The 144,179-nt window shown below is 45.2% G+C and overlaps 1 protein-coding gene and 1 pseudogene across 4 annotated transcripts; one reads left to right on the forward strand and one right to left on the reverse strand.

The window, feature by feature from the left end:
* The first annotated feature begins 11,467 nt into the window (after positions 1-11,467).
* Positions 11,468-16,879, forward strand: LOC133345151 (insulin-like growth factor-binding protein 3; annotated as a pseudogene).
* Positions 16,880-36,186: 19,307 nt separating this feature from the next.
* On the reverse strand, positions 36,187-91,160 carry LOC133345152 (adenylate cyclase type 1-like). 4 transcript variants are annotated; one of them, XM_061555665.1, is made up of 21 exons: positions 89,508-91,160; positions 81,761-81,910; positions 80,161-80,217; positions 60,478-60,596; positions 58,412-58,523; positions 57,576-57,703; positions 56,190-56,348; positions 53,697-53,838; positions 52,965-53,120; positions 52,257-52,451; positions 49,896-49,993; positions 49,372-49,456; positions 44,541-44,630; positions 43,784-44,157; positions 41,534-41,660; positions 41,312-41,428; positions 41,063-41,209; positions 40,846-40,944; positions 40,553-40,667; positions 39,266-39,390; positions 36,187-38,396 (listed from the first exon to the last, which is right to left on the reverse strand). In XM_061555665.1, exons 1-21 carry the CDS (start codon positions 90,108-90,110, stop codon positions 38,055-38,057), a joined length of 3,540 nt encoding a protein of 1,179 aa, XP_061411649.1. In that variant the 5' UTR covers positions 90,111-91,160; the 3' UTR covers positions 36,187-38,054. The 4 variants fall into 4 exon arrangements, with proteins under 4 accessions (XP_061411649.1, XP_061411650.1, XP_061411652.1 ...); XM_061555666.1 differs by lacking the exon at positions 80,161-80,217 and having other exon boundaries at positions 89,508-91,159; XM_061555668.1 differs by lacking the exon at positions 80,161-80,217 and having other exon boundaries at positions 89,778-91,158.
* Between the last annotated feature and the right edge of the window lie 53,019 nt (positions 91,161-144,179).

The following is a 144,179-nucleotide window of genomic DNA, read 5'->3' on the forward strand; positions in this document are numbered from 1 at the left end:
ATTAATTGGGGGGGGGGGGTATCAGCGGGGACGACGGACGTGGCGCGAGGCGCCAAGAAGCCCTCCGTAGGAGCAAACCTCTTGTAAATCACATGACTTGTGTTTGGCCACCTGCACTCTAAAACACTCCCCCCTCCCCGCCCCTCGTGAAAACAGACTCTGCTCTGTGCAGCTCACTCTGCTTGGTCCCTTCTCTTTCCCGATCTTCCCTCTCCTCTCTTCACCCTCTCATCCCTGACATCTTGACCCAGTCATTCCTTCTCCTCGTCTTCCCCTTCCTGCCCTGTGCTCCGTCTTTATTCCTGATGTTCAGATTGAGCGGTGCCCTATTTGTCTGTTTTGGGGACTTACATCCAAGCATCCCTTCCCTATCCCAGTCATCTTGCTGTCTGCCCTTTACTCTGCTTCCAGCAGTGTACCACAAGTAAAACGTTTTACACTACACTAATGTGCACCAATTTATCATAAACTGTTTCTGGAAACGTCTTCATCCCAAGAATTACATTTGTTTTCAGTGCTTGACTGCTTGTGCAGTGGCCTTTACATTATATTGTTGTGGTGCCACAGGCTTTTTTCTACATTAGGTTTATACCTCATAGATGACCTTTCTTAACCTACAGTTGCAACACACCGCCATTTGTTATAACTCCACCTTCTCATACATTCCGAGCACTTGTCAAACTCAACACACTTGAATTGTACGCCAATTTTAAAAGGCAGCAAAGTAATAATAGAAAAAATTTACAAAAGGACAACTATTGCATGCTCTCCTATGACTCGGGTATTTTTAGAGCCAGGCGCCTAATGATCAGAAAATAAATATGGGTCAGATTAGGTGAAAAAAGTACATCAAATCAACATTGTGCTCGAGCAAAGCATTCCACAGCTGTTCCTAATCCGACTCAATTACCTGAAGGAAGCTGCAACTTATTTTTAGGGTTTTTTTTCTTTCTCTGGTCATTTTTAATATACAAGCATTTCGGCGGCCTGTGGCTTCCTTACTTTAACTCCTGCAGAGCGCTTCTCGGTGCATTGCACCTCGCCCGTCGCCCTCCCCCCTGATGTCCTCTTTTCCCCCCACCCCCCTAATGTGTGCAGATACTACTGACTCGATTGTGTATAGGAATATATGCGTACAAATGACAATTCTTTTTTGGGGGAGAGTGAAAACATATTTTGGGGGGGTCGATCGTTTTTGTAAACCTGTGTTGGGGCCGCTGGCCCCCGAGGCCTCTCCCTGCTGGGCGCCGACTGCAGGGGTCCCGCCGTTTCCCGATCCCTCGCTGGTGTGCGAACAGCTGCTGCTGCCGCTGGGCTCTTCGCTTGCGGGATAAGGGCTGTCGCCCAATGGCTCCCATCCCTGGGTCGCCCCCCCGCGAGTTCGCGAGAGAGGCATGGTTCGTCGCCGGCTCACGGATGCCTGTAAACACTGCGTTGCCTCTCCGCCAATCAAACGCGACGCCTCCCCTCACACAGCCCCGCGCAGAAATCACACGCTCTGAACAGGTGGTCAGAGGTCGGAGAGCAAATGACGTTGCTCGCACATGCGCGGCCGCCGCGAGCGGGTGATAACGCTCGTTTAAAGGGGCCGTGGAACAGGTGTTTATGGTGGGTGTGAGCCCTCACACAGCACGAGTCTCCACTGCGACAGAACGGAGCGTGCCCCCGCGGAAACACCGACCACCCACGTTACGAGCACACACACAGCACCACGTGCTTTCACCCGCTCGTCGAAACCACACGAGGCTGCGGTTAGTTATTAATGATTTATTATCGGCCGACTGTGATTCACTGTTGGGTCAGTAGGACTCGGCAAGGCAGGCCTACACTATCGCCTGAGGGTCGGTACCCGATTTATCTAATAGGTTCTAAGCGGTTTTGGTTCCTCTAGCCTCAATCCCAACACTCTCTTTCCTCTTACTCACAGTTAGATGCGTACGGCGCTCTGGTGGTCTCGTCCTCGCTGCTCACCTCGACGTGTCTCACGGACGTTCGAGTGGCCGAACTGGGGGCCGTCCCGGGCGCTGACTTCAGGAGCAAGAGAGGGCTCTACCTGTCTGCGCCCCCTTTTTATGGTTAACCTACATCAAAGAAAGCCGACCCGAGGGCCCGTGAAGATTATCCCTATGAGGGCTTCCGGGTGAAAACCTGTTGGCCAGGTGACCTCCCCTCGGAGCTCTATGGGGGGGAAATGCGTGAGGGTGTGTTTATGTGGGGGGCGATGAGGGGGAAGCGGGGTCGGCCCTGTCGCTTGGTGGTGGCGAGGTCGTAGATGGGGCGCCCGCCGAGCGGCTTCGCGGCGGCATCACACCTGTTGGATCAACTTTTTTACCCCCACATCTGGGGGGGGGTCCACTTTCTATAACTTTTTGATTCATGCCTTCTGAAAGGCTCTTATAATTTAGTTAGAAAAACGGAACGCCAGGCTTTAAAAATATAAGTGAGCTGTAAAACTGGATTTTATTTCAGGGCATTATGGGTTTTTACGTTCACATATTCTCTACTGCGTCATATTTTACTCAGATATTTAATTAAGATAAGTGTAAACAGCACTATTTGCACATAGAGCAGTTAATTTGTATCAAATACTGTAAACATGGAGTAAGTTATGAAAAAGTCCTGTACATGAAGACAGTTTGACTGGTTCTGATTATAATTGTCGTTGGCTTCTTTATACAAGGTGTTTAAAAGAGATGGACCCGATTTGAAATCGCTATATCTCTGCAACCACGAACCACCCATGAATGAAACTCTTACCGCTTGAAAGGCGGGGCATAGAGTTTCAAATTATTGCCGCTAGATGCCTCTCCCAGCGCACAAACAACCCTGAGCCTCAGTGATTTGCAAGATGGTGACCCCGCAACACAAGGCGTTTTGCGTTCTGCAGTTCAGCAAGACCGAATCCGTAATTGCGGTGCAGCGTGCGTTTCAACGGCGTTTTGGCATTGATCCGCCAATGTCAAAGAGCATTTGTCATTGGTACCGAAAATTTGAGGAAACAGGCTGTTTATGTAAGGGGAAGAGCACAGGGCGACCACGCACCTCAGAGGAAAACGTGAGACGAGAGGCGTTTGGGACGAATTCAACTATCGTCTCGATGTTGTCCGTACAGCATGTGAAGGGCACATAGAGCATTTATAAAATGGTTAGTAAAACTTGATAACTCATTAAACCGTTTGTAACTTTTTGTGTAATTGTTGCCATCGTGAAATATACTGCTTTGAAATTGGGTCCACCTTTTTGAATAACCCTGATTATATAAACAATACATGCTGTACTCACAGTCATCTGTTTGATGGTTAATAGTTGGAAAGCAGTAACATATGCCATCTAGGGTAACTAAATATGATGACAGCAACGATATCATGCGGTCATCACAAATCCAAAATTCTGTCGGAATTAAAATGCAATGTGAAAGCTCACACAACAGTTGTGTGGTTTGATTGTGGCCAATATAAACTCCTCTGGACAATGTACTGCGGATATTAGAATTACGACAGAGCAAATGCTGCAGTGCATATATTGCATATTTACATTTGCATCCGTTATTGAACAATGAAAGTTAACGATTGGAAAGGAAAATAACTAGTGAATAAGATGAAATGCAGCGTGAAACTGACCTTGTTATTTATATGTACGTCGTGAAGGGTGGTTAAATAGCTGTTAGAATATGGTCTTGCGACCCTAATTTAAGTATTTAAAACTTAATTTATTTGTATACCAATGGATGTGCAATATAATGTAAGCAATATAAAATAAAATAAAAACAAATATTAGGGATCAATTAATTGCGGGTGGGTGGTCACAAGACATATGGAGCACCCTGCACATTGAGAAAAACACCCCGTCACCCATCGCTTAATTGTACTAACAGTTTGCATATTTTACAACATTTTTATTTATTAATATAATAAATTAGAAGAGATACCGAGTTTTCAGCAGTGGGACCCCCCGGACCCCGGACCCCCCCCACCCCCGAATATTAAATACGGGGGCTGTGCCTGGGGAGTAGCAGTGCACGTGCGTTATGTGCCCATTCTCAATGAGTGCGCGCGAGCCACTCGTTGTGCGTCACAGAGTGACGTGGGCAGGAATCACCACCGACAGGAAGCTCCGCGAGTGTGTGCTCGCTCCCACGTTCGCGGACCGAGAGATGCTCCGTCCACATAGCACGTTGTTGTTGATACATGACTTCAGATTAGTGGCGTCAGTGCGAGTTGGGAGGGAGGTGGGGAGGACCGACCTTTAGTGGCCAGGCAGTAGGATGTTTCATGGGGATGTAAATGTATGTTTAACACCGTATTATTGACGTCAAACATCCACAATTGCTTGTTTTGTTCCCAGTTTTTATCTTCTCCATCTATGTCTGGGTAAGCATCCCTTTTTCACCCGTGAAAATATACAGTTTTTTTATCTTGAAACAATAATTTTCATTATTACGAGGGGATACATATTTAGTGGACAAATATGTCTTTTGATTTATGAAAGTCTTCCATTTGTAATGACTCTCGGACAACACAAACTGGAGAGTTTTCTTTATTTCTTATTTAGGGCACTTCACGCAGATACCTTGGTCAGGGATGATGCACAGATAACTTGGGCCAGGAATCGCACGCAAGTGGCGTCGACGCGAAGACAGCGACGACGCGAAGACAGCGATGGTGTGAAGACCCCGATCCAACGGCAGCCTGGAACCTTGCCTCTCGCCTCCTTTTATTCCCAGCGTGGCCCTTACTCTGCCCCTGGCCACGCCCCCTTTCTCGAACTCTCTAGACCGTTCCCGAACTTCCCAGCTGGTTACCCCCTTTTCACAACTCGCTCTCTGTTAATTTCCACCCCTGTAATTACTCCTCGTGACCACTAGACCACGTACTGTTCCTGCACCCGCACTGTCTCTACATCACCACCCCCCCCCCTCTTAAAAATGAAGCAGTCTCGGCTCATAATAAGTGTACAGCATCAGGGCAAAGTCACGTACATAGAAGAAAAATAATAAAATTAAAGTGAATAAAAATAATAAAAAATAAAATTAAAATAAGAAAAAACACTAATGTGGACTGTAGCCTGGTTCTTCATCGGAGTGAGTGCACTGGCAGTCTATAATGTAGACTGTAGCCTGGTTATTAAGTTTGGTAAGTGTACTGGCACTCTATAATGTAGACTGTAGCAATGGTTATTAAGCTGGATGAGTGTACTGGCAGTCTATAATATAGACTATTGCCTGGTTCTTAACCTCGGTGAGCATACTGTCCGTCTATAATATAGACTGTAGCCTGGTTCTTAACCTGAGTGAGCATACTGGCAGTCTATAATGTAGACTGTAGCCTGGATATTACGTTTGGTAAGTGTACTGGCAGTCTGTAATCTAGACTGTAGCAATGGTTATTAAGCTGGGTAAGTGTACTGGCAGTCTATAATGTAGACTGTAGCCTGGTTCTTAACCTCGGTGAGCATACTGGCTGTCTATAATGTAGACTGTAGCCTGGTTCTTAACCTGAGTGAGCATACTGGCAGTCTATAATGTAGACTGTAGCCTGGATATTAAGTTTGGTAAGTGTACTGGCAGTCTGTAATCTAGACTGTAGCAATGGTTATTAAGCTGGGTAAGTGTACTGGCAGTCTATAATGTAGACTGTAGCCTGGTTCTTAACCTCGGTGAGCATACTGGCTGTCTATAATGTAGACTGTAGCCTGGTTCTTAACCTGAGTGAGCATACTGGCAGTCTATAATGTAGACTGTAGCCTGGATATTAAGTTTGGTAAGTGTACTGGCAGTCTGTAATCTAGACTGTAGCAATGGTTATTAAGCTGGGTAAGTGTACTGGCAGTCTATAATGTAGACTGTAGCCTGGTTCTTAACCTCGGTGAGCATACTGGCTGTCTATAATGTAGACTGTAGCCTGGTTCTTAACCTGAGTGAGCATACTGGCAGTCTATAATGTAGACTTATTCTTGGTTCTTTCAGTAATAAAAATAAAAACAAAAAAATTACCCAACGTCTGACGAACATTATGGCAGACGAACTGCATAAATAACCCGACGCCTGATGCTCATTAGGGCGGAATACCCGCATGTAGTAAAAACAACCCGCAATGACCCGCTTAGTGGAATTGTAAATATTTTGACCGGGTCCTTGATGGCGGTCCATCACTCTGGACGGATTTCTGTGCCTCTCCGGGCAACGGGGGCTTGCACAAAAGCCTTGAAGGGGTAGGCTCATCCTTAGACTCTTTGGATACATTTTACCGGGCTCCAGCCAGTGGCCCATCACACATGGCGGCTTCTTGAGGTTCCCCGGACATGGAAACTGTGGGCGGCACAGCGCATTTTTGCTGAGGCACAATATCCTTGGCTGATTGCCCCAGCTCGTCATTAAACAACAGACATCGGCCGCACATGGCTTGGGGGTGAGCTGTTTATAGGGGGATGAACATATGGTTTCAGGCGCGAAGGGTGAACAAACCAACGGCGGCGTCCCGCCTGAATCCTCACATAGTGGCCTGCCGACTTCCATCACCTCGACGGGACCTTGCCATGGTCGATGTAACTTGGGGGACGTACCCAGCGGCACCCGTGTGCAGTATAACCAGGCCGTGTCCCCAATTGCTCATGGAAGCACTTGCTCATATTGCCCCGCATTCTTTTCATTAGCAGCTTGCGCCTTTGGTAGTGTTTTCTCTGGCTGCTTCGTGAGCTTCAGAGATACCACCCAGCGTGCCCTGCAGGGGAACGGGCATGGCAGCTCTCTTTTCCCTTGAGGCCATACCCAATTGTGCCTCAATGGGGGGTTCGTTTTCTCGCCCATACATGAGGAAAAACGGGGAGAATCCCGTAGAGGCGTGTGGGGCCATCCTGTACGCTGCCAAGACTCCCGGAACGTGCAAATCCCAATCTGTCTGCGCCTCATTAACTGCCTGACAGAGCATCGATGTAAAGGTTCTGTGCAGGCCTTCCACCATACCATCTGTTTGGGGATGGTATGGCGATGTTCTAATCTTTTTTGTACCCAGCACGTCGCACACTGCGTGCAGCAGCTTGAACGAAAAATTCCGAATCTGATCCGTGAAAAGCTGCTCGGGGGCCCCCTTATCCATCACTTAGCCGTGCAAAAAATGCATCGGCTATGGATGCAGCCGTTTGGTCAGGCAATGGCCAAGACATTGGCCACCGGGAAAAATACTCTACCCCGACCAGGATACATTTATTCCCCTTTTGCGTAGCCGGAAAGGGCCCCAGAATGTCAAACGCAACCAATTCGTTAATTCGAGACACCGTGATGGACTGTAACGAGGGTTGATAAGTTTTCGATGGTGGCTTGCGGCACGCACAATCAGTGCAACCTTTGATCAGATGGAAGACATCGTTTGACATTGCCGGACAATAAAAGTCTCGTTGCAAGGTTAATAAAGTTTTCCGATGCCCGAGGTGCATCAACTTATTTTCGTGCACTGCCCGCGTTAATCTACTGTACCTAGCAGGGAGGTGGGAACCACAATGCATAAACGTTGCGAAACCTCCTGCCACCTCATCAGCAGGCCTTCCCGAAGGACGAACCGCGAGACTCCCTTCGGCTCAGGGTTTTTGTGGTCAGTTTCTGTGCGGCGCCGCAAGTTCAACAAGGAGACATCCTCCATTTGTAGCTGACCCCATTCGGCATGCGTGAGGTCCAACGTGTTGTCTCTATGTACGACCACCCGGGCTAGTGGCGGGTCATTCAAAGACACTTCGGAAAAAAGGGGAAAACCCTATTATTATATTTTGGTACTGGCAAAGGAGGTCTAATGATGTAGATGCTTTCCCCGACCCCTCATTACTTTGATAGTGCATTGTATTTGAGCTGTACGCCTTTTGGCGTCCTCTGGTCTAGCCCCAATTGAGACGAGACTCAAAAGAAAACCGTCCATGGTGTGGACCAATCAGTTTCAAGGACAATGCATATATTATCAGAGTGTGTTTTTTGTTTGCATTTTTACCACAAGTATTGTGGTTAATGCACACATGATTCCTCGTAAAAAGGTTTCAGTTTTGAGTTTTGTTGCCAGAAAAAAGGGGAAAACCCCTATTATTATATTCCCATACACGCGCGATCCAGGTTTAACATTGCTTAGGTTCCGATACGTGTCAAGATCGGACGCATTCCAGCTGATTTGGTCCTAGACAAATAATACGGTCCTGTACATCACCATGAATACTGTAGGCATGTCTCACTTGCAGTGGTAAATTTCGTAATTCATTCATCAATCACCGAGTAAAAATGTCCAGGTCTGTGTTACCTCATGACTCACGGTGAATAATAAAACAACAGATCAGTATCATGCAAGAAATCAAGTTTAAACTTCACACGTTAAGAATTAAATGCGCTCATGGTTGTATTTTACGTATATCATGACAAACACTGGCAGAATGTCATACTTTTATGGTAGCCTTCCAACAATCAAAGATGTACTTTTTCCATCAGTGCTTGAGAGCGACTGTTTTAAACACCACGTTGCCATGTGCAAAGCTTAAATTGTTGTAACATTGAGAATGATCAGTTTGTCAACATAAATTGCGTAGATTCCCTTGAAAAAGCACGCTGAAATCGTGAATCTGGAATGAGTTACATATCATTAGACCATGCGAGTGGTTGTATAAATTTCCAAATGAGTAAAATACACACATGGCAAAACGTAGTTTATTTGTGAACACACTTGTGTTTAAAAAGAACTACGCCAGCCACACCCGACAATATTGAAAATGTCTGATCAGCGAAGCATTATGCCTTATAACAAACAAAAAGTTAACTCTCAATTCACAATTCAATAACCTCAACTGGGCCACTGGAAGCGGTGGCGCCTAGACTTTGTGGAAAAGGAAAAGTGCATCATAGCTGAATGCTGCACTCGATGTGGACACACGAGCTCCCAAAGCACTTGCAAGCTGCCCCCAACCGGCAGCAATTGTGACGACAGGCCGACACCGAGCCCACATTCACGCACCTTTGCCAGAACGCCGAAACTGCTCAGCGTTTCCAATAACGGTGGGGGGGGGGGTAGATGGTGATGTCATCATCAGCGAAACGTCGTACTCGAATTATTAATGTTGTCGTGTGTTTACTATCCAACACCGGGTGTGCAGAAGCGGTAACTAATTGGCACTTTTTGTTTAAGTGACAAACCTTACTAATTGGCTGTGTCGGGTGGTGGCGGTTTTAACGACACATTTATACTTCGGTGATCGACGCAAAAAACCTTTTTTATAGATATTATTGGTCGCAAAAGCCTACATATTCAACTGCTTGGCGTTTGTATCACCATTCAAAGGCTGTGTGTGCATTAAGAACACGTTACATATTGAAACGGTAATACATCTAAGGCCCTTATTTACTCGAATGATTAACAAAGAAGAATCGGTAAAAGACGCGGTCGGGACATGTACAAGTGTTGTATTCCTTTGTGGGCATACTGTAATGAAACCTTTAAAAAAAGTGACGGGGGCAGGACACGTGGCTCGGAGGGTTGATTACAGTTGATAGTGCTTAAACAATAATCTGTAAATGCAATAGTGAAGTATGTATTGCACTGCGTACACCTTAGCATACGGCAAATTGCAGATGCTCATAAATACTTGCTCAAGCAATGGAAAGTAACAGAGAGTACGTGTGCGGAGGAGATAGAGCGATGGAATCAGCTCGTGTGCAGGCGCTGGGTGGATAACAATGTTAACATCGCTGGATCGAGGGAGTTTACGGACGGTGGCTTGATGATCCGGCATTGGATCGACCATGCCTGAAGATTCCCTTTGGAGCATCTTCAACCAAATCCGACAAGAACAGACACTGCGGCAGCACTCCATTGAAACACAAACCTTGTTGCATACATGGTGTCCAGACAGGAGCGTCGCTCGCCTATTTAAACACATTTCCGGATGTACCCGTCCTCATTTGCCCATGTTAGAATGTTTCGCAATAGCCACTGTGCATTTCACCATCAGCCATGATCAATCCATTGCTGGATGAAGGTCATCTGAAGATCCTGCAAAGCAACAACCCGCCTAGCAACCAACCCACTGAGTATACAAAAGCTACAAATACCTTTATGAGCATGTCAGTATTTAAGACTATTTTTGAAAATACATAAAATTACTGTGACCAATGTGGAGAAGTATGGTAAAAACAAACTCCGGCCTCCCATCCAACAGCGGATTAGAAACGGGCTGTGCGCTGTTATTACCATTATTATTCTAAATTATGGCATCCGTGGCTGTATGCATGTATTTTTAAACATGAATGGAGAAATGTCTTGAAATCCCCTGTACGCATGCAAACCCCACTTTTCGCTTAGTCCCTCTTGCGTAAAAAATAACAATTGACGAGTTGCCTAACTGCTGTTAGCCCGCTGTGAGTAGTCTCATAATCCAGGTTGTATTGTTTGTATTACATTGTAAAAAAAACACGTCCTTCCACCACCGCCTAGAGATGTAATGATTCAATTAGACTAGTTTTTTTTCACTGGTGAATGTAGCGGCCTACGAGTGGCTGTAGCGTCAAATTGAACCCGTTAAGTACAATCGTCTGCACGCGATTAATATGCGTCTGTCCTTTATCGTCAACCATAAATATAGTCAATCCACTGCGAGATGAAGACTTCCCCCGCACACCGTGTCCTTTGTGTGAGGTTGTCTGCCCACAATTTCAGCATATAAAGGATGATGTTAATCGGCATCAATCGATCGATATTGGTGGAGCGTTGTCGCTGTAATATCTGAACCGCTGGTTTTAATAAGTATTTGACATTTTCAATTTCGGACGTAACAGCGCAGTGGCTAAATTCCCGGCTATAGCTATAACATTCGTGGCAAATTATATCTTAACCAGTCGTAGCTCCTTTTTCTCCCACTTCACCAACCCCCACTGACCAGCGTGGTCCAATTAAGTACAACCCACATTGGCGGATACGGTCTCGAGGGAGCCCATCCAACAACACAGATTGACACATTGCTGAAAATGATCATGATTGACATCATCATCATGATCGACATCATCAGGTCCACTGTTGGACGAAGACCTCCCCAATCTGCCAACATCTTACGCTTGAGCGTCGTGATAAATCCACCGACACCTCGCTCGCTAGCACCTACACACGGGAAGCTGATTGCACCATTCCATCTCATCCCGTTTTTGTTACGTGAACATCCTGTCGATTACAATAATGATGAAATGATTACACGTGCGTTGCGCACACACCCTTACATGCCGTGATCACCCCCTCCCCCCATAACTTAGGGGTGCAGGCAAGCCGGCATAATTCACCATGCTGTTTGCTGCTGGCATATCTCCAAGAACTTACAAAAAGTGACGCACTGACGCCGCACCGGGCCGGGCCAGTGATGTAACACGCGGCAGCGGCAAACCACGGTCCGGGGCCGGCCTTATGTTTCTTATAAAAGACGGGTCTGCTCGAACGAGACTGTCACAGAGGCGGCGACTTGTCTTGTTTCTCTATTCGACCCTCCCTCCACACACCCGCCTTTCGTTAATAGTAATAATAAAAGGATCCAGTAGGTGAAAATACCATACGCGTATGTATTTGTAAATGAAACAACGAGTCGTTCGCGAAATAGCACGATAAACTTGTTTCCCTTTACTTACGTTACTAGAAGATACGTTGGGAAATTTACAAAGGGCTGCGTGGTTTGTCAGTTCGATACACTTTAGTTACATTTAGAAGTACAGGGTGGTGGTGGTGAAAAACACTCCGTTTTAAGGGGCTCTGTATAAATATCGCAGGGAAACTGATTTTTACGCAGTGACTATCTTGCACATTGCACTTACACCATACCGTACGTGTGTATCCACACGTACGTGCATAATATCATACCGACTTGCGCGGTGTGCGTTAAGCCTCATTATAGACTGCAGACGGGCAACAGACGCGAGCATTGTACAGAGCCACAGCGCATAGTGCATCCAGCTCATTGCAGACGAGAGGAGGCAGCAGACACGGTTGAGCACAGACACAAGCAGACACATACAGCCGTGTGCCCAGCGCCGCACACTCCCATCAAACACCACAATGCGCCGCAATCTCCTCCATACGTTCCAACCGCGGCAGCTTCTTCTACTGCTACTGCTGCGGGTAGCTCTGCCCGGTGCCAGCGTCTCGTCGTTGTCGGCTGACGAGGCGGCCGTGCGATGCGAGCCGTGCGACGCAGCAGCGCTGGCCGTGTGCGGCGACCCGCCGATGGGTTGCGCCGAGACGGTGCGGGAGCCCGGCTGCGGCTGCTGTCTCACGTGCGCGCTCCTCGCCGGCAACGCGTGCGGCGTCTACACGGAGCGCTGCGGCGAGGGACTCAAGTGCAGTCCGGCCCCCGGGGAACGGCGGCCCCTACAGGCGCTGCTCGACGGTCGCGGCGTCTGCACGAACCTCACGGTCTACAGACTGCACCAGCAGCGGCAAGGGGGAGCAACGGCAAGCGGCGGGTGCTAATCCCAACGAGAGCGGGCAGGGTGAGTGAGTGATGCGGATTAGAGGAGATTGATTCTCTGTTGCCCCGTGAGAGAGGTATGATCGTTTGCAGTGGTGGCAGGGTACTATGCAACTCATAATGAAACGCACGCACTCTCAACACGTCCATCAATAGTCACGCAGTGTATAGTGTGTAGTCTGTAATTACAAGTCGGTGCAACATCTCGGCCGCTCTCTGCTTGGAAGATGGGCCATTTCTCGCAACGTTAGCCAACTACATATTCAGTTATTTCCGTTCTAAAGTATGAGTGTTAAATGTGAATGTGTTGAGTGCTTTTGTGGATGAGACGTGTGGTTCGTGATGGTGAAATGGTGGTTTCACGCACTGCGCCATAGATCATGCGACCTGGGTTCCAATACCAACCATGAATATATACCAATTGGTGAGTGGTGGTCAAAGCCCCTAAGTTCACTCTACCAATCAACACTGGGGAGAAAAAGGCGGCCGGACAGGCGTGCTTAATGACCACACCCGACTCCCGTGTGCCGTGCTGGGTCTTAAGAGCTCTTGTCTCCCAACAGACGTGTGCAAGGTCCGCGTATTCAGATTCAGAATGCCTGGCTTGGAGGTGTGCATATTCGTATACGCGAATGTTGAATCGGTGTGTGTGGATGTGTGCTGGTGAATGTTAGTGTATATAATAGTACCATTAGGTGTATGTGTGTTCAGTGCACCTCCCTGTGTGCAGGTTATTGGCGAGGTTCCTGTGTAACGTATGCATAAAAAATGTACGTAAGCATGTGTGCACGTCTTCGAGTGCATACAAATGTGTGCAAATGTAACGTATTATCTCAGTTCATGCACAAATACCGTACTGCGCCCGTACTGTGTATACAATCATCCACAATTCACATCATGCGGATATCTGGAAATGCGGAATTAGCTCAGCTGACAGCCAAGTGCTGACAGCCAAGTGCTGTCAGCGATATCTATTCAATCAAACATAAATAATTGTCCGTTACATTACGATAAAACCTTAACAAGTTTCACGTTGAAACGTTTGGCTTTTGAAGCCTCAAAAGTGCGTCGCAGTTTCTATTTGCATAGCCCAGCTTCAGGAATGCCGTTCACGTGTCGCGCCCATAACTGCGCTTTATTCAGATCGGAATCAGAATAATTTTTTTTCTCGCTAAAAGAAGCGTTCCAAAAAACACAGAGGAGATCATTTATTTACCCCCCCCCCCCCCACGTCATTTGAATGTGAATGTGCAAAGTCAACTTTGGGGTTCATGTTAACATGGTGAAGTTTAGTTGTAGGTTTAAAAATTGTGACCGTTTTTTCTCTCCATGTTTGAAGCGTTGCAACTCCAAAGATATACATTTTCATCTGAAACGTCTCAGTGTACTGTATATACTCTGTACAAAGGTGGCATTGTCCATCATCTCTCTCTGGAAAACGTACAGAATGCACTCATTTAAAATACAGATATATATATACTACAGTGTTGTGCATTGCTTCGTGTATCTTTATGGTGAAATAACTGAACGGAACGTGGCTTTGAAACGCACGCCCTGCAAGTTACATTCTGAGGACATGCGAATGTGAGGCAATACTAAAACGCCGCACTGTGTGCAGTGCGCCATCTGCATCCACTTTGCTATAATTGCTGGCCCTCTTGGTGAACTGCAGCAAAAATGAACTCACGAAATAATGAATGCAATAAAACATCGTGAATACTTAATTCCTGTTGCAAAAGCTTGCTCGGAGATGAACCCATTTAACAAGAAATCTATAGCGCGTGGCGGTGAAATTGGTGCAGTGAACATAGTTCACGATTCAAGCCCTGCTGCATAAAAGCAAGTGTATATGATCGTAGGCTGTGCTAAAAATCTGGCAACCTGAAGCTTGATTTCTGAGGGCAGCTAATATATCAGTGGAGTGATATCAAACGTGTCCTGGGTCTCCCCAAGGGCGACTCAGCCTTAAATGAATACCTGGCGTGTAAACATAAATACAGAGAGACAAAGGCGGGCAAGCATGGTGCTGGCCACACTACCCCTTCCAGATAGTTGTTTGCTGACAACACTTATCCTAACAGCCTATAAAGGTTAAATGGGGAATGTTTGACTTTGTTAATGCTGACGAGGAATGACTTGTTTTGCAGGCACTGTGAACTCGAGCGAAGAGGCAGAGTCTGTGACTATGCTGCCGGTTGAGACTGCACACATCACCACGCATCTGCCCAGGCCACACAACCGGCTCCTGGAGGCGGAACTCAAGAAGCTTCGCACCGGCATGAAGACCTTGGACCAGAAGGAGAAGGGGGACACGCGTATCCACCAAATGCTCAGCAAACACCACGAGAATGATTATGTAAGTGCCTCCATGGCTTGTCGGCTCTGTGCCTTTCACCCCCACTGTTACCCCTTTTTGCCATTGTAGGTTATCTGAAACAAGTATAGGATATATTTTTTGTATTCCTCAGATAAGTGCTCTATCCATTAACCACCGCATAATTACAGTCACAGCAAAGGCAAACTCTGAAACTTCTGATGGATGGTATTGCTCTGCTTATGTAATATCCGTGTAGCATATCAAGACATGACGGAATACACTTTGTCATGAATAAGTTAATGTGAATTGCATAATTAAGCTATTTTTTTAATGATAACGTCCTCTTAAAATGTTGTTTTGTACAGGATTCATCCGCTAACACTACCTTGTACACATTTGACTTTCACCAGGGACCGTGCCGCAAAAACATGGAGAACATTTTGGAGAATCTGAAAAGCATGTCACAACTGAGTCCGAAAGGCATTTACATTCCAAACTGCGACAAGAAGGGCTACTACAAGAAGAAGCAGGTAAACATCTGATTTATAGAGGATCATTTCACTTTCATATATCTCTTATATCCTGCATTGTAATAGTCCATCAAGCACCTGCACAGGATTGCATTGCTCAATCTTTCCCCTATGGGAAAACCTGAAACCCAGTTCTCAGTAACTGTCAATTTTTGTAAAAAAAAAAGCTTAACACAGGATATCACAATTGTATATTTGAAAAAGCATGCATATTCCTATTTTATGAATTATTTTCATTTTTGCAAAAACGCTACACACTAACGTCAAATTTTTTTAAACCAAAATTTGTCCGATACAACCTTTTTAAAAGGTTGGAATTAGGTTGTACATCACTAAATATTGACGCAGTGCCAAATACATCTCATCGCATTGGTTAGGAAACAATATTTAAATGCACACCTAAAACAACTACACTTGCCTTTTTGTGTTGCAGTGCAAGCCATCGCGGGGCAGGCAACGCGGCCTCTGCTGGTGTGTTGACAAGTATGGCCAGCAGCTGCCAGGCTCGGAATCGCAGAAGGGAGACGTGCATTGTCATACTCAGGAGAGTGATTAGGCACCGAGATGGAGCAGAGCTGTTAAGGCATAGGATGGGAACGAATGGACTTAAGCCGACAAGGTGAATAGTGAGGGCAGTTCGGCTTTAATGGTTAGTTAACGTGTTGAGGTAGTTGTAGGTTTTTTTATGTTTTGTTACTGGCTTCATCTGAGATGAGGAAATATCCATTCCATACTGGAAGACGTTGTGGTGTGTTTGTGACTCTGCACTGTGCACGTGACTGCTCCAGAGAGCTGGAGACAGAGCCTGCAAGAAGTCCTGGGGAAGAGGCGTTTTCATCTTTATTGTTTTTACCTTACAGAAATAAACTTGAAATCATGGTTTTCAGCCAGGGCTGCCAATTATAAGTAACAGTTGTAAATGTTTATATTTTATGCCATGTTATTTCTTTGAAGGATTGAGATTGCTTTAATGGTTCCTCTGTGGCTTGTTTTGTGGATTGAACTAAATCCTGTAATTTAACAGCCAGATGTTTGCAATTAAAACACATATGCTTCATAGGTTAGGACACTGGAAGGATCAGTGTTGGGATATCTAAATTAACACATACTTTTTCCACCTTTGAAAGATGCTTGTCTAAAAGTCCCCACCAGCTGGTGATTTTGTTTATGTTTTTTGGCAGCCCTAGCCACTGTGTACATAGAACACCTGGTGTGTAATCCATCTGTAGACATATAATCCATCTAAACATCAGCATTAAGTTAAATGTATGCCTTCAACCTGTATCAACAATTACTGCTCCTGTTCAGTTTTTTCCATTTAACAACTGTGACTTCTCTTCATATCTTGGGCCAAATTTGACAGCTCTTAAACCAAACGGGGGGTGCTATCCTTTTCTATTTAAGTTCTTTTATGTTAAGATATATTTGCCTATGTTTGTAAACTTGAAGTAATACTTCAGTTATTTATGTTTTTTTCTAATTTAAATCATGGTGTATCATTTTTCTAATAAGTTCTTGTATTGTGTATTTAAAAATTCAGTCTGAATAAAAAAATATTTAGAAATGATGTTTTTTTTTATTTGTGACCTTTAAGCAAACTTTACATTTCTATAATCAGTGTTCATGTTTGTGGAAAAAAACGAGTTCACAGTTTTACTGCATACTATCCAACAGATTAAACTTAACAGATACCATTAGATCATGGTCATTCTCTGTACTGAACTCCTTTAAAACCCACTTCATAGTAACTCGATACAATTGACATCACCATGCTCAATCAAGAGTTGTGGAAGATGCATTGGCAAGCCTGAAGTTTCCTTAGTTACTTATAGCGTCTTTGCCAGCTTCACCATACTGCTCATTGTAGATTGGTGAAGGGTGGGGGGGAGGAAGGGGTCACCTAGAACCGGTTTAGATATCACTAGCCACTTATGTTGACCGTGGCCAGGAATTTAACCCAGGCTTTTGAGTTTATCACCCTGGACTAGTGGTGTAAATTCTACACATGGCAGATACCAGTCTCTACAGGGCAGTCACACTTCAATCCATTTACAGTGGCGTGGGGAGGCCTTCAGCAGTGGAATGAACTGAATGAATGTTATTCTATTATTATTTCCCTTCTACGTGACTTTACCGATAGAACCAAGAAGATGTCAACTATAGTTTGGCATCACAATATAAAAATGCTGAATGAAGTCTAAACCTCACTGGCAAACTTCAATTACTTCCTCGTGTGTTACAGGCACAACAGCAAGTGTACCAGTCTGTGAAGATATTCCATTGAAAAATAAATCACGCAGGACTGGTATGCATTGTATTATACATGTCTGCACATATAAGCAGGCTATTTTCAATATACGCGGTAACCCTTTAAAGCGGTCATAAATATTTTACATAACTTGAATGTTTCTACTTGGTCCGGAATGTATAAAGGTGGGTGGGTGTTAGTAAATGGCTCCAATTTCTTCAGTAATATAAACAATATGACACGTGGAATGTGTTTAAAAGTTACTGGGTTTAAACAGCTACATTATTTACTTACCAGCTGAGCCGCTCTTCCAGGTGTGGCAGCGTGCAAGAAGAACAGCTCACTCATCAATCTGTGCCATTTTCTCAACACAAAATATTCATACTCTTTTCGTTGGGTTTTTGTCACGCGTTTTTTACACTGATTCCCCCTTCCATAAAGTAGACTCCAAAGAGTATGCCCCACCTTATCATATCGGCCACCCATCTGTCGGGGTCCTCCGGTTTTTTCCCTCCACATTTAGAAACGTGCGTTTGGAGTATTTGGCTGCTAAACATTTGCACATGATACGCTACTTCGTTGAGCTATTATCTGTGGCCAAGTAGCTTCTGAAAAAGAGCTATATGGCTCAGTGGGCCTTACTTGGTAAAATAAAAAAAATAGTTTGTTTATCCACGCACCCTTACTTGTTCGTTATAACTTCCAAGTAGTCCGCTTTAGCTTCCTCTCTTCTTCCCCCGTTACTTCCTCCCCCATTGCTCTTCTCTCCAAAGGGCACTCACCCCCCATCGCTTGTCACCACTGCCGTTAAATATGGTACCAACACTGTTTGGGATTGACTATGAAACATTAGATTGGTGGGTGGTGAGATTTCAGCAGGGGGAACTCACCCCCCGTTAGTTCCCCCTTGAGGATACGGGGATGTTTTAAACAAATGCAATGGTTCGACAGAAGCGCAGACACTCGTATGGAGGCAACACTATGTATTTAGCACAACTGCAATACAACTGTAACACACACACTATATATAAGGTGGTGACCGCCGTCCTAATCTCGCTAACACTCGAACACTCGGGGACAACTCAACGTAAGGAGAGAAGAGAAGAAAAAATGTGAATGGTGAATTAACGACACAACAAGCATGCATGAACCGGTTAACTCGCAAAACCCCCACTACATTCGGTGCACCTCTGTAAAATCACACACGCACAGAACAATAAACAACCAGAGAAACAACTCGCAACGTGTGAAAGAGTAATTAGAAGCGTGCGGTTTTCGAACGAGTCCATGTGGCTGGACCTTCAGGCGAGGTGGGTCTAAGCTCCCTGGAAGGTCCGGAGGGAATCTCAATGCTGGCGAGGGGGTGGGTCCGCTCCGTCAAGGGCGGCTGCATCGACGGGGGGTGGTCGGTTGCCAGCTGCTCCGCACTCAGCGGGGCGTCCGGAGGAGCAGCAGCCGTCGGCGTCGAGGGCTTCACAAGCTCCGATCCTGTGGGTGGGACCACAGAGCTACCCTGAGGGACCGACGCTCGGCCCTCGGAAATTACAGATGAGGGGATGTGACGGGTATGAACAAACAGCTTAAGTCGCGACGGATGTACGAACCAATTCCGGTGGCCGAAACGGATCTTAACACACTGAGGCCGGTCGGCCCGTACCCCTTCGACCGGACCCTGCCAGGGCCTATACAGCTTGAGGGATGTGCCGACAGGCACTTGCGGACAGTGCAGCCAAGCCCTGTCTCCCGGAGCCCACTGTTTGCCCGATTCGCGACAACCTCTCAACCACTCGTTGGCCAATTGCCGGGCGGCGGAATTTTCTCTAGAGGCCTCGCACACCTCCGAAACCCGTTGGAGGGTAAACCGCATAGGTTCAGAGATGGTAACCTTTGGCTTCCCAGGATCCGTTTTAAGCTGGACATCAATGGGGGGGGGGGGGGGTTTGGTTCCCGCCCATACATAAAAAAAAATGGCGAGTAGCCAGTGGAATCATGCGGAGCCATTCTGTAGGCCGCAAGCACCCCAGGGATGCGCAAATCCCAATCTTTCTGTGACTCATCGACCTGCTGACTCAACATCGAGGTCAGAGTCCTATTGAGCCGCTCTACCATCCCATCCGTTTGGGGATGATAGAGTGATGTGCAAACTTTTTCTGTCCCCAAAAGGTCGCATACCTCCTTCAGTAGTTTTGCCGAAAAATGTTTCCCCTGATGAGTGAGGAGGCGCGCCGGGGGCCCTTAATCTAGCACATACCCGTGCAAAAATGCTTCAGTGATACCGGCAGCCAATTGATTTGGAAGCAGCTAAGCCACAGGCCAGTGGGAAAAGTATTCAACGCCCACAAGATAAGTATTTATATCCCCGGGCCGTAGCAGGGAAGGGTCCCAATATGTCTAGAGCCACAAGCTCATTGATGCGGGACACTTTAATGGACTGTAAGGGCGGGCAGCACTTCACAGGCGGTGGCTTGCGACGAGCACACTGCACACAACCCTTCAAGACGTTTTTAACGTCCGCTGCCATGCTGGGCAAAAACTAATCAAGCCTAAGGGTGGCCAGGGTCATATGAACCCCCAAATGCATTAGCCGCTCATGGATGGCCACAATCAGCCTGCCCCTGAGACGCGTGGGCACAATAATACTATAGCATTGCAACCCGCCATCCCAATACATAAACAGGCCCCCCATTTGAATGACGGAAGCTACCCTGCGTCGGCCTGATCCGTCAACCAATTCCCCTACATGACGCCGCATTTTCAATAGGCAAGCATTCTCTGCCTGGAGGCACCCCCATTCAGAGTGGGTCAGCCCCAAGGCAGCGTCACGTGCCATGGGAGCGCTGGGCTCCTTCGTGGAAGGTGTCGATGCCAAAGCGACGATGGGGGAAACACACTCATGTCCGGGGATTTGCAGCAGGCCGAGCCCGAAAGACACGTCCAGTGCTGTCCGGGAGAGGCCGCGACAGCGCGTCAGCATTAGCGTGCTGCGTCCCCTTACGATAAGACACCCGGAACGAGTAATCCTGCAGGATTTCTAACCAGCGTGAGAGCTGGACCAATGGTTGCTCAACACGCAAGGTGCACTGGAGGGTGGCGTGATTGGAGCGCACCTCAAACCGCCTGCCATACAAATAGGGCCGATACTGCTGTACAAAGAAAACTATGACGAGTAGTTCCCAGCGCGTTACACAATAACATTGCTCGGCCAGGTGAGAGCACTCTACTGCCGTATGCCACCACTCTCTCTACTCCATCCACCAACTGAGACAGTACAGCACTGATACCCATGTTGCTAGCATCAGTGTCCAAAATGAACGGCGATGAAAAGTCCAGGTATCAGAGAGGAGGGGCGCCCACCAAGCTGTCGCGGAGGGCAAAGAAAGCGGCCTCCTCCTCCGCTCCCCACCGAAATTTTTGTCCCTTTGCCGTCAGGGCATGGAGGGGTTTGGCAACGGGGCACAAAGCGATGGTAATAGGAAGCAAAACCAATAAAACTGTGTACCTCACCCACCGACTTGGGGGTAGGCCATGTGCGCACACACACAGTTTTATCGGGATCAGTCGCGATACCCGATTTGCTAACAATGTGCCCAAGGTATCATATGGACATCTGCAATATATGGCACTTCTGAGGTTTAAACTTAAGATTAGCCTGTCGCATCTTCAGGAAAACAGCATGCAGTCGAGTCAGGTGCTCATCGAACATGTGGCTGAATACAATAACGTTGTCCAAATATATCAGGCAGGAGTCCCACTGGATTCCTGCCAGGACTAGCTCCATTAACCTCTGAAAAGTTGCCGGGGCCAAGTGGAGGCCCATCGGGAGTCTATTAAATTCGAATAAGCCTTGCGGCATTCAGAAAGCAGTCTTAGGCTTTGAGCAATCACCGAGGGGTAATTGCCAGAACCCCGAAAGTAGGTCGAGCGTTGAGAAAAACTGTGCCCCCGCCAACGCTTCCAGTGAATTGTCCATACGGGGCATTGGATATGCATCCGCTTACAGACACTTTGTTAAGTTTCTGGAAGTCTACGCAGAAGCACAGACTCCTGTCGTGCTTTTTCACCAGCACGATCGGAGCACCCCATGGGCTCGTGAACGGGGAGATAACATCAGCGGCCAACATTTCGTTGACCGCTTGGCGTACCTGTTCTTTTTCAGCCGGGCTTAAACGATAAGCGTTTTGCCGGATGGGGAAAGAGTCACCTGTATCAATATGGTGGCTCAGGAGTGTCATGCGACAAAGATCAAATTTACCCTGGCTGAAAATATCCCCGAATTCAAGTAATGGTACACGCAACGTGGACCTCTGAGCGCCAGACAGGTTCCGATTCTCGGAGCAGAGTGCATCCGCCCACCTGTCATCATCTGTATGCACATGGCCTGCGTTCTGCGAAACTTCAATGCCCCCTATCATATCACCTTGGACCGTCGCGGCCGACGCGTGAGCGAGCACTGTGCCCTCCTGAATGACTGACGCGTCGGGCCCCACATTCAATACTTAAATAAAGGGATGCCGGTCCCTCGAAACTAGTGTCTGGGCTCCCACAAGCGCCATTCCCCGGGCCGCTTTGTTAGATGGTCCCAATACAATCCCCCCTGCGGTGGCCTCCCGATCAAGCGGCTTGCAAAACCGCAGGGGTACGAACATTTGTGCCACCATTGGCTCACCCACCTTCATAAACAGTTTGCCTTTAGAGGCTAACCCCCCTTTTCCTGATGATGTTGCGATCGAAACGTCGTGGGTTTTTTTTTTTTATTACTGAAAGAACCAGAACATTATAGATTGCCAGTGAGCTCCCTCAGGTTAAGAACCAGGCTACAGTCTGCATTATAGATTGCAGTACACTCACTCCGATTAAGAACCAGGCTACAGTCTACATTAGTGTTTATTATTATTATTTTCATTTTATTATTTTTTATTTATAATTACTTCATTTATTATTATTATTATTATTCTATCTACGTGACTTCACCGAAAGAACCAAAGAAAAGGTGTCAAGATGTTAAAACACCAAACAGAATCCTTATTCAAGAAATCCTGTCTGCATTAACCACACGTACTTGTGGTGAACATGCAAACCAAAAAGCTCTAATGATATATGTATTGTCTTTGAAACTGATTGGTCAACACCAGACAGCTTTCTTTTGAGCCTAGTCTCAAAATGTTAGACCAGAGAACGCCAAAAGGCTGTGGATATTGTTATATTTTAATATTGGCAAGAAAGGATCCCATATAGTAGTAAGCATAGTTTAACACGTAGCCTTTCGGGACCAATATCATCCAAAATACAAGTTTATTTGGTTAGTGTAAATATATAAATGTGTCATTAAACCCGCCACCACCAGACAGCCAATTAGTAAGGGGATCTGTCATGTAAACAGAACATGCCAATTCGTTACTAGTGTAGGGCTGTTATGGAGGGGCTGTTTGTACATAGGATCAAACGGCGAACAAACACAGTGGGCGGAGCTCCGGGAGTAAACGGGTGGGGGTGCCCGCAACGACGTCCGCATCGGGCAGCCTGGGGGTAGGGCTGCCCGGGGTTGTGATCCTGGAGGGGGTATAAAAGGGGATGACAGAGAGAGCTCGGGGCTCAGTATTAGAACAAAGGAGGGAAGATTGAAGACCCGGGTAGCTAGAGCCCTGGACTCCCCTGAGACGCCGCCCTTGTCAGGGCCGCGCAGGACCGAGCCAGCGGCGTGGTCCCGTGAACCAGAGTCAGCACTCTGGGACTCCGGGTACCGTAGCCCGACTCACCAGTGTCGGGCCAGACAGCCTCCCCTAGCCCGTTAGTGGAGGACTCGGGGGTAGGTCAGGGATAGCTAGCGGTGTATCCCCAGTTATACGGGTGAGGGGGCCGATACCCCCTCTAGTGCTGTCCTGTCGTGACGACTTGTAAAATAAATACACGTGTGCCTCAACCTCGGTGTCAAGCGTCCTCTCCGGTACTTCATCTGGTGTCAGAAGTACTACGAACATGGAAACGCGCCATACAGCTCGAGCCAGAGTACCGCAGGAGGAGGACACTGCTGAGATCGTCGAGCCCGAGACGGCTCAACAAGACATGGTGCAGCCGGGGCCTGACGCCTTCTTACCGGGGCATCGGCATGAAGTGGGGCCGCAGCCAGACGCGCTACGGCTGGCTCACGAAAGGCTGGCGGAGCTGCTGTACGCCGCTGCCGCCACACTGGAGAACATCACGCGATTGGGGGCTGGTGGTCCACCACGGGGCGAGGGGAGCCGACGACCGGAGCGCCTTCCCGCCATTTCCGAAGATTCAAACTTTGAATTTCCCGCCATCGACGCGGCGGCTGCTCAGGGCGTGGCCAGCTTGAACATCGGCTCCGACATCGGCCTCGCTGGGGCTGCCGCGTCATCACCGGCGGAGGGTGCGTCATCGCGGCTGCGACAGGCGATGCCATCGGCCTGTTCGCGCCGAAGCACAGCCGAGTCGTGGTGACAACAGCCTGCGGGGTTCTACAACAACCGCTGCGCTACACCAGAGACTGCCGCCGCTTAAAGAGTTTGTCGGCGCGGAGGGAGACTGGGGCGGCTTTCGGCGACGCTTCCTCGCCCACCAGGAAATGGCAAACTGGTCGGATGCTGAGGCTCTCTGCGCGCTGCCGGCGCTCCTCGACGGCGACGCGCTCGCCGCCCTCACATCGGCGCCGAGGGAGAAGCGTTCTACGCTACCGATGGCGCTACAGCTGCTGGCCGGGGTCTATGGACCTTCAGCTGAATTCCGACAGCAGTTTTACGATCGCAAGCGGGGTGAAAAGGAGTCGCCCCTGGCATACCGGACGAGTCTCCTGGCGATGGCGAAGACGGCCTTTCCTTGTATGGACGACGACGGCGTGGACGCGATGGTCACGGAAAAGATCCTCCTCCTGGCAGACGACCTCGACATCGCTGTCGTCGCACAGGAGGACGCGGAGATGACTTCTCTCCAGGCTGCGCGGCTCCTCCACGCCAACCTTCTGTCACTGCGGCGGAAAGCCAGCAGGGCATCGGCCGGGCGTGTGGTGGCTGCAGCCACCCTTCCGACGGAAGAGCTCTACGCCGTCGACCATCGACGGCAACAGGCGACAGGAGCACGGTCGGGCCGGGACGGGTCGAGCCGCTTCGACCGTCCATCATCTCCGCCGGCGCTCCCGCGTTGTTTCAACTGCGGCGTCCGGGGCCACGTCGCCTCGGGGTGCCGCTCTCCTCGACAGCGCGGGACGACGCCCCGACGGGACGCCGGCCCTCCTCCTCCCAAGCTCCAGCAACATGATCCGGCGAGTCGCGGCACCACACATGTTTGGCCAAAGCACCCACCTGTCACACACTCTCGCACCACAACGAACGGGGGGCCGATGTTGCGCTGCGACGGGCCAACACGGATCACTGCGGGGACTCAAATCGAGCCCAAGCAGTGGTCCGTGTTAGCCCATCGCGTGGTGGCCGCGTCGTCGGGGTCGTCGGCCGTGGTCGGACACATTGACGGGGTAGAGGTACGCATCCTAGTCGATACGGGGGCATCGGCGACAATCATTTCGGAGCTAATTTACAATATTCTACCTGTACAGAGCCGTCCTTTACTGCCGGTTAACGTCCCATTCTATGCCGCTAACGGGGGCTCTCTCGGCATCATGGGACAGATTCGAGCGCAAATTTCTATCGGGGACATCAAATTGTCGGAGCCGATTTTTGTTTCCTCCTCGCTGGCGGTTCCGTGCCTGCTGGGGACGGACTTCTTAGGCAAAATGCCGATTCATATTTTGATCGACCAAGGATGCATTGAGCTTCCGTCGGGGCGACGCATGGCGTTCCTGCCTTCCCCTGCTGCAGCTCGGACGGCGTTCGCAACAGTACCGGCGTTCGTCGTTAAAACAGTTCGTGTGCCGCCGGGAGCTCAAATGTTAGTGCCTCTGAAACTTCGTAGGCCCTTCGCTAAGGGCGTTGGGGATCAGGGTGTTATGCTGGGACCGTCTAGGGCCGGGGTTAATGGACCTCATTTAATTCCGGCCCAGACCGTCGTAAGAGGGGACGGGGACCCTTTCATCGCGGTCCTCAATGTGGGGTCGCAGACAGTAGTGGTTCCTCAAGGGACGGTGCTCGCTCACGCGACGCCGGTGCCCTGCGAGGAACCTGTCGCGAACCACGTTGGCACTGCTTCCCGGACGCACCCGCATTCGGACAGCGATGAAGGGTGGCTCGACGCGCTTTGTGCGGGATCGACGGACCTGTCCAATTCAGAGCGCCAACAGCTTAGATCGCTACTGAAGGAATTTTCCGACGTTTTCAGTCGGAATAAATACGATTTGGGTTGTACTCACCTGCTGCGTCACCATATTGACACGGGTGACAGCGCGCCAATTCGCCAAAATCCGTTTCGGTTGAGTCCCGCCGAAAAGGACCATGTCAAATCGGCTGTCGATGACATGTTAGCCGCCGACATCATTTCTCCCTCCACCAGCCCTTGGGGAGCGCCGATTGTCCTGGTTAAAAAGCAGGACGGCTCGTTGCGGTTTTGCGTGGATTTTCGGCGCCTTAATAAAATTTCGGTTGCCGACGCATACCCGCTCCCACGGATGGACGAATCGCTGGACGCCTTGGCGGGAGCGCGATTCTTCTCCACACTAGATTTACTTTCGGGATTCTGGCAGCTTCCTCTGGACGATGATTCAAAGCCTAAAACTGCTTTCCGTACACCGCACGGCCTGTTCCAATTCAACCGGTTGCCGATGGGCTTACACTCAGCGCCGGCAACTTTCCAGCGGTTGATGGAATTGGTTTTGGCTGGATTACAATGGGAGTCGTGCCTGATTTATTTGGATGACGTTATTGTCTTTGGAAAAACTTTTGACGAACATCTCCAGAGGTTGCGGGCGGTTTTCCAAAAGATGTGGGCTGCTAATTTGAAATTTAAGCCCCAAAAATGCCATTTGTTACGCGAGTCGGTGCGTTATTTGGGGCACATCGTGGGGCGCTCAGGTATTGCTACCGATCCCGCCAAAACGCAGTGTGTCAGCTCCTGGCCGACTCCCACCTCGGTGGGAGAGGTGAGGAGTTTTATTGGCTTCGCGTCGTATTACCGACGCTTCGTCGCTAATTTTGCGACGATTGCCAAACCCCTACACGCTTTAACATCTAAAGGGGTTCGGTTCCACTGGGGTCGGGATGAGGAAGCTGCTTTCTGCTCCCTTCGGGACGCCCTGGTGAAAGCTCCTCCCTTGATTTACCCAGATTTTTCGAGGCCGTTTTTGCTCGACACCGACGCGAGCAACACGGGTATTGGAGGCGTGCTTTCCCAGGTGGTTGACGGCGTGGAACGGGTGGTTGCGTACGGCAGTCGGGTGTTGTCTCCAGCGGAGCAAAGATATTGTATCACCCGTAGGGAACTGTTGGCAATTGTCTATTTCATCCAACAGTATCGCCCATATCTGTACGGTTAGCATTTCACCGTCCGTACAGATCATGCGGCACTGCAGTACGCCCTGAAGGTTCAACAGCCATCGGGACAATTGTCCCGATGGTTGGAGGTCCTCCAGGATTTCGATTTCGAAACCACCTACCGTAAGGGCGTTCGCCACACCAACGCGAACGCTCTGTCGCGCATGCCAACTGCCTCCGAATGTGCATGCCTCCTGGGGTCGGGGCGTTGCAGGCCAGCAGGGGACGTGCCGGTTCCAGTCCTGGCGGCCGCCGCCGATGATGAAACATTGCTCCCCGATGATATCGCGGAACAGGGAAGAGATTCCCTGCTTGGGTTGCCCGTTAATGAATGGGGGCGCCTCCAGATGGAGGATACCTCCCTCCTCGCGTTGCGTCGTCGCGCCGGGGAGAGGGGGCGTGGGACGGGTGATGCCGACGCATGGGAAATGCACGCGGGGTTGCTTATGCATTGGGACGGGAAATCCCACCGTCACCGGCTGGTGGTCCCTTCTGGGTTACGGGGTAAGGAGGTGTGGGCTGCTCATGAGCGCCTCCTCCACCTGGGTACCCAAAAGACCCTCGCCTTGCTCCAGCTTGACTTTTTTTGGCCGGGCATGACACGGGATGTCACGGATCTGTTGGCAGCATGCCCTCGGTGTGCGCAGCGCAAACCACCAGCACGGGAGTCGAACCCGCCGTTGCAGTCCATCACAGTCTCCAGGGTGAACGAACTTGTAGCGCTGGATATCCTGGGCCCATTTCCCGCCACCCCTAGGGGCAATAGATATTTGTTAACAGGGGTTGAGTACTTTACGCGCTGGCCTATGGCCTGGCCCCTGGCCAATCAGTCGGCAGCAGCCATCGTGGACGCCTTTGTCCAAGGCTACGTCATGGACAAAGGTGCTCCGGAGCGGCTGCTGACCGACCAGGGTAAAAATTTTTCCGGGAAACTCCTCAAACAGGTCTGTGATCTCCTGGGAACGAAGAAAATTCGTACCTCTCCCTATCACCCGCAAACTGACGGGATGGTCGAGCGTCTGCATCGCACCATCACGTCTATGTTGTCGCACTAGGTTTCGGAGTCACAGACCAATTGGGACTTGCAAATTCAAGGGGTCCTGGCAGCATATAGATTGGCCCCCCATGCTGCGACGGGATTTTCACCCTTCTTTCTCATGTATGGCCGCGAACATGACCCACCTGTTCGGGCACAGCTGCAGATCCCCGCGCCGCTGGGTAAGACAAAATTGGACGAACACGTTAAATTTAACCTTGAAAAACTGACGGAGGCACGGGATGCTGCCATGCTAAATTCCGACAGGCGTCAAAAGGCGAATGAGCACCTCAGACTGGCACGCGCGCACGTGCTGCAGTGGAAGCCAGGAGACAGGGCATGGCTGCACTGTCCCCAGGTACCACTCGCGACCTCCTCGAAGCTGGTGCGGCCGTGGCGGGGCCCCGTCGAGGTGGTCGAGGTTTTGCGACCTCAGTGCGTTCGTATCAAGTGGGGGAAGCGCCGGTGGTTCGTTCACCCCTCTAGGCTGAAACCCTTCGTTGCGGTGCGAGGCCCCACTCCACACACGCAGGGCCAAACATGTGGGGGGTCGACCGACTCGGAGGGTCCGTCTCTGTTGCTCTCGCCTGACGTCTTGCCGGCTGTTCCGCCCCCAGGTACATCAGGAATGACGGGCTCGCGCCCAACAACCCACACGGGGGATGCCGAGGGTCTCGCCACTTCAATCGCGGACTCACCTCGAAAGGGACAGCTGCCACCGGATGGCCCGCCATCTGGGGTTGGCCCATGTGACGGGCCTGCGGCAAGGACGCGCGCAAGAATGCGCAGACTCTTGTAATGCACAGAAAGAAGAAGAATTTTTTTTTTTTTTTATATTTTCACGTGTTATGGTTACTGTGCGCTGCGTTGGTGGGGTGCTCCTGGCACGTTGTTGTTGTGTGTGTGTGTATTGTGTGTGTTGTGTGTGTGTTGTGTGTGTGTTGTGTGTGTGTTGTGTGTGCGCTGGGGGTTCCTGGCGAATGTATATACTTTGCTTTTACGGATTTCGTATTTATTCGGGGGGGGGGGGGGGGGCGCGTCGGTTTATACTCCCTTCAGGGGTATGGTTATTGTTGTTGTTCAATTCGCGTTCTGTTGAAAAAAAATGAGGCACACACGAGGGTCAAGGGGTAAAGGTACCTTTATTGAAATTGTTGCAGCCGGGACGGCTGCGAGCTGTGCAGGGGGGGTGATGTAGGGCTGTTATGGAGGGGCTGTTTGTACATAGGATCAAACGGCGAACAAACACAGTGGGCGGAGCTCCGGGAGTAAACGGGGGGGGGGTGCCCGCAACGACGTCCGCATCGGGCAGCCTGGGGGTAGGGCTGCCCGGGGTTGTGATCCTGGAGGGGGTATAAAAGGGGATGACAGAGAGAGCTCGGGGCTCAGTATTAGAACAAAGGAGGGAAGATTGAAGACCCGGGTAGCTAGAGCCCTGGACTCCCCTGAGACGCCGCCCTTGTCAGGGCCGCGCAGGACCGAGCCAGCGGCGTGGTCCCGTGAACCAGAGTCAGCACTCTGGGACTCCGGGTACCGTAGCCCGACTCACCAGTGTCGGGCCAGACAGCCTCCCCTAGCCCGTTAGTAGAGGACTCGGGGGTAGGTCAGGGATAGCTAGCGGTGTATCCCCAGTTATACGGGTGAGGGGGCCGATACCCCCTCTAGTGCTGTCCTGTCGTGACGACTTGTAAAATAAATACACGTGTGCCTCAACCTCGGTGTCAAGCGTCCTCACCGGTACTTCACTAGTACAGCACAACGGTGTGTTGGAGAGCCAAGCCACAACATTTATAATCTGAGTACGACGTTTCGCCAGCAATTATAGTCAGCCAGATTTTTGGAGAATTACTCCTGTTTCGTTCCTTAAATATAAGTGTAGATGTGAGGACAAAACTTGTGAGCACTTAATGCCACTTATTGCGCGAAGTGGGGGGTATTAATTAATGCATATAAATGCGTCGTTTGGGTTATTTATACGGTAATCAACATACATTATGCAAGCACATTGTAATTGTACATCCTGTCGATTATGTGTACTAAAATAGCCATACCAACGATAATCCATATTGAAGTATCGGCATGCATTTAAACAATGTATTATTTGATGATTCGCTTCCAAGCAGCACGAAGTCTGTAGCTATACGAACGGTTAACATTATTTTTAGTTCTCTCCATTTCGATAGATTCTCTAATAATTATTAGTCTTGGCCAGTAGTAACTAGTTTTGCACAACTATAAAACCTGTATGATGGAGTAGTAAGAAAAGTAAAAAAAATAAGATGAAGTAGGTTTGCAAAATATACGTAATTTTATAATCCTTTACATGTGTATTATCCAAAGCAGCGATATACAATGTCAAAATAATGCAAACAAAATAAAGATACAACATATGTGAAATGTTTGCATAATTTTCAGTGTTTTTCTCCATAAGTTTTCATCATTAGTCATGATCTATCCACAGCTAGATGAAAACCTTTCCAAGTCAAAGCCATCCCTCATCTTCTTAGGTTTTTTCGGTAAAGTCACGTAGGTAAAAACATTAAAAAGTAAAATCAAATAAAAATCACGACGTTTCGGAGGCAACACAAGCTTCCGTCTTCAGGTGGTACCGTCACAGCCACGACAGCTGTATCAAGTAAATGAGAGATTTCAGGAGCTACCACTCCGTTTATATAATGGTTGGAGAAGGTGGTGGGGCAAGGGCCGCATACTTATTATTAATATGGTAAGGTGAGGCTTGAGACTAAGAATAGACTGCATAACAAAGGCTGAGCCTTTGTTATAGAGAGGTGCGGTTTGTGACTCAACCTGTAACAGGGAAACCACCACTAAACATAGTAAAACAGTAATGGTTGTCTGTCAAATGAGATTGGCAAATAAGTGTAGTTAAATCTTTTTTGCATGGTTAATCACATCTTTCCAATGATTACTCAGTTTGTAACCGTCATCACGGTTGAAATTATGTCTGTGTTTGTATATTTGTATGGCTTCGTGTACAAACCTTTGATGGTAGCCAGGAGGTTTGCAGAGAACCTTGGTCTCGGAAAATACAATTTCATGAGTGCCCACCGAGTTGTAGCAATGATCGGCAACGGCCGAAGAATCAGTTCTGCCGTGTTTCAGATCTGACTTGTGCTCGCGGACACGATCAGAAACATGACGTTTCGTTTCTCCAATGTAGCAATCACCACAAATGCAACTCAATTTGTAGACTCCAGGATACTGTAAGTCAGGAACGACATCCTTCACAGATGGAATCAAATCACGGATTTTATGCACTGTACTGAATCGGACTTGGATCTTATGTTTGTTTAGAATTTTGGAGATCTTTTTGGTCACGCCTGCTATGTATGGCAACGTGATAGTTTTGGTGGGAGTTTCATGTGGCTGTTTCTGTATGGTGGGAGAAACAGCTTGGCGGATAGTGCGGTCAGAGTATCCGTTCATCCTGAGGGCCCGATGTACATGTCTTAATTCACCGGCCAGGTGGTGTTGGTCAGCAATGCCATGGGCTCTGTGGTATAGCGTGATTTTTATTTTATTTTTTAATGTTTTTACCTACGTGACTTTACCGAAAAAACCTAAGAATATGAATCATTGCAGTCACGAAAGCTTCAAATCTAGAATTAATGCCATCCCTCATCATCATAGTAGTTCCTATACAGTACATTTGATAAAAAAAAACTTCAATACATTCGTCAATAACATTGCCTTAAAATAACATATATATACTGTAAAAGGTTACTTTTTGGGCAATGGCCCTTCTTCATAGCACATACGTGCACATGACCTGATGACATCGATTCATGGTCGCAGTCTTCGTCCGGTCTTGGGTGTTCTCTTCTATGGCTGCCATTCCATAATAAGTTTCACCCATCATCTCTTTTAGCCAAGTATCCTGATCAAGCCCACCAACTTACTTTTCAACAGTCAACACGTCACTAATTTTCATTTTAATTGTTCGTTTATCCATGTGTTCCAAGTTGTCTCTTAGTCTAATTCTAATCATGCAGCTGTCCATCACTCTCCGTGCACTTTTCAGCTATTGTTCCATGTATTTTTTAAAATCAGTAACCGTTTTTCTGATCAATAAAGGAGAGCGTGTAATATGTATTACCTGTACTCTGTACAACGTTCTCTCTTCTTTAAGCACATTTATATGTTGAATTTTATTATCCGTTTTCCAAAAACACTGTAACCTGCTCTCGTTCACCTCTTATTTTTATCATAGTAATCCTGGTCAGCCTTCAATACTTGCCATAAGTATATATTGTAACGTGTTTCATAGTTGTGCCCCTCCAACCAATACTGTATTTTAATGTGCTTAGATAAATAATTTTCCATGACTAGTTTTAGGCATTTTACCTTGAACCCTAAAATCAATAATTTCCTGCAATTTATTGCAAATGGTTATTATTATTAAGGCATCAGTAAGTCTGAAATGGTAAATATATTCTCCATTTATGTGTATGCCTCTAATTCTCCAGTCCGCTCTTTCTATAATTGAATTTAATGTTGCTGTGAATAACTTTAGTGAGAGCATATATCCTTGCATGACACCCCTTCTGATATTAGTATATTGATCATGATGCTTCAGAAACTAGATGCAAACATTGGTTGAAGTCTGATATTAATATATTCATATATGGTAACGTTATCAGTGGACACCTTGTGTTCTGCCTCGCGGCAGGGGTTTTGCCTCACGGCAGATGGGGGGGGGGGGGGGCGTATGTACACAGAAATTTCCTGTTTTTGATGCTAATTTGGTCACGTGACCAGGAAGTTCCCGCTCAACCACGCGGGCGTCGGCATTTACACACATAATTCAAGATGGCGCCACACATCGCGTCCCAGTGAAGCCAGCCGCAATTGTCCATTGTGGGACTTTAAGAAGCATTGTCTGTAAGTTCGTTTATGTTCTTATAATATTGGCAATGCTGTTATAATGTTAGAATGACTATTTTCCATCAGAGCAACATATGACGTCCTTCCAACACCAGTTAATCTTCAACAATGGTATGGTGAAGCTCCGGACTGTGCCCTCTGTTCCATGCCAGCCAACCTCAGGCACATTCTCACAGGGTGTAAAACAAGCCTCACCCAAGGACGCTACACTTGGCGTCACAACCAAGTCCTTAAAAACCTTGCATCCGCCCTGGAGGACAAGCGAGCTGCCACCAACTCCCTACCACCCCCAGCAGCATATCACCCCTTACGGACGACCTTTGTCCGCGAAGGGGCTAAACCACCGAAGAGCGGCTCTACACCAATAGAGTGAGACCAGCTGCGCTTGGCCCGCGACTGGAAAATGCTAGCTGACATTGGCCGGCAACTTGTGTTTCCTCCGGAGATCGCAACCACCACCCTAAGACCTGACATGGTGCTCTGGTCCCGTTCGCTCAAGAAGGTCTTCATCATTGAGCTCACAGTACCCTGGGAGGACTCAATAGATGAGGCTTATGAGCGAAAACATCTGCGCTATGCCGATCTAGCTGCCGAAGCACGGCATCATGGCTGGAACACAGAAGTCCGACCAGTGGAGGTGGGCTGCAGAGGTTTTGTGGCAACATCTACAACCAGACTGCTTAGAGACCTGGGAATTAAGGGCCAGAGCCAGCGTTCGGCAATCAGAGCTGTATCGGAGGCGGCAGAAGGCAGCAGTCAGTGGCTCTGGATGAAGAGGAAAGACCCCAGCTGGGCCCCAAAGTGAGAGGGCCAGGAGGTATGCAGTCAACAATGCTTGACTCAGGGAGGAGGACGCACCTGCCATGCATAGTCCCATGGGATGTTGGCTATCAACAACAAGGCAACTCCTATGACTAATTGGGAATGGGACGCAAGCGTAGGATCGATCACCCTGTCGCTGGCTGCCTTTGGGGAGGGTATATAGTATGAAAGGCCGAAACACCTTATGACCCAAAGGTTCACTACTGACGATGCGCTCCCCAAATTTCACCAGGCTCACTGTTCATGAACTCTTGGAAGTGCTTGCACAAAGGATAGTAACATCTCATCCTGTGTTCTTTGGAATCATAATGATGTAAATGCCTTTAAAATGCTGTTAAATTGTTATGATAAATATGAGGCCTAGTTAACAACGAAGCCTGCAACTTTCCTTATTGTGAATGTTACTTGTAATTTAATAAGTCGAGTCAAACTTGTACCCAAGTAACTATATTGCGATCCTGAGAGGGAGGATGACGAAATATCTCATCCACAATTTAGTGTTATGTGTAATACTGTACATTTGGGGTGCAGTGTGATGAATACACGATGTGCCTTTTTACCTCGTTAAATTCAATAAATGACGTTTGGAGTCGGACGTTCATCCTGGCTCTGAGGGTTTATTGAACGCGAGGTTAACTACTCAGCTAGCGGTGCAACGCAGCGCACAGCGAGGCCGAGACACCTTGGCTGAAAAAAGAACTAATATTGTGATATGCTACTCTTGTTAAATGAATATATAGCAATAGCTGATGCGACTACAGATCCATCTTGCTTCAGGTTATCCCCATAGTTGGAAATATAGAGGCATCATTCCTCTGCCTGTCTTGATAACCTGACCTTTTCCATCCGATACAATTTCTCAACCCATCCCAATGTACAGGATTACAATTATTTCTTGCCAAATTATATTCTGAATATCCAAGTTGCTTATTGTTATGCCATGAAATTCTTAGCATCTTCCACATATGCCTTGATTCAAAGGTGAAGAGCAAATTATCTTGTGGTTTTGTTAAATGACAGGTATCTGGGACATAAGTAACACAGATATTACTACTCAAAAATCCATCTCTTAGCAATAAATTTGGACCTCTCAACTCTTCCAAAGTTAGTTTTTTTATGAGGCCCATCATAACCGGTAATACCGACATACTGGAGTTTCAAATAACACACAATATGAAGAAGCACACAGCATTTGTGCATAAACAAAAACCACTAGCAGTTCTTTATGAAGGGCAATGTGGTTCTCTTTGTCTTAAGTCACCATCACATTTGACTACACAGATAAGTAATTCAATCCTCTAAAATCTCCACTTGTGATAAAGATGCAATAACCCCATGCAAAACGTTATCAGTGGATTGAGAAAGGGCTACAAAATATGATTTTAAAAGGAATTCAGTGAATTTCAAAGTACAAGCAGGAAAGAACAAGCATAACTTTTTGGTCTTCAAGTTTTTTTAGTGTGAAATGTACATCCATACTTTTTAGTAAAACCATTACATACAAAAACTACAGTATATAATTGTTCTTTGGTTCTTTCGGTAAAGACACGTAGAAAGAAAATAAATATAATAATAGAATACGACGTTTCGATTGCAACCCAAGCCACCGTCATCAGGTAGAACTAAATTTGAGAGAGAGAGACAAAACACAGACACGGAGACACAAAGACAGACACAAGCAGAGAGACACACAACATAAACACACAGAGACCCAATGCCTCTGTGTTTAGGTCTTTCAAAAGAGAGAGGGGGGCAGAGAGAGAGGTGGGTCTGCTGGAGCAGCTGCTGGAGCAGAGAAATTAGCATGTCAATGAAAGACCCAACAAGACTGGTACATTTTAGAGAGAGATGTGTGGAAATCCACCCCGAAGGGACTGAGGGAGAGAAAGAGCGAATGGACCTATGAGAGCCTGGTAAATTTTAGAGAGAGAAAAGGCAGTTTGAGAAAACTAAACTCAAAAATGTACCAGTCTTTCATTGACATGCTAATTTCTCTCCTCCAGCAGCTGCTCCAGCAGACCCACCTCTCTCTCTGCCCCCCCCCCCCCTCTCTTTTGAAGGCCTCGACACAGAGGCATTGGGTCTCTGTGTGTCTATGTTGTGTCTCTCTCTGTGTCTCTGTGTTGTCTCTCTCTGCTTTTGTGACTGTCTGTGTGTCTCCGTGTCTGTGTTTTGTCTCTATCTCAAATTTATTTCTACCTGATGACGGTTGCTTGTGTTGCAATCGAAACGTCGTATTCTATTATTTCATTTATTTTTTCTACGTGACTTTACCAAAAGAACCAAAGAGCAATTCCTGGAGTCACGGAAGCTTCAAATCCAGTTTGTTACAGTATGTAATGTTGTAAAAATACGTATCTTACTTTAGTTGTTTTAACTGTATGCAGTGGATTTGTGAAAAGACAAGAAAATGTACAGAACAAGAAGGATAGCAACATAAAAATGGATCTTTAATTTCAATACAATGCCCAGGCATGTATTCGCATTAAACAAGTCAACATCCACCCAGGGAGACAACTTCATTTACCTAGAGGAACAGACAACGGGTTTACTACATCTAAACCATTTTCACTTGTGCTTCTTTCAGCAAATAAAATGAAAACGAATTCACCTGTATTGGTAATGTCGACAGTTCCTTTTTTTAGAACATTTTTCGTAAAAAAATCTGGCCACTCAAAAATTTCAAATCACAAAATACTTTTTTCAGTTTTCTTTTCTTACTTTTAAATTTAATAATTCATAAAATATTGCTGTATCAAATTTCTATTACATCCACTTACATAATATACAACACATTATAAAGTGAATACTCCAGATAATAAACTGGGGACACACACTGCTCATTTTTTACAAAAATGCAGCATGCTTCAACATGCATGAAAAAAAATGTTACAATACACTGTGCAGAGGTGATGCCATGCGATAAGCCATGCCGTTGAACACGTTTGTGCAAAACGTACACGTTTAATATACAGTTAATGCATGCGTCATGCCTGTCACTATGAGGTTAGGTATTAGCTTGTTTGTATAATAAACCAAAGAAGTTAGTTTTACTCTATGACGTGCCACAAATAGTAAACACAGTGTGAAACTTTACCCACAAAATAAGACTGCTTATCACAAGATCAGATAAAAAAAAGTTACAAATAAATGTTTGCATTCAACACAATCCCTGATGCTTCAAACACACCAACAAAACATGCCCAAAACATAATTAGATAAATCAGAAGATTAATATAGTGTGGAAAGCATTCCATGTTTCATTTGTGTTAAAAAGCAACAAATGACTAAATATTAATGTGGCACACTGGAAAACTGATTTGAAAAATGTTAAAAGATGGCAAATTCCTCTCATAGAACCAGCATTGACTTGGAATCATAGTGATACAAACTTACTTTTGTAATGCTAATAATTTTGCCCTACTGAAATTAATGTTAACACTCAGCGTTCGATTATGTTTCCTACTACAGTCTCTGTCTTTTTTGGTCTTTCAAAAGTTTTTAGCATTAGAAAAATTCCTACATACGTCACTGAAAATGTCTGCAATACGAGAAGAGGCATATCAGTGTTGAAGCACTTTAGTTTGTCATAAAAACATTTGGCAGTATAATTTTTTAACTGAAAGGCAGTCAAATAGGGGCAATAATTGGAGGCAAATATATGGCAAGTGTGAGTGACAATGATTGATACCAGTGACAAGTGTTAACACAAGCTACCAAAAGGAGTTAACAAAAAAAAACATGACAGTATTTTGGTCACTTGAAGGTTGAATATAACAGCCATAATACTGTACAGTGTGCAAGAATGTACAGAAAGAATGACATTTGTATGATGACAGTTGCTTTGGTTGCAACATGTGGGTTGGTAGTGTCCAGGGAAGCAACACCAATGAACTGAGTTTAAAAGTTAAATGGGTAAAACGTCTCCTTTGACATGAACTATGATTATATGTCAGAGCAGACAGGACTTTTACTACCCAGAGGTTGGTTGTAGATTGGCTAATGGTCGCTGTGACGAGATCTGCTTTCCAGTTGAAGCTTTTACAGTTGTCAAAAGTGAGGACATTTAGCGTGGCAATTGCTTGGTCGGGTCGCAGTTACAAGCATATGGTCTACAGATAACGCAGCAGACAGTTTTAAACGTGGTGAACCCTTCAGAAACACATACTGCCTCGATAATACTTTAAATGTTACGATTATTTGGCAGTGTTAATGAGGAGGCTAAAAGTGGTGCGGTTGTTTTCTAGCTTTTACAATCCCCCATCAGCAACACGCATACAAGTTCCAAATGGACCAGTCAGACGGACATCTCGGCCACGGCAGGCACAGCAGAGAAACTGGGGACCGTTGCGTTGGCGATCGCCCTCAGTGAGAATCTGTCGCCGCCGACTACAACGTCTGAAGAGGCTCCAGAGTCCCAGCCCGCAACATATTTGAGAGCCACTCTGTTGATTGGATACATCCTGCGTTCCTGAAACGAGGCACGGGCGAGCCCTCCCTCAGCCGTGCAGCTCTCCAGGCCCTGCTTTCCCTCCAGAAAGTATGTGAGCATCTCCCCTTTGCCCTTCACGGTGACTTTTCCACGGCAGGTGAACTCGTAGTTGCTCTGCTTTAGGATCTTGTACACATCCTCACTCACCTGTTATCAAATGCAATTATTGTACACAAATTGCATGAGTCAAAGTATTGTTTTACATTTCGCAGCTTGCACCATGCGGTTTAGGCAGTGACTAAGAAAATATAATAATTAAAATTTTAAAATATATATAAATATATAAAATACGCAAAGTTTATGCCTTTAAATCATTTGGTATACTGTAGTTTTGGTCGGACATACTTATCATGAGTACCATATTCTGTGATTTATAGAGATGGACGTTTGCGGATGCATCAAATAACTTGGTAGATTTTTGTTTGACTAGATTTGTATAAGATTATTGACAACGGGCACAAGTTCAGGGTCCACCTGACTACTCTGGAGCATCTTAATCTGGAAAAAAACTATATTCATGTATTAGAATGTGATTTTTCTCTCATTCAACATTACAAAATAAGATTAATTTAAAGTTCCTTGTTCAGCCTATGATAATCATAATGAAAATGATTCGTTTTTGCCATAGCGTCTTACACACCACGGCGTCTCAGAGCGCATTACATCACATCTCATCTCAACACATTTGCAAGGGCACCCCCAGTGGCAGCCGTCCCTGTGCGCACAAGGTGACTCAACACCTGGCCTGCAAATGGGCATTAGTCTGCCAGTAATGGGCAGTGATTATTATGTATAATCCAAATTGAGTAATTTGTAGGTAATTTGTTTTATTTGGTTTATTTGGACCCTGATGTCGGGACACAATGGCCTTCTCTTGCAAATGATATCAGATCATCTTTAACTTCCACTGTCAAGCAGATGGAGCATAGTTTTATGGTTATTACACCCGCACTATCGCAAGCCCATGTCACGACTCCTTATGGAATATATTTAGTACTCGTAAACAAGAAGCACACCTGTATTTTTCCTGGTAGGCCTGTGCTGTCCATACGACTCGCCACATTGACTGTGTTCCCCCAGATGTCGTACTGCGGCCTGCGAGCACCAATGACCCCAGCCACAACGGGCCCAACACTGATTCCTGACGCACAAGAAAGTTACCTTTAACATACTGAAGCAAGCAGACATTTTAAATTTACATTGATGACTTAGTTTGTTTTATGTACTGCACTTGTGCATTAAAAGGGAAAGGTGCAGCCTTGCAATTTCTTGCTCACCCCACTTTTGGTGGGAGGGCCTCAACTAGAGGGAGCTCTCAAGAACCCCTACAAAGCATATTTGGTATACTCTCCCAATGCTGGCCAGACGTCGTGGAAGAGGTGGGAGCACCCACACATCACCCCATCACCTGACTAACTGGGGTGTACCTAATTGCTGGGTGGACAGTGATGAGTGATATCTGTGTGAATAGATCCTGGGCCAACCCCCTTCACACTGACAGACGTGGTGATGTATGGTAAAACAACCCTCATGACCGACACAGCATGGGCAGGTCTTCATCCAGCAATGAATTGACAAAGAGCTGACACATCACTAGAAGGAATGATGGTCATTGAACGAGAAAAGTGATCAAAATGGCAGGTAAAGGAATGGACACTCCTAAGAGAATGACCAACACGGAGATGGAGTGATGAGATGAGGTCATGTGCATGAGGTACATGGTTGGTCGCATCATGAGACCATAAGGGATGGCAGGATTATGGGGAGGCCTTTATTGAGCAGTGTATAAAGCATGGCTTATGATTTTCATTAATATTCTAATTTCCCTAAGCATATTTGCCAAAATGTCGAGCTATTTCTAACAACCTATGACTATTTTAAATTACCCTTTTATTGTATACTAGACTTAATGTTTACAAGTACTATAGTGACTCAGTTTGGATTTTGTGTGTAATAATGCAAAAAACTCATATTTTAGATGGCATTTTACAAAATCTGGCTTTAAATGCTCGTGCATACTATTTTTGGATAATTGCAATTAAATTTGTATTTTTGCTCCACTATAAAAATTCTAAACCAAAACACTGCAAAAACAATCTAGAAAAGACTCCACATTTGATAGATAAAAATATTAAAACCAAAATCCGAAAAAAATCCCCAGAATTACATTTGGTAAAATTAGAAATAAAATGCAACAGAATTTACATCGAGACAAAATCTATCATTTGTTTTAGAGGTCTTAAAATCTTGTACAAAAACTGTCACTTCAAGAGTAAAAACAAAGGAAAAATTACTCCACTTACCAACTCTAAGCACAAAGTCATTGTAGGACTGATAATTGATTTCATCCACCACATCAAACATTTCCATTGCAAAATCAGCAACTGAACTCAAGTGGGAGATGATGGAGCACTTGGCCTGCATAACAAGAAAGAACATGTTAAATGTTCATATATCACACGTATGCTCTCTTTATCGCAAGTATCAATTTTTTTACACCTGGTGTAGTAATTTATACTTCTGTAATAAACATTGTCTTATGCGTCTAAGAAGGAATGGAAATAATTCGTAAGCAAACAATATTAACTTTATGTACCTTTGTCCCTGATGTTGGAACCAATCCAACAGCTGCCATGTAGGTGCTCCCAATCGTTTTAATTTTTTCAATGTCCTTAAAGCATTCCTTATCCAGAAGCTAAGAGAAGCAAAACAAAAGCGTGCTGCAGGACCTTCGAAATTGAAAATCAAAACATTTAGTTTTCAATATAGGTATGCCAGCGACTCAATTTAAGATGCCCAAAATGCATGCTTACCTCATCAAAATCCGCGATGATTTCATTCAGTAGCCGTAAACACTCCACCCCCATGTTGTTTCCATCCAGTTCTATGTAGAAGTCGTTGAAGTTTGGTATTGAAGCAAAAAGAACACCTACTTGCGAATAGGATTGGTAATACAGATCCTACGGGACGAGACAATTTCACAGGAAGTAAATAACCAGCGATCCCCTGTTACCTACACCGTTATGGAAATAATATAATAAACGTGAGGAGGAGACACTTACCATGTTGCGTGGGTTGGACTGCAGGAAATGTTGTGCTACGTGGGCCGGCAGCAGGTTGAACAGGATGCGCTTATTGTCGTTTTTTACCTTCTCCATGTCGCATCGCTCGTCTTCTGCCTAAAAGCAAAGGATGCACTGTTACTCCACCCAGGTGCATACGTGAACTAACCGAACAACATCTGGTGCTGCTCAAACTTGCAATAAAAGGATGCTGCTCCGTACCTGGGAAGCCCAAAGGTAGTCTAGCCGGAGCTTGAGGTCCAGCTGGCGAGAGTGCAGGATCATGGCGCAGATGAAGAGCAAGATTGTGAGCACCGGCTCGTATGCCTTCATGTACAGCGCACTCGTCCTTGTTGAGATAGAAAAATAATAATAATAAATCACGACGTTTCGATCGCAACACAAGCAATCATCTTCAGGTGAAAAAATACAGCAGGTGGACTTTTGAGGCAGGAAGAAATATTGCTATAATTCATTGCGGAAGTATTACACATGGTACCTTTTGCGAAGTTAATCAAGTTAAGGGCACATGGGATGCCAAGAACTGCTGTGAATTGTATGGGGAACTTATTACATCATAAAGGGCAGGAGACTGTCATCGATGAATGCAGCACCATAGCAAATGAGAGCAATGCTTGGGACGTTTTTGTCACTATTAAGATTTATATGGACGAGTTGATTACCATACAGTCAAGAGCATTTTCCAATTACGCCAAATGGGCTATAAAGTAAACTTATCATGAAGAGCCATAGATTATTGAAAATAATTTACGCATTTGTTGATAAAGCTTTTCAAAACAGAACGTCTTTGCAAATATGATTAAATACAAATCATATTTTAGCCTCTACCACAGGGAAAACACTGCTATTCTGGAGTTCGTGAAGCATCCATAAATATACACCGTAGAAATATAGTACTGTAAAATGTTGTTAGCCCGACATTCACATATCCGCCATGACCAATTAACCACCAACGTCCAGTGCGGTATTTGTGCATCGTGTAGCTGTTATTGTGAATAGATGTTCACATATTCAACCTTTTCACATATGCACCTTTTGACATATCCCACCTAACCCTTCAGTCCCCAGTGAATCACATTTTCGACGTTGTACTCGACAGTCCAATAGAAATTAGTATAATATCACATGCGCATTACAAAGCATCAGACAAGAATAGGTCCACTCCATTGGAACCTCCTTTGCCAGTAGCACAATATGATAATTGTTTTTTGACCCTTTTATCTGGCAACAAAACTGACACCTTTTTTACAAGGTGAGTTGTCTTTGAGTTGTGCGCCTTTTGGCGTCATCTGGTCCAACACCATGTGAGACTAGGCTCTAAGGAAAGCTGTCTCGGGTGTGGACCAATCAATTTCCAGGACAATGCATACATTATCAGAGTTGTGTTTTTTGTTTGCATTCCGACTGCAGGTATTGTGGTCAATGCAAACATGACTCCTTGTAAAAAAGGTGTCAGTTTTGTTGCCAGATAAAAGGGTAAAAAAACAATTATCAACAGGTCCACTGTTACAATTAAATTAATATATATCAGTCTATGTCTGCACAAAAATAATCATAAAGTACTTGGATAATTAGTAGTAGTATGTTTTAGTAATACGTGAACAATTATCAAAATGCACTTATTTATAGAAACCACAAATAAGATGTCATTGCTTGATTAAAATAAATATCAATGGTAATGTAAAAATCACTTGACCTCTTCTTCCTCATTTCCAGATAAATTGCACAAAAAAGCAGTGAGGCTCAAATAATTTAAATAGAAAAAGTTAAAAAATTTCGACAAAGCTTCAAACTCGTGATGGATGATACACTTAATAATCAGCTGAGATGTTTAAAATGATTGCCTACAAAGTAACACCTACTCATTTTGTCGATGCAATTGCATGTATTGAAAGTAATGCATACTGTAGTATGGAATAAAAATAGATACAGACCTGCCAGCTTCAAATAGGTCACACACACACAAATAAAAACTACATTGACCAACGTCGTGAAGTGTGATCCAACAACCTTCATTACCGACACGGCACGGGGTGGCGGCCTTCATCCAAAAGCAAATATAAAAAAGATTGAACATATTTTATTGTTCTACTAATTAAAAAAAAACTTCCCAGTGTGCTTGCTTAAAGACATGCTGCTTACTATTGCTCTGGAAAGCCAATAGACTGACAGACGAAAACACATAAGTAAATAATAATTTATTCGATCATTTAAATTATAAACTAGGATTGTTTATAAAAAAAAATTAAGAAAGAGGTATTATGGAAAAATGGATAAGAGGACCAATCGGGTACGGTTTGTGCAAGAAATTAAGGAATATCATTCAAGGAGTATCTATGACCTTTCGGTCAATGCAGTAAAGCATATCTTTTATTTTAAGGTCTGTTTCTTTAAAAGGGTCAGACCCTAGACCAACACGCCCAAAAGGTCCCCCTTTTATTACGAGCTTACCCGGCAATGTGACGATATCCCCCTAACTCTAGCACCAGAACGTAGACCACAGACAGCAAGATGAGCATCAGCAGCTTGGGCAGGGAGGAGACGCGCAGGAAGAGGGAGAGTGTGAGGATGCTGTTGAGGCAGCCCAGCAGGCCATACTGTGCCAAGTCACTGGGTGCTGGCGTGTATGCCAGTGCGGAGGGACTTGCTGTGGTCGCAGTTACTCCGGACAAGGTGCTGTTGAACTGGGAAACCTCCAGAGCCGGCAGGGTTTGGGGCGTAACCGACAACGTGGACACCGACACAAGTCCTGACTCGGACGTGGGCGTCACAGTCGCAATGGAAGAGTTTCCAACTTCTGTCCAATACCACGTCATGCAGGCCACCTGCAAAGAAGATCAGCGTGCAATAAGTGTTAATATAAAAAAAATATATACGAATTGGCAGAGAGTCCAAATTATTACGACCTAACAGTATAATGTCGCATATCCACCCTGACCAATTAACCGCCCACACCCAGTGCAGTAGTATATGTGTGCTGCCTGGAATTCTAATTCTATATCGATGTTCGCACTTCTGACATTTTCACATATCAGCCTATACCACAGTCTTTATAAAACTGGATATGTGACGTTATACTGTATTTAATTTAAAACAGACTTTAAAAGGTATTGCAAGAACAAGTATTGTGATGTTAAACTTTCACTTTTGTTGCAATATATTTTTGTGTCAACACTGTCAAGGTTAATCGAGTTAAAATGCATCTCACCACACAGCTCTGAGCAGTGGAGAATATTAGGGCAATGATACAGAGGGTCAGGGTAGTCCGTAGCTGTATCGTTAGGCAGCCTGGAAAACACTGCACACACGAATATCACAGTAGAGTACTTTCAACATCACATACATCACACGTAACTCCTTTGGCCTGTAAAACTTAGTAATGTTATGAAACGCCATTGCTCTAACACAGGGGTCCTCAAACTACGGCCCGCGGGCCACATGCGGCCCGCCGAGGACATTTATCCGGCCCGCCGGGTGTTTTTGCCGCCGCTGCCTGTCTGTTACTTTTTTTCTTCATGAGAAGGACGGTCATTGGTGGAAGAGGGAGAGGGGGCGGCCGCCGCCGATTGGCTGGCCGGCTGAAGCGCTGGATCATGGGAATTGTAGTCCGGCCGCAATCAAGCTTCAGGCGGTGGGAGGAACCGAACAGCGCAGCCGGACTACTACTCCACCTCCCAGGACTCAGAGGAAGCCAGGGCATGTGGGAGGGGCCGGCTGCGCTGTGAACAAAACTGCAGGTGTAATTAACTTTTTAATGGCACCTGCACCAGTGTGAGCCTGGGGTAAAAGCGGAGTTCCCCCAATCAGACTGCATTGATGGGCAGTGCAGTCTGTATGTCTCTGTGTGGGCAAAGTTATTGCTGGTATATTGTTTTTGTAGCGCTGTATATATATTGGTATTTTACTAATAGCAATTTTGACTCCCTAGGAAACAATGATGTCAAGAAAGAGAAAAATTGACTCTGAGTGTAGGATATTCAAAGAACAGTGGACTTATGATTACTTTTTCATGCAGTACAAGGAAAGAGCTGTGTGTCTGATATGCCAGAATATAGTGTCTGTGTTCAAAGAATACAATTTACGTCGACACTATGAAACTCAACATAAAGATAAATATGATTGTTTGGTCGGAGAAGTGAGAAAAGATAAAATATTAAAACTGAAAAATACATTAACAACTCAGCAAAATACTTTTGTGAAGCAGAAGCAGCTAAATATTTCATCACTGCGAGCAAGTTTTCAAGTTGCCAAGCTAATAGCGTGCACTGGCAGACCATTCGTGGAGGGAGAATTTGTTAAAGAATGCCTTCTTTCTTTTGCCAAAAAGATGTGTCCAGAGAAGGCCGATTTATTTAGTACAGTGAGTCTTTCAGGACCTACAATTACACGGAGAATTGAAGAAATGGGAGACAATTTGCATCAGCATTTGCAAAACTCCACAAAAAAACTTTACTATTTTTCCTTGGCACTCGACAAAAGCAATGATGTTCGTGATTCTGCACAACTTCTAATTTTTATTCGTGGGACGAATGACTATTTCGAAGTCACAGAAGAGCTTGCTGCACTGCAAAGCATCAAAGGGACAACTACAGGAGAGGATATCTATGAAAAGGTTTGCCAAACTGTGAATGGTTTGGAGCTGAACTGGGCTAAACTAGCCAGTGTGACAACTGATGGTGCTCCTAGCATGGTGGGGTCTAAGAAAGGAGTAATTGCTCGCATTAACCAAGAGATGGACAAACATAACCATTTTCATCCAATAGCCATACACTGCCTCATCCACCAACAAGCGCTGTGTAGTAAATCACTGAAGTGGGACTCTGTTATGAAAATTGTGGTATCTTCTGCTAACTTCATTAGAGCTACGTAGAAGGGAAGTAATAAAATAATACAAATAAAACATAATAAAAATAATTCTCACGACGTTTCGGCCACAACGCAAGCAGCCGTCCTCAGGTGAAAACCAGGTCTGTCGACGTGACAGCGTCTGAACGAAACAGCACACGAGCTTGGAGCATATATATAAGCTGGGCGCCTTGACAAAGGAATTTGCCAATCAAGAGGAATTTAGCATATTTATGGGAAATGCAGGAATGTGATTAGTACTACATATGCCCGTGCATTATGCAGGACTAGCAGCATCAAAGGGAGGGGTAGCATTAATAAAGGGAAGGAGTATTCATGTACCCCTCCCTTTGATGCTGCTAATCCTGCATAATGCACGGGCATATGTAGTACTAATCACATTCCTGCATTTCCCATAAATATGCTAAATTCCTCTTGATTGGCAAATTCCTTTGTCAAGGCGCCCAGCTTATATATATGCTCCAAGCTCGTGTGCTGTTTCGTTCAGACGCTGTCACGTCGACAGACCTGGTTTTCACCTGAGGACGGCTGCTTGCGTTGTGGCCGAAACGTCGTGAGAATTATTTTATTATGTTTTATTTTTATTATTTTATTACTTCCCTTCTACGTGACTTTACCGAAAGAACCAAGAAGATGAATCCCTGCAGTCACGAAAGCTTTAAATCGAAATTCATTAGAGCTCATGCACTAAACCACAGACAATTTCAGGAATTTCTGTCTGAGCTAAATGATGACTATGAAGATGTTCTGTACCACACAGAAGTCCGTTGGCTGAGTCGAGGGACAGTTTTGAAACGTTTCTATGACTTACTTCCACAGATTACAGCTTTTCTGCTTTCAAAAAACAAAGAAGTACCAGAGCTCAATGATGCAGAATGGAAATGGCACCTTGCCTTTCTGGCAGATGTAACAGAGCTACTCAACAGTTTCAATGTGCAACTTCAAGGAAAGGGGAAGCTCATCTGTGATATGCAATCACATGTCAAAGCATTTGAAGTAAAATTAGGCCTCCTCATCAAACAAGTGAAGGAGGACAACTTCTGCCATCTCCCCAATCTGTTAGCGGAAAAACCATTGGTTGCATTCCCAAACAAAACATGTGTGGATTCACTGGAAAAATTGCAAAAGGAGTTCCAATTTAGATTTAAAGAGCTTTATCTCCATGAACAGGACATACAGCTTTTCCGTAACCCATTTTCTATTGACATTGAAAATGTGGATACAATTTACCAAATGGAACTGGCTGAACCGCAGAATTGTGACTCTCTGAAAGACGCATTCAAGTCAAGCAGCCTTCATAATTTCTATGCATCTCTCTCCTCTGAGACATATCCTCATCTCAGGAACCATGCACTCAAAATGGCAACCATCTTTGGCAGCACTTATGTCTGTGAACAGACTTTTTCCAGAATGAAACATTTGAAATCTCCAACCAGATCTAGACTAACGGATGCACACTTGCATCACTTGTTATGACAAGCAGTGACAAATATGGAACCGGACATTGTCCATCTCATTAGCCAAAAGCAGGCCCATATTTCCCATTGAAATACTGGCAAGTTTGTTGATTTAACTTTACTTGTTCTTCATTTTAAATATTGTATTTGTTCCCGTTTTGTTTTTTTACTTCAAAATAAGATATATGCAGTGTGCATAGGAATTTGTTCATAGTTTTTTTTAACTATAGTCCGGCCCTCCAACGGTCTGAGGGACAGTGAACTGGCCCCCTGTTTAAAAAGTTTGAGGACCCCTGCTCTAACACCACTAGTTACAGCATTACTGAAGATAATGGGACCAATTTTAATTACCTTTTGTAAATGTAAAATGATTGTATTACATACTCCTTGGTTCTTTTGGTAAGTCACATAGGTGACTTACCGAAAGAACCAAAGAGTGGATTCCTGCAGTCACAAAAGCTTCAAATCGTGATTGTATTACAGTATAAATATTACTATACGAGAACACCATAATGCGATTGCAGCATTTCGTACAGGATGTAAAATTATACCAATCAAAACCTAAAAATGTTTGTAAAAAAATGGTACTTCATTAGCTTAGGATCACGTGAGTTCAGAGTTCTCATCCTTGGATGAAAATTTACAGGCATATAGACACACGGCTAAATATGCGTTACCACCGTCGTTAATGACAAACACTGCATAACTGCTAAAATATGGGCGATCAGCTAATATTTCTTGTACTTGCCCAGCTTCCGAGCAAAGAGGGAGAAAAATATGTAACTTATAGTTCATCTTCTTGGTTCTTTCGGTAAAGTCACGTAGAAGGGAAATAATAAAATAATAAAAATAAAACATAATAAAATAATTCTCACGACGTTTCGGTCACAACGCAAGCAGCCGTCCTCAGGTGAAGAACAGGTCTGTCGGAAAGACAGCGTCTCATTCAGACGCTGTCTCATTCAGACGCTGTCTTTCCGACAGACCTGTTCTTCACCTGAGGACGGCTGCTTGCGTTGTGACCGAAATGTCGTGAGAATTATTTTATTGTTTTATTTTTATTATTTTATTATTTCCCTTCTACGTGACTTTACCGAAAGAACCAAGAAGATGAATCCCTGCAGTCACGAAAGCTTTAAATCGAAATTTTACTTATAGTTATAGACTATCGCACCTCTGATTAGTACGGTTGGCTACATATGGTGCTAAAGAAGTTTAACATACATACATACATAGATATTGCGCAGGTGTATAAATAACATGTATTCGGAATATGAAATATGCATTTGTTCCAAAATCTCAAGTTCTCACGACTGATGCACAGATGCTCACAAGTTTTGTGTGGCTCTGTGCATCTGCTTTCGAGGTCCTTTCAATGATATCCCTGACGAAACCAAACCACCTTTGAACACGCGTAAAGCTCGAACGTTCTGAAATGTTAATGACATGTGTTCAATGTGTCTGACGTCAGTCCGATATATATTATGAGGACACGGCGTCACTCTGTCATCTACATTCGTCTCGACGTCTTGCATTGCATGACGTTGGCGGCAAAGCTCGACTTCAGCAGTGAAAAAATAACCAGTGCCTTCTGATCCACGTGATGGCCTGGAGCAGCCCTGGCACGGCTCAGATGTGTCAGTCGAAATGAGGTGTTATATTACAGGATGGTAAATATACACTCTAATACAAAGTGTATTATATCGAGGCACTTACCTGTACATGTGCAATATGCAAATACATAAGGCAAATCACAAGGAAACAGATTGACGCTACGAGCAGCACCACCACCACAGTGTTCCTGCAAAGAGAAACCATCACAGCACTATCAACAAACTACAAAGCAAGTGAAATGAAAAGGATATTGATTTATATAGCAAATGTTCACAAATGTAAGTCATTATAATCCTATAAAAACAAGACAGCAGTGCTTTTTTTTCAAACAACTTAAATGTAATGAATGTAATCGTATACGCTTATGTAAATATATAATCTCCATGATAATACACCACGGGAACATTATTTAATTATATTTAGTGACTGTAATGCAACAACTAAGTTACAAATAGTCAGTTCTTACTATCTGAAATAAAATTTTGAGTAGATGCTCTCGTAGTGGGATGTACGCTAATGAGCTGGATGCGAATGATCCTTCTGGCCCAAACCCGGGCACGAAAACACTCAGGAGGAGGATGATGATGGATGCAGTGGTGTGGTGTTATTCGTAGACTTGTACGCACGGTGGAAGGAGCAGCAGGTAAATAAGGCCCAGGATAGCAGCCAGAATCATACAAAGTGTGACAGCACTCGTGAAGTACTCATCCTCCAGCTGGTGGTACTGAAACACAACAGCATGGCAGACGTGAGCAACGGTCATTAGCGACAACTAATCCGACACGAAGTATGACTCCTCACAAACCTATTTGACAGTGCATGCATTGCCGAACAAAAACAAGTATTTGAAAATGATACCATGTACTCGGCTATTTGATCCTTATGGCGGTACCCCGGGATACCAAATAATACAAAATGGCCAAGGCAATTAAATATTTTATTTCTGGGACACTATTTTTACCAGGGGTGTACTCCGTGACTGGGGTACCAATCAATCCGAAATCAGTGCTACTCCGCGATGTCGAAACGCAGCGAGGACTATTGCGCTGAAACCCTGAACGCTCGTATGCACCATAGTGCATTGTGTACAGCTCGTCGAGATGAGTCAATTGCCGCATCGCCGACCATCAGCAGACTAAAAAATATATTAACCCGTAAAAACAAAGTTTTTCACTATAAATCCTTTATATGCGTGTTCAATGGGCCACAACCCAACCCACATTGGTCTTTGAAACGGGCGGCTAGAGTCCTCTCGTCCTCTGGCTTGAGATGGCTGCCACCTATGGGTCAGATGATTGCCTGCCACCATTAAGCAATTGGTAATTAAATATAATTTTTTTAAAATCCTAAAAAGTGTAAAATTTTTGAAAAAAAATTTCACGAAAATAAATTGTCATGCACAACGAGTCTGTGTGCAAAATGTCAGCTCGATTGGATCACGGGAAGTGGGTTAAAAAACGACCGAAAGATTTGCACGGTCATAAGCGCGCAAGCAAGCAAGCAAGTGAACTTAATATAAAGGATTTAATGACTGCATCACGGACATTCTGCGAGAGCCGGGGTACTATGGTACCCCGAGGTACCGCCATAAGGTTCATTTGTCTGACCATTTGTTTATATTTATGCATCAGTTACTCATTATGTACATTCGTACTTTGATTAAAAGAAACATGTCGTCAAAATAACGAAATATATTCATATTTTTTTAATCATAACAATTCTTGTGCCAACTTGTCAACAGAAGAAGTTACAGTTAAATTCAACTCATTTGGCTTCAGCGTGTTAGCCACATTGACATTTTTAATACATTCCAACATTACAATAACCCATCTAAAATTAAAAAAAATTCATCACTATTGCTCAATATCGTGCTTTTAGGCTGTCATACATATAATAACTACCGTATTTTCCCGCATATAACCCGCGGGGTATACCACTTTTTAAATCCTTTATATTAAGTTCACTTGCTTGCTTGCTTGCGCGCTTACGACCGTGCAAATCTTTCGTTCGTTTTTTAACCCACTTCCCGTGATCCAATCGAGCTGACATTTTGCACACAGACTCGTTGTGCGTGACAATGTATTTTCGTGAAATTTTTTTTACACTTTTTAGGAATTTTTTTTTTATATTTAATTACCAATTGCTTAATGGTGGCAGGCAATCATCTGACCCATAGGTGGCAGCCATCTCAAGCCAGAGGACGAGAGGACTCTAGCCGCCACGCATATAAAGGATTTATAGTGAAAAACTTTGTTTTTACGGGTTAATTTTTACAAACAAAACAAGACCCTGCGGGGTATATGGAGGTGCGGGCTATCCCAAAAATATTTTACACATGTGACATGTCATAACTCGTTACATTTTTTCATGGTAGGACTATCCACTATGATGAAATTAAGCTGCGATAACGACGTTAAATATATGAATGCATGTGGGGTATATGGAGGTGCGGGCTATCTGAAATATGTTTTACACAAAACGCTATTTTTGCGGGGTATATGCATCTGCGGGTTATATGAGTATGCGGGCTATATGCGGGGAAATATGGTACATATACAAAAACAACATAATACATGCTCTTATGGAAAGATGACTTTCGAGAAGAAGAAGAAGGTATAAAATGATGTTTAAGCCAAGTGGACTTAGGTCATGAATGCTGCCATGATGTAACAGCTAACACACTGTACTTGCAATCCAGTGGTAGCTGGTTATATTAGGTACAAAACCGTTAGCTCGATTGGCAGGTCAAATGTGGTGGGGCAAAGTGTGGGTACTCCCACCACTTCAAACAAATGTGGCCAGTGTGGAAGAGTAGACCAAAATACCATTCTCTAGAGCTCCCTCTAGTGAAAGCCCTTCTGCCATCAGTGGCGAGAGCAATATATTACAGCTCTGCACCCTTACCTTTTCACGACTGTACATTAATACTAACAAATTTAAACAAAAAACGACAAGGAGGATATTCTGCTCTGCCCAACAGGCGATACCTTGTGCTCGCGTTCTGACTGCTTGTAACAGAGGGAAAAGAAGTGCATGTCGGCCATGTCGGACTCTGTGCTGCGAGCCTCGATAAGCCGCGTGATGTAGCGGTTGACGCGGGAGCTTGGGCTGCTGTGGAGCAGCGTCGACGAGAAGGAGGAGCGGTGGCGCAGTTTCTCGGAGGCCGTGCGCATAGCCCGGCCCTGGCAGCAGCACACGGTGTACCACAGAGCAGCGTTCATTAAATCACAGGCTTAGCGCAGTCGACGACAACCTGCAGCAATTAAGTCATCTGCGTCTGTGGATTTCATTTAGTCATTCTCTTAGACGAATAGTCTAGAGCAGTCAATAACGTGGTCCTCCCTCATTTAATACATGCTGTGTGTGTAAATATGTTATATATTTATAGCCAATTACCAATTTTGGTCTTTCTCACTGCACTGCTGTCTCTAAGTTATCTTAGATTGCATATTCGATAGTTAATTCGTCATAGTCTTTGGTGGATAGTCATAGTTTTCGTCATGCTTGATGAGTTTTGCCAACTCAGCCATCGTTGACTAAAATGAAAAAATTAATTATTGACTATTTTCGTACCTCAGTTCATTAACAAAAGTAACACTGACACAGAGTAATGTGGGCTGTGCACAAAAGCAACTGCCAGTTCCTTCAAATAACTCTCCTGAAAAACGTGGCTTATAAAAAGACAGGGACCTCACCTTATCGTCATCCACGCAGGTCATGACGTTTGAGAAGGGGATTTCAGCCTTGAACATCTTACGGCAGTGCATCAGCTGTACCAGGAGGTAACACACGGTCTTAAACCTCATCCTCTTAGCTGGTTTAATGTCAGCCAATATCAGGCCTGGAAAGATCTGAAAAGGCAATATTTATGTATCAATAAAACGAAATACACACAAAAAATAATTAGATCAATGTTTACATTTACATTTGTCACACTCAGTGTTTGATGTGGCTGTAAGTAAAAACACTTAAAATATTCACGTGTAAAAACACTGAAAATGTTCACGTGTACATGCACGTGAACGTTTATGTTGCAACAATTGACTAATAAATCGTTCATTAATTATAGTCTTTAAAGTATATTTTATTCATTTTGCACAAACAAATTAGGGCCCACAATGGACTGTTGTAACCGATGTAATGGTAATTATTGACAAAGCGACAATTACGTAGAGGGGAGCAGGGACGATAGCTGTCATTCGAATAATTCTTGCATAGCTGGAAAATAACATTTCTTCATGCACTACCATAGAAGGAATTTTGTGTCCCTGCTAAAATATTTGGCCTGCATACACAAGTGACACCAATGTGAGCCTTTAGTTAATGCAACGAAGTGCATATCAATGTCATTTGATTAAAGTAAATGAATGCACTGGGTGTTTGGTAGAATTTTACAAGTTCTAAAAATTTGCGGCGGTATAATTTACCTTCCTGCGGTGCGACGGAACGATGAAGTACGTTTCAATGTTGTGCTTTCTCAAGTAGCTGTTTCTGTCCTTTCCGTTTCCAGGCTCTACTTCATAATCCCCATTCAGACAGTCCAGGGTGGATTTTGTGATGTGCACTTTTCTGTAACACATAGGACAATAGTACCAATAATAAAAACAAAATAGCAACTTGCGTTCGTGTTATGTTGAAGGTCATTCCACGTGTTGAAGAAGTTGAGCAGATCTGTCTTGCTAAAATGGGAAAAATGTATTTATACAATACATTGACACCACCTCTACATATCTGGATTATTTTTTTCATCTTATAAAGATGCATACATATTTTGACAGCTGTTCCTTATGTGTTGCTTGTAACACAGTATCAAGAAGAGACTTGGCACGGAGAGTGACATTATTGCTTTGTTCCCCATAAGGGTCTTCTGGCTATATCCTAAACAATTTGAGACGCGCCATCATTTACCACGTGTCTATGCAACATAAACCTATGTCATTGCTGCTTGACAGCCATTGGCACATTTACACTCCAATCCTTCTTGTCTGATTGGCCACCCTCACAGATGATTTCACTATATGATATAGCTTCATGAAAGTCAGATGAGTTGAGTTATTTTCCATAGCACTTCAATGGTCAGAGTCACAGCAAAACTATTTCCTGCTCAATTGAAGGCGGTGCTCACCTATAAATTATAGCCCTGAGCTGGTGATGGAGATTCCAATTCATATTGCAACAGTGAATCTCTCCAAAGGACAGCCACTGTTGTTTTCCCCAAAGAGTAATACTTATTTTATCGACCCCCTAGAAGTGTGATGGCTTAAGTCAACTTACAGCCTTATGATTGCAAGCTGACCCACTTCCAATAGTTGAGGAATCAATTCGCACAAATAATTGTAAGAAATTAAGTATAGTATGCGATTGTAAATAATTGTTGTTTAAAACTGTATTATTCTTATTATTACATATTCTTATCCAAGAAAAACTTTTTTAGGAGACTCTTGCCAAGTTTTCGCAGGAGGAGGCAATGTTGATATCTGTATGGTAATCCCAATTTGTAAGCATTGAGGTTTTTAGCCAATACCAGTTCCATTGTTTTTCAGCTATGGAAGGAAACTGGAGAGCATACAAATGCCACTGTGCCATCCTGTCACCCAACTTGACTGTAAAAAAATAATTCCATTGGAATATCACAAGCTTATTAAAATGCGTTGTTTTACTTAATATGGCACGGACATTATAGACTGTACTGCGTTTTTTGGGAAATTGTAAAACAAATTCAAAACACCGTGATTTATATTGGAAACTCTTAACTTAATTTAATAATCACCACCATCAGCCACTTCCTATTCATTGCTCAATGAAATATTCCCTGTGCCCTTACCATTTATTTATGGTTAGGCGATGCTACTCATTGTCTCATTCCTGCACATGAACTGCTCTCATCACTATATCTTTATTGTGCTCATACCTCCGGACAACTTTCATTGTTAGCTACCATTCTGTCACATGTTATGTCCATCGGCTATCAACTTTTCTGGCAGTATGTGCTTCTGAAGCACACTCACTTTCATTAATATTCAATATTGAGGTCTTTAATTTTCAAAAATATATCCTTTGACATATATATATGGTCCATAGCCACATTTCATGTCATTGAGATACTCTATATAACTAAACTAGCTTTACCACCCGACTTCGCCCGGGACTATGGATTCACCACGCCCGGCCGCCTTTGTCTCCCCAGTGGCAATGTTCACACACCACAGCAGTTGCTCGTTTGAGGCTGAGTCGACCTAGGGGAGGCCGAGGGCCAGTTCAAATAATTGTCACCGGTGGTGGCCGTGAGCGGGAATCGAACTCAGGTCACCGGGTTCGTAGCGCGGTGCGCTAACCACTACACTACACTGTGTTACGCTTCCACATGCGCGGGTCACATGACAGATTTTACGTCAAAGCTCACTTGCTGTGCAAAAAATATATGCATTATTGAGCTCCCCCCCCCCCCCCCCCCCCACAAAAAACAAAAGTGTGTTTTTATAATTTTTGCATGGTGTACAGTCTGGAAAGTACCCACATGGCAAATTTCGAGTTTGTTGCATGTCGGGCAGTACGCTAAAGATTTGGAACAGACACACATATTCACAACTTTGCCTTTTATATATATGGAGACAAATGCTAATCTGATGCCAGCAATCACATATGATCAGTTTAGTTAATGTCTAGACGATGATGTACAGAATTTATTGGTCAAATCCACTTTTTTATATAGATTTTATTTATTTCAGCAGGAAGGGCCCAATGAGCTGCTAGGCTCTTTCATGAGCGTCCCTCTACCATTTCATGGTATACAAAAAAGTTCCAAAGCTGAGATGACGGTATGTGATCAGCTAGCAAGTGCTCCATGGAAATGCAGTGAATGTGAGTGAACACACAATCCTGCTAAATTGTGATATGCCTGCATGTTGCGATGAGCTCACCCAGGCAGACCACCAGCTTCCATTACATTGGCAAGCGTTACATCATTGGACCATACATCATATTGCCACTTGCGCAGGCCCAGCACTCCACATAGCACACGGCCAGTGTGCAGCCCCACTCGCATGTTCAGGTCAACCTCAGTTGCCTCCGCCACTGACCTAGATGGGATACACACTCATCATTAATTTATTTGTTTCTAGAAATGGATCAAATGTTTATCAGTAAAAAAAGAAACAACTCAAGTTTTTCATGAAATGTTTTATCCTACCACATTAGCAGTTGTCATACTATAAGGAGGAAAAAAGTTTTGCTTGCTGGCTGGCTGGAGCACGGGGAAGGGTGCTGTGGTGGTGTCACCACACATGCCTAAGTGATGAGGTCACCCGTATCCCACAGTGCTAAACCGCGCTCATGCTTGCTGACATTACGCTTCCCACCCACCCTCTACCTTGGCCGTGTATCCCGCGGAAATGCGCGGGCAGTCCTATCATACTCTATAAAAAAAAACTTTTTCTGGCTAGCTGGATGCCTGACCGACTGGCTGGCTACCTGGCTGGCGACTGACCACCTAGAGTGGTTCTGACTAGCTGGAGACCATGCACCGCCCAGCACACAGGGGAAGTGTCGTTTATGTGGCCAACATGCAGGTGACGGGCACGCGTTAGAGGGCGTGGTGTGGGGCGGGGGGAGCACAGGACGGGGTATGCGAGGAGGGGAGCGCAGGTGGGGCGCGATTTGGGGTATATGCAGGTGATAGGGGGTGTTCCAGGGGTTGTCACGCACGAGAGGGGAGGGAGGTGAGGACAATCGGGAGGACCGTCGTTCAATGACCGGTACTTTAATAATATTATATTTTTTAAACATTTGCTGCTTGACTGGCTAGAGGAAGGGACGGACGGACACATCCTAAGGATGTGCGGACTGATAGTTTGTAATAAAAACCCAATTTGTTGCCTTCATAAACAAAAAGAAAAACAGGATTGCACAGTCAAGGTTCACCAACATTCATCGATTTCACTATAAATACATTTAATTCATTGCTTGTAAAATGCGTCGTATTATTTTTCTAACAAGAAAATGCAGTCATGTATAATTTATGCTACATGTATTTTCATTGCTGCTGAACGTTTTAAAATACGTACACAGGCATACACATTGATTATCATGAATATTAAACACTTAATTTCAATAGCTTTATAGTTCCAAATCTAGCGCCGTTGATTAATTATCATACACTCTGTTCCACGATATTTGAAAGAGCCTGATAAAATAGGTGTATGACTGTATACAAAGCAAGTTTAGAGACATCAAACAGTTTTCATTTCTTATTATTCAAATGGCATGGCTTTGATGAGATGCTCTAGATGAGCTGCTTGTTCACGTACGTGATGGTGTCAATCATGTCCAAACCCATCTCCACACAGCAGTGAGCGTGGTCAGCCTTAGGCTGCGTTAAGCCTGAGACGCAGTAATAACAGTCGCCCAGAATTTTAATCCTCCTGCAGTGATTCTCCTGAAATGCAAACGGTCGGCACTGAATAGTTTTCTTGCTCACAAAACATTATTACCTCCCATATGCTTGCATCTTTGTACAACCTTCTTGACACGGTCTTGTAAAAAAATACATGACAGTATTGGCCCTATTTTAACCGTGTAAAGTACATTTTATAATTGACGATGACTCACTGTTTCATTTTTGCAAGTTCGCTGTCTATCATTTGAAATACATTGTTTGCAACTCAAATACTGTACACAACAGACATGGGTTGATGACTTGTATGCACTAATTAGATTCCACACAATATTTCTTTGATAAGTTATGCAGATGCACATTTGTTTTCTGAAAGGTCCTTTTTACCTCCAAAAGATGGATTTCCACAAAAGCTCAAGATAAAAAGAAATATGAAATAGAACACTATAAGTGGTAGAAGCTAGGATGAAACGTAAATGGAATCTGAATACAATTGCTCACTCGTAATTCAATAATGATTTAAATTCCAATCATTTGTAAGCACAGCATTATTAAAATAATAATCATCTAAGCAGCATGCTATCAAGTTGACTGGTAACACATTATTTGCCATTCTCAAGAAAACAAACAAACCCCACAAACAGCTGTTGGAAACCATTTACATACTTAATTCATTGCTTAGAGAAATAATAATGTACGCAGTATAAATGACGGTATTAAATCAATCTCCTTGGTGTGTTGTATGCATACCGTAGCCAGTTCATCAAACTTTCCGAAAAGCTCATTAAGCAGTTTAACGAGCTCCTGCGCCGTACACTGCGATGCCAGACTTGTAAACCCAACGATATCTGCAAAAAGGATGCTGAAACACAATACAGTACCGGCAGGCCGTAATAGTCTTGTTAGTATGCATTTGCTATGCATTATGCATGCTGCAATAGCAATCGAATACAATTTCAGAAACATAATTGAATTAATTTCAGAGCAAACTAAGAATTAATTAATATTGTTATGAAACTAATCTGACACAAAATCAACTGTTTCAAGCACCGTGAACACCACAACATTTTCAATAAAATTACATCTATAAATAATATAATATATACATTCCTGGGTGGAGTGGTGGCATAGCAGTTACTGTGCTGTGGTTTGAACGCAGCGACACAGGTTTGACTCCTGGCCATGGCTAACAGCAGTGTCAAGAAATATCTGAAGTGGTCCTGCCCTCCCCCGCCTTCAATAAGCCACACTGCGTAGTGAAGTTTGGTCGTAAAACCCCCATGACCGAAATGTTGTCGGGAGGCCTTCATCCATGGGTGGATTGAGAATGGTGGGAATTTCAACTTTTTGCATTCACACTTGACATCCATGTAATAAATAACAAGTCCTGGTATGATAGTACTGAACGTGCTAGATCAAATTGGACCTGTGTTTCAAAACCTGGGCTATTAGATTTTGGTAAGATATAACCTAATTCTCCTACATGTGCAACATGTTCATGAACATTTGAATAACAAAAAACTGCACAACATTAAAGCCACACTTTCACACACAGGTAAATACAAAAAATTGAATAATATACACGTTTTAATGTGCAAAAACATTCAATGAGTGTGGGAAATGAACAATATGTACCAATGACAATACATGTATATGATAAACTAAAGATGCACACACAATTATAAAGCCAGGAGGCTTATTTCAGGAACTTTTTATCCCAAGCCATGATCTTGATATCCAGAGAGTAGAAGCATTTTTTTTTATTTTTCAGAGAGACGGGACCAGCTTTTGGAAGGAAATTAAGTGTTAGGCACGAATCGAGCGGGAAAAGCACATTCGGAGAGAAAGGAGCTAGCGAGCTCTGCCGCAACGGGGGAAAAGAAACATTGACAGTCAGATGTGTTCTGTGACTTAGGTCACTTGGGACCCTCCCAAGGCCAGAAATAGCGACGCATTTTTTGGATATAACATTTTGCACACCTTCTGCAGGCGAGCACAAGGGAACGCCGCACTTCATCTCCCAAATTATTTATTTCTGTGAGGGCTCAAGATCACAATAACCCGTGCTTCTCTCCTCAATCCCGTGTGTGCGCATTTGTGATGGCGAAAAAACCTTGATGACATTCTCCAACACAAAGAAGAGGACATGTAACTGTATAAAGTGTGTATTGCACGCATCGCCTGTCGTATGTGTGGTATATATATTTTGGCGGTACAAACGCTAGTTTAAAAAAAGAAGTGCAGTCTCCAACTCTTATCAGACTTTACCTCTCAATATGTGCTATGAAAGAGGGCCACTGCCCAAAACATTGCTTGTTTTATAAAAGTAATTTTTAAAGGCAGTATTATTGACGAATGTGTTGAGTTTTTTTTTGGAGTAATATAAAGCTCCGGCGGGTGTTATTCTTATTGTTTCCTTGCGTTTTAAGTTGTATTTTTGTCCCGTAATATTCACTTACACATGTGTTCAGAGAAAATGTAAAAAGCAATGCTAACCTGTGCATTGTTACAGACTGATTAATTAACAAGACATTATTCATAACAGTTCAACCCTCATATTTACTGTAAATTGTTCATTTGAAACTTAACAAATTGTAGTCTTGTGACAAAACACATGGTGGCGACACACGTCTTTAAATTCAAAATATGACATCCATCAAATAGTGATGTTTCTGTAATGAAAACAGGTTAATTGAATTTCACTTCTGTATTGCATTGCCTTTGAACATACTACAGTATTACTGCACTTGTATACATATACTGTGCAGGTATTTAGTCTTAGTAGTCGTATAGGTATTATCAATATTATTTCTCACCTTACATTGTCATGCCGCTGGATGTAGATTTTGTGAAAGATTCGTTCTGGGGGCTTTAGGAAATCCTCTTTCATCTCCATGGCCACGTGCCTCGGCAGGAGACTCATAAGCAGACGCTCCTGTGGGAGGGAAGTCGGGGTGGTGGTGGGCTGGTATCAGCAAGCACCCAGGGGTCCCCAAGTCTCACAGAAACTCCGGGCTCCCGCCCACACTCCTCCCGATCGTGCCACGCTGAAGTGTGACCCCTTTGAGATATGTAAAGCACACTGCCGTGTATAATGTATTCTATAAATATAAGCACATGAATACACTTGTACACATTTAGTATAAAATATACATATTTGTAAAACCGTAATTAGGGAACACACGAATGATATACAGTCGTCTATAAATAGCCAAACATAGCCTGTACGAGCACCATGAAACAAGTGAGCTGAGCTGAATTCCCAGGCATGGCGCCCATCAGTAGCGGTATATATATGAAAAGGCCCTTAGCCAACCATTCACAAACCCGCACTCACCAGGATGGTGAATTACAAATCACGCAACCTCTATAACCTAGTCTTGGAAGCCAGCCGAGGTTTTATAAAGGGCTGACATGTGTATTAATGTGCAGTCGTATCTGTACACTTACTGAAACATTTTCCATAAATATACGTATGTAAATGCATCGACTAAATATCCATGCCCTCATACTAAACTGACCCACATTTAAACGTATCGTCCCAAAAGACAGTATACACATATGGCGGTGTCTTCAAATATGCATAGCATATATGCACAGAGTAATGTACAAATGCTATACAGCCTATAAATACTTTAAAATGCATACATAATGTACATACGTTGTCATATGCAATATAGTTATATTGTTGTTGCTCCAGTGATCAGAGATCTTAGGTAAAACAGTACTTCAGCATACACAAAAATCATTTAGGAGAAAAAATTGTGTTTTTATTTAGCATTATTACAATAACGCATTCACTGCTTGAACCATGAAGGGGTCAATAACAGTCGACCTGCAGGGCAAGTTCGCATGTGGTGGGGTAAAGTGTGGCGGTGGAGTAGGGCAAATACTCTCTAGGGGGCCTCCCGATATGAGGCCCGACTGCCAGCAGTGGCATCAGTGAGATAAATTATTGTCTTTACCTTTAACAATTATTTATATCCAACACAAATGGCTGTGAGATGTTTATTTTAAAACATATTACTTTACATTGATCTCGTTGATGTTAAGATTATATAGTGTGAACTCAATATAGTACCTGCGAATAATGTAAATAGTAACATAGAGTACTGTGAATGTGTGGGTCACAACTCAGTTTTGGAAAATACATGCATTTTTTTACAATTCTAATAACATTTGTACTACAAAACGCTGCAGATAATTTCTATATACAGTATATACATACACACAGTAATCTGTATAAATAACTGCTAACTCTATTTGGATGAACAAATATCCCATGACCAAATCACCCGGAATGTGCCTGACCTCGTCAGATCGAGGAAACTAAGCAGGTTGAAGCCAGGCAGGTTATTGGATGGGCAACCAGCACGCATAAACCAGGTGTCATACAGTGAGGGAAAAAAGTATTTGATCCCCTGCTGATTTTGTACGTTTTCCCACTGACAAAGAAATGATCAGTCTATAATTTTAATGGTAGGTTTATTTGAACAGTGAGAGACAGAATAACAACAAAAAAATCCAGAAAAACGCATGTCAAAAATGTTATAAATTGATTTGCATTTTAATGAGGGAAATAAGTATTTGACCCCTTCTCAATCAAAAAGATTTCTGGCTTCCAGGTGTCTTTTATACAGGTGTAATGTGAGGATATATCCGGCTCACTGACATATCACAACTCGTCATGAGGATTGGCTCTGCCGGCCCTGGTCTATAGCCAATGGGGGGAAGCCTAGGGGCGTGGCCCTGACGTAATGGAAAGGTGACAGCTGTAAGTAGAGGATTGGTTCTGCTGGCTTTGGCCACAGCCAATGGGGAGATGAGTCAGGGGCGTGGTCCCGGGAGCTTACGAGGAAGCCTGCAATATTCCATGGAGGCTAACCAGGATTGGTGGAAACGTACCACGGGACCCGGGTATTAAATAGGGGTGGAGACGAACGACTCGGGGTCAGAACGGGAACGAACAGAGGAAGGGGGCCACGCGGGAGCGGGGCTCCGGGTTGCCACGTGGCGGTGCGTCTCTCTCTATCTATCCCTCTCACGCTGCCTGTCAGCAGCGTGAAGGAAAGCTGTAATACAATGTTGAATAAAAGACGGATTCCAGAAGTCGCCTCAATGACCTTTATTACACAGGTAACGAGCTGAGATTAGGAGCACACTCTTAAAGGGAGTGCTCCTAATCTCAGCTTGTTACCTGTGTAGGGGTGTCAGGGGAAGGATTCCCACCAATAGGAGGGTTAGTGGGAGGGGTGATCGAGGAGATATAAGGGGAGAACGGGCAGGAAGACGGGGCCTTTGGCGGGAACGAGATTGGGACGGCTGGGGACAGGTGTGGATTGGAGAAAAGGATTAAAAGACGAAACCCCTGCAATCTTGTGTCGCCTCTCCTTTACATCTGGTGGCAGCGGTGGGATTGACAATGGCTACGAAGAAGAATCCCCGCGGAAAAGAGGAAGAGGAAGCAGGGGCCAGGGATCCTTCCCATCCCGGGCAACAAGGGGGCCTGGAGCGCCTGGAGGACCCCATGGAGGACCACATGGCCCGCGTGGAGAGGGCACTCCAAGAGCTACTGCAGAGGCTCCCTATGGGGGGCCCGCCGGCACCGGGACCCCCACCCCCACACGTACCACGGGAGGAGAGGCCACGGGACCCGTAGGCCGACCAGCCGGCCGGGCAGGAGCCGCAACCAACCTCGTCACACCAGCCGCCGCCGCTCCCGCCAAAACCCCCAGGGCTAAACACCCAACACGAAGAGCAGGTGGCAGGACGGGCGCGTCGGCTGGGGCCCGTCGACAAGTTCGTGGCCGAGGAAGATTGGGAGGCGTTTGTCCGCCGATTCGAGGCTGCCTTCCTCGCTCTCGAGTGGACAGACGAAGAGGCACTACGAGCTTTGCCATTCGTTCTGGGCGACGAGGCGCTCTCCTCTTACACCTCCCTTCCCTTGCACAGCAAGACCACGCTACAGGCGGCCTACGAGGCTTTGGGGGAGATCTACTGCCCGGCAGAAGGAGCCTTTAAACGGTTCCAGGACCGCCAGTGATGGGCTAGAGAATCCCCTTTAGCCTACAGGGGTGCGCTGCTCGTGTTGGCGAGGAGGGCTTTCCCTCGCCTGGCTGAAGAAGCGCTCGAGGACCTCGTGGTCGAGCACCTCATCGCCTACGCTTGCCGCGCTGGCGTTGTAATGCCTGTGGTGACGCCAGGGGAACGCACCTCGCTGTGGGCTGCCCGGACCATCCAAGCCCACGAGCAGGTCATGGGCCGGGCGCCACCCGTGGGCCAGGTGGCTGGCACGCCGGGGGGGAACAGCCGAGCCGTTGCCGCGGCGCTACTAGGTCCAGCGACACCAACCGCCGAACCTGCACCGTCGCCGCAGGCTGCCTATGGGGCAGCTGGGAACGGACCCCCGACGTCTGAGCCGGAGCCATCGCTGCGGGAGGTGTACGCGGCGATCCGGGGATTGGCAGAGCAGAGGGACCAGGGGCGTGACCAGCCGCCGCGTCGCTGGCAGCCGCCTCTACAACACCGCGCCAAGCAACCCCGACGGAACGCCACGTGGGTCTGCCACCATTGTGGTCGAGAGGGGCATGTGGCGAGGGGGTGCCGCACGGAGCCGGAGGCCGCCAACGCCACCTGGAACCCGCCGGGGCCGAACGCCGTCAAGATCCAGGCGAGTGACGCCGTCCCGCCCGGCCTCTCGGTCGGGCCGAGAAATTACACCCCCGACGCCGCGAACTCACCGGGAGTCTCCTCAGGGTGGGCGCCGTCGGTGTCGTTCCCTGGTCCCCACTGTCCGGGTCGGGGGAAGGGGATCGCGCCGGGGCCGGGAACCACGTCAGGGATCGCGTCGCGACCAAAAGTAACATCGCGAACGGACGTGACGTTGCGTCCGGAAGTGACGTCGCGGCCGGAAGTGACGTCGCGGCCGGAAGTGACGTCGTGGACGGCGCCGGAAATCGTGCCGGGGCCGAGGACCGCGCAGAGGATCGCGCTGGGGCCGGGGACCACGCCGAAGATCGCGCCGAGGCCGGAGACCGCGCCGGGGCCGGTAGGGACGTCGCAACCGGACGTTCTGTCGCGGGCGGACGTGATGTCACAACCGGAAGTGACGTCACGGCCGGACGTGCCGTCGCGGGCGGGCGTGGTTTCACGGGCGGACGTGACGTCGCGACCGGAAGTGACGTCGCGGCCGGACGTGCCGTCGCGGGCGGACGTGACATCGCGACCAGAAGTGACGTCACTAGTTACCTGCGACGCCGGCCCCTGGGCTGAGGCGGCACACACAACTGCCGTTGCGCCCTGGAGCAGTTCCATGCCCCGCCTCACCACCGCTTTGCGGCGGAGACGGGACCAGGGGGGCACACCCCCGTGACAAAGGAAGGGGAGGGGAGAAGGGATGGGCTCACGGGAAGGGCCACCCCCCAAACCCCACCGCCCACTACGATGGGGGGGCTCCCCCACACCACAAGGGGGGGGCCATCCTACGTCACCAAGGGGGGGCCATTTGCACCACATAGAGAGCCCAGCCCGCACCCCAGGGGGAAGCCCACACTATGTAACAAGGGTGCATTCACCCTGCTGCAACGCACTCCAAAGGGGGGAACCCCATCTTCGGTCCATTCACATCCATCCCCCATCATCTCACCATGCACCGCAGGATAACGAGACGCCGCCGGGTCAGTGGCCGGACTGAGCCACACAATGGAGGAAGCTGGCAAGGCGGGTGGTAGCGGCCACGTCAGGAACCTCAGTCCTACTCGGTGAAATCGCGGGAGTGTCGGCACGTATCTTGGTTGACACGGGGGCATCTGCCATGATCATCTCGAGCACCATGCACGAGATGCTGCCGGATAAAAACCGACCTTTAGTCCCCGTCAAGACGACGTTCATTGCAACAAATGGAGGCAGCATGGGCTTCCTGGGCCAGGTTGAAGCCCTGATACAGATTGGGCAGCTTTCGGTAGCAGGACCCATCCTTGTCTCCGCAACGTTGCCCGTACCCTGCCTGTTGGGGATGGACTTTCTGAGGCGGATGCCAATGAAAATCGATCTGGCCAATGGGCGGGTGGAAGTCCAGGCAAACGCATCTCCATTTCCTAAAGGCGGAGGGGACCGGCCGGGGTGTACCCTACGTGCAGGCTCTGGTCAGTAAGTCTGTCTCCATTCCCCCGGCAGCCCAGATGCTGATTCCGCTGCGATATCGGTCCCCCCTCGTGACAGCCCGACCGGACTCACCCATCCTGGTGTCTCCGGCGTCAGCTGCCACGGATCGCCATGCGCTGGTGGGAGCCGAAACTATTGTCCAGAGGAACCAGCATCTGTTTATTCAGGTGCTGAACGCCTCTGATAGAACAGCGATGGTGCAGGAGGGACCAGTTCTGGCCCACGTTAGTCCCTTGTCACTAGGAGCCCCCGGGACGGAGCCCGAGCTTGTAGGCAGCATCAGCCAGTCCGAGGATAGAGGGGCCGAATCGTGGATGGACCAGCTGGCGGGGCCTGAGCCGGGATTGCCGCCCGACCAGAAACACCAGCTGCAATCGTTATTGCATGAGTTCTCGGACGTGTTCAGCCGGGGACCGTTCAACTTAGGGTGCACAAATCTGTCGCAGCACTACATCAACACGGGAGACGCCGCACCCCTGCGCCAAAACACATGTAGAATGAGCCCAATGGAAAAAGGGCACATTCAACAAGCGGTGCAGGAGATGCTGCGTGCCGACATAATTTCTCCACCGGTGGTCCTAGTCAAGAAGTCAGACGGGTCACTGAGATTTCTGTGTGGACTTCCGACGCCTCAATGCCGTCAGGCTGGCCGACGCATATCCCCTACCACGTATCGACGACTCATTGGATGCACTGGCGGGAGCAAAAATTTTCAGTACGCTGGATTTATTGTCCGGGCTTTGGCAGGTCCCACTAGACGCAGACTCCCGGCCTAAAACAGCGTTCCGGACACCACAGGGCCTGTTCAAGTTCAACTGCCTGCCTATGGGCCTCCAGACTGCGCCGGCGACGTTCCAACGCATAATGGAGTTGGCCTTAGCAGGTTTCCAATGGGAAACGTGCCTCATCTACCTGGATGACGTCATTGTCTTCAGCCGATCATTCGAGGAACACATTGACCGATTACGTCAGGTATTCCTGCGGTTCCGGAACGTGAACTTGAAGCTCAAGCCGTCAAAGTGCCACCTTATGCAGTCGTCGGTACGCTACTTGGGCCACGTCGTCAGTGAGTCTGGAGTGGCTACAGACCCGGAAAAGACGGCCTGCGTGAGGGCCTGGGCTGTTCCCACAATGGTTCCAGAGGTACGCCGGTTTGTGGGTTTCGTTTCTTACTACCGCCGGTTTGTACCCAACATCGCAACCATTGCCAAGCCCTTGCACGTGTTGACGGTGAAGAACCAGAGGTTTTATTGGGGCCCTCTGGAGGAAGAGGCATTCCAGCAGCTGTGCTCACGTCTGACAGATGCACCACCATTGGCCTTTCCGGATTTTGGCCTCCCCTTTATCCTGGACACGGACGCCAGCGATGTGGGCATCGGCAGTGTCTTGTCGCAAGTCCAGCAGGGTCGGGAGGTGGTTATCGCCTATGGTAGTCGCGTGCTTTCATCAGTGGAGCAGCGCTACTGCGTCACACGTAGGGAACTCCTGGCAGTCGTTCACTTCGTGCAGTAATTCCGACCCTACCTGTTTGGTCGCAAATTTACGGTCCGCACTGACCACGCGGCCTTGCGGTATTCGCTTCGCATCGACCAGCCTTCGGGCCAGCTGGCCAGGTGGATAGAGCGCCTGCAGGAGTACAGGTACCAAGTGGTGCATCACAAAGGGACCAGACACGCCAACGCAGACGCATTGTCCCGACTGGCGCCTCAGGGCCCTTGTGCATGCACCACAGGCGGGGCACGCTGCAAGGAGGCGAGGCTGGAGGGGATGGTCATCGCTCCCGTACGCACGGCGGAGAGCGCACAGGGTGAGGTCCAGCTGACCGACCACGACCTGGGGCTGACCTTGGACGATTGGAGACGGCTACAGCTGGAGGAAACCCCACTGCGAACGCTACGCGCCTCAGCAGAGGCAGGGGGGAGGAGTACATCATATGGGAGGTCCTCCTCATGCGATGGGACCCGACAGGGCGCCGGCGATGCCTGGTAGTTCCGGAGTCGCTGCGTCAACAATTGGCTATGGACATACACGGCCGCCAGCTGCTGCACCTGGCGGGCGGAAGACACTGTACACATTACAGGGTCGGTACTTTTGGCCAGGCATGACCGCTGACGTGCACCGATGAGTCGCTACCTGCGTCAAATGTGCGTGGCGAAAGCCGCCACGCCGGGTAAGCCGGGCCGCCACTACAGCCCATCACGGTGACCAGGGTCAACGAATTGGTTGCGTTGGACATCCTGGGACCACTGCCGGTCACGCCATGGGGAAATAAATACCTGTTGGTCGGGGTCGAGTACTGCACAAGGTGGCCGATGGCGTGGGCCCTCCCGGACCAAACGGCACAGACCATCGCCGATGCCTTCGTGGGAGGCTATGTCCTTGATAACGGGGCACCGGAGCGGTTGCTCACGGATCAGGGCAGGAATTTCTCCTCACGGCTATTGAAGGACGTCTGCTCTATCCTGGGCACTAAAAAGGTCCGAACATCTCCGTATCATCCCCAGACCGATGGGATGGTAGAGCGGCATAACCGCACCATAGCGGCCATGCTGTCCCAAGTGGTGGACGAAAACCACTCCGACTGGGACCTCCACATTCCATCGGTCTTAGCGGCGTACAGGGTGGCCCCGTACGCGGCAACGGGGTTCTCGCCGTTTTTCCTGATGTACGGACGAGATCCCGTTCCGCCTATTGAGGTGCAGCTGACGGACATTCAGGCAAAAGAGCTGACGCATGGCCGAAGGCACTAAAGACCTCCCTCATTTATTTGAGAGAGGCCCGCCAAGCAGCTGAGGCTGCATCGGCCATGAGCCAAGAGAGTAATGTACGGATACGGGAGAGGACAGTGACAGCCAAGCCCTTTAAAGTTGGGGACCAGGCATGGCTACACTGCCCTCAGGTGCTGGTTGGCCTCTCACCAAAGCTGCACCGATCCTGGAAAGGGCCGGTCGAGGTCATTAAAGCACTCCGACCGCAGTGCGTCCAGGTCCAACTGGGTAAGCAACGATGGTTTGTACACCCCACCCGCCTTAAGCCATACATCTCTCCACCGTCATCTCCACCAACATTACCACCAACATCACCGCCAACATCATCATCATCCCTACCCAGGCCAAGGTCGCCGACCACCACGCGCCGACCGGCAGGGGGTTCGGTGCCCTGTATTCCCTTGTCACCTACAGCGCCCCATGTGAGGCCTGACGGAGCGGCGGCACGACCGGGGGCCGCAGAGGCCGGAGAGACAGCGGCGCCAGGCAAGGCGACACCGGCGTCACCGAACCAGGGACCGCGACGAGAGGGCCTTCGAAGGAGGGGGCCACCACTGTCATCTGCTGCCTGTGGATGTCCGGGCTGTTACGGGACGTTGACTGGAGACCCGGGCAGGCCGCGCAATTGATTTTGTTGTGTTATATTGCATTGTATGGTTGTGGGGGGGTTAAGGGCTGTCGTCACTGTCAGTGGGAGGAGGCATGGGGAGACTTAAATGGTCCATGGGGGAGGCAGAACCGAGGACTTTTTTTTTCTCCGGGGGGGGGGGAGGGGTGATGTAGGGGTGTCAGGGGAAGGATTCCCACCAATAGGAGGGTTAGTGGGAGGGGTGATCGAGGAGATATAAGGGGAGAACGGGCGGGAAGACGGGGCCTTTGGCGGGGACGAGATTGGGACGGCTGGGGACAGGTGTGGATGGGAGAAAAGGATTTAAAGACGAACCCCCTGCAATCTTGTGTCGGCTCTCCTTTACACCTGTAAAAAAGACACCTGTTCACAGAAGCAATCAATCAATCAGATTCCAAACTCTCCACCATGGCCAAGACCAAAGAGCTCTCCAAGGATGTCAGGGACAAGATTGTAGACCTGCACAAGGCTGGAATGGGCTACAAGACCATCGCCAAGCAGCTTGGAAAGAAGGTGACAACAGTTGGTGCGATTATTTGCAATTGGAAGAAACACAAAAGAACTGTCAATCTCCCTCGGCCTGAGGCTCCATGCAAGATCTCACCTCGTGGAGTTGCAATGATCATGAGAACGATGAGGAATCAGCCCAGAACTACACGGCAGGATCTTGTCAATGATCTCAAGGCAGCTGGGACCATAGTCACTAAGAAAACAGTTGGTAACACACTACGCCGTGAAGGACTGAAATCCTGCAGCGCCCGCAAGGTCCCCCTGCTCAAGAAAGCACATATACATGCTCGTCTGAAGTTTGCCAATGAACATCTAAATGATTCAGAGGACAACTGGGTGAAAGTGTTGTGGTCAGATGAGACCAAAATGGAGCTCTTTGGCATCAACTCAACTCGCCGTGTTTGGAGGAGGAGGAATGCTGCCTATGACCCCAAGAACACCATCCCCACCGTCAAACATGGAGGTGGAAACATTATGCTTTGGGGGTGTTTTTCTGCTAAGGGGACAGGACAACTTCACCGCATCAAAGGGACGATGGACGGGGCCATGTACCGTCAAATCTTGGGTGAGAACCTCCTTCCCTCAGCCAGGGAATTGAAAATGGGTCGTGGATGGGTATTCCAGCATGACAATGACCCAAAACACACGGCCAAGTCAACAAAGGAGTGGCTCAAGAAGAAGCACATTAAGGTCCTGGAGTGGCCTAGCCAGTCTCCAAACCTTAATCCCATAGAAAATCTGTGGAGGGAGCTGAAGGTTCGAGTTGCCAAACATCAGCCTCGAAACCTTAATGACTTGGAGAAGATCTGCAAAGAGGAGTGGGACAAAATCCCTCCTGAGATGTGTGCAAACCTGGTGGCCAACTACAAGAAACGTCTGACCTCTGTGATTGCCAACAAGGGTTTTGCCACCAAGTACTAAGTCATGTTTTGCAGAGGGATCAAATACTTATTTCCCTCATAAGAATGCAAATCAATTTATAACATTTTTGACATGCGTTTTTCCGGATTTTTGTTGTTGTTATTCTGTCTCTCACTGTTCAAATAAACCTACCATTAAAATTATCAGACTGATCATTTCTCTGTCAGTGGGCAAACGTACAAAATCAGCAGGGGATCAATTACTTTTTTCCCTCACTGTAGGTTGATGCGGGACTACTTTGTCAGCAGAGGGCAGTGCAGTCCAGTTTGCGCTAAGGATGCGTTCCTGAAAACCAGCACGTAAATCAAACGTACCATCTAACACCCCTAACGCCGCCACAACCGCAGCCTCCGCCTTGCTCCCTCTACCCTAGTCAATACCCCATCCCTTAAGCATTGTCAAGCGCCTTAATAAAAGGCGCTTGATAAATTCAAAATAGGATAAAAGCAAATAGATGGGATGGTGGATCGTAATGTGGTACATTACCTAACCAGAGGATGCTTAGTACCCCATTGCGCATCTATTAGAGCTGAACGATTAGTGGAAAATATCTAATTGCGATTTTTCTGACAGATATTGCGATTTTGATTTGATTTGCGATTACATTTTTTAAAGTCAAGCTTCAGTTTAATATTCACTGTGTAATAGATTTAAAACATGTGATGGAGCATTACCACATGATACCATCAAAATATGAACTGATCGAAATATTCTAATGCAAGGATGAAAACTTAAAATATATTAATTGCTTCAAACATGTATTTATTCAAATGTTTTAATTGAAATAGAACAATCAAACATAGAACAATTGTTAAGTTAAATAAAATTATAATAAATAAAAAATTCCAATAAGAAAGTAATAGGACTTTTCAAATCTAAAGAAATCGCAGCCTTTGCGATTTTATAATCGCATTGTTTCAAATTTCGATTTCGATTTGAAATATATTACCTTATTTTCCTGCATACGCATATAACCCGCAGACACATATACCCTGCAAAAGTAGTGTTTTGTGTAAAACAAATTTCAGACAGCCCGCACCTCCATATACCCAGCATGCATTAATATCTTTAACGTCGTTATCGCATCTTAATTCCATCATATTAATGCAAAGTTTATATTTGTAATACATTCCACTATCAATTGTTAACATTTAAATCATAACGTGCACAAAGAAAACAAACTAACCGGAAACGAGTGAACTAAAAACAGTAAATAAGAAACAAAAGTAAATATCCAATAAATAAGTAACACATAACTGGTAGATAAGTACCGTAAGTAAGCGTAATGTTAGACCTCATCATATTACAGCTACTGGACCGGTAGTTACCCCTGTACAGTTTTAGCACTGGTAGATTGCGCTCTGCACAGACAATAGTGGCACTACGGTAACGCAATTGCCTCCTGGCAACAAAGCCATTGGAAGTTTGAAACAAAGCTCATGGTCGCGACTGTATAATGCTCAGCTAATAGCAGCGGCCTAAGGGACTCAGCAATTATGATTTTGCGTCTAGTAGACGCTTGTTAAGGCCCTTCCAATTGTGCAATCCATAGCCTCAGCTGAAACTTTCGCACCCCCCGACAGCCACTGAAAGTATTACGGTAAACAAAGTGCGCCCACTTCAAACATTGTCGTTTCATTGTACAAACAATTCGAATCATTTAAAACGTGATAACATGTGCAATTTTAGTGTGAGTGGTTTATTCAGCAGTGCTTTAGTCAAAGGTAAGTGTTGCATAGTGGATAGTCCTACCATGAAAACATTAAACGAGTTATGACATGCCACACGTGTAAAATATTTTTGGGATAGCCCGCACCTCCATATACCCCGCAGGGTCTTGTTTTGTTTGTAAAAATTGGTATACCCTGCGGGTTATATGCGGGAAAATACGGTAATCGTTCAGCCATAGCATCTATACTGCACAACTATCGGCGTGAAAAGTAAGTGCATATTATTGATACAGGAAATCCTGGGTTTACGTGATTTTGTGGTACGCCATTTTGGAATAATGCGCGCTTTGCATTTAGACCTTATATTTACATGCGCGAGTCAATTTTCGGAATAACGTCATCCGCAACGCGACATACGCCACCCTTGCCTGACACTGCGACGCAATGGCGTTGCCAGCAGCCAATGCGGTATGATAACTAGTGTGCTATACTGTACAGCATCTACCAACATAAAGTTCGTCTCCCTCCCCATCTCCATCCTATCCACAACGCAACTCTGGCGCAGTTACAAGTAAGTAATACGGTATTTCTTTATTTTAATTTCATATGAAGTATATTAGAGTTTACATGACTTTATTTTAAATTGAAAGTTATATTGCGTGTACGTGTATTGTATTGATATAGGCTAGGATAAATAGGCAATTATGTCTGAAATATGAATTTTTGAAATACGAGCGCTTTTCCAGGAATGCATCTATCGTGTATGTCAAGGAGTGCCTGTATATGTGCCTCAAATATTGGAAGAAGTAGTCACCCCTGTGAATGGCTAGCTGAAGTGCCATCTGTTGAGGAAGTACAGAAGGCGATCCAGAGTCTGAGACCAGGAAAAGTGCCGGGCAGAGATGAACTTCCAAACGAAATGCTAACGGAGGATGGCGTTTGTGCACAGAATGCCCTATATGACATGATAAGAACAGTCTGGACCACTGGACGGGATCCGCAGGAATTGGAACGATGCCCTGGTGGTCCCCTTCTTTGAGGGGGAACCACACAGACCGTAATAACTATAGGGGCATCCCCTTCCTCAGTGTGCCAGGAAAGGTCCTGGCAAGGATTATTCAACATCGCCTTGCCAGGCATGCTGAGGAGAGGCTTGTGGAGCCCCTAATGTGGTTTCAGGAAAGGGTGGTTCTGCACAAATGCCATATATTGTCTGTCTGCTACAACAGAGGTGTATGGAATTCCAATGGGACCTACATCTCTGCTTTATTCACCTGGTCAAAGCGTATTATACCATCAGTAGGCCTGACCTCTGGGTTGTTCTTCGTGCCTTTGGTGTCCCTGACTCTCTACTCACATTTTTGGTTCTTTCGGTAAAGTCACGTAGAACGTCCTGCTTGCGTTGTGGCCGAAACGTCGTGAGAATTTTATTTTATTATGTTTTATTTTTATTATTTTATTATTTCCCTTCTACATGACTTTACCAAAAGAACCAAGAATATGAATCCCTGCAGTCACGAAAGCTTTAAATCGAAATCTCTACTCACAACCATTAAGGACCTTCATGATGGTGGACAGACCCAGGTAAAACTACATGGCTAGGAGTCAATGCCATTCTCTGTTCACCTTGGGGTGACAGGGATGTCCTCTGGCTCCCACATTATTTAACATCTCTTTCGACCACGTAGTTCGTGAAGCTTTCAATGGCTGTACCAGAGGAATTTCCATCTGGTACAGATACAATAGGAGGATGATTGATGCCGGGTGTGGTCAAGGAATGACTACCTATTTGTCAACCATGTTATGTATACTGATTATCTGGTAATTGCTACTCACTCACAGGAGGAGTTGGAGGTGCTGCTGCTGAACCTGGAGCGTGCCACGAAGAGGTGGGGCCTTATCATCAGCCCCACCAAAAGCTATGCACCTGCGTGGGTATTTTGTGCCATCAAACACTCCACCCCCACAACTCCCAATTGGTAATGAGGCAGTTGTGGAGAGAGTGGAGAATTTTCCCTACCTGGGCAGTGTGCCTACCATCCATTCTGGGTTCAACCAGGCTGGATTGTGAGCTCACAAATACTTGAAAGATCTGGACAATGTCCCATCGGTGAGCTCCTCCGGTAGGCAAGGCTGCGTTGGCTGAGTTATGTAGCCCGCATGCCCAGCAACCACATGCCTAAACAGTTTTTGTTCGGCCGGACAGAGGGGGATAAATGGGTGCGGCACGGGCTACAGAAGATATGGAATGATGTGGTACAAGAGGATGTGGACCTGAGTGGACTTGCTGATGACTGGTACCAGCGATGTCAAGATCAGCCTCTGTGGAGGAGGCTCGTGAATGACGCTACTCGGCAGTCGGAGGCAGTCGTCCTCTAGAAACAACGGAGGACCGTGGAGCGATGATCACAACTAGTAGCTAAAACACTGCAAGCTGGCACAGTAGGGGGCACAGGTGGTGTATCGGCCAGTCATCTCAGTCAGTCAACCCATGGCACCTGGGTCTGTCCCGTGACCTCCTGCCAGTGGGCGTTCGACACCTCACGTGGCCTTAATGTGTGCATCGCCTGGCACCAGCACCGTGGTGACGTCACTGCCACTTCATGGCGAATGGCGGTTGTTGTGTATTAAGATATATTACCTTGTCTATTATATTATATGTATTATTAGTTTATCATATCAAAATTAGTTTACCCTTGTATAAAAAAAATAGTCGCCATAAATACGGGATGGGGGGGAAAATATATTAGAGTAGACATGAGACGATAGCCAGTCAGGGACGCTCATGCTTGGGCGCCATCTGGCGACTCAATGTCGCTGTGCAACATAATAAACTTGGGTCTTAATGGTAAAGTTCATACATCTCGAGTACGTTATGGCGAGGTACCACAGTTTGTGAAAACGGGATTAGGTATCAATAAGTTCAATATGTTTGGAGCGAACGTGCATCTGAGCATTACTAAACTGTAATTCTATGCCACGTCTATGCTCACATGGCTAGCGAATTAACTCCTACGTGCCACACGAAGTGAGGAGGTCCTTATCCAGTAGTGGATTTAGAAAACAGCTGTATGTGCACTACATTTACTAAATACAGTACAGCATCGTCCTACAGCAGTCTGTGGATCACTGCTGTCCGCAAGGCCGTGGTCCTTATCCAGTAGTGGATTTACAAAACAGCTGTATGTGCACTACATTGACTAAATACAGTACAGCATCGTCTTACAGCAGTCTGTGGATCACTGCTGTCCGCAAGGCCGTGGGAACTGGTAGGCATAACTCTTTTAGATACAATATTTTTCACAAAACCCCAGATATGTTTTACGGTCATTGTAAAACGATTTTCATGGGTCAATAACATCAATTTATTAGTTTTTATGGATTTGCATTTACATATCACAGCACTTTTAGTGTAGTTTTCACTTCTAAAAATAAGTTATTAGTGCATGATGGTAAACAAAATCTTTATGACGGTTCCATTCTATTCTTGAGTATTGCAATATGTTCAAGAGGTAAATGCCAATGTCTGAGGTATGTTCGCCACAAAAGGACTTCAGGAGTTTTGTTATTCCTCCCTTGAAGGAGCGCAGCCTACAGTAGTTTATTATATGGTCCATAGTTTGGGTTGCATGGCCACAATCACACCACTGTGGCTTGTTTTAATTGACCATTTGTAAAGGAGATGTGCGGGTTGACAGTGGTCCACGGGTTCAGAAATATTGGGACCCGCTGGTCCACATTACATGCAGGGACGAATTAAGGCCTGGGCTTTAAGGGCTGCAGCCCAGGGGCCTCCGCCAGCTGGAGGTCCTCCAGAGATTAAGTGAAAAGTGATTTCATTTGTAAAGACTAAATTTTATTTGTTGTTAGCCTTGTACAAATAAATTATATATTTTTCTTTAACTTTGTTTTCCTTTTGAAAATATTTTTGGGGGTCTCACAGTACCTGTAGTCCAGGGGCCTACAAAATCTTAAACCGGCCCTGATTACATGCCTAAGATGGTCTGCATGGCGCCTATTACAATACAGTTTAGATTAATATGGCATCAAAATGCCACCACGTCTCAAGACCCTGTAACAGGCAAATAAATCCACAGAGACACATGGTCCCACAGACATAAAACAACAGAGACCCACAGACAGGTCAAAGAGAGCAAACTGACCCACGAATAAACCTATCCACAATAATAGCACTGTGGATGTTTGTGACCACATGCAGGTAAGTAAAATGAACCAACGATAAATATGTTGGGTTGCCTTGAAGTGGGAGAGAGACATGCGTGAGTCACAAATAGCCCACACATGTGCCGTGTGTATATGTATGTGTGTGCATTTAACATTCACACGCACTATGAAGAGATAATTGGGTATATTCCATGGCTTATCACTGCAATGATTTACATGTTGGTGATACCAAAGCTTTCATACTGGAGAACTGAAAATGTTTTGTCTAATTACTCAGGACAATACGAGAAGAATGAATACATGATTTATATTCACAAGTTGTTGTGTGTTTTATTTCCTAGAGTTTAGAGGCCAGAACGACACTATACATCGCAGCCTGTTGCTATGGGGGAATAGTAGTTTTATGCCGATTTCCAATAATAGATTCATGGAGTGTACAAATCTTGACTTAAAGCTTTCGTGACTGTAGGAATTCACATTCTTTGGGTCTTTTGGTAAAGCCACCTGAAGACGATTGCTTGTGTTACGATTGAAACGTCGTGATTTTTATTTTTGTTATTTTTTCTATCTACGTGGCTTTACCGAAAGACCCAAATAATATGAATCATAGAGTGTACGTCTTGATTTTGGTACCATTTTTCTTTGAAGAAATTATCATTGGTATATGTTTATCGAATGGCTTGGACAAAACAACACATACCGTGTTATATTATGTTTATTTTTTTCATTAAAAATGTTATTTGACCTAACAGTGTGAGCTGTGTAACAAAAATGTCCTCTGGTAAACATACATTACATTCGTTTTGTACATTATCCAGTGTGTCTTGTACATAAAATACTATAATCTACTATAATACAAAAATACAGTAATGAACATTATCAGTGGCCTAGTTTGCAAAATACCAAAATCACTCAAACTGAAAAAAACATTTCCTATCTATTGAACATATTTGTCATGAACAGCTCATCATAACATTTACATACTGTAGGAACAGTGAGTGGTTGGCCTGTAATAGAGACTAACTTGACAATAACTGAATTGTTAATCAGAAAAAAAGTGTAGGCTGTAATATGAAAAATCACACACACAAATAAAGAATGTCTATAAATTTGGTGGACTTGTGTAGAAATATAAAAATGGTCAGCCATGCACTATCTACTGCTGGATGAAGGCTTCCCCAAATTGTCATCTCTCACAGTCACATGATGCAACGATCCATCTAACTCCTGCACACGAGCTGATGTCAACGCTATCTCTGCAGTGGCCATCCTTCTTGAGCACGTTCCCTCCTCCGGCTGCCACTCAGTCATTAGTCTCAACCATCGGCCATCATCCATTCTCGCAAGGTGCCTGCCCATGCCCACTTACTTTTCTTAACAGTCAACACTACGTCTCCAATTTCCATTTGTTCTCTGATCAGTGTTATCCTGTCTCTGTTTTTCAGTGTACATTCCAAACATGCAACCTCCAAGCCTCTTTGTGCACTTTACTTGTGTTGCGTCCAAAACGTCGTGATTTATTTTGTTTTATTTCTACCTACGTGACTTTACCGAAAGAACCAAAGAGTATGGATTCCTGCAGTCACGAAAGCTTCAAATCAAGAATTTACAAAATTTGTTCCATTTCATTCGTTGTCCATTTTTTCGCAATCCACAATACATAAGAGGTACTCATCTTGATTTGAAGCTTTCGTGACTGCAGGAATCCATACTCTTTGGTTCTTTCGGTAAAGCCATGTAGGTAGAAAAAATAATAGATCACGACGTTTCGATTGCAACGCAAGCAATCGTCATCAGGGTGAAGAAAGAGGAAGGAAGCTGCTGATGCAGGTTGCTTTTAAAGGTTAGAGATGGGCGTAGCAACAGAGTCATAAACGAAGTGGGGGGGGGGGGGGCTAGTGATGTTAAAGTGAGAAATTTGCATGTAAATGTATTGTGTAAATGTGATTAGCATGTAAATGTAAGCTCGCAGCACGCCGTCACATCGAGGACTGTATGTAAATGTAGAAATTTGCATGTAAATGTACTGTGTAAGTGTTATTAGAATGTCAATGTAAGCTCGCAGTGTGCCTTCACATCGAGGACTGCATGTAAACGTAAGATCGGCTTTCAGTGCACCGTCACATCGAGGACTGCATGTAAATGCAAGATCAGAGAAATTTGCATGCAAATGTACTGTGTAAATGTGATTAGCTCGTCAATGTAAGCTCGCAGCGTGCCATCACATCGAGGACCCCATGTAAATGTAAGATCGGAAAAAGCTCGGATAGAACCACAGCCACATCGGAGCAAGCAAACGACGGTGGCTGTGTTAGTGAATGTAACTCAGAGAGTCGCAAATAACTGCTGACATAGGCAGGTAGGAAGGGAACATCACCGCCAGTTATGACCTAAACTGGTTAATAACGTCTTTCCAATGATTGCTCAGTTTGTACCCATCTTCTCGGTTAAAATTGTGTCCGTGTTTATATATCTGGATGGTTTCATGAACGAATCTTTGATGATAGCCCGAAGGTTTGCAGAGTACCTTGGTATCGGAAAAAACAATGTCATGTGAGCCCACCGCGTTCAAGCAGTGATCAGCCACGGCAGAGGTCAGCCGTGTTTCAAAACTGCCTTGTATTCACAAACACGGTCCGATACATGTCATTTCGTTTTCCCAATGTAACTGCTACCGCAGACACAACTTAGTTTGTAGACAACAGGGTGTTGCATGTCAGGAATCACATCTATGTCAGCAGTTATTTGCGACTCTCTGAGTTACATTCACTAACACAGCCACCGTCGTTTGCTTGCTCCGATGTGGCTGTGGTTCATTCCGAGGTTTTTCCGATCTTACATTTACATGCAGTCCTTGATGTGACGGCGCGCTGCGAGCCGATCTTATGTTTACATGCAGTCCTCGATGTAAAGGCACGCTGCGAGCTTACATTGACATCCTAATCACATTTACACCAGTGGCGGCTCCTGCAAAATCTCTCAGGGGGGGCAAATGTTTGGATGATTGATAAGAATAAGGTCCACCCATGCAATGGATAAATTAACAGCTTAAGCATGTAAAGGCAACTTCACTACTTTAATATTAATGAAAAATAAAGTGACTCTTACAATACATCTCCTTGTTTGTTTCTATACTCACTATTATTACACTGCTTACATCACATTACTCGCTTAATACACTGCTTACTTATACTGAAATTTTGCTCTTCTCTCTTTCAAAGTAACAAAGTGATCAATTACTCTCTCATTGCAAGCAGGTATGTTCCTGACTAGTTCCCTCTCCATGGAAAGCATAGCCAGTGCATTCAGACGTTCCTGTCCCATTACATTTCTCAGGAATGTCTTGATTCTCTTTAAGGTTGAGAAACACCTTTCAGCTTCAGCAGTTGTCATGGGAGTGGTTATGAGGATGTTCAACAGAGCAACAGTCTCTGAAAAAGTATCCTGGAGGTTGTACTTCAGCAAAACCTGGTACAGCGCCAGTGCACCACATCAGCCCTTGAATTCTGGACTCTCATAAATGAGAGACAGTTCAGTCTTCAGCTTCGCCTTATTAAACATAGGGTATGCCCTGACAGTGATGTTCAGAGCCTCAACAGGGAATGTATGGCCATGCTGTTGAAACATCTCTCCTTGTAGCAGCGTGGCACTTACAAGGTGGTCGGTAAAGGAGAACCTTTCTTTGGTGTGGACCAAGATTGTGTCGCAGACCTGACAAAATAAATACATTTATTTTAGTTATAAAATAAATTATTTATTATACTATAAATATGGAGATACAAGGTTTCCATCCCGACAGCAACAATGTATCAGGCAGAATCCATATTTTATATCTCCATATTTTTTCAAAAATTTATGCTATTGGTCACCCTTTACATCTGTCAATGTGTTTTACAAATATTTAACAAATGAAAAGCATTAAAAGAGCTTGGAAATTATTTTGGGGAAAAAACAGGTTTTCTTTCGTTTCCTGAAAAGTAACAGTTTTGGACATACAAGGCTTCCGTCCGACAGCGATGTTTGTTCCCACCAATCGCTGCACAAGTTAAGGATACGTATGATGACGTAAGCACGTTAGTGCGAGCCCTCCCGGAACCCATAGAGAATGCATTGCAGTGCCTGCAGTTCGGAAAAAAACATCTTTGAATGTAAGTCTATGGGAATACTCTGGGCGATTCTCAGCCAGAGTGAAATCGCCCAAAAAGAGGCGGTACTCCACAGAACGTGACATGACGCTGATTGGACTATATCCAGAGGCACAGTGACGGCTAGCGTAACTCTGTGGTTGAATGAGATTTTGAATGTGATTGAAAAAGTCCCTTTCACACTTTGGTGGTGCGACGCCCAATCGCCCTAATGAAGAAACCGCCCCTGATTTACACAGTACATTTACATGCATATTTCTACATTTATATGCAGTCCTCGATGTGACGGCACGCTGCGAGCTTACATTGACTTGCCAATCACATTTACACAGTACATTTACACAATACATTTACATGCAAATTTCGCACTTTAACATCACTAGCTCCCCCCCCCCCCCCACTTCGTTTATGACTCTGGGGCTACGCCCATCTCTAACCCTTAAAAGCAGCCTGCATCAGCAGCTTCCCTCCTCTTTCTTCCGCCTGACGACGATTGCATAAGAGGTATTATGCAGTGATTGAAAAACGTCATTCCTTGGGCATATATATGAATCACTTTTTTATCAAGTTCCACTCCACCCTGCATTTAACTCATCTCTAATCAAAATGGTCGAGTGGATCTACTTGAAATGCTCCACCATCCTGCCCCAATCGACCAAATGCCAATCTTGCCATATAGTTTACCTGGATTTACAGCCAATGTCGTAGGGTTATGCCAATGGCAAAATAATATAACCTAAAATAAATTAGCCCTTTTTTTAGACGGAAAAAACTACATTCCTAACAAACAGTTTCAGGTAGACAAAACAAAAATGTTGGTACCAGAGACAATAGTAAGCATATACAGCCATAACATTCTCTTAATTCGTTTTTCAAAAAATAATTGAACTTGACCAAAAGTACTACATATTGTGGGCCACTTATTTAGCACTCGCCAACATATGACTGTAAAGTGGAAGGTTAGACACGTCACGTGATGGCTGTGATGCACAGCAGCCATTTATCTTTCAAGTCATCTGTTAATGGCCCAACATGAGGAAATTAGACACGATAAACAGACCCAATGAATTGCAGCGATTGATCTGTCTGTGTCCGCTTGAACTCCTGACCTGCTTCTCGTTCTCGTCCTCCAGTCGAAGGCGATCCTCGATGCAGTTGCGTGCCTGCAGGAAGGCTTTGCGCTGGGCGCGCTCGGTGAGCACGCGAATGAAGGCGCCCGAGAGGTTCACGCTCACAAAGAGAGACACATTTGCCAGCAACTGCAGGGAAAAGATGTTGAACATCACGTCCCATTGCATCGCAGGCCAAGCACTCACGTGCACAACCGTGGAAGGCCACATTAAATGCCCCCTTGCGTCCCCTCTGAGCGCAATCTATTGCCATTGGCACTGAGAAGGACCGAACCGTCTTACAGATTAAGGAGATATCAGTATGTAGTACATGCTGTCCCTGGGAGCGAGGTCAGTGTGGAAACATGTTGCCTTCGGGCTACTGCAAAGGCCTCCAAAGGGTTAATATGTGCCCAGCAAACTCAGCGAGGTGAGAATATCGATTATGTTATACCAAAGAACATTACACTCAGCTGTCTCTAGGTACACATTGATGTAAAACATTTGAATTTCATTTGCAATAATAAGAACCCCTTGCACACTCTTTGCTCTTTTAGTGATAGTGATGACTGAAAGTACAACAATGTTCATTTTTTTCTGATGGGCACATGACAAATGAAAAGCACTTGCACGGAAGTACCTTTAACCACACAAGTACTCTCAATAGATATACAAGCAAAAAGTGAAAGTGACAAATATGTTTGCATGCGTGCAATTCTTTTCAATGTTACTGAATTCCACCATGCAGCATATTGTGAGCCTGTATTCTGATGCAGTACAACTAAATGGGTCATATTAAAAAGCTGCAAAGCTTCTATGACACTATAACACTACACTGGAAAGGTACCTGTTGTGATGCTATCATTACATACCAATATCACAATGCAATGAGCATTCCAGAGCCATTATATCCTTCACACAATGAAACAACTTTAATTTTTTTAAATATATGTTTAAACCAAAAAGTTATTTGATCAATTGTTTACTCAAGATATGTATATAAATAATGAGAAATTGAGATTTATTGTCATTGCTGTACCTTAAAAATATATATCTAAGAGGTATGCTCTATAATGCTGTTGACTAAGATTGCCGAATACTATGACAATTTTGGCATTCTCACAATGGTAAACGTTAAAGAAAACACACCACGGTATACAGTAATAATGATATTGTTAAACCAATGTATCCTGTTGTATTAAGCATGTGAATTTATTCTAGTTTTAACAAAAGCTAGTATAATATAATAAAGAAAAAAAAAAACACTGCACGAGCCAGCTATTAAATGTTTGAAAATGGTAATTTAACAAAAACCTTATACCAGTAGACATAATCAATATAAATGGTAGCAGGTGTAGTCAATCGTTTTTCTGGATAATAAACAATGATACTGCAGTGCTGGCTATAAATACCACAGACCACGTATGCAACTATAAGCAATATATCATTTCAGAAATACCTGGCATTGTAACGGATTTGTGTATTTAAGCTTGGGAATTCCAGCGATGGCCAATCATTTTATTCAGAGGTGGGACAAAGTCATTGTTATGCAAGTCCAAGTCGAGTCTGAAGTCATCAAATTCATGACTCGAGTCTGACTCGAGTCCAAGTCACATGACTTGAGTCCACACCTCAGAGGTGGGACAAAGTCATTGTTATGCAAGTCCAAGTCGAGTCTGAAGTCATCAAATTCATGACTCGAGTCTGACTCGAGTCCAAGTCACATGACTCGAGTCCACACCTCTGATTTTATTTCACTTACTATATGGCGACATATATTGCAGGCTATTTGGCTTCCCCAATTGGAGAATAGCGATAGTGGTTTTGAGGGTAAGCGAAAAAAATAATCTTGAGGACCGTATCAATATTGAATAGCACCGTCCAAATGGCGGCCCACAATAATTACTTATTTTGCCGATTCAAAGCAATTAAAATCTGTAAATGACGAGAAAAACCATCACACCCGCGGCTCCTTGTTCAGTATTGCTCTCTCAAGTCAAGTGAAATAATCGCTGTGCTCCAATAAGGGTTGGGTGGTTGCCCCTATCCATTGGTGACCCTACATCTGTGGTGGGAATTATCCATTCCTACAGGGGGAGGGGGGCAGTTTCTCTGTAGGATGATCAATGTTTTACTTATTTGATCAATCCCAGAGTGGTGAAGGGCTGTCACCTACCAACAGGAATTTTAAATTACAACCTTCTGATTATAATTCAGACTCTGCCACAGGGTCACCTGGCTGCGTATACTATATCAAAACAGTATATTCATATACAGTATATTCATACATTGTACTCTACTGTACTGTATTAGTGAAACATAATATATCTTACATCGCAGTATTGTAAGGAGGCCTTCATCCAGTAGATATTTAACCATGGCTGATGATGATGATAAATACACTCTAATGTTTGACACGTTTTGTTTTACCAGACCAGCATCACGTGCAAGTGGGGGTCAAGGTGGGCTTTAGCTGTTTCCCTTTTAAAATAACGAGAATAAAATAACAAAAATGTTTGTGCTCAAGCTCTTCGGAGCAATGTTTTAGTTCCTAAGTGGGGACAAACAATTGTTGAGAGTCCTTGACTCGTTTTCACACTTAAGGGGAGAAACTGGGCTGGGCAAAATCGGAGCTGAAACTCCAGGGTTTTGGAAGTATTCTTTGACAAAATTAGATCAATCTCTTTGTGCACCTCAAACATCTGCAGCACTCTCAGCAGTCATTTTCCACAGTCCCCAATTTGCAGCTACGGGTACCCCGCTCCCCCCCCCCCCCCCCCCCAGTTTCTGTGCAATAAAATACCAATGTGTTTTTCTTGTTTGAAATTAATGAATAAAAATGCACTTATGTATGCTATTACTGCAGCGACGCGTAATAAAGGTGTTGTGTACCGCATATCTTAGAGATAGCAGGAGAATATTATTTCTGTAAATGCTACTGCTTGGAGAAGCCGTCCAGCAGTGGTTTGACATTGGATGATAATATGTCCACGTTCAGATACGTGTGGATATAGTACACAGAATTGTTTTAAGGCTCAGCGCCCCGTTCTGAATTCTTAGTAAAATAAAATGGTGTTACAATATTTTGAATGTCGTGACCCCACTGAGCGTTTAGTGTGTTCCTCTTTTAGACTCCATAGGACATATGCATGATTCTAAAATTTGAATCCTTGAAGTAATAAACATCAAAAACTATTTAAAACATTACTGCAGCCTTCCGGAAATACATAGTCAACACTGCAAAGCGTAATTTCATTCAACCGGACTGAACCTGGTGAATGGGTATGTTGTACAATGGGCCACTGCGGAGCACACATGCAGCGCTTGGTCTGTTTTCTGTCAGAACCGTGACCAATGGCGTACATCTTTCATAATCACCGGCCATAATGAATCAACTGCTGGATGAAGACCGACCCAAGCCGTCGACTTCTCATGATCCGACGATGTACTCATATTAATCAACCCAGCACCTGCACACGAGCTGCTTTAATCGCTCCATCTCCTTCGGCAGACGTCCTCTCTGACACGTTCCATTCCTTGGCGACCACGCAGTAATTATTCCTGACCAATGGATAATAGCCTTGCCCAAGCGCACTTACTTCTCTTAACAGTTCCGATGAAGTAATTAACCTGCGTATGTTCCCTCATCCGTGCCGTTTTTGATGTCTGTCTCTCAAAGCAATTCCGAGAATGGTAAATCTAGGAATAACACGATATTTTAGGAGCGCCACCTATGGACGCAACTAAACACTACGGTACTTTCCTGCAAATGTATTTAAACATCACCAACCTTCCATACAAGGGCGTCGCGTGCTAATTGCTCCAGTGTCTACAATTGCTACCGGTGTCAGCTGCAGCTGTGTAAAATGGTGACCAACACCAACCAACAACGAAAGTGGTGGGTCAACCCTGAGCACGAGTCTCCCGTCAAAGCACTTCTAAGATGGCACCGGACACTTTAATTAAAGTAATGAGCCGAGACGTGGCTGTCGAGTAATTTGTACAAGATAATGCAACGATGGCTGTGTGTTAAACACATGAGGTCCCAATTGTGCAATCAACCACGGCGATGTCTCCCCCCCACCCCCATACCCGCAGTGCAGGACCTGACCTGTCTTCTCGCGTTTAAGACAAATACGTACAGTGCATGTGCACTATGAGTTATATTCCCGGGTTACGGCTAACATGAGTGGCAAGTGACATCAAAACTGGTGCTGGATCCTCCCATCCCAACCTTTAACAAAGGGGCCGTCCATAAATGATGTCACGCACCTAGGGGGGGAGGTCAAACATTTGTGATGATGTGTGACGAGGGGGGGGTTGAGAAATGTGACGTCACATCAAAATGCGCAACTTTAAATAAATATAGACATGTATTACTTAATTAAGTATACTTTTTAATAAATGTTTTCTCCTACAACATCAGAGTGCAGGGCCACATTAAATACGCACTGCAATGACAATAGTTTAAAGCGATTTGAAGCATGTTTTCTTTTTTTTTGGGTAGGGGGCAGAGCTTTGTGACGTCATATTTGAGGGGGGAGTCTGACTTTTTGTGACAGCGTGTGACGATGGGGGGGGGGGGTCAAAAATCGTCCAAAATCGCGTCACGTCATTTGTGGACGGCCCTAAACCACACTGACCAGAGTGGTGAAGTATGGTAAAGGACACAAAATAAACCCTATGACCAACACGGCGTGGGAAGACCTCATTCATTTTTTAATTCAGAATGGCTGGTTCTTATTTTATTTCCTATGTTGTAACTACCTGTGTTGTACATAGGGGTTTATATACTTGCTATTTTGGGTTCTTTACAACGGATTCCATGGGTGCTAATTCAAATGTTACAACGTGCGTTATGCCCATGGTTTATAAGTGTTCAGGGTATCCCGCTGTTTTCACAACTAATTGTTTTCACAAATACTGTAACAACTTACAACTGGATGTCTACAATATTACGCTTGTGTACAAAAAAATCCCACAACCCCAAAGTTCTCATCAAGATTAAGACCGTACCGAAGTATTGCCGTAATAACTAATCGTTTGTCGTGTTTTGAAAAAATTGTCACCGACCTTTTGCTTATGGCTGCCGTCTATTTACAATCTCTTTGATCACTTTTTTACGAGCAGGCATTTAAGACCATTTTGTGCTTTTTGCGCAAATGCGTAATAAAACTGGGAAGTGTTGTTTCCCCCAATGTGTTTACACTGATTTCATTCACACACACACACTAACCCCAGAGCAAGCGCCTCTTCGGCTTTGCTATCTCAGGCAACTCGTAAAGTTCATGCGACCCATATTTCTATTTACGGACACCCTCGTAGCACGTCACTGACCTACATGTCTCACTCACCTCATTACATTGCGTCACTTTGTGTGCATGGAATGGGCCAGGCTTGGCCGGTAGTACACTGAATTAAATCTGCGAAAAGCACTCCAGAGTGTATTGTGAGCTTTAATACCGTTAGAGCTGGGCCGGGAAAAAAACTAATAAACAAATATCGTGCTGTAAATAATTTTGTTTTAAAAATATATATTATGCATGGTTATGGCTTTCGTGCTAAACGTGCACATCATTCGTTGTCCTCTCAAATGACGGAGCTCATGTCTAATCATGCGCGGTGGTCTTATTTATATTCTAAACTTCCGACTCGGTGGTAGTACTGTGGAGGTGGTGATGAACCGCATCAGATCAAAACATCACATGGACGCTGCCAGCGTGGTGAATAGCTCCATACCGTGGAGGAACATCTGATTGAAAAAATGTCCACTGTACCATTACTCATTCCCCGGAAGGGTGACTAAAATTCACTGTGCATCTCCACCCAGAAACGTCTGACCTGATATCAACACAACTTCACCCTGTAAACATGTTGCTTATCCTCCATTCTGACATCATCACAGTCACCGCAGACAAAGGATAACTTAGTCGCGGGCTGCTGTGCGTTCACCAACCACACTCACGTCTGTCTTAAACGCAATCGTACAACGGGGCATTACCGGTTGCGTGCGCTTAGCTTACATGGCCGTCGTTTTGCACAGTCCCGTAGTATGGTCACAACTGACACAATGCGGTTATCGTCTGTTCGTATAAGTTGACGGCTTATCTTTAACACGTCGCGTCTCAATGAAATGTATTTTATTTAATGGACTCCCAGTGCAAATTGTTGAGTTATGGCTCCAGCATGGGGATTTCAGAATACAGGTTCATCTATTTTATTCAGTCATCACATATCAGCTATGTACTCTCTAGATTTCCATTTCTAATGGTTGCATGATAACGGTACTATATAGTAAACGCACGACATATAAAAAGTCTCGACAGGAAACGTGTTGGATCCATTAATGTTGTCGCATGTTTGGGAATATTTAATTGTACAATTGCTCCACAGGCCGCGAATCAAACAACGAAAATACAGGTAGCTATTATTTATATCCAGTGCTAGAGCATGACTCATTCTCGATAACATCGAGCATGTAACATCTAAGTTGAAAGTGTGATTGGAAAACGCATGACATCGAGTGGGAAGTGCATATACGGCATTCTGTACGAAACTCAGCGGCGGGAGTCGAGGCCCTTTGTTAAATGTTCAGTGGACCTGTCTTCCATAGCGATATGCATGTCCTGTCCTTCGTAGCGATACGCTTGTTGTTATTCCACCGCATAAGATTGAATGCCTTTCCTTCCGACACGTGGTCCATTTGTTTACATCAAGCGGCATGTCGCGTGATGCGGCCGGCTTCGCGTGACTGACACCTTGCACATCAATTAGTTGGCTCGATCACCATCATTGTCATCATCATAATCGGCCACTAACTATCCACTGCTAGATGAAGGCCTCCCCAAGGCGTAACCATCTCCGAATGTTTGCCAGTGATGGAGACAATATGCTTTACTTAAATTAATACCGACATGAGTAAGGGTTTATTTAATATTTATTGTAAAAACTAAACCTTTTTCCGCAAAAACGAGATGTTGGTTCGAAATGGTGTGCATCAAAGAAGTGGCTGGCGTGCATGATAAAGGTGACGGAGATTATAGTTATGAGATAGATTTGTAGAGTAAGTATACAACATGATGTGAAAAACAAAGAAGTGATAAGACCAGTGAAGGTAGTAGGATTTATAGAGGACACGTTGAGTGAGAATAGACTGAGATGCTTCGGGCACGTGGCCAGACAGTCGGAATACGGCGTCGGAAATAAAATTTCAGATCATAAAAGTCGAGGGAAAGATAAAGAGGAGACCGAAGAAGACATAGTGAAAACTTGTGAATGAGGACATGAGAGTATGCGGTAGTACTGTGGACGTGGTGATAAGGGCATGAGAGTATGCGGTAGTACCGTGGATGTGGTGATGAGGGCATGAGAGTATGCGGTAGTACTGTGGTGGTGATGAACTGGAAGACTGTGGAGAGTGAGGACTCGGACAGCAGACACTTTGGCGAGGGACACACGCTGGGAGGAAGATGGAACGCAATCGTAATGGTTGAATTTCCAATAAACGATGTATATATTTCTAAAAAAACACATGAAATCAACAAGGCACATATGCACTGAATACGAATAGCCTCATTACAAAGGACCCCCCCCCCCGCTCGGGAAACCTAATTATTTCCTAATCACCCCACAGTCACGTATAGTATATGATTAAATGCGTGTTGGCTTAACGAGGGTGTGGGGGGAAACCTCAATGGGAAGTGTCAGACAGAAGGAACGAGGGGGGTCTTGAGGGGGGGGGGCTCACCGTCCTCCACAAGCCGTTCGGTAACGGCGGCGCCGACGTGGCCGTGACGATGAAGTGGGAGATGGAGACCATGAGCCCGAAGAGCAGAGCGAGTAAAGTCCGCACAGGCAGCAGAGCGTACACCACGAATGTGACGAGCATGAGCTGCCACATGCCGTGAGACGGCGGCTGCCCCGACATTCCCAGCGTGAAGGGGAACGGGCAGCAGAGGAACGAGAAGGTGAAGCTGAAGAGCAGCGTCAGGTTGACGATCTGCTGCAGCTGAGTCACCTGCAGGTACTTGACGTTCGTGACGATGAAGAGCGACGTGAAGATGACGCAGTGGATGGGATTGGAGCCCTTCGCCACCGTGATAGTGGGCGACGAGGTGAGCTCCACCACGGCGATGGTGGCCGTGGTGACGATGAGCACGGCGAGCGCCTTTAGCGTACCAGTCTGCTCCAGCTTGAGGTTGTAGCTCAGGAAGAGGCCCTCGAGCTCTCGGCAGCTGAACTCCTCCTCGCAGCCCAGCGCCTCGGCGCGCCGTCCGGGAATGCAAGGACATCGCTTTCGCCTGGACTTCACCTTCTGGAACGGCGAGTCATCCATGGCAGTGCCATCCATGCACAGGCTGGCGGGGTCGCTGGGGGGAGGGGGGTAGAGCTTGCTGCTGGCGTTGTTGCTGCTGCTTGATGGTTAGGTTGACTTGGGTGTCGAGGGGTGGATGGGGGAGGAGCGGCAAATGGGAAGTCTGGTTCGGCGGGTAGGTATGTTTGGGTAGGTTTGGGTGGCCACGTTTGGTATGCGGGTGGATGGATAGGTGGATGTGTGGGATGTAGGGGTGGCGGGTCTAGGTTGATTGGGGGGTAGGAAGGTGGGGAGATCTGTGGGGAGTGGGGGGTGAGGGGCTCCTTCTATCCGCTGGTCATGCGCGCACCCCGGATCACGGATGCGCGCAGAGCCCCGCAGCTCCCCGCCGCTTCTCTGCTCGCCGGTGCCGCCGCTCGCTCGCTCTCCACCGGCGGCCGACCCACCGTTTTCGCCAAGAACACCCAAACATTTGCTATAAATACGGACCGGGCGTGTACGGATTGGGGCTGGGCGCTGGCGTCAAGTGCCGACATATGTCATAATAATAATCTAAAAGCGAGTGCCCGTTACAGTATATAGTAAGCCTCTCTATATAAATAAATAAAAACGCGCGCGGACGGGCGATCGCAGCCACTGCGCGATGTGTGCCTCTCTCTATAAATACTCGGCTACATTCTTTACCTGCATTCTACCGCACAGCGTACCCGTACACTACTACGCACATCCCGTATAGCATCCCGTACCGCGCGCAGAAGCACGGGCTGCTCCTGCAGATGTACTAAAAATTGACGGCTGCTGTTGCGAGAGAAGAAGCCCCAGCGGCGAGCGACGGCGGCGGTAGTGGCGGTGGCGACGTCTGTGCGCGGGCGTGGGATGGGACATGCGCAGCAGCGCGGCCAGGGATAATGAGTATAATCTGCGAGGCAACCGCTGCATCCCCGGATTTATCCGAGCTGCTGACAGCGCTCACGCACACCCACCAGCAGCAGCATCAGTACGCCGCCGGTTTGCGGATTCAAGCCACCAGGGGGGTGGGGGAAGAAGGCTCCACTGTGACAGGTTTGCATGGCGAGAGGGAACGTGGGTGGGAGGAGAAGCGAGGTTGTGGTGGTGGTGGTGATGATGTAGTGGGGGGGGGTTCGACGGGAAGGACGTTGTGATGACGGGTCTCCTCTCCTACACCAGCAGTCGCAGCCTCATCATCATCAGCAGCGACCGTATAATTCCGTGAAGCGCACACTGTTGGCTTCTACTCGGGAATCAAAATGGGTGTCATGCCCCACTGCGTGACTAACGCACCTCAGCACTTTGTTTTTAAGCGCCTACTGCTTGAAATGTGTACACCATGTGAGGTAGGGTACGAAAGTCCGTAAATGGACGCAGTGTTGCGGTATTCCACATTCTTCTAGAACGTGCAAGTCGCATGCTAATAATATTCGTCATCAGCTAACATTAAGCCACTGCTGGATGAAGGCATCCCCAAGCCGTCACCAACTCCCACAGTCCTGCAATGTAAGAAACCACCGTGCACCTAAAAAGTGTCAGCTACCATTGTCACCGTTTTTTGATCATCGGCCATTGACGTGTCCTGCCCAAGCCCACTTAAAAATGTGCTTGAGTTATGTCTTTGTTCTCCTAATCCACGTGTTTCTCTTTTTATAATAATAACCTCAAATGGCAGATTTAAGTCATTGTGTTACCCAATAATAATATATAATTTCTGATCGTGGGATGGACCTGGAGGAGCGAGAAATTATCGTAGAAATTACTGTATTGAATTTCAGCTAAACGCTTGCAGTCAGGCGAATCTATCAAGAAGAGGGCAAGTCAATGCTTGCAATTGTAGTGTTGTAATTACGGACGAATAAACTTCTTTATGAGGCACACTCTTTGATGCAAAGCTTTCGTGACTGCAGGGATTCATATTCTTGGTTCTTTCGGTAAAGTCACGTAGAAGGGAAATAATAAAATGATATAAAAATAAAACAATAAAAATTCTCACGACGTTTCGACTGCAACACAAGCAGTCATCATCAGGTGTGAAATCCACAGCAAGAAAATTTGAAAAAAGTGTGGATTTCACACCTGATGATGATTGCTTGTGTTGCAGTCGAAACGTCGTGAGAATTGTTATTGTTTTATTTTTTATATCATTTTATTATTTCCCTTCTACGTGACTTTACCGAAAGAACCAAGAATATGAGGCACACTGTTTATTGTCTTTCTTCCGACACGGTCCCTATCACACATAAGGTGTATACGGTCCCCTTACCCGATGCCGAGGGAGGTATGGCCTCCGGACTTGGCGGGACCTACTCACGGGTTACCCGCTAACCTAACGTCCTCTGGCTGGGACCTAGGAGAGGCTAACTGACCCGACCACTGGGTCTGTGGGTCCCGACCACTGGTTATACTGAGCCTCAGCCCTTAGAAGGGCTGCAAGGCTTGGTTCCAGGGTCCTATCTATCTTCAGCCTGGGCTTCGGTCTTCGTGTGGAGAGAACTAACTCGAGCTCTCAGCGCTCTGGCTTTTATACAGGTTCGTGGCTGGCTCCGTCCCAGCCACGCCATTCTTGGAATCTTCTGATTGGTCCTTTCCGAACCTTCTGATTGGTCCTTCTCAAACCGTCGTTCTGATCCGCTTTCACCTTCTCTGATCCCGGGAATTTTCCCGAGCAGGATTTAGTGTTTGATCCGCTCTCACCTCTGTTTGACCCCGGGCATTTCCCCAGGGAGGTAACACTGCTGCACCCCGTTGACACTCAGTGGTAGTGCAGGTTACTGAATGGTGAGTGGCGATCACCTCTACATCACCCCCCCCCTTTTGAAAGCCCCAGCCGTCCCGGCTGTAACAATGGGGAAAAAACATAGTAACATGCAAGCCAAGTGTGTAACAAAACACCTAATATAAATACCCCCCTTACAAACACAACGTATGTACATGGTAAGTCGAAAAATATCCGAGCAACGCGCGCGACGCGACAGCAGCAGCCAACTGGCTATGCAAGAAACGATTTAGGAACGGGACCGTGTCGTGAAAAGTATGGTGGCTATCATGAGAACCGACGGGATTTAGCGCGCGTGTGTTTTGCGGGGCCGTCGTAGGGGACGGGTGGCTTCTTCGGCGCAGGTGGAACCGAAGAATCAACCAGAGAATCAGGTGGGTCAGGAAGAATCTCCGGCAGCTGTTCTATATTTAACTGAACGTCGTTGGGGGGAATGGCATCTCTGCCGTACATTAGAAAGAACGGGGAAAAACCCGTCGCCACGTGTGGCACCATGCAGTATGCGGCGAGGACCTCCGGCACCTGTAAGTCCCAATCGAGGTGGGATTTGTCAACCTGGTGGCATAGCATAAAAGTGAGGGTTCTATGCAGGCGCTCTACCATACCGTCGGTTTGAGGGTGGTAGGGCAAAGTGCGCACCTTCTTTGTGCCCAACAGGTGGCACACATCATTTAACAGGGCACCCGAGAAATTTCTTCCCTGGTCGGTCAACAGCTGTTCTGGAGCGTCCTTGTCCAGGACGTAGCCCTGAACAAAGGCGTCCACGACGGCTGCTGCCGACTGGTTGGGGAGGGCCCAGGCCATGGGCCAACGCGTAAAATACTCCACCCCAACCAGAAGGTACTTGTTACCACGCGGCGTAGTAGGAAAAGGTCCCAAAATATCGAGAGCCACTAGCTCGTTTACGCGGGATACTGAAATGGGCTGCAAGGGTGGGCACGCGGGTTTCGCCGGCGGCTTCCGCCGTGCACATTGGGTGCAACCCAGCAGAATATCGGTCACATCGCGTAGCATGCTTGGCCAGAAAAATTGCAACCGCAATAACCCAATGGTTTTGTGAACGCCCAGATGCAACAACCGTTTGTGTGCTGCCCCCATGGCCTTACCCCTCAAGGCCGAAGGCACCACGATTTTGTATTGGCATGAATCAGCATCCCAGTGCATGAGTAAACCATGCCATATAATGAATGAATTGAACTTTCCCGGACGTGGAGCCGCATTATTTGCGCGACGGTGCAGAGCCAACAATGATGCATCGTCTATCTGGTGCTGACCCCATTCAGCCAATGTTAGCCCCAACAAGTCATCGCTGGCCGTTAAACTTGTATGGTCGGCCATCGGAGCCGATTCGGAGGGAAGCGCGGTGGCCACTGTCGCCAAAGGCACGGCCAGATCAGTCAGTGACGGCTTGCAACGGCCAGACCCCAAGAAACATGCGCATTTTTGCAGCGGCGGGAGGCGAGACAATGCATCGGCATTATTGTGTTGCGTACCCTTGTAAGTAACAGTGAAATTATAGTCCTGGAGGACTTAGAGCCACCGAGAAAGCTGTCCGAACGGTTGATCAACGCGCAGAGCATACTCCAACGCCGAATGTTCAGACCGAACGGTAAAATGCTGACCGTACAGGTACGGTCTGTATTGCTGAATAAAGAATACAATGGCCAGCAGCTCGCGTCGGTTTACACAATCGCATTGCTCGGCAGGAGACAACACCCTGCTACTGTAGGCAACGACCCTTTCAATGCCATCAACAGTCTGGGACAGCACCCCGCCAATTCCAGTGTTGCTAGCGTCGGTGTCTAATATAAACGGTTCGGAGAAATCGGGATAGGCCAGGGGCGGTGCCTTAATGAGTGCATCACGCAGGGAATCAAACGCGGCCTGATCGGCGTCTCCCCAATGAAACTTCACCCATTTTGACGTGAGGGTATGAAGTGGCTTGGCGATCGTCGTGAAGCCCGCAACAAAACGTCGGTAATATGACGCGAAACCAATTAAACTGCGGACATCCCCTGCAGAGGTAGGAGTAGGCCATTGGTTGACACACTTGGTTTTTTCGGGGTCAGTAGAGATTTCCGAGCGGCTGACTATGTGGCCCAAATAGCGCACAGATTCACGCAGAAGGTGATATTTCTGCGGCTTGAATTTCAAATTAGCGGCACGCATTATCAAGAAAACAGCGCACAGACGCTCAAGGTGTTCATTGAACGTGCGGCTAAAGACGATGACGTCGTCAAGGTAAATGAGACATGAGTCCCACTGGAGCCCAGCGAGGACCAGCTCCATGAGGCTCTGGAACGTCGCTGGGGCCGAGTGGAAAACCCATGAGAAACCTATTAAATTCGAAAAGGCCCTGTGGTGTCCGAAAAGCAGTCTTTTGTTTAGACGCTTCGTCGAGGGGAAGTTGCCAAAACTACGACAGAAGGTCCAGGGTGGAAAAATAACACGCCCCTGCCAGGGCGTCTAATGACTCGTCCATTCGTGGAAGAGGGTAGGCGTCAGCTACCGAGATTTTATTCAGGCACCGAAAATGAACGCAAAAACGAAGACTGCCATTGTGCTTTTTGACCAGAACTATTGGAGCACCCCAGGGACTGGTTGAAGGAGAGATGATGTCAGCCGCAAGCATATCATCAACTGCCGATTTAACATGCCGTTCTCCGCTGGGCTGAGCTGAAATGGGTTTTGTTGGATAGGGGCAGCGTCACCAGTATCAATGTGGTGACGCAGCAGCTTGGTGCAACCAATATCGAATTTAGATTTACTGAATACATTGGAAAATTCCCGCAAAAGAGCACGCAAATTCGTCTGCTGTGACCCGGACAAATCTGCAGTGTCTGCGCAGAGTGAATCCAACCATGCTTCATCCGACTTGAAAGGAGGTTGAATCTGTGGCCCATCATACACGTGTCCCATGACCTCGGTCCCCAGGGGCGCTGGCGTCGTGTGAGCAAGCACGGTCCCCTGCGGAACGACGGTCATGGACAGGCCGACATTCAAGACCTGCAGAAATGGTTCCCTTTCAGCCGCTACTAGGGTCTGTGTGGCTACCAGTTGCAGGCCCCTAATTGCCGTGTTTGAAGGGCCCAACAAAACGCCATGTACTGAGGCATTCGAAGCGAGCGTTTTTTTAAATTATAAGGGCACGAACATTTGTGCTCCTCGCGGAATGCGTACTCTGCAGGCAGCGAATGCATGCACAGAGGCATTGGCCGTGCGTGGATGCGTGGAAGAAGGTAAAAATTCCATGCGACGGTCCGACGTTATTCGATAAATCCTTGATCCACTAGGATTTTGATCGGCATTTTCGCAAGAAAGTCCGTGCCCAGCAAGCACGGCACCGCGAGGAAAAAAGAAACCAAAATAGGTCCGGCCAATTTGATATCGCCAATTGAAATTTGCGCATGAATTTGCCCGATAATGCCCAGTGAACCCCCATTCGCGGCAAAACACGGAACAGAAACCCGCTGCAAGGGCCGACATCGCACGGGCAGAATATTATAAATTAAATCAGAAATGATCGTAGCCGATGCACCGGTATCAACCAGAACGCTAAATTCTACCCCCTCGATGGAACCAACAACAACCGAGGAACCTGCCGTTGCCGCGACTACCCTATGCGCCAGCTCCGACCACTGCCCAAGTCAGAGCGGCCGTGCAGAAGCATCGGTACGCCACATATCATATGCCGAATCGCGAGCATTATTTACTGCGCGACGCGGTATGTATGGTGTGAGTGGGGGCCAAGTGTGAGAGGCGTCGCGACTTTCCTGATTGTGCCGTGATGCCCGGCGTGGTTGGACGATCCCCGGCCCATTGGCTGGGTCATTGCGAAGGCTCGGTCGGGGGACAGCCCGTCGTCCCTGCTGGCAGACTTCGATGTCGAAGCCGAGGCGGCGATGGTCGCGTCCCGGTGGAGCAGCAGGTGAGCGTGGATGCTCCGAGCTGCTCACAGTGAGTACATATTTTCGTCGTCCACGGCCTGGATAACAATGCGCAGCTCACGCGCCAACTCCAGCAGTTTCTGGAGGACGAGAGCGTCGATGGCCTCGTCATCCATCCGTGGGTAAGCTACCCTTGCCATGGCGAGTAGAGCAGTGCGGAATGCTAGTGGCGATTCTTTGGAGTTGCACCGTCTCTCGTAGAAACGGTGGCGGACGTCTGAATTAGGTCCGTAGATGTCGGACAATCGCCGGAGTGTCGATTGCAGAGTCGCCCTGTCCCACTTGAGGATGGTGATAAAAGTGGCGAGAGAGTCATCATCCAAGGTGGCCGGAAGCGCCCGTAGCGCCTGCACGTCCGACTATCCCACTATCTCTTGGTGGCTGAGGAATCGATGCTGAAATGCTGCCCAGTCGCGTCCTGCGGACGCGAACTCTCGAAAAATGGGCAGGCGTTGTTGAAGAGTGGCCGGCGTTTCTGCGTCCAGTTGTTCGGATTCGATCCGAAAATCGGCGATTGCTTGACCGATGGCGTCCACTGTACCAGAGTGCCGCCGTGATGACGCGGCGTCTGCTGGCGTTGTAAGCGTCACCTGCCAATGATGCGGCGTGTTGTGATTGGACTCCACGTTCACGAGATGCATCTGGCTTCCGTTTCCGACGGAAGCACGTGATCCCTTGGCGGGAAATTCAAAATGTTCAGCTTGTCCGATGGCGGGAACGTCCGTTGGCAGCCGGTCCATCCGCCCACAGCCTCCAAGTTGATTTCGTCGAGAATGGAGGCTGCGGCATGTAGCAGTTGGGCGAGACGGCCGTGTGCAGCTCGAATCCCGTCGCCCGTAGCGATCGGCTGCCGAGCTGGTGGTTGGGCGGCCGGCAGCACGCCGGCATCTTCAGCGGGGTTTTCAACTCCCGCAGGTAAATCAGAGTTCTCTTTGTCCGAACTTCGCACGCGCGTTGTTCTTCTTGTTTCCATATTTTTTCAACCACTTCTGACTCCAGTTGTAGTGTTGTAATTACGGATGAATAAACTTCTTTATGAGGCACACTCTGTTTATTGTCTTTCTTCCGACACGGTCCCTAACACATATAAGGGGTATACGGTCCCCTTACCTGATACCTAGGGAGGTATGGCCTCCGGACCTGGTGGGACCTACTCACGGGTTACCCGCTAACCTAATGTCCTCTGGCTGGGAACTAGGGGAGGCTAACTGACCCGACCACTGGGTCTCTGGGTCCCGACCACTGGTTACACTGAGCCTCAGCCCTTAGAAGGGCTGCAAGGCTTGGTTCCAGGGTCATATCTATCTTCAGCCCGGGCTTCAGTCGTCGTGTGGAGAGAAGTAACTCGAGCTCTCAGCCCTCTGGCTTTTATACTGGTTCATGGCTGGCTCCATCCCTGCCACGCCCCTTCTTGGAACCTTCTGATTGGTCCTTCCCGAACCTTCTGATTGGTCCTTCTGAAACCGTGTTCTGATCCTCTTTCACCTTCTCTGACCCCGGGAATTTCCCCTAGCAGGAATTGGTGTTTTGATCCGCTCTCACCTCTGTTTGACCCCGGGCATTTCCCCAGGGAGGTAACACTGCTGCACCCCGTTGACACTCAGTGGTACTGCAGGTTACTGAATGGTGAGTGGCGATCACCTCTACACAATTACAAAGGTATGCTCATACATTTCCTACTTCCAAAAGTAGTTTCTGCAAAACTGAACGTGATAAAAGCCTGCAGCGAGAATCCGACCCACAAAGCACTTTGAAGAATAAACCTGACGAGCTGAGAGAGCCTAACAAAAATGTGCACAGCAATATGCACCTGCGGGCATTGATTAAATAATTGTAGTACCATCCTTACTAAACAGCAATCAATGCATAATTATGGGGATATTATTACAATCTAAGTGGTTTACCCGTGGCTATTTTAATGCGGCCAAACAGTATCCTCTGACTTACATTTTGTTTAGAGATGAAGTGGAGGTGCAGCCCTGCAATGTATTGCCCACACCACTTGGTAAAAGGGCCTTCACGAGATGGAGCTCTATAGAGTCCATCTCAGATCATTTTTGGCCTACTCTTCCACGTTGGCCACACATCTTGGAAGAGGTGTGGAATGCCCACACTTTACCCTATCAATATAAACCTGGAAATCGATTAACTGTGGTGTACCTATTTATTCTGTTGAGTGGAGAAAGGTGGTGGGGGGGGGGGATTGATTTAATAAACAGTGTATAATAACAAATAGTATAACATTCATATGCTTAATACAATGTTCAAAGTAATATATAGTATCGTAATTGTATAGTGAATATATAGCAGTGTGATATACATTAGGGTGGGTAGAATAATACATAATGTTATATTACAATGTATAAGGTATAGGGTGGTTTATAGCAATTCAGTATATAATTAAATGTTGGGTTTGTCTATGGCAGTATATAGTACGGTGTAGACTCGTGTGATGTAAGAGAATAAAGTTTAGATGGAAGCATATTATATAATTCTTCCGACGCAGAATTGTAATGTATTACTTACTGTTAGTAACTCAGCTTATTGTAGAGTATAGTTAGTATACTGATGATACTATGTAGTTTATACTTTAGTTGTTTACGTGTTGGTTTTAGTTACTGCAGCTACATACTATTAACACTCCTTCCCTTTATTAATGCTACCCCTATCCCCTCCCTTTGATGCTGCTAATCCTGCATAATGCACGGGCATAATAAGTACTATTCACATACCTGCATTTCCCATATCCCCTCCCTTTGATGCTGCTAATCCTGCATAATGCACGGGCATATGTAGTACTAATCACATTCCTGCATTTCCCATAAATATGCTAAATTCATCTTGATATGCAAATACTTTTGTCGAAGCGCCCTTTCCCCCCTTCCAACCCAGCTTATATATATGCTCCAAGCTCGTGTGCTGTTTCATTCAGACGCTGTCTCCCCGACAGACCTGGTTTCCACCTGAGGACGGCTGCTTGCGTTGTGGCCGAAACGTCGTGAGAATTATTTTATTATGTTTTATTTTTATTATTTTATTACTTCCCTTCTACGTGACTTTACCGAAAGAACCAAGAAGATTGTCCTAACCCCTTAGCAGAAAAACACCCCCAAAGCATAATGTTTCTACCTCCATGTTTGACGGTGGGGATAGTGTTCTTGGGGTCATAGGCAGCATTCCTCCTCCTCGAAACACGGCGAGTTGAGTTGATGCCAAAGAGCTCCATTTTGGTCTCATCTGACCACAACACTTTCACCCAGTTGTCCTCTGAATCATTCAGATGTTCATTGGCAAACTTGAGACGGGCATGTATATGTGCTTTCTTGAGCAGGGGGACCTTGCGGGTGCTGCAGGATTTCAGTCCTTCACGGTGTAGTGTGTTACCAACTGTTTTCTTGGTGACTATGGTCCCAGCTGCCTTGAGATCATTGACAAGATCCTCCCGTGTAGTTCTGGGCTGATTCCTCACCATTCTCATGATCATTGCAACTCCACGAGGTGAGATCTTGCATGGAGCCCCAGGCCGAGGGAGATTGACAGTTCTTTTGTGTGTCTTCCATTTGCGAATAATCGCACCAACTGTTGTCACCTTCTCACCAAGCTGCTTGGCGATGGTCTTGTAGCCCATTCCAGCCTTGTGTAGGTCTACAATCTTGTCCCTGACATCCTTGGAGAGCTCTTTGGTCTTGGCCATGGTGGAGAGTTTGGAATCTGATTGATTGATTGCTTCTGTGAACAGGTGTCTTTTATACAGGTAACAAGCTGAGATTAGGAGCACTCCCTTTAAGTGTGTGCTCCTAAACTCAGCTCGTTACCTGTATAAAAGACACCTGGAAGCCAGAAATCTTTCTGATTTAGAGGGGATCAAATACTTATCTCCCTCATTAAAATGCAAATCAATTATAACATTTTTGACATGCGTTTTTCTGGATTTTGTTGTTGTTATTCTGTCTCTCACTGTTCAAATAAACCTACTATTAAAAGTATAGACTGATCATTTCTTTGTCAGTGGGCAAACTTACAAAATCAGCAGGGGATCAAATACTTTTTTCCCTCACTATATATCTCTCCACATAAAATTAATTTTACCCAAACTATCAGCTGCACGTCGTTCTGGAAGTACATCTTATCAGCAGCATTGATTCACTTCATGAAAACTGCAGACTGATTTCAACATTCTCTGTCTCATCAATAAAATCAGGCTTCCTTGAACCAATCAATGCTGGTGAACTGCCCAATGTTTATTGTCAAAGACCCTTTTTTCAAGAAATGAGTCGTAGTTAAGTTCAAAACCATATAACAAACAACAAGAATTAAGCTTTGCGGAGAATTTTAATAGCAAAATAAATACAGTTGTTTTGTGCTGAGATTATTTTGTGTTGTGATGAGTAAAGGTATGATTTTCACGTATTATGGCTTTATCAGGACATAGGGGAAAAAACTGTTAAATAATGTGAAACTTTATTTAGCTGCCAAAATATAAATGTGTATTTATTTCAATATAATGGAAGAACAAATTAAGGTATGGAGGACAAATGACTTTGTGACAGGGAACTCTTTCCCCCGCAAACCAGATTGGAAGTAATAATAATGATGCTAAGTGATCGCTAATTAAATGTCCTCAATGTGTTACAAACAATATAAATATGACAGGTGTGTGAAAAATGTATGGCCTGACATAGAATAAATGGTGCTGCAACAAAGAGTAACTTTTCTAATTAAGAGTACTGTACATGTTCAGAGATTACCAGATCTCTTAACAATAGATTGAATTAATACTTTTTTCAAGTGTCTGATATTTTCCTATTCATGTGTTAACTGTAAAATTGATTAATCTAAGCAGAGAGCATTTATAAAATATCTTCAAAAGAAGGATGGATGTCATCGTGTAACGGTTAGCACACTGTATTTGAAATCCAGTTTCTTAAATCCGCTCAGCACCGCAGTTAGTCAATCGGTAGGTCACATATGGTGGCAGAAAAAAATGTGTGTACTCCCACCTCTTTCAAAACGTCTCGCCAATGTGCAAGAGTAGGCCACATCATCTCTAGAATGCCTATGTAGAGTGTCCCCTCGTGGAGACTCTTCTGTCAGCAGTGGCATGAGCAAGACATTGCAGGGCTGCATCTTTACCTTCAATTGAAGGCCATGACACAAACCTCATTGCAAAAATGTGCAATACAAAACAGAGGTGAGGAAAGTTGACACTTAGCATGCTGCCAATTGGCATGCTGGGTTATCAATTTAATGCTCTAATTCACATGCCCTATGGTCGCCATGGCTGCTATTTATGCCAGATTTGAATTAGTTGATCATACCACGTACCAGACCTTCCAAATCCCTGTAACATCGCTTTCAGTCAAAGCATGTTTCTAGTGCCAATGAAGTGACATGTGATGTGCGCTGGTTGGGTGATATGAGGAGCAAGACATATAGTTATTTCCAGTGAGGATTCACACCATTGAATATCAATGGACCAAGTGTATTGGACTTCAAGGTGAATTTGTTATAAACAACATGTGGTTTCATCATCGTAGGGTTACAAGTTAGGTCATGGACCTTTCAATCACCCCTTGTGGGTTATTGACATGATGTGCACACACATACAACCTTAATGTTAGTTCTATATGTGATTTCCTCTTGATAAAACAACCTATTAATTATGTTTCATTGTCATTACTTCTTTAGTTTAAAGATAATGCGACCAATCTGTTATGCGAGTTCAGCCCTGCTCGCAATGGAAACACTATGGAAATAAAATAATTCGAGCCATTCTGAATGCACCAATGATTGAAGGCTTCCCCTTGCCATATCAGCCATGGTTTTTTGTATTATCATACTTCACATGCTGATCAATGTAGGTTGGCGGAGGGCAGGTGAGGAGGAGGGCAGAACTAGTTCAGATATCACTTTCCACTTATGTTAGCCATGGCCGGGAACCAAATTGAGGTCGCTGGGTTCATAACGCAGCCTGCTAACTGCTGTACCACCGTTCCACCCCAGAAACACTTTCACAAAGTAGCAATAAGTGCATTTGGAGGAGCTCATCCGGTAATGCAGCGTGTGTCAAAAAGGAACGTTTCATTACTAAATGCTTAAAATTGATGATCACGAGCCTATCGAACGAACCTGCCAGCAGACTGCACTCCGTCATGTGTCCTCCGTAGATGAACTTTCACTCTCCGTGATTGTCCGTGTCACTTTCCTGCCATGACCCCTGGCAGCAGTAGGCATCATCAGTATTCCCAGACAAAATGCTAATCTTTATGCTTCCTGAGTAATACCTTTCAACTGTGGCCATCAGTCAATAAACCAGTGTGTTTACAGCATCCTAACCTATAAGAATAGGGGTTTTCCACTCTTTTCTGGCAACAAAACTGAAACCTTTTTACAAGGAATCATGTCTGCATTAACCACAATACTTGTGCTCAGAATGCAAAAAAAAACCACTGATAATATATGCATTGGCCTTTAAACTAACCTAGTTTCTGTAGACAGATGGGATTACGACACATTCTTATGTCCTATGCCATCACAGTTGTACAAAAATATGTATTGTTTCTTTTCAATTATGGACATATGCAGCGTAGCATCATCATGATAGATATATAATATTCAAATCAGTGGAAACATTTAATGCAGATCTTAAGAGCAAAATCAGAGTATCTTTCAGATGAAGATCCAGTTGTCACACTTGAAGAAGCAAACGTTGCCCTTTGCAGAATGATATTGGATATCAGAATGTATGAAATGCCATTCCAATGTCAATAATATTTAAAATGCAAATACACACTAAGATGTTATACATTATTTACATGCAGGGAGGTTGAGGTCAAAATGCTCTGGTGTCAACCTTGAGGCCCTGGGTTTGAATCCAGATAACCACCTGTTATTAAATTGGGTTCTCAAGTTTAGCGAGTTGAATTTACTAGCTCAAACACCAATGACTGTACACAAACCCATCAGACTAAATTGGTTTTCCACTTTATTTGACTAAATTCCTCTCTGTGGCAGCGCTGGTGGGAAAGTGCTGCCCCCTATTGTAGATAATAGGTAATTTGAAGAGATTTCAGATTCAGTTCTGTGATATCTCATTCCACCGATCGTTCCCTAACATGGGCAGATGAATTGCTCTGTGAGAGATCCTAATGGATTCTCCATCTCGTGACATGGTGCTGATAGCACAACCTTTTAAAATTGTGTAAATATTTACATAAAGCATTATACAAGTTTTCAGTTTAAAATATATGAATTCATAGCGATTACACAATTCAGATTTAGAGTCCAAAGGGGTGGTAACATAGCCTAGCAGTAGCGAATTCGACGCTTGTTTTGTGAAGGTTAATGGTTCGAATGCAGCGGCCACCCTAATACTACGGGTGTATTAACTGTAAAAATACGTGTTGCTTGCTTCACAGTGGACTTTAATGATCCCGTAATGTCATTTGCAAGAGAAGGATATTGTGTGTTGGCGTCATTGTCCAAATTGCCAAATGTGAAAAACAACCCAGAAAACTATTTAATTTGATGTACAAAGTAATTATCAGCCCCTACCGTGAAAAATAATCAGGATATTCACAGATAACAAGTATAACATCATATAATATGAACGTAATTTGATGTGTGATAAAATAGTCGCTTTAAATTACATGCTGCAACTAGCCCTTTGTTTTCCATCCAATTATTTTTCAACTCTCCATTGGTAAAATAAGTGACATATAATACCTTCATTAAGACTGTCGAGTGTAGCAGAATTAAATACACGATACATCACTGGCCATATGTTAAAATGAACTCAAGCCCATTTGCTCTGTCTCTGCGTCAAAGGCATGACAGCTCAATGCATTTATGAACAAATATACTTTTACTATACACTGATACGAAAATGAGACCTCCTTTGCCAGTAGAAAGATATAGTAATAGGTTTTTACCCTTTTATCTGCCACCAAAACTGACACCTTTATACAAGAGATCATGTTTGCAATAACCACAACACAAGCAGTAAAAATGCAAACAAAAAGAGACAACTCTGATAATGATATGCACTGTCCCTTGAAATTGATTGGTCCACACCCGAGACGGCTTTTCTTAGAGCCTAGTCTCCACTGGTGTTGGACCAGATGACGCCAAAAGACGTACAACTCAAAAACAGCGCACTATCAGAGTATTGAGAGCTCGGGGTAAGCATTTACATTATGAGACCTCCTTTGCCAGTAGCAAGATATAATATAATTTTACCCTTTTATCTGGCACCAAAACTGACACCTTTATACAAGGGATCATGTTTGCAATAACCACAACACAAGCAGTCAAAATGCAAACAAAAAGAGACAACTCTGATAATAATATGCACTGTCCTTGAAATTGATTAGTCCACACCCGAGACGGCTTCTCCTAGAGCCTATTCTCCACTGGTGTTGGACCAGTTTTGCTGCCAGATAAAAGAGTTAAAACCTATTACTATATCTTGCTACTGGCAAAGGAGGTCTCATAATGTAAATGTTTACCCCGAGCTCTCAATACTCTGATGGTGAGCTGTTTTTGAGTTGTACGTATTTTGGCGTCATCTGGTCCAACACCTGTGGAGACTAGGCTCTAAGAAAAGCCGTCTCGGGTGTGGACCAATCAATTTCAAGGACAGTGCATATCATTATCAGAGTTGTCTCTTTTTGTTTGCATTTTGACTGCTTGTGTTGTGGTTATTGAAAACATGATCCCTTGTATAAAGGTGTCAGTTTTGGTGCCAGATAAAAGGGTTAAAACCTATTACTACTGATACGAAAGTCAAAACGAAGCAGGTGGGGATTTTTTTCACTGCGTCACCACTTGGTGAGCTTGCATATTAAGAACAGAACATACAAAGCTACTATAATCATCATTAGCCATGGTCAATCCATTGCTGTTTGAAGCTCTCGTCAAGCCATTGTCATAATCCACGTCTGCATACTCGCTGATCCATTGCTCCATCTCCTTGATGAGCATCTACCTGGCAGCATTTCATTCCTTGCTTGCCGTTCGATTGTTATTTTTCACCATTGGCCATCATCCCTTCCTGTGATTCGTTCTGCTTAAGTTCACTACAGTACTGAAATTGTAATTAAGGCATCATTTTATATACAATATTGCACACAGCTTCAGGGTGGAACAGTGGTGCAACAGTTAGTCTAGTGCGCTATAAATCTAGTGAACTCAGTTTTATTTCCAACCATGGCTAACATCAGGAATGAGAGGTACCTAAGATGATCCTGGGGCCCTGCCTCACCAATCCACACTCATCAGCATGAAGTACACCAACAAAAAAACAACCCCATGACCGACCCAGAGTGGGGATGCCGTCATCCAGCAATTTATTAGCAGGAGGATGTGCACATTTTTTACTCTTACATCATTATCAGTGCTCTTATATAATTTACAGGTAGTCCATCGGCATATTATGAGTAGTGGGTTAAAGTGTGTGGTCTTTTTTTCACTCCGATTTCTAACTTGTGATTAATATGTATTAAAAGCATCCTGAATAATAATGCAGCTTTAAAAACAATCTTAGCAGTGACATTCTTTAGTTTAAGTTATAGTAGCCCTCAGTTTATTAATACATTTGTGTGTTGTACACCTCCTGCGGGAATTGTAAATTCTTCAATTTCACCAGAACTGATGAAACTTGGCACCAAATATAAGGGCTTATGTTTTGTATGAGTGAGAAAGTACATCTTGATTAAAAATAAAATCATTCAGCAAGTTTACCCAATAAGGACATGTTCTTGCTATTGATAAAGAATTACTTACAGCGAGGGAAAAAAGTATTTGATCCCCTGCTGATTTTGTACGTTTGCCCACTGACAAAGAAATATTCAGTCTATAATTTTAATGGTAGCTTTATTTGAACAGTGAGAGACAGAATAACAACAACAAAATCCAGAAAAACGCATGTCAAAAATGTTATAAATTGATTTGGATTTTAATGAGGGAAATAAGTATTTGACCCCCTCTCAATCAGAAAATTGCTGGCTCCCAGGTGTCTTTTATACAGGTAACGAGCTGAGATTAGGAGCACACTCTTAAAGGGAGTGCTCCTAATCTCAGCTTGTTACCTGTATAAAAGACACCTGTTCACAGAAGCAATCAATCAATCAGATTCCAAACTCTCCACCATGGCCAAGACCAAAGAGCTCTCCAAGGATGTCAGGGACAAGATTGTAGACCTACACAAGGCTGGAATGGGCTACAAGACCATCGCCAAGCAGCTTGGTGAGAAGGTGACAACAGTTGGTGCGATTATTCTCAAATGGAAGAAACACAAAAGAACTGTCAATCTCCCTCGGCCTGGGGCTCCATGCAAGCTCTCACTTCGTGGAGTTGCAATGATCATGAGAACGGTGAGGAATCAGCCCAGAACTACACGGGAGGATCTTGTCAATGATCTCAAGGCAACTGGGACCATAGTCACCAAGAAAACAGTTGGTAACACACTACGCCGTGAAGGACTGAAATCCTGCAGCGCCCGCAAGGTCCCCTTGCTCAAGAAAGCACATATACATGCCCGTCTGAAGTTTGCCAATGAACATCTGAATGATTCAGAGGACAACTGGGTGAAAGTGTTGTGGTCAGATGAGACCAAAATGGAGCCCTTTGGCATCAACTCAACTCGCGGTGTTTGGAGGAGGAGGAATGCTGCCTATGACCCCAAGAACACCATTCCCACCGTCAAACATGGAGGTGCAAACATTATGCTTTGGGGGTGTTTTTCTGCTAAGGGGACAGGACAACTTCACCGCATCAAAGGGACGATGGACGGGGCCATGTACCGTCAAATCTTGGGTGAGAACCTCCTTCCCTCAGCCAGGGCATTGAGAATGGGTCGTGGATGGGTATTCCAGCATGACAATGACCCAAAACACACGGCCAAGGCAACAAAGGAGTGACTCAAGAAGAAGCACATTAAGGTCCTGGAGTGGCCTAGCCAGTCTCCAGACCTTAATCCCATAGAAAATCTGTGGAGGGAGCTGAAGGTTCGTGTTGCCAAACGTCAGCCTCGAAACCTTAATGACTTGGAGAAGATCTGCAAAGAGGAGTGAGACAAAATCCCTCCTGAGATGTGTGCAAACCTGGTGGCCAACTACAAGAAACGTCTGACCTCTGTGATTGCCAACAAGGGTTTTGCCACCAAGTTCTAAGTCATGTTTTGCAGAGGGGTCAAATACTTATTTCCCTCATTAAAATGCAAATCAATTTATAAGATTTTGACATGCGTTTTTCTGGATTTTGTTGTTGTTATTCTGTCTCTCACTGTTCAAATAAACCTACCATTAAAATTATAGACTGATCATTTCTTTGTCAGTGGGCAAACGTTCAAAATCAGCAGGGGATCAAATACTTTTTTCCCTCACTGTAGCTATTCAATATTGTCTGCAAAACCATTTTTGTTTATTTCCAATGCAAGTGTTAATAATTATACATTGCCACATATTTCTCTGCAAATGTTTTACAATTCATTTTAATATTTGTAAACAAAATCGATAACAAGCATGAACTTTGTTCCAATCATAGAAATGTACATAGAAGGTTTTACCAACTCTTACTAATTTAAATGTGCACACATATATGGGGGACTGGGCAGGTTTTGTGAATGGGCAGCTAGAAAATTCACAAAAGGGGTTTAGTGGAAAAATAAACCCCCCAACTGGTAGCCTTATTTAAAGCTCCAGTCTTTCTGGTTATAACAATAAACACTACCTCTATGACAAGAACAGTAAGTGTAAAAATAAAACAGGAATAAAAACCGTGCTCATGCATTACGCTTTGCCAACATGCATTTGTCCTTGGATATATTTCAATGTGTAATACCTGCTAGGATAACATATGGATCAGAAACGTGGACATCAACGTAAAAAATGGAACAAAAACTGAAAATTGTGCAAAGAAGCATGGAGAGGTTTACGGTTGGAATTACACTGATTACAGAACATACATAAGTTAAACACTTCATTTTGACTTTTAAAAAGATGAAGCGGCCTTGGGCATGAATCATTGCCATAAGAGATGATTAAAATATTAAAACTATGTTTTACCAGGTAAGGCCCACTGAGCTAAATAGCTATTTTCAGAGGCGACCTGACCACAAATAATAGCTCAAGGAAGTGGCTTATCATGTGCAAATTTATAGCAGCCAAATACTCTAAATGCATGTTTCTAAATGATGAGGGTAAAATCAGAGGACCCGGAGAAAAATCCACGTGACCACGGGTAGAACACGCAAACACCAAATATACAGGCGTCAGGGTCAGGATACCAAGCGAGATAGTAAACATCTCGCCGCCGCGTCGCCCTTGATGGCTGGTAGTCAAGGCTAACATTGCAATGGCTGCCAAAGGAGGGAGGGAATGTGCCTGACAGAATGTCCACAGAAAAGATGGAATGATGAGTTCATCTCATGTGCTTTCAACCTTAGTTTGAAAGCATTAAGATAATCTAACATGTCGATATTCACGGTGACTCAGGTTGCTCATACAGTGGAATTTGATTACACACCACTGAAATGCCGAGAATGACTCTGGGTAGCCACCCATGATTCAACTGGATTCTCAAGTGTAGCGAGCTGATGGTCTCAGCCCATTCACTGACTATACAAAAAAACCTTCATAATAAATGTGGGTTGTCACTTATTTGGGCATGTTCGAAATGTGCAGATTAATACATTTGGTTTGATAGAATGAAACAATACTCTTTGATTATTTTGGTAAATTCACGTCAGTAGAAAAGATAGAATGAAACAATGTTTGCATGGTTGTTCTCTCATATAAAGTGACGAAGCACTGCTTGCTTCAAGATTTTTGAATGGAAATGTCCTAATCTAATGACATGACAGCAATAACACCATTGGAAAAGGGCGGAAAAAATCCACAAAAAATCAAAGGAGGTAACATATGTAGATCTGTTTATATATGTACTACTCCATGCTCAAAACCTATGATAGCGCCATACACATACGGTATACACATATGTCGAACGGAATAATTTTATAGCATTAAAAGACAACAAAGCTTGTAGACGCTGTTTATAGCATTTGGATTGCATATATGCAAACATTAAATATTTGTTATCAAATGAATCTTAAAAAGCATTGTCTTCATCATCCATGGTCAATCCACTGCTGGATGAAGGTCTCCCCAAGCTGCCGATACCTCTCGTGATCCTGCGATGAAACACGATCCACGTAGCACCTGCACGAAACTGATTTCTTGAAAATATAGACAAATACATCCTCATTGCACGTTTGCATGGTCAATCCACTGCTGGATACCGATGTTACAATGCTAACGAAACAATGCTGCTTGAATATTTTTCGTCACTTTATTCGATCTGTCTTTTGCGTGTTCAATCAATATTGGGTAAACTGAGTAAGAGCAAACAGTATCAAGCTGATGGTTGCACTCATACCATCCTATTACGGTGCTGTAACGAGGGTGTCCCAAAAGTACCAGCGAAAGGCTTGGTAAATACAGTCAACAACACATGTGCTAATAACCTCAGGAGTTTATTTTAAATCCATGAGAATAGCACGTGCTGTTCACTGACAAAAAAGCTATAACATTCCTTCCACAAAGCTCAAATATCAAACCACAACCCCTGGGCCAAGGAAGCTTGTGTGGCATTTTTTTATCTACAGTATATAAATTATGTACTGTATATCATTATCCGGTTCATAAAATACTCTTCAGATATTACAATGCGTATATTTCTTTGTATATATATTCTGAAGGTGAGTGCCGTGTGTTTTGTATGTAGTCATGAAGTATTCACAATAACCATAATGTGTGTATAAAAAGCAAAAAAACTCTCAATATTAGTCTACACTATGTCATTGTGGTATCCGCTTATTTGGGAACGCGGATATATACATACTTTTTATCATCTTAATTTATAATGCTACATTTCTCTGTTCAAAACGTGCAGCGTCCTTGAGATGGCAGAGCTACAATGCAGTAACATATCGCAAAATAAATAAGACATAACTGTAAGGCATTAGTGTAATTTATGTGCATAAATGACTAAACATAATGTGACTGCTAAATAAAGCCATGTTGCACATGGTTGCTGTGCATTGAATAATCAAGCAGTCCCCCCACCCCCCACGGAATGCCCAATGCATGCGCCTCGCCCTATAGAATGTTCTTGGGAGACTCCAAAAATAAATTGATTCTCTGAAGGTAATTATGGTTAATCAAAACATTTAAAATTAATTTAAGTAACTCGTGAGGCGTGCACCCTCCCTAGTCTCTGAGAAGGATCTCCCTCACACTGAATATGATCAGAAGCTATGTTTTCATTGAGAACGTGGAGACAGCGAGAGATTTTAAGTGCGGTTCACTCGTTAGGTAGTCCTCTACTTACGATGGAGATGCGTTACGACGACCCCATCGTAAGTCAAAAATATCGTAAGTCGAAGATGGCCTAGCCTACCCAGGAGTCTTAAAGAATGGTGATAATTTAGCAAAACAGAGCAATTTACAGTACCGTACTGTATAAACTATATACTGTATGTATTTATTAATGACAATACTGTATTGCACAGTAAAATGTAAAGTAAAAAACAAGGTAATTTTTTAGCCTACCTATATGAACTGCAATTTAATAGAACGTTTTTTCAGGAAACAATCTTATCTGCTATAAAAAAAAAACGTTTAACGTGCATTGAACGTATCGTATCGTGGTAACCCTTGAATGAAATCGCTAAAGCTATGTATCATACATGCATTGAACGTATCGTAACGTATCATATTGTACTGTACTCACAAAGATTCGGACGCTGCTGCGTTTGCCTGCCGCGCGAAATTTAAAATATTTAACTATTTTGTCGTATCGCTATCGCCATCGTAAGATCGAAATATCGTAAGTCGGAGCATCGTAACTCGGGGACTATCTGTATACACACTGAGTTGTCCAAGTGATGCGCAAAGTTAACACATTAACTTTCCAGCACATTTAAACCTCGTTGCCTTGAAATGGTGAAATGCCGATGCTATAAATTTCAAGGTTCATTGAACTTTTTACCCTCAACAGACGCCCTGGACGGTTAATATTTTGCTCTTTGTTCAGTTGAACAATTAAATAACAAAGGCAACATTTTTTTTTCTGCCTTAACTAAAAAAATCCCATTATAGATTTGTTTCCATAGGCAAGACCAATGTAAAATAATAGAGATAAATTTAGCATATTGTCTGATGGCAGACCAACATTTGATGTTGACTCTTTAGGCAACTTATCAGACAGCAAACACTGCTCATGGAGCAGCATGGCATGCCAACCATAGCTGGTGTACACAGTGTGTTTTGGCTGCATGCATTAAGCCACACCAGTTTGCAACCGGTATAAGCTAGCTTGACAGCAAGCTAAACTGGACTCTTAATCCAGGCAAAAAGCCGAAGTGGATTTTGTTCACACAGGAAAATTGTCTTTGTATCGTTACCGATCACAGTGTTACAATGAAAAGGAAAAAGATCAATTTGTAACATACATTTTATTAAAACAATGAAATAGGTCAAGTATGCCCATGTTCATAAACTTGTCCGCAACATGCGTAAAATAAGGATTTTAATTTAATGCAATACAGGTTTCCTTCAGTTTATGCGGTAGTAGATGCATTACAAAAATAGCAAAGCGAAACCGCATGAGACAGCTGCCTGCCGAGTAGCACAGACTGTTGTCCCACGTCCGACCACATAGCTGCATTTGAGTGGATTCAAACCGTATATTGCAAATTTTAGGTCAGAATGTTTGCTGCATATACGCGAAATCGCAAAAACCGAACCCGCATAAAGCCTATATACTGTATATAAATGGATCTAATAGGACTAACTTGTATGTATACTCTTAATTTTGGAGCTTTCGTGACTGCAGGAATTATTCTTTGGTTCTTTCGGTAAAGTCACGTATAATGATAAAATAATAAATTAATAATAGCATACGACGTTTCGATTGCAACACAAGCAATCATCATCAGGTATAATGAAATAGCGACATAAAATCTAACCAGAAAACTATAGACAGACATATAAGCAGACAGATATCACCAAGATACATAGAGCGAGCAACACAGGTACCCCTCTCTGTACCTGTGTTGCTCGCTCTATGTATCTTGGTGATATCTGTCTGCTTATATGTCTGTCTATAGTTTTCTGGTTAGATTTTATGTCGCTATTTCATTATACCTGATGATGATTGCTTGTGTTGCAATCGAAACGTCGTATGCTATTATTAAATTTATAATTTTATCTTTATACGTGACTTTACCGAAAGAACCAAAGAATTGTATGTATACGTTACATACATGCACAAACGCAGGCAAGTCTGTGATTCAGGCATGATGATGCACATGAAAGTGTAGTGTAATAGCGCCAACTGTTGTCCAGCAATGGCAACTGCAGTGGACGACCAGTACACACGCCGGTGAGGTTGGCTATGGCGGGTAGAGAACATGATGGCTGTGGTGGGTGGCCGGGGGACGCGCGGGAGAAGGTCCTCGCAGGTGAATAGGCAACCGGGGCAGCCCCCTCTGCCCTGGGGTCCCACGGCCATATGTTTCAGGTGTGGTCGGCTGGGCCACATCGCCATAGAGTGCCAGGGTGTCAGGGGTGCGCTGGCAGTACCACCGACGCCCTCCAACCCGCCGGCAACATCTTCCAAGCTCCGCCGGATCTGAGTCTCTGATATTTTCTCAGACCGCCATGTACGAAATGTCGGGGTTGGATCCAAGGGGGGCTACAGAGGAATGTAGGGAGGTGCTGTGCCCTTTATGCCATTGTTTCATTCCCGTTCTTTGAAACCTCAAAGACGCAAGACCCTGCCAAGGCAGGGGTGACCAGTGTCAAGGACCGGCTCACACGAGCTGTGTCCAATAAAGGCAGACTCTCCCTTTCAAGATGGGATTCGGAGGGGCGTCACGGTTGTGCGGTCCCTGGCGGGGTTCTTTGCCCACGCTGCGATTGTTTTACATGTTGTTGGTTCACGGGAGGCGCTGCGGTGGTGTTATGTGGTGACGGTTCATTGGAGCCTCCGCGGTTGTGCTGTGCAGTCGCAGGAAAGGTTGCAACCAGGGGTTTTTTTGTGGGGTTGGGTTATGGTAAAAAGAAAAAATAATGTGTTAGTGTGTTGATGGTGTTCCTCGATGTTGGGGGTTGCTCTGCCTGTCCGCGCGCTTGCAGTTTCTGGATATCTGCTGGGACGGCTGGATTTTTTTACGGGGGGGGGGTGGGGTGATATCGTGTAATAGCGCCGACTGTTGTCCACCAATGGCAACTGTGGTGGACGAACAGTACACGCGCCAATGAGCATATACACGGGTGTGTCGGCAGGGCGGAGGAACTGGAGCAATGGTCATGGAAGGCCCATCTGGAAGCCCCTGGAACCCGCTAGTGGGTTCGAGAAGGGAGGTGCAGCCAGGGCGGAGCCAGGCCGCGCCGGGTGGCATAAAAGCAGCTGAGAGCGGGAGCTCGTGGCTGCCGGTTCTGGGAAGTGGACTCGTCTCGTTGTCGCTGTTGTCTTCGCCGCCTTCATCGCTGCCGTCTTCGCTAGATTTTGCACGGCCGGATAGTGTTGGCTGTCTCAGTCGGCGCCCTCGGTGTTACACGGTCAGGTTTGTGTTAAAGCTAGGCTAGACGACTAAGGAGAGCACGAGGGAGAATCTGTGAACCTGAAGGTGTTGAATAAAGAATGTGCTCCTGAAAAACCTTGTCTCCCGCTCTGCTGACACTACAAAAGTATGGCCACTTTCTTTATATCACTTAGATTAATTCACCTACAGGTCAGCCTTGCTTCAGAGTATAAACGTGGTTGAGGCCTTTCTTTGCAAAAACCAAAGAATAGCCCCATTGAAATGTCTACAGTGTAATGTTACGAAAATTGGTGCAAGATAACCATAGGTGTACTATCTTCATTGTGTGCGTGAAGGCACATGTGTGAGTGGGAGTTACGAAGTGACAATGCTTGCCAACAGAGAGCATTCATGAAAATGTTGTCCACAGTGCAGGTGCAATTCAAAATAGCACACAGACTGAAATGTCTACTAGTTATTTGTTTATACAATTATATTGCATTAAATGTGTCAGAAGGAAACATATCTGTGAACTTATGTATTATATCGCATTGATATTCATATTTTATACTCTACATGCGTTGTGCTTGAGGGAATGCCACATTCTCTGATACTCTACATGCGTTGTGCTTGAGAGGATGTCACATTCTCTGAGCATTTACTGTAGAATCAGAATCCTTATTTATCCTTGAGGAATCTGATGAGCTATGAAGTTCTCATGCACAAATGCCCATTAGGGGCGAATCAGCAAGTTACAACAATAACAAAAAGAAGATACAAGAGTAAGACAGAGACAAGTTAAGTTTAGCACCCTGAGAACGTATTTTTAAGGGCGCTTTATACATTAAAATGATTTTTATGAAGCAAGTCACTAATAATTTTATGTAAATACTAGCTTTACTACCCGGCTTCGCCCGGGAACTTGGATTCACCACGCCCGGCCGCCTTTGTCTCCCCAGTGACGATGTTCACACACCACACCAGTTACTCGTTTGAGGCTGAGTCGACCTAGGGGAGGCCCAGGTCCGGTTCAAATAATCGTCACCGGTGGTGGCCGTGAGTGGGAATCGAACTCGGGTCGCCGGGTTCGTAGCGTGGCGCGCTAACCACGACACTACAATGCGTTACGCTTCCGTTGTAGGATTTGTGTGAGGCGTACCGATCCGCTGTAGGGTTTTAGTGAGGCGCGCCGATCCGTTGTAGGGTTTGTGTGAGGCGTGCCGATCTGTTGTAGGGTTTTAGTGAGGCGCGCCGATCCGTTGTAGGGTTTTAGTGATGCGCGCCGATCCGTTGTAGGGTTTTAGTGAGGCGCGCCGATCCGTTGTAGGGTTTTAGTGAGGCGCGCCGATCCCCCGCGATACAATAATACTGTGTAATCGCTATAATTTTATGATTTACCGAGCCTATAATAGTAATTGCACACATTGGGGTGGCGGGGGAGTGAAGAGGACGTGTAACTTTGATTAATTTACCTCAGAGTCGCGTGGTGGGTGTCGAGGCCTAGCACCGTGCAGAGCCTCCGGCCTTGCCTGATTTTCCCACCCGGTTGAGGCTGGGTACGGGTGCGGTCCCGTCCCCCCCCCCCCCGCGCTACAATAATACTGTCTAATCGCTATAATTTAATAATCGACCGACCCTATAATAGTAATTGCACACATTGTGGTGGGGGGGGAGTGAAGAGGACGTGAAACTTTGATGAATTTACCTCAGAGTCGCGTGTTAATGCGTGCGCCTATTTTTAACGGGAATAAAAAATGGCGTCCACCCCACGGCGAAGGCGTCGCTACCCGTTGCCAGGGGCAACCGCCTTCCAATGAAAGCGGCGAAGGCGTCGCTACCCGTTGCCAGGAGCAACCGCCGTCCAATGAAAGTGCGTATGGTCCGGCGACACACAGACACACAGACAGACAGACAGATTCACGATTTTATATATATAGAAAGCATGGAAGTGTTGCACACTCGAAATGAAGTACATGGGCAGGTGCTCCAAATCGAAGGCAAACACAATTATTGTAGTAAATCTGTAAAATGCAACAGCACGTGTGTCGCACACAGCAATCTTCAACTGAGTCGCCATTAACCACGTGACTGGTGTATAAGTGCGGTTAATCAATCACAGTTTCTCTTAAACCCAATTCTACTACTGATAAACCATCTTTGTCTTTGACAGTAACCTTTTCACTTCACTATTCGCATATTCCTTTAATCATAAGCTGTATATCTATACCATCGACTTACACCCATTATCTCTACTGTATGTGTACAATATAGGGTCTGTACTTGTCACCATTTTACCACTTACGACTGTACATGTGTTCTATCCTCAATAGCATTGCAAGTAGTCATACTCTGGGTGCATGGGCATGATTATAGAATAAACAGTATTAGGGTTAGAGAATTACAATTACAGTACGTAATCAAAATACGTCATCCTTTATAGTAAACAGTGCTAAAACCCCTCCTATTGGATATATCGCAAAATAACAATTAAAACTTGATTTGAAGCTTTCGTGATTGCAGGAATCCATACTCTTTGGTTCTTTCGGTAAAGTCACGTAGATAGAAAAATAATAGATCACGACGTTTCGATCGCAACACAAGCAATCGTCATCAGGTGGGACAACCATAGCAAGAAAAAACTGCTGAAGTAGGCGAGAGATCTGCCGTGACACGAGGTTATATAGGACTCGGCAGTAGGGGGGGAGAGAGAAGTGGGGGGGGGGGGGGAAGGAGGCGGCCCAAGCTTGAAGTCTAGAACAAGTCTAGAACATTTCTATAACGATCAAAAACAACTTTTGGGTCCTTTACCTGTAAAATGCAACAGCACGTGTGTCACACACAGCAATTTTCAACCGAGTCGCCATTAACCATATGATTGGTGTACAAGTGCGGTTAATCAATAACCCTGCCAGCCCCCTACAGGCCCTACTCCGTTATCGTATGCTGGTGTACATACATGCATCGATGTATTGCGCAGCACAAAATGACTTTCACAAAACCACACTTTACTCCCTTGCTGCACGAGGAAATAATAAAAAAGTGGTTCATTCCTAATGTGCCACAAAAGTACAAATTTCACAAGTATATAAATTCCTGCAGATTTGTCAAGACAAAATGAAGCTTGGTAAGGCAACAAAAACAACAGCAAGACCACACCAAGACAATACAGTCCCCTCGATTGCATTGCACTTTAAAATATAACTGTCGATACATGGGTATGGTTCATAGTTTCAAATCACAGTGGCAAATGTGGCTTTACCTGTCACTAATCTTATGCTTACAGATATTTTTGAAGGAATATTTGCTAGCTTAAGGGAGGAAACAAGGTTGTTTTTCCGAAACGTTTATGCTCCAACGGCAAAAGGTTTGTCACCTATGCCAATGCTTGTTCTAGGGATAGTTAAAAGGCAATTAGATGTAAGTCTTAGGTTTCTTGGGTTTGACAATTGTGTTAATTAGCGAAGTATCGTGCAGATTTGCCAAAAATAAATGGATAAACATCGATCACAATGGTGGATCCTGTTCAGTACATCCAGTGCAAATGAAAGAGCAGAGTGATGAAGCTGGTTAAGTCTTTTATCGTTTTATGTGTAGCTGATCTATAAGCCCCGTCAAAGTAGTCAAAAAGTGGTAGATTGATTGCTTCAACAATTTGCAGGAGCAATTAAATGGGAAAACAGTGTTTGTTTCATTATAAAACCCTTATGTTTTATTTTATGCTCTTTGAGATGTGATAAATATGTTGTTAGATTGTAAATTTTAAATCAATCAGTAAACCATGATCAATCCACTAAACATATACATTACATATTAGGTTTCAATAAAAAAAATTGTAATAAAACCATAATTCCTAAACCAACATATGAGTACATACAGAATTACGTATTAAGGGTATTAATTATCATCATCAGTCATGATCATTCCACTTTTGGATGAAGGCCTCTCCAAGTTGTTGCCAAATCTCATGGTCTTTCAACAAAATAAATGGAACAAAAACTGAATAGTGTGCAAAGAAGGATGCGTGCTTGGAACTACTGTATATTTCACCACACACAAACATCTGCATTACATATACAAAAGCCTTATGTATTATTTAAAACCACCAGTTCAAAAGAACTGCATTGTGGTCATTATGTCTTTGACTGACCTTGCAATGCACAGCCTGTGTGTCGTTAAATATACTTGTATTCTGGCAGGCACTATATTATTATGTTGTGATGGGTTTCCTCGTCATTTACAGATTATAGTTATTGTTGCCACTAGGCAAGCTAATTGACATTAACTTGAGTTTACATGCCCACAACACCAACTTGTCATCTTCACATTGTGCATGTTTTGTGTATGTGATTGTCCATTAATACTTTTTGAGTATAACACAAAAAAGTTAAAAGCAGTTATGCCACTTACACAATCCAGCTGTCACGCTAATAGTAAAACAAATTGTCCCCAACTGTGTTTTTCCATTGACATGACGAAGCAGCTTAAAATACAGCACCTAACATCGCAAGAAGGCCAAAAAAGGCAAACTCCATAAACACACACACGTAAGTCATAGCAGTTGTAAGCCAAATATTAATGTAAGCAAAAGAGAAAATGTCACTGCCACCCCAATCTCAGTCAACAAGTAGTTAATTTAATGTTCGTTGAAAAAAAAGTATTTTAAGTTTGGGTAAATTGTTTACTTACACTTCAAACACTAAATTCTATATCGACTGTTTACCCAAACTTGTAAACTATTATGGGTAAGGAAAAGTAAAGATATAATGTGTTCAATTACCCAAGCTTAAAACACGAAATTGCATAATTATTGTAAGTTGGAATAAATGAATAAAAACCGAATAATGTAATAACAAACTAATTACATTACATTAATAATAAAAGGATTACGAAAAAAAACTCCTCAATCTAAAAAAAAACCACTTCTCTGATGAATGGAAACATTTGAATGGCTCTTATCGACAGATTAGGTACTACTAAAGCAGCACAACACCAGAGTGCTACCATGGCGTCAGGTTTAGCACACTGGACTGGCAATCCAGACATAATTTGGTTCAATCTCTCAGTGCAGCGGCAAGTCGTATGTATTCTATGTACATCATGGGACCTCCTTTGCCAGTACCAAAATATGAGAATAGGTTTTCCCCTTTTTTCTGGCAACAAAACAGGTATAGTAATAGGTTTTTACCCTTTTATCTGGCACCAAAACTGACACCTTTATACAAGGGATCAGGTGTTAAGATGATAAAACACCAAACTGAAACCTAGATTCAAAGCTTTCGTGACTGCAGGAATTATTATTTCTTTCTTTCGGTAAAGTCATGTAGAAAGAAATTAAATAATAATATAATACGACGTTTCGATTGCAACACAAGCAACCATCATCAGGTACAACTGAATGAGAAAACAAACATAGTAAACTTGGAAATATAATGCAATACAACACAGAGAGTCGACCAACACAAGTCAACACCCCACCTGGTTGATTACGTTCCTCCAAAGATTGATACATTTGAGAGAGAGACAAAACATAGACACACAGGCAGACACACAAGCAGAGAGAGACTCACACAGAGGCAAACAGAGAGAGACACACACATAGGCCCACAGAAAGACAACGTCTCTGTGTCGAGGCCTTAAATAGAGAGAGAGGGGGGGGGGCAGAGGGGGAGTTGTGTGGAATTCCTGCCCAAAGCGGACAGACAAGCTGGGCACTGAACATCTAAACAAACAAGTATGGAGCATTGTGTGGAATTCCTGCCCATCGCGACCAGAGGAGAGAATGGACCCATAAACAAGCATGGAACAAGCATGGTAGAAATATAATTTAGTAAAATTAGGACGTGTAATGCAATGCAACACAGAGAGTCGGTTAGCACACAGTTAACGCATTGCCTGGTCCATTACGTTCTTCCAAAGATTGCTAAATTACAAGTTAAGTGTGGAGCACCGACCTGATAGACATGGAAGGCCCAAACGAATAGTGCGGGTTTTCTGGGAACGTCTGGTGGAAGACCCAGTGCAGAAAGATTTCAACTGCCACCTCCGAGTCCGAGTGGACGATGTTCATGACCTCGATTGTGGATGCAGCTGTGAAAAGCTGTGGCCTGAAAGCAGTTGGTGCCTGTCATGGCGACAACCCTAGGACCTGGTGGTGGACAACAGTGGGGAGGGAAGCTGTTAAGTTGAAGAAGTAGGGTGAGCTATGCTCGGCAAAAGGTATCCCGACTCGATTGAGAGGTACTGGCTTGCCAAGAGGGCGGCAGCAGTAGCAGTCGCTGAAGCAAAAGCCCAGGCGTGGGAGGAGTTTATAGAGGTCATGGAGAGGGACTACCAGGCAGCCTCAAATATATTCTGGCAAACCATCTCACACCTTAGCAGGGGTCGATGGGACATGGCCCAGGCTGTTCTTAGTAAGGGTGATGTAACATTGAACTCATCTACGGAGATAGTCAAGAGGTGGAAGGAACACTGTGTGGAGCTCCTTAACCCCGTGGACATGCCCTCCTCTCAGGAGGCAGTCCTGGAAACAGCTGGGGGGGTCAGATCCATTACGCCTGTTGAAGTCGCTGCGGCAGTCGAGGGCCTTTGTAGCAACAAAGCTGCTGGGGTGGACGAGTTGTTGAAAGCGCTGGATAGTGTGTGTGGTTAACATACCTCTTCAATGTTGTATGGAAAGTAGGTACAGTACCTCTAGACTGGAAAACTGGGGTTGTAGTTCCAAATTTTCTTTAAAAGGGGACCAGAGGGTGTGCTACAACTACAGAGGGATCACGCTCCTCAGCGCCCCAGGTAAAGCCGATGCCTGAGTGCTGGATAGGAGGCTATGCCCAGTGTTCGAGCCTCAGATTCAGGAGGAACAATGCGGATTCCATAAGAGTTGTGGAACAATGAACCAGCTCTTTTTTTCTGCAGTCTACCTCTGCTTTGTTTTATTTTAGAAGGCATATGGCTATGTTCCCCGCATTGTCTTGTGGGAGGTTACGTGGGAGTATGATGTACCAGTGCCGCTTCTGCGTGCTATCCGGTCCCTCTATTCCCAAAGTGAGAGCTGTGTCCGTATTAATGATGTTAAATCAAAGTCTTTCACTGTGGGTGTTAGTTTCCAGCAAGGGTACATATTGTCTCCACTCCTGTTTGTGATTTTCATGGACAGGATAATAAGGCGCAGCCGAGGTATGGAAAGTATCCAGTACGGGGGCATGGAGGTGGCGTCACTGCTTTTTTCAGATGACGTTGTCCTCTTTGCCTCATCAGTCTGTGATTTCCAGCGTTCACTTGAGCGCTTTGATGCCGAGTCCGAAGCGGTTAGGATGAGGATCAGCACTTCCAAATCTGAGGTCATGGTTCACTCCTGGGAGACTGGTGGATTGTGCTCTCCAGGTGAGGGGGGGGGGGAAGCTGCCCTTAATAGAGGTGTTTAAGTACCTTGGAGTCTCTTTCTCGAGTGATGGTAAGTGGGAGCAGGAGGTCTGCCCACGGATCGGTGTGGCGTCCACAATGAAGCGGGAGCTAAGTTATCAAACAAAGCTCGTGGTTTACAGGTCTAACTACGTTATCACCCTCACCTATGGTCATGAGCTTTGGGTAATGACCAAAAGGATGAGATCACGGGTACAAAGGGCCTAAATGAGGTTTCTCCGCAGGGTTGCCGGGCTCACTCTCCATGATCGAGTGAAGAGCATGCTAATCTTGGAGAGCTTCAGAGTCGAATTGCTGCTCCTTTTGATCGATAGGAGTCAGTTGAGGTGGTTCGGGCACCTGGTAAGGATGCCCCTAGAACTCTACCAGGCATGTGCCACTGGACAAAGACCTCAGGGCCGGCCTAAGACATGCTGGCGGGACTATGTCGCTCAGCTGGCCTGGGAACGCCTGGGAATTCCCAAGGAAAGGAAGGTCTAGACCGCCCTACTCAACATGCTGCTGCTATGACCCTCACCGGGACTCGCGTATTGGAAATGAACAAACATATACTTCTCTCGCATGATCTGAGATCTCACGTGATCTGAGCTCTTGCTGATGCTGGGTGAAATCTCCAGCAAAACGTGGTAAAATATTGTCAACGTTTTGAATGTTTCACAACACACTGGGTTTGCTGAAAAACTTAATCAATTGGCACATTTGTAATGCGAGCAAGGACAGGGTCACGTGAGTGTGGGCGGAGTCAGGGTCACGTGCGGAGGAGGAGGAGTCAGGGTCACGTGATGGGGAGGATATAAGGGGAGAACCGGAAGGGGATCGGGAGTGGAGACAGGATAGAGAAGGGAGAGGCCACGCAGAGTGCTGGCGAGGAGTGGCGCGATTGCCACGAGGCAGGAGTCACGGCACCGTCGGCCAGCGGTGTTTGTGGAGCAGCGGGGGGTATCTGCAGAGTGTGCGGGAGCACACAGAGCAGCAGGGTGGCTGCTGGGTGTGCAGGAGTCACACGGAGCAGCAAGGGGGCTGTGGAGTGTGCGGAGCACACAACCAGCGGTGTGGCTGCAGAGAGAGAGAGCGGGAGCGGAGGACTTAGACGACGTGCGGAGGCACGAGGCGGAGGAGGTGCGGATCGGAGCGGAGACATCGCGGGGTGCGAGCAAGAACCCAATAAAGGACACGGAGAACAACATCATCTGAGAGTCCTTTATTACACTGGGGTCAGAAGTGAGACATGTCGAAACAGCTCAGAAGAAAGGCCATACCTGCACCATCTTCTGCGCCATCTTCTGAAGAAGATGACGACCTTTCTCCGGCGGTGGCGCTACCAACAATGGAAGGCGGAGACGAGACAGGGAAGGGCGACGCGCCGTTAGTGCAGGATGTCGCCGGCGCAGTGGGACCGTCTCCGGGGGTGGGCGCCGAGGAAGGGTGGCGACACGTGGCGGCCCAACTTGAGTCGCTAAAGGCTGTTTTAACTCAGCTTTGCACCCTGGTGATGCCCACGACGAGTCCGGGGAGCCCGAGCAGAGGGCAGCCGAGTGGGGCCTTGTCGTCACTTCCAGCCCTCTCCACCACGCGGCACGGGGCCGCCATCTTGGGCGTGGTCGGAGACGAACGACGGGGAGCCGCCATTTTGAACACGTTGCAACGTGATGCCATCTTGTCGCTACCGCATGGGACATCATCGGCGAATGAAGGCGGCGTGGGGACCCGCAGCCAGTGTCTGACGACTGTGAAAGAGTTCTCCATTGGTGGAGATTGGAGCGCATTCGCCTGCCGTTTTCAAGCGGCGGTACGATCCGCTAAATGGACTGATGCGGAGGCTTTGGAGGTCTTGCCGACGGTTCTTGACGACGAGTCCGTCCGGTTCTTTCGCTCCATCAAAGCCGCTAAGAAGACGACGCTACAGGGGGTCTTTGAGGAAATGGCGGAGGCGTACGAGCCCCCGGACGATGCACACCGCAGGTTCGTGCAGCGGCAACGGGCACCTGAAGAATCGCCGGTGGCATTCCGGGGCGCAGTGATCGAGTTAGCAATGGCCGCATATCCAGAGACTGAGCCCGATGTGTTGGAACCCCTGATACTGGGCAAAATATTGGAGTTATCCCGGGATTTGGGCATCCCCATGCCCGTGTGCGGCCACGATAAGTTGACGTCCCGGACGGCGGCTAAGTGCCTGGATGCCCAATTCAATCTTCGCCGGTGGAAACAGGTGACGGCGTGGACAAGGAGCCCCACAGTCGACGGCGGTGCAACAGGAGGGGTCCCGAAGGAGGCCATCTACGTTTGGGACGAGAGGGGTCCTAAGGAGCTGACGGCGGCATCGACCCAGTGGCCGACTCGGGGGGGAGCGGGGTTGCGACCAGGGCTGCCGGCGCGGGAGCGACAAGATAGAGGGAGTGCTGCACGGCGAGCCGATCTGGCGTGTTTCTGCTGCGGCCGTAAAGGCCACTTCGCCAGAGAATGCTGGGCTCGCGTTCGACAGCCGCCCCTGCAGGAGGCCTCGGTCACGGACGCGACAGGGAAGGACCATCCACGACAGACGGACCAGCCGTGACACAGACGGAGACAGTGAGTTCTGCTCCGGGTGGGCCTACCACGGCGACGGGACACTTGGGCTCGCTGCCCCTCCAACCCCGCCGCGGACGCATTTGCTGGAGATCCCGGCGACGGGTCTCCCGGGGGTACAGCGGCGGGCGGTTCCGATCCCGCCGCTCCTAAAATCCTGTCGCGGTCACGGTCTATGCGGGGGCCACCCCCCGTTCAGGATGGGCTGGCGACCCGCACGTGTTCCAAGTCCCTTTCCTTTCGTTAATTGTGCTATTTATTGTTGTTGTGTTGTTGTTGTTGTTATAATCTCCGTTGTCTTGTTATGCCTGTTGCTGGACTTTTGCTCGCATTATTTTGCTTTGTTGCAGCCGGAGACGGCTGGGTTTTTCTACACAGGGGCGGGGTCATGTAATGTGAGCAAGGACAGGGTTACGTGAGTGTGGGCGGAGTCAGGGTCACGTGCGGAGGAGGAGGAGTCAGGGTCACGTGAGGGGGAGGATATAAGGGGAGAACCAGAAGGGGATCGGGAGTGGAGACAGGAGTGAGAAGAGAGAGGCCACGCGGAGTGCTGGCGAGGAGTGGCGCGATTGCCACGAGGCAGGAGTCATGGCACCGTCGGCCAGCGGTGTTCGTGGAGCAGCGGGGGGTGTCTGCAGAGTGTGCGGGAGCACACGGAGCAGCAGGGTGGCTGCTGGGTGTGCGGAGTCACACGGAGCAGCAAGGGAGCTGGAGTGTGCGGAGCACACGAGCAGCGGTGTGGCTGCAGAGACAGAGAGCGGGAGCGGAGGACTCAGACGACGTGCAGAGGCACGAGGTGGAGGAGGTGCGGGTCGGAGCGGACACATCGCGGGGTGCGAGCAAAAACCCAATAAAGGACACGGAGAACAACATCATCTGAGAGTCCTTTATTACACATTTGTCCACGTGACAACTTAATTGGTTTGTTTGTATCGGCTGGTAGAGGGTTATAGCCCTAATTTACATTATTCTTACATGATCTATGCCAAAAATTACGAATCATAATATTGGCTGTGAAAGCCTATGTATACAATTATCACAGGGTCAAGAGAGGCAGTGGAGGCTTTGGAGAGGCCTTCATCCAGCAGTTAATTTAACATGGCTGATGATGATACAACACCTTTTTAGCATTGTAGGATGCAACTACGAATTAAACTGATGCGTTTCTAACAAATATAAGAACCAATGGCACGATCTGTTATGTTTCACAATAATTTACTGTCTTGGAGAAAAGCACTTAAACTGCATTCATGATGCCTGCGTGTGATATCACGACAGGATGCAACTACTTACACTCGCGCACAATGCTACGCTATCTTCATACCCGTCACGTTATCGTAGCTACACATGGACAAGCACGCCACAGGACAAACTCGGCGCAATGCTCAAGCACAGAGACAATATCGCCATGCCCGTGGCTAGGATTCTCATGCGATCTGCTGCATGGATACTTGCAAATTCCACATGAGTTTAAGAATTTGAATTATTAACGATTAATTTATAATTATTTAATTTCCTTTTTTCATTTCCTTTTAATACTTGTGTGAAATCGATGAAATCAGCCTCTGTGCACATCCCAACTGGATAAATGAATCGCAAGATCGCGATACACGGCTACTGCTTGTGGAGGCTCCTTTGAACCAAGTGGATTAAGAAATGGCTGATGATGGTGATGATGACGGTGAATTATGTGTACTGGGTATGAAATATGACACATTGAGATGAGCACTCTAGTGCAGCATTGTACAAATAATAATATTGTAAAAAGTAACTGATAACAGTACATACTCTTTGGTTCTTTTGGTAAAGTCACGTAGGTATAAAATAAAATAAATCACGACGTTTCGGGCGCAACACAAGCGTCCATCATCAGGTGGGAAAGCATGATCTGCTGCTGAGGCAGACTGTTTTAAAAGTGTAATAAAGGACTTCGCCGACACACTGCTGGGCCTCCGTCTCTCTTTATTCTCGTTGACGCTCGCACTCCGCTGGTCCCGACAGCGGACCGGCTGCTCCTCGCGCGCGCCCCGCACACGCCCTTCCGTCAGTCACACCGCTCCCGCACACCGTTGGCCGACGGTGTGCTCGAAGCTCCTCCAGCCACGTGGCTGATGGCACAGGTACCCTCCGGCCACCCAACGTGGTCCAGCTTCGTGACTCCACCAACTGACCAGGAGCCCTTCCTGGATCCCACCTATATTCCCTTCACCACGTGATCCTGTCTCCTCCCTCTCACCACGCCCTTCACCGAACCTTCCAGATCCCGACCTCCGCATAGTGCCTTGCTGGCTCCGCCCTTAGGTTCCGCCCTTGCTCTCCTTGCATCCGATTGGACCGGAGGTGAGCGGCGGACCTTCACATACGCCCCCATACTGGGCCCCGCCCCCAATACCCTGGGCTATATGATTGGCCCAGAGCCGAGCAGCAAAACCCCGCTTACGCTCGCATTACAAAAGGTTTGAAATGGGTGTAGCTCAAGGGTCATAAAGAAGTGGCCGGGGCTAGTGATGTTAATGTGAGAAATTACCATGTAATTGTAAGAAAGGAGAGCAGCCTCCTCGACGAGGGCACGGAAGTGGCTATGTTAATGTGAGGGATTAGCATGATGTATGAATTCGCTGCGGCCGGTGCCTATGGCATGTTCACCCGTCGCGTCTTAAGAAATTTGTGTCTCCATATGATGCGTCATCTCCCATCCCGGAACGGCCTGTATTGGATGTGTCTGACGAACCTGTGGTACGGCTGCATGTGAACGCGCCTCAGCAGTCTGCCCCCCGTGTGCTTGCAGGACCGCCGCTATTGACTCAGGAGAGGCTTTCTGGCAGGCTCTCTGGCCATGTGCCGGTTGGCCAGCCGCGACCTCGGGAGCTGCCCCAAGACACATGGGAGCGGGATGCGATCACGCCAGCTGATGATCGCTATCACGAGGGTGGGCACGCATCGAGGGCGGAACGCAGCCCCGTGTCGATGATGGAGTGTTCCCCACCCTTGTCCCCTGTCTACCCATTCAGGGGTGATGGACCGGCTGCTGGAACCCGCTCTCAAGGAAGGACTTTCCGTTGAAGATTCGACTGAAGCGTTACTATACTGAAATTGTTGTTGGTGGGACTCTTGTTTAATTGTGTTGTTGATTGTTGCAGGTTCTTCACCCGTCCACTGGTTGCACGTTAGGTTGCTTGTGCTTAGCCGGGACGGCTAATTCTTTATCACGGGGGGAGGGGGGTGATGTAGTGGATTAACGCGCGCCAAGAGGGGAAATTGGAAAAACGTGTGGGTTATGGACAGTGGGGTCGCGTCAGGGCAGGCAGATGTTGCTGGGAGGATAACAGCCGGAGAGAGACGGCTCATTAGCCGGTTGTTGTTATCAAGGGCAAGGTGGTGCCAGCAAGTCTGGGGATGGGAGCAGGTGGCAGTGGGGGCCGTGGGCGCGGGGCGTCGGTGGGGACGCCGGTTAATTAATTGGTAATTAATGAGGACGGGGATAAATACGGGAGCGTGAGAGAGAGACGGGGAGTTGTTGCTGGGAGCTGGACGGAGACAGTCGGGGAGAAGAAGAAGAATAGGTTAGCAGTGAAGACGGAGAAGAAGAAGATATGAAAGATAGATTGGTTAGCAGTGGAGCAGGAGAAGAAGATATGAGAGATAGATTAGGTTAGCAGTGGAGCAGGGGAAAAAGAAGATATGAGAGATAGAATAGGTTAGCAGTGGAGCAGGAGAAGAAGAAGATAAGAGAGATAGGATAGGCTTGCAGTGGAACAGGAACAGAGAAGATACGAGAGAGGTAGAAAGACAGTTGGAGTGAGACGGAAAAGCCGAGAGAGAGCGACATCTGGAGTGAGACGGAGATGAGAGGGAGAGAGACAGTCGGAGTGAGACAGAGACGCCGAGAGAGAGCGACGGTCGGAGTGAGACGGAGACGCCAAGAGCGAGACAGTCGAAGCAGAGACAGGCGAAGCAGAGAGAAAATTTGGGGAGAGAGAGACGGAGAGAGAGAGGGAGAGAACGGAGCGAGCGAGGCCAGCGGAGCGTGGCGAGCGAGCAGAGAACGCGCTTAAGTCACGGTTGTGGAATGTGAAGAGTTTTGTAATAAAAAGTGACGACGGAAAAAGAAGTTGTCTGCGTAAAGTTCAGCACTACATAGGAAATGTGCCGGAAGAAAGACAATAAACCAGTGTGGGCTTTAAGAAGTTTATGTATCTGTTATTTACAACACTACACATATATCAAAAGGGAAAATTTGTGAATATGTGTGTCTGTTCGAAATGTTTAGCATACTACCCGACATGCAACAAACTTGAAATTTGGCATGTGGGTAGCTTCCAGACTGTACACAATGCAAAAAGTATTAAAATAGACTTTTGTATTTTTTGGGGGAGTTGAGGGGGGGGGCGCAATAGTGGATATATTTTGCATGGCAAGTGAGCGGTGACGTCGCATCTGTGATGTCACCCGCATGCGGCAGCGTCACGCAGTGTGCCTGCTGACGTCACGCAGTGTGCCTGCATCCCCCCCTACCCTCCGCGTAGGCTGTGTATTCATCCAAGACAAGAATCCAAGTCCCGGGCAAAGCCGGGTAGTAAAGCTAGTATAACATAAAAACATGAATAGAATGGCAATAATCAGAAAGTCAGAGAAACAATCCATGAAGTCGGCATCAATTGACTTCTGCATCTTGTCCTGATAAGCTTTGATAGAATTTCAAATGAAAAGGTTCAAATGAAAAGTCGGCTGTGAGGATTTGTTCTTAAACTTACCGGTGAGCTAAAGCAATGCGAATTGGCACGTTAAACAATTATACACGCAACAATTAATTTGTTTGGCTGTCGGTGGGGGGGAGGGTTTGTAAGGAGACATATTTGGTGAGATCATTAAGTAGCCTAATCCAAAAATCAATTATGAATTTTACATTTATGATACACTCGAAAACAGTATCTGATGGAACCTGAGGACAATACCACTGGAGCGTTTCTCGCTGGCGTGTTAATCCCCAAGTTCGAATCCTGTATGTGGTGAGTTAGATATAAATGAAATACGTTTTCAACCATATATTTGAATTTAATTAAGAGTTAACGATATTCATTACTTTAATTAATATGCATTTATTATGAGGAAACGTTTTTACTTTTGATAAATATAACTGGAGGACATGCCCTAGTTTTGAATTGAACCCTTAACCTTGTAATCCCACCGAGTGTATCTTACTCTTTGGGCACTGGGTACTGTGTTGTTAACTTAAATACATTCTGCATATTATGAACTGTAGTGTTAATTTAAATATAATAAATGTACTGGAATGAGATGGTCCAACTCAAAGGATTTTACAGGTATTTTTTAAAGTAATATCACAAAGTATGTGCATGCGTTTACAGATTAACTTATGTCTAGATACTAATTAAATCTGATCCCAACAGGTGTACAATGGATAAAAAAAATTGATCTGGATCAGATCCGTTGAACTATGGAACATCATGTTTTTACATGAACTAATTTACGTGTTTGGACAAAATACAGGAACTGGGCAGCACGCCAAATAAACATGGTGTGTTGCTGGTTATATCCAGTAAAAAAGAAAACATCCCTTTCTCGTCCGTTTAAACTAAACTAAAAATAAAACTATGTTTCACGGATATTGAACTTCTTTCGTACCATACGTAGCCAACCATGCTAATCGGAGGTGCAGGCTCTTTTTCAGAAGCGACTTGGCCACAAATGATAGCTCAATGACGTGGCTGATGTGGAAATTTAACGCAGCTAAATACTCTAAACGCATGAGTCTAAATGTGGAGGAAAAAACCAGAGGACCCGGAGAAAAATCCACATGACCACGGGGAATACACGCAACCCCCAAATATATAGGCGTCAGGTTTGGGATCGAACCCACAACCTCCTGTGTACTAGGCGAGGTAGTTAACATCTCGGTAGAGTGCAGTTCAATTTTAGCTATTAAGTACAGTTTATTTCAGGCATCTGGAAAAGGCCACTTTTTCAACAGTATTGGTAGGCCATGATGTAATAAAAAAATGCATTTACTGATAAGAGATTTTTTATTATTACTTTTATTTTACAAACCAAAAGTGTATTCATGGAATGGTCTGTACTGGACTATCTACGACAATAAATAGTGCTGTGACTGAAAATACACTTCTAGCTTCTTATATGTACTGTGCAATCATATCCATTTTTTTACTGCCAAATGATTGTATCCCAGAAAACACGATACGAATCACTCCTCAGAATTGAAATTCAGGTACTGATAGGACCCAACGTGACTCGGGTCCCATCAAACGCGAACCGCGCACACCTAATTTTCAGCGTGCAGGGTATTAGCAGCAGCTGGCAGCAGGGGGGAGGGCGAGAAGAGGGTGGAGGAGATGGGGGGGGACGTCCCGCGGGGCAAAGGGCAGCTGGCTAATTAACAGGTGGAAGATCGCAGCGAGCGGTGCAGCAAACAGCGAAGCAGAGGAGAGGGGGCTCTGAGTGGTCGCTCCAGGTGTCATATCAATAATTTATCACAGCTAGGATTATGCAGGTTGCTAGGTGAGTATTACCGTACAGATAATTCAGTGATTACAGTTAGCAGTTATCACATTTCACCGTTTTCCATTTTTTACTTGCTTTGTTAACCTTTTATACCTGCGCTTTGTTTTTAGGAGCACATCAATATTTCTAAATTAATAAATACCGTTGTGTATTGTTGCTATAATTATACATTGCTTCGAATATATATTTTAAAATACTTGTTTCCTGTTAATGGCCCACTGTACAATATTATATAACAATATTACATATGAACACAATCATCATTATCCATAAGTTTTTTTTGTGAGATAGCGTAAATATAAATGTGCAATTAAACTCGCCACCACCTGACATAGCCAATAAGTAAGGTTTGTCATGTAAACAAAACATACCAATTAATTACTAGTTCAGCACACCGGTGTGTTGGAGAGTAAACCCACAATATTTGAAATTCGAGTACGACGTTTCGCCAGTAATTACAACCAGCCTCATCAGGCGACAGCCAGAATTGTGGAGAAATCCTGTTTCGGTCTTAAATAGAGGGATACATGTGATGTCATCACTTGTGAGCCAATCAGGTGAGAAGACCAGATGGGGGGTTAATAATGTATTTATATTAAATTATAATGGTCGGGTTATTCACAGTACAGTAAATCAACATACATAATTAATGTACATTATGTATATGCACTATGCATGTACTTTATGTATGTACATTCTGCCGTTTTTGGGTCAAAAAAGCGCAATACCTGTTACTATTTATATTTATGCCACCTGACACAAAAAAAATCTGTATTATGGATAATATTGGTTGTGAAAGCCTATATGTTAAACTGACAATCGTCAGTGACTCTAAAATTTAAGCTATAAACATGTACCAAAAATACCTTGCATTTCCATACTTAATTACATGGTCAGATAATGATAATTTATTTATGTAATATAAAGGATAATGGCTTGTGTCAGCACGTGTCTTAGTTCAATCAATTAAACACTTTATTTCAGACATCTGGAAAGGCCACATTTTTTCCTGCAGTATTTGTAGGTAATGCTTCACTTGAATTGAATATCATTGTTTAATTGTAAATCGATGAATACAATTATACTCTTTGGTTCTTTCGGTAAAGTCACGTAGATAGAAAATTAATAGATCACGATGTTTCGATCGCAACACAAGCGACCGTCTTCACGTGAGAGGGAGAAAGCTACTGAAACAAGGTCTTACATAGGCCTGAGATGGGTGCAGCCTCAGGGTAAGAGGGCGGGCTAGAGATGGTCTCCCTGAGGCTGTGGAAGTGGCAATTATACTGTGAGAGATTATCATGTCAATGTACGAGCTTAGTATGTCGCTGCATCGGTGACTTGCCTAGTATGTCGCAGCATCGGTGACTTACCTAGTATGTTGCAGCATCGGTGACTGAGCGAGAAGGACATCCAGCCCGTTAATACAAAGACATCCAACCTAATAATTCAACTCAGAGAGTCAGCTAAAATCGCAGGAAGGATGGAAACATCACAGCAGGTTAAGACTTTGCCTGATAAATCACGTCCTTCCAATGATTGCTCAATTATACTCATCTTCTCGGTTGAAGTTGTGTCTGTGTTTATATATCTGGATGGCTTCATGAACACATCTTTGTTGATAGCCAGTGGGTTTGCAGAGTACCTTCGTCTTGGAAAAATCAATTTCGTGTGTGCCCACTGCGTTAAACAATGATCAGCAACGGCAGAGGTATTAGTCCTACTGTGCTTCAGATCTGCCTTTTGTTCGTGAACACGGTCCGAGACATTTCGTTTCGTTTCCCCATTGCAACTGCTGCCGCAGCCACAACTTATTTTGTAAACACCAGGATATTGCAAGCCAGGAATCGCATCCTTTACAGATGGGATCAAATCACGGATGTTGTGTACTGTGTTGAAACGAACCTGGATCTTGTGTTTGTTTAAGATTATGGAAATCTTTTTAGTAACCCCTGCTATGTATGGCAAGGTTATGGTTTTGATTGGGTCCTCAGATGGTTGTCTCCCCATGGCTGGGGAGACCGCTTTGCGGATTGTACGGTCAGAATATCCATTCATCCTGAGGGCTTGGTGTACGTGCTCCAGCTCACTGGCTAGGTGGTGCTGGTCAGAGATGCAATGGGCCCTCAATTAAAAAAGAGAGATGATATTGTCATCCTCTCAGCCCACAAGGGCAATGCCACTGTCATCATAGATAAAACCACATACAACAATAAAATTCAGAACCTTCTTATGGATGGTAGCTAAACCAAAATCAATAGAGATCCTACCATCTGCTTGGTTACAAAAAACAACAATGTCATCACTAACTCGACTTCTCTAATCGAACCAACCAAGCAGCTCTCTCTAAAACCTTCTGCTGCTACACCATCCAAACAAGTTTTGGGTCATCCAAATCATATTCTTCCCTTATTTACATATCAGCATCGAACTTCTTTATTATTCTGCACTATTTTGGTACTTTATTCCCTCAATGGGGCTTTATGAAAATAAGGCTTGTATTGCTTGTTTTTGGAGAAAGAATGTGATGATAAAAAAAAACGATAACCACAAGTGAGAAAAAATATTAATGAGTTGTCACGATTTTTCTGAGAAAGAAATAAAAAGTGAAAAGAAAATCATGTTTGATTTATTTTCAAATATCATTCTCATCTTGTATATTGCTGGAAAGCATTCATAAACGTCAAAAGAATACAGGTCAATGCTTACTTTAAATATTATTTCCTATAAATCTGGTATCCTATGCACACCACTTTATATACTATCCATGCTTATCAAACAAGATATTAAAATGGCATGAACACTATCTAATTCACATGTGCATTGAAAGGATATTGAAGGTATTTTTCGTCGCAGGCTGTGGTTGTTCAGGGCCGCCGCAGGCTGTGGTTGTTCGGGGACGCTACAGGCGCCCCCGCACAACCACATACTTTGTTGTTATGAAATAAAGAGGTGAGTGAGAACAGATTGGAGTGCGATTGGAAAGAGAAAGGCCATAATAAACAAACCAATGTGCCTCAAGAATAATTGTTCAATTAGTCAAAATTACCGGCGATTAAATGGTGTAGAAATATGGACATAGGCATATAAAATATAACAAAATATAAAAAAAAGTGTGAAAGTATATAAGGAGGGGTGAATGCGTGGATCAGAGAACATGGATCAGAGAACAGAAACACGTCATTGTGATCTAAACAAAATTTGCTTAGCATGAACACATTTCTAGAAAGGATGATGGCTCGTGGAAGAGGAGACTGCTGATGGAATGCCAGCCAAATGAGGGATGTATGCCTCAGAGGACAAATGCCGTGCAGATGGAGCAATGAGATAAGCTAATGTGCAGGATCTCGGTGGATTTGTTGAATCTGAAGATTGATGGATGGCAACAACTTGGTGAGATCTTCAACCAGCAGTGGATTATGACGATGATCTAAAACATCTACAGGAGTGGTTTAAAAAAACACATTGGTTTGTATCTTGTAATACAGTACATAATTCACTGCAGATTGCCATATATAGTCATATATCTTATCAGAATTGGTATAGTACTTTAAAAAATCTTGTCATCTCAGAGCAGATTTTATACGAAATTCATCTTGCAATGGTAAGATATGCAAATCATATGTCAGAAACATTACTCACATTTGTATTTCATACAATGGTTAATCTGGGTATTTCAATAAAGGCAATGTGGTGCATCACTCACCCATTACAAATGTGAGCTGTTTAATAATTTTCACGGCTCGTTTCTGTACATGTATAGTTATATACCCTGCCTCATGGAGGCTCAAGTGACAGAAAAGCTAATTAACAAACATCAATGTCTACAGCAAGACATATGCTTTAGTTAAACATGTATTAGTATATGTATGCAAATGATCGGGCACGTTACTCGAACTGCAATACAAGTCCATTGCTGCTGCACATACAGGAACAAAAACTCAACACCTATAAATAACACTCCCTGAATGGGAAAACAATACACTGTGTATAGGTGACATTTTGGGGAATGGCCCTTCTGCTCTGAAGTGCTATGAAGGGCCTTTGCCCGAAACTTCCCCTATTTCACTCCTATATATTGTTTAGCCTTTTAGGGCGATTCTATTTACAAATGTGTTGCGAGTGCACTACTATCTGCATCAAACGTGCCGTTAAATTGCCATTTCGGTGTCACTTGAGAGTCTTGAACTACTTATACATTGGGAGTGAATAATGAATCTATATATATAAAATCGCGAATCTGTCTGTCTGTCTGTGTGTGTGTCTGTGTGTCGCCGGACCATACGCAGTTTCATTGGACGGCGGTTGCCCCTGGCAACGGGTAGCGACGCATTCGCCGCGGGGTGGACGCCATTTTTAATTCCCGTTAAAAATAGGCGCACGCATTAACACGCGACTCTGAGGTAAATTCATCAAAGTTTCACGTCCTCTTCACTCCCCCGCCACCCCAATGTGTGCAATTACTATTATAGGGTCGGTAGATAATAAAATTATAGCGATTACACAGTATTATTGTAGCGCGGGGGGGGGGGGGAGGGAACGGCCCCGGTACCCAGCCTCAGCCGGGTGGGCAATCTAGGCGAGGCCGGAGGCTCTGCACGGTACTAGGCCTCGACACCCCACCCGTGTCAAGCGACGACTTTGTGGTATTAACTCGATATACCCAGCGTTGCCCGGGGGGAAAATACATTTAAAATTTTAATGAAAACTTTCAAACATTACATAACAAAGAAAAAACAACTGTGTAATTACTTTTTAACCCGACGCGCCAAGAAACGATTCTTTAAATGTTGACTGTACAAATAGTCATTAAGCTGGGTGAGCGTACTGGCAGTCTATAATGTAGACTGTAGCCTGGTTATTAAGCTGGGTGGGTGTACTGGCAGTCTATAATGTAGACTGTAGCCTGGTTATTAAGTAAAGTGAGTCAATTATTTTAACCGGTCCTGGGCCTCCCCTAGGTCGACTCAGCCTCAAAACGAGTAACTGGTGTGGCGTATGAACATCGCCACTGGGGAGACAAAGGCGGCCGGGCGTGGTGGATCCAAGTCCCGGGCGAAGCCGGGTAGTACAGCTAGTACAACTATAAAGTTTCATAGGCTGTATCACTCTACTGTATCACACCTACATCTTGATCGCGTACGGCATCTCTGTAGAAGAGTTGCGCAACAAGCAAATTACATCCTCGCCGTGGGACCATAAAATATAAATGAAGGCCGCTATTTTTTCCAGTATAATTAGCCTAAACGGTTTTAATGTAAGTTTAATCATCTCCAAATGTCCTGCAGCCTTGGGTGAGGAGGTGGGAAGTTTGAATTATTCATCAAAAACATTCAAGTGGATGACCCCCATGGAAGATTTCTTTTCGGATCGCAGGAGGCGGTAGGGAAGGAAGCAGATTGACTATTTGGGCCGTCAACGCTCCAGATTTCCTTCTATACAACGAGGAAATTAATCTCTGGATAAATATAACGGGTGGTTAAAGTAATCGTTTGTGCGGCCGAAATAATTCATTACGTACACTAAACGTGAACTTTTCTGTACGTTCTGACCTGTATACATTCGTCGCATGCGTTTTCCAATACCATGCTACCCTTATCTGCAGGACCTGTGGGGTCTGCAATCATTATTAATTATTCGTGTTCCTATGTATACTTATAATCTGAAATGACTATAGATTAATTTGACGTGTGGATAAGTGGAGTAAATTCACAAATGACATCGCGGATAATAGTAATGTTTGTCCCCCACGTCGTTGTATTTGAGATGAGTGTTCACATATACAGTATGGAACATATTACTTAAATACATTTTCATATTACCACTGCCCATCACAGATCATGAGCAATATAGCTATTTTTCAGAATCTACTTGGCCACAAATTATATCTCAACGAAGTGACTTATCATTTGGCAATTCATAGCAGCCAAATACTCTAAATATATAAAGTTGTGCACGATGTATAAAATTGTGCACATTAAGCAGACTGAGAATGTACTCCTACGTGTACGGTGATTATGTACTTTATCACAACCTACAATGACAGTTGTCTTCTGTTCGTTTTACACCAAACTTGTGGATCTAATCGCCCCAAATCATGACAATTCCTCGAATTTGAAGGGAGAATTACATTCCTAGAATTGGAAGGACAAAAAATAACATCCCAACTATAGTGTTGTAGTTAGCAATAATTTTAACCTCATCGTAAACCTTTCCTATTCATATTTTTGATTCACTGTCTTTTTGCAGTTTTGTCCCATATCTTGAAAATAATATTTAGACTCGTTAGCAATTGCACAAAATCTGATTATATATGTGTATTTACATTTTCCTTTACACAAAAATAAGATGCTATTATATTACACGACACGCAAATATTAGTACTTTAATTTGTATAATTGGGCACAGTATTTCCTAAAATCTCCAAAGAACAAGTTAATTTGAGGAAATGTATTCATTCTTAAAATATTTTCCTGCTACTGTATCTGTAAATTCAACCGAGAAATAAACGGTGTGGTTATTGGTAAATCAAACGTTTCCCCTCCGCCTCCTTACGAATTAAACGGTGCTAGCGTAGTGCTGTGCCTTGTCGCTGCAGCTATCTGTATGCTTAAATGCTCGTGCCATTTGCAATGCTTGTCAATTGCTCTGCTATATAAGCCTCCAGTAATGAGGACCCCGCTGGTGAGTGAGACACCACTTGACCAACCCTGACCAGTTAAGAATGAAAAAAAAGCAACAAACCTAACTATTTCAGACACAATGTTATATTGCTACTGTGAACTCCACCACCGATTAGCATGGTTAGTTCCCTACGGTGCGAAGAAAGTTCAACATGCGCTTTGAAGGGATATCATTAGAATGTGATCTTTGTAATGTAAATTAATGACCATCTAGCCTCCTTGATAAGATGTACTTATACCTCTTTTCCACTGGCACATCTGAGCCAAACCAGCGTGAGCCACTCACAATATGGGTGGTTTTCTACGGGCTATTTGCTGTGCCAAGCCAGAAAGGAACCATAATACGCTGACCTCACAAGACATTTGAACTTGGAACAGGGCCAAGCAGGGCCAGGGTCGGGCTAATTATATATTCATTGTATGTGACATCAGTGGCACGGCTCAGCTTCTGCAGTGTAAGTAAAAAACCTGGCTCCTCCTGAGCTGCACAAGGCTGTCTTGGTTTGAGCCTGGTGCGGCTCGGTTGTGCATGGGAAAGTGAGGTATTATATTGTACCACGGCAGCATCCCATGAAGGTAAATGTAAATAAACCCATGAAGGGATGCTGCCATGGTACGATGGTTTCTGGTTCGATCTCCCAATTTTGCAGTTGAAACAATGTGAAGGTTTCTTAAATCTCCCCACCTCTGTCAACTTGACAAAATAATTGGACGCAACATAACAAGTCGATTTGCAGATCGCTTGTGGTAGGGTAAAGTGTGGATGTCTGTGGAAGAATGGCCCACAATACCCTCTAGAGGAGCTTCCACCAAGCGGTCTGCACCTTCATCTGTACCTTACCATTAAAGGCGTTTCACAATATTGTTTTTACCACTGTCCATCACAGATAATAAAAGCTATTTTTAAAATAATTGTAAAAAAATATCAATTTTAACTACACTTTTTGAAAAAACAGTACTATAATTGGAACGACATTACAGGTATTATATAATATACATATTTAATTAACCAATGATTTATTGTTTAAAATCAGTTCTTACTCTTTTGATACATGTTTCGAATTGCAGGGGGAGAATAAATTATTGTCTCTTTTGCAAATCATATGCTCATGTTAAATTTAGACTAATGGAGCATACGAAACTGTATAAAGGAGATAAAAAAATATTAAAAACGAAATGGGGTAAATACAATGATCTATTCTTGAGCCACACCACGTCCACGAAGCAAGACAATTGTTGTATACAGTGTTAGTATACACGTAACAGAATGCCAACTCTTTCTTTGGTGGTACAGAACATTCTTCACTTTGCAAGTATTATCATTTAATTGTATCTGATTTGCGAGATATACACCTACTGATAATTGAAATATTATCACGTTTTATTGGATATAATAAGACGGCTTCATGTTCTAGTATCCTACAACATGATGCACTTTTTATTCTTGCAATTAACCCAGAAAATGTAAATGCCTAGTGAGAGTGTAAACGAGTGCCCTGGCTCTGGTTAATGGAGCCAATATTGATTACCAGGCAGAGATGTGTTGATGAGGATTGATTGGGATGCTACCCACTACTACAGTTTGTTGGGGGTTGTGGCTGATAAGGCAGGCTGGGCTAATCTCCGCCAAAAGCTCTGGCGAATCACCCGTTCATCAGATGAGCACAAGATTGTTACCGACCTCAGAAACCCAAAGGTCACACCTGTGTTGTTTGAACATAATTGTTTGTGCTCCTCTCTCACATGTGACCTTCAAATAAGGTATGAAGTGAACACGTGCAATTGTACTGCTAAAACATGTTTACAGCACATTCTAAATGCTGTGTGCTTTCATTATATTTGTTTTTTATTGAAAACATATCAATAAGACAACTTAATAGGTAAGTCCCTTGTTTGGAAGTGTGTTTGTAATTAATGTGAAGCTCACCAGAATAGCTGTTTCCATGGGTGCGCTGACATCGAGTAAGACTGGGGAAATCAAAAATCTTGCCCAACATGACATCCATCGTCAATAACCGTGTCACCTTTAATACTTATAAGATTCAAACTCTCATTGTCTCCATACAAACAGTATAAAAAAACACCTAAATCCCTTGACAATCTGATTTTCTTTCCAATGATTCTAACTTCATTATTCTTGGAATTTCTTTATCATCTAATTTAGTTTGTCTGTGGTCATCCATGGCTAGAAAGATGGCTAAGTACGTTTCAACTGCTAAAAGTTACTCTTTAATGGCATTCACTTACTCAGCGCGAGTGGCTGTAATGGAAGAACCAGTATGTTCTTTGGTGTGTCATACGACTTGTTTTCATGACCTTCTGGGAACCAAGCCCTGCCAGCCCAATACTGGTCCAGGAACCTTATCAGGGCCAGAATCTGTGTCGCCATGATGATCCATGAGACTGTCCGATCGCAGCTCCTCTTACTCCACTCCCACACACCCCACACCCTCTGTAGCCAAGGGTAGAGGTTTGGAAGTCATTGTTTTTAAACGTTCATTTTCACAAATAGTAACATTTGGGTTAGGCTCAACTATTTGAAGTTAACATATGTTGTTTTTCATAATATTTCACCATGTATGTTAAACACGTACATGACACGGGAGATAAATAAACAAGTATATCCGGTAAAAACAAAGTTTTTCACTATAAATCCTTTATATGCGTGGCGGCTAGAGTTCTCTCGTCCTCTGGCTTGATATGGCTGCAATCTATGGGTCAGATGATTGTCTGCCAGTATTAAGCAATTGGTAATTAAATATTTAATTCGTTTTCCCTAAACAGTGTAAAATTTTGGGAAAAAAATTTCACGAAAATTAATTGTCACACACAACGAGTCTGTGTGGAAAATGTCAGCTCGATTGGATCACGGGAAGTGGGTTAAAAAACGAGCGAAAGATTTGCACGGTTCTAAGCAAGCAAGCGAACTTAATATAAAGGATTTAAAAATATATTCGCCTGTGGAGGACACGGGGATCGATCCCGCGACCTTTGGCATGGGAAGCGAGGGCGCTACTAACTGCGCTACTCCACCACGGCCTGTGGAGGGGTTACGCTCTGGGCTCTTGCACTGTGATGTTCAGCCAAAGCCATGAATGCGTTCTATTTGAATATATGTAAAATAAAAAATTTTTGCCTAAAAAGTGTACAATTTTGGGAATTTTTTTTCACGAACAATAATTGTCTGGCACAACGAGTCTGTGTGGAAAATGTCAGCTCGATTGGATCACGGGAAGTGGGTTAAAAAACGACCGAAAGATTTGCACGGTCCTAAGCAAGCAAGCAAGCACGCGAACTTAATATAAAGGATTTAACAAAGTGGGTGATGTCATTGCACGTGCATATAAATTCCTCGTTTGACCCCATGACCTCACAACTGATTCTCGGCTCAGCCCCGTTCTCAAGCGCAAGGTTCAGTTTAAGAAAGGAGCCCTGGGGGTGCAGTTCTGTAATGTCATGACGTGGCTACAATGGGAACACAGGCTCTCTGGCCCAACCTGGTGCAAAGCTCCAAGTCAGAAAAGTTGCCACTGGCTGTAAAAACGAAGGCACTCGACATTCGATGGGCCTATCATCTTTGAAATAGCATACAGGGTTAAAATTGTGTGTTAAAAGATACCTAAACTCACTTCACTTAAATACACTTGGATTGCACCGTTGCACTCATCCTCAAGAGAGAGAATGATTCTGAGGCACGGGAAATCATGACCCAGTACAATGCGATTTTTGTCACCAATCCCACAGAAACTGCTCTACCGTGTGTGGGATGACATTCTCTCTTCAGACTATGGGGCACTCTCATAGTTTGAGCATGCATCTCCTAAACAATTTTCTTATCCCTATTGCTATGTTCTAATGCCTCTCAAAATACCCCTTTTCCAAAACGTAATATGATCCAGAATACCACAACTAAATATACATCTGTTTAATACGTAGGCTTTCATGACCAATATCAAACATAATAGAGGTTTTTTGGGTTGGATCGCGTAAGTATATAAATGTGTAGTTAAACCCGCCACCGCCCGATACAGCCAACGAGTAAGGTTGTCATGTAAACAGAACATGCCAATTCGTCACTAGTACAGCACACCGGTATGTTGGAGAGCCAAGCCACAACATTTACAATCTGAGTATGACGTTTCGCCAGTAATTACAACTAGCTTCATCAGGCGACAGCCAGATTTGTGGAGGAGTCCATCTGTTTTGTTTCTTATATAGATGCGTAGATGTGGAGACCACACTTCTGCGCTCTTGCGCAAAGTGGGGGGGGGGGGGGTTAATGAGTCAATGTACATCATGCATGCGCATAATGCGAGAATATCATTAGGGTTCAGCTTAATATCTTTCATTATATTTATGAGATGTTCAGAGTTTTCGATTAACGAAGAGGTCCTACCAATGTAGGGCTGTATTTGTTTCGTTACGTATTGTGCAAATTCGTATGTGGCAGAGCCTATTGTAGCCCATAAAGTCTTGGTGGTTTTGATGCCCTTGGTTTGATCAGGTATTGCTCTTCCTTGGGAATTGATGACTTGGCAATGATTGCCGTTGTTTTAATTTCCAAAGTTTTGGTTAGGTCTCGAATAAATCTTTTATTTCATTATTGTAGTACTCACGGGGCATCACAACAGTTGATTGGCCCTTATTAGCAGCAATAATTTGGATATCTTTATTTGCTCTCAATTCTCTTAAGGCCTTTTGCTTCACTGAAGTTAATATTTGTTTATGGCAATTTTCTGTTCTCAATAATGTTGGCAACCTCATGCCTCGTCATCTCAGCTTGATTATGGGGGATGTCTAACTGCTGATAATATCTGGTACAAAATATGTATTACCGAAGCTATCAGCAGAAGGTGTGTACCGGATTAACCGCACTTGTGGCAAATGCTATGTTGGGCAAACAGGACGAATGATCAGCACGAGACTCACAGAACACCAAATAAATATTAAATACTCCCAACTACAACTGTCAGCAGTAGCACAACACGCGTGCCAACAAGGACATATAATGTTGCAGTTCTGTGCAAAACTAGCTACCGTATTTTATACCACTTTTTAAATCCTTTATATTAAGTTCGCTTGCTTGCTTAGGACCGTGCAAATCTTTCGGTCGTTTTTTAACCCACTTCCCGTGATCCAATCGAGCTGACATTTTGCACACAGACTCGTTGTGCGTGACAATGAATTTTCGTGAAAAGAAAATTCCAAAATTTTACACTTTTTAGGAAAAAATAATGGTATGACTGTGTGTGTGTGTGGGGGGGGGTCTGTTTGTATGTATGTGCTTGCAAGTCTTAATCCTGGTTCTGGTTGTATGTGCTTGCGTGTGTGAGTGCGTGAGACGAGGTGGCTGAGTGGTTAAGGCGATGGACTGCTAATCCATTGTGCTCTGCACGCGTGGGTTCGAAGCCCACCTTCGTCGCGATTTTTAAATCCTTTATATTAAGTTCGCTTGCTTGCTTAGGACCGTGCAAATCTTTCGGTCGTTTTTCAACCCACTTCCCGTGATCCAATCGAGCTGACATTTTGCACACAGACTCGTTGTGCGTGACAATGCATTTTTGTGAAAAAAAATCCAAAATTTTACACTGTTCAGGGAAATTTTTTTTAATATTTAATTACCAATTGTTTAATGCTGCCAGACAATCATCTGACCCATAGGTGGCAGCCATCTCAAGCCAGAGGACGAGAGGACTCTAGCCGCCCCGATGCCACGCATATAAAGGATTTATAGTGAAAAACTTTGTTTTTACAGGTTTACTTGTTACAAACAAAACAAGACCCTGCGGTGTATATGGAGGTGCAGGCTATCCCAAAATATTTTACACGTGTGACATGTCATAACTCGTTGAATTTTTTCATGGTCGACTATCCACTATGCAACACTTACCTTTGACTAAAACACTGCTGAATAACCACTCACACTAAAATTGCACGTATTATCACGCTTTAAATTATTCGAATTGTTTGTACAATGAAACGACAATGTTTGAAGTGGGCGCACTTTGTTTACCGTAATACTTTGAGTGGCTGTAGGGGGGTACGAAAGTTTCAGCTGAGGCTATGGATTGCACAATGGGAAGGGCCTTAAAAAGCGTCTACCAGAGGCGGAATTATAGTTGCTGAGTCCCTTAGGCCGCTGCTATTGACTGAGCACTATACAGTCGCGACCATGAGCTTTGTTTCAAAATTCCAATGGCTTTGTTGCCAAGAGGCAATGGCGTTACAATAGTGCTGCTATTGTCTGCGCAGTGCGCAATCTACCAGTGCTAAAACTGTACAGGGGTAACTACCCGTCCAGTAGTTGTAATATGATGAGGTCGAATGCTGGTAAGCCTAACAGTATGCTTACTTACTTATCTACCGGTTATGTGTTATTATTCATTGGATATTTACTTTTGTTTCTTATTTACTGTTTTAAGTTCACTCGTTTCCGATTAGTTTGTTTTCTTTGTGCACGTTACGATTTTAATGTTAACAATTGATAGTGTAATGTATTACAAATGTAAACTTTGTATTAATATGATGGAATTAAGCTGCGGTAACGACGTTAAAGATATGAATGCATCTGGGGTA

This window comes from Lethenteron reissneri, chromosome 21, assembly GCF_015708825.2.
Source record: "Lethenteron reissneri isolate LAM-NWPU_2019-01 chromosome 21, ASM1570882v1, whole genome shotgun sequence".
Classification (NCBI taxonomy): Eukaryota; Metazoa; Chordata; class Hyperoartia; order Petromyzontiformes; family Petromyzontidae; genus Lethenteron; species Lethenteron reissneri.

What these genes read in the sequence shown, in the direction of transcription:
- LOC133345152 (XM_061555665.1), bottom strand. Translation starts at nt 90,110, where the DNA reads ATGGATGGCACTGCCATGGATGACTCGCCGTTCCAGAAGGTGAAGTCC. An exon ending in GACATGATTGACACCATCAC is followed by an intron (nt 56,349 to 57,575) that starts GTACGTGAACAA and finishes TATCCCATCTAG; the next exon opens with GTCAGTGGCGGAGGCAACTG. An exon ending in TTCCAACATCAGGGACAAAG is followed by an intron (nt 40,668 to 40,845) that starts GTACATAAAGTT and finishes CTTGTTATGCAG; the next exon opens with GCCAAGTGCTCCATCATCTC.